This window comes from Rhipicephalus microplus, unplaced genomic scaffold (genome assembly GCF_043290135.1).
Source record: "Rhipicephalus microplus isolate Deutch F79 unplaced genomic scaffold, USDA_Rmic scaffold_24, whole genome shotgun sequence".
In the NCBI taxonomy this organism is placed as follows: Eukaryota; Metazoa; Arthropoda; class Arachnida; order Ixodida; family Ixodidae; genus Rhipicephalus; species Rhipicephalus microplus.
The window spans coordinates 5,182,522-5,326,700 of record NW_027464597.1 but is presented as its reverse complement, the minus strand read 5'-3'; the positions used below and the strand labels follow the sequence as shown (position 1 = coordinate 5,326,700).

At 48.0% G+C, this 144,179-nt stretch overlaps 3 protein-coding genes across 3 annotated transcripts; 2 read left to right on the top strand and 1 right to left on the bottom strand.

The window, feature by feature from the left end:
- The first annotated feature begins 78,263 nt into the window (after nucleotides 1–78,263).
- On the top strand, nucleotides 78,264–104,551 carry LOC142786488 (uncharacterized). Its single transcript, XM_075884198.1, has 4 exons — nucleotides 78,264–78,401; nucleotides 82,642–82,781; nucleotides 92,767–92,963; nucleotides 104,087–104,551. Exons 3-4 carry the CDS (start codon nucleotides 92,770–92,772, stop codon nucleotides 104,508–104,510), a joined length of 618 nt encoding a protein of 205 aa, XP_075740313.1. The 5' UTR covers nucleotides 78,264–78,401; nucleotides 82,642–82,781; nucleotides 92,767–92,769; the 3' UTR covers nucleotides 104,511–104,551.
- Nucleotides 104,552–116,957: 12,406 nt separating this feature from the next.
- LOC142786487 (endothelin-converting enzyme 1-like) lies at nucleotides 116,958–120,640 on the top strand. Its single transcript, XM_075884197.1, has 2 exons — nucleotides 116,958–117,475; nucleotides 120,148–120,640. The coding sequence occupies exons 1-2, from the start codon at nucleotides 117,206–117,208 to the stop codon at nucleotides 120,472–120,474; spliced, it is 597 nt and encodes a 198-aa protein (XP_075740312.1). The 5' UTR covers nucleotides 116,958–117,205; the 3' UTR covers nucleotides 120,475–120,640.
- Nucleotides 120,641–140,261: 19,621 nt separating this feature from the next.
- On the bottom strand, nucleotides 140,262–141,891 carry LOC119181580 (putative ATP-dependent RNA helicase DDX5). The gene is made up of 3 exons (XM_037432831.2): nucleotides 141,025–141,891; nucleotides 140,613–140,752; nucleotides 140,262–140,532 (listed from the first exon to the last, which is right to left on the bottom strand). The coding sequence occupies exons 1-3, from the start codon at nucleotides 141,889–141,891 to the stop codon at nucleotides 140,262–140,264; spliced, it is 1,278 nt and encodes a 425-aa protein (XP_037288728.2).
- Nucleotides 141,892–144,179: the final 2,288 nt, after the last annotated feature.

Sequence of the window (144,179 nt, the reverse complement as noted above, 5' to 3'; positions counted from 1 at the left end):
AGGTTTAGCGAGCATTGAGACGCATAGCCATGAAAACAATGAACTAGTATACACCATGAACTCGAGGTAGTTAAAGGTGGGAGGTAGACCCGAAGCGCAAGCCGTAAGAAAGTGTGCGTGTGCCACCTCTCGTTTAGTCCTTGGAATGTCCCCTGGATGGCGGTGCTTCTATATGGGGAACATATCATGAAAAGATTCGAGATGGTGACACTTGGGGTGTTGAATAGATGGACGAATGAACACACAGGCAGATGCATGGCAGGACGCCCGGATGGCTGCACAGACGGATGAACGCATGGACGGACGAAGGGGCGGATGCATGGTCGAACGCAGGGACGGACGCACAGACGGACGTGCGGACGCACGAACAGACGCATGCACGAACGGGCGGATGGACGCACGGACGGTCACACAAACTGACGCATAGGCGGACGGAAGCAAGAACGAATGGACGGACAGATGCTTCCCCCACTCTCCCATCATTCACTCCGTGGATATGCTTCCATTTTTTTACCTGCCAGCCCACTCGTTCGCTCTCTTCAGAGCGTGCACTGGAACGCCTAAAGAAGCGCAAGGTGTCACTCCTGCTCTCGCTGCGGAAACAACAAGCGATGATATCGTGACGAAAACACGTAATTTCTATTAGCAGTGCTCGGTGCACGTCGCGTTATGCTCCTTAGTGCCTCAGTCCAAAACACTCCGCTCTCTTTTATATGTGCATACGGCGTCAGTTTTTCGAAAATCGACCTTTGTGATAAGGTTCGTGCGCTGACTGCTGGAGTGACACCTTGTGCTTCATCTAGCGTTCCTGTGCGCACGCTGTTGAAGAGAGCGAACGAGCGGGCTGGCAGGTAAAAAAGGGCGCTCGTGCGCAGTGCATGATTTCGAGCTTCGCAGGCAGCCGTCGTAAGGCGCAGAGGTGCTGTTTCACACGTGCTCCCGTGGTCCGCAAGATTTATACCACCACTGTACGTACGGTAGCGACGGTTACCAATGTTGCTTTTAGCATCGTTATGCAACTGTAAAACAATTGGTTAAACGAAACATGCGACTGGTCATCGAATGTGCGTGCATGCAATTGTACATATTGCTACGGGGCCGTCACTATTTTTAGCGTCATTTCGTAACGTCTCACTGAATAAAAAAAAAACTACGCCACAGTCACCTTGACCCCCCATGCTTCGCATAGCATCAGTTACCATGTTACGCGGGATTTGCTAAATTTTTAGACAGACAGACAGACAGACAGACAGACAGATTAGATAGATAGATAGATAGATAGATAGATAGATAGATAGATAGATAGATAGATAGATAGATAGATAGATAGATAGATAGATAGATAGATAGATAGATAGATAGATAGATAGATAGATAGATAGATAGATAGATAGATAGATAGATAGATAGATAGATAGATAGATAGATAGATAGATAGATAGATAGATAGATAGATAGATAGATAGATAGATAGATAGATAGATAGATAGATAGATAGATAGATAGATAGATAGATAGATAGATAGATAGATAGATAGATAGATAGATAGATAGATAGATAGATAGATAGATAGATAGATAGATAGATAGATAGATAGATAAAGACGTTCACGTTAGTGTAGGGGTCTTGACAGTTTCGTTAAGTTTAGCGTTAATTTGGAAGACAGAGAGGGTCGTACCTGTTAGAGCTCTGAGAACGATGCTGTCGCGCCCCTTTGTGGGTGCATCGTCACGTCGTTCTTGCATCTTCGAGTCTTCTTGACCCCAGAGATTGGCGTCCATTGCTCGAAGCTTCTGCTGGTCGCTCGCTCCTTCCACTGCGGCGTCGTCGGACGTGTCTCCCTGGATCAGGTCCTCGTCAATCCACGCTGCATGAAGGAGTGTACACGAGCAACGTGCTTTTCTAGGAGCGAAGCTCCTTTGCACGCAGCCCTCCGTCGCGATTGAGGTTTCAGTCCGCATCACCACTCCCTCCCGAGCGTTTCAAGAACTAGGTGTGAATTGGACGCGATGGCCCTTGCAAGGGCTAGCGACGCTGCAGTTACACCTTGCATCATGCCTCGCGCGCTCGCAAATCACGCACGCAGTACTGAGAAAGCGAGCGCAGAGAAACGGGCAACGCGTCGTAAGCGTCCACTCCTCGCGTGTCTCAGCTTGCTGCGGCATGTGGGGCGCCCCTGCTTACACGCCTCAGCCGCGTGTGCCGGCTCGCGAGCAGAGCTCCAAAACTGTACTGGTTCTAACCGTCTGCACAGCATTTCTAAAGAGCTTCGCTCGTTGGTTGCATTCGTACAAGGAATAAGTGATAGTTTTCAGCGTCGGCGGTGTCATCTACACCCCCACTGTGCGCATGCTAGCGTATCGTGCCAACTGTCGCCTCCCACCTCTCCCCTCTCTCGCCTCGCAATGCCGATGCAGGGAGCGTCTGCTAGTAAAAACCAACTGCTTACGCTGCACAACCATTCACTGGTTACCACTCACTGACCAGAAGGAGCTGCATTGTTCACACTGCCCTGTCGCAAAGTTTTGACATTCACCATTAGGGGCACGCAGAAAATAGACGCGTGCGCGCGTCCCCCTTGTATCCCGGCCACAATCCGCAGATGGATGCTGGGCGCGAGACCCGCGCATCGCGTTTTATTTTATTTTTTTTTGATTTATTAATTGTAGACTGCAGACCCTTAAATCCTCGCAGGGGGGCAATTCGAAGAGGACAGACAGAGAGACAGAGAACTTTATAGGGTCCTGAGGACATAGTTGATACAATAGGTAGCATAAAAATTGTTTGGGGTCAGTGTTTCATACACTCATAGTGAACACAACGAGCGACATATAAAATTATTTCGTAATAACGCATGTGCCGGACAAAAAAGGACATCACAAACACATACTTCATATGTTGTGCAATTAAAGTAAAAATGAATTCGTTTTACTTGCAAAACAATAAACACAACGATTTTCACTGTTCAAGCCAAGAAAATAATGAATACATATGTATACAATAAAAACAGCACAATAAAAAAGGAAAAAAAAGAAGAAAAAAAAGGAATTGGAAAAATTAAAAAGACACTAATAAAAAAACGGAAACCTGGATTTGCAAGGCAATGCTATTTATAGCGAAGGAGAAATACATTCTATGAAGATGCCTGAGTTGCTTCGTTCCAATCTGAGACTTTGCAAAGAATATATGAGTACTTATAAGCGTCTATCTTGCAGAAATTAGGTGTGAAGGATTTGATTGATTTGATTGATTTGTGGGGTTTAACGTCCCAAAACCACCATTTGATTATGAGAGACGCCGTAGTGGAGGGCTCCGGAAATTTTGACCACCTGGGGTTCTTTAACGTGCACCCAAATCTGAGTACACGGGCCTACAACATTTCCGCCTCCATCGGAAATGCAGCCGCCGCCGCCGGGAATCGAACCCGCGACCTGCGGGTCAGCAGCCGAGTACCTTAGCCACTAGACCACCGCGGCGGGGCAAGGATTTGACGTGATGATGCTTTGTGGGTCTGGTTGATAACGATGTCAGGTACGGCGATAAGTCAATTGCAAGTTTGTGTTTTAGAATAAGAGACAGAAGGTCAATTCTTATCTGTTTGTGACGTCTGCTAAGAAGAGAAATGTTATTGGCTTTCATTGTTTCCGAAGGAGAGTCGACTCGTGAGAACTTGATAAATATGAACCGGACGGCTTTTCACTGTATTTTTTCCAGGCACTTGATGTTAGTTTGAGTGTATGGGTCCCATACTGCGCTTGCGTATTCTAATTTAGGTCTTATTAAAGAATAATAGGACAGTAATTTAGTATTGGTTGGGGCATCATGAAGCTTATAATTTAGAAACTAGAGCTTTCGGAATGTAAAGGCGGAAATAATATTTATATGTTTAGTCCACGATAGGTACTTACTATTGTAACACAGAAGTATTTATAGCTATCGACTTGCCTTAAGTGACGAATACCCAAGCCAGTAAGTAAAAGGCAGGGGTGCTTTTTTACGCGTTATATGGAAGAGGACGGTTTTATCGGCGTTCAGAACGATTCTACATTTTTCGCACCACTGCAATACGTTATTGAAATTGCTATTTGACTCAACCTGATCATCGAGATGAAAAATTTCTTTGAATAATACCCAGTCGTCTGCAAATAATCGAATTTGAACACCATGGCTTACTACGTTAACATATCATTATTATAAAGCAAGAAAAGCAGGGGCCTAGGACACTCCCTTGTGGCACCTCTAAAGTAACTGCCAAAATTTCAGAACGTTTGCCTCCAATGTCAGTATATTGCTTTCTGTTAGTCAGGTAAGCAAAAATCCATCTGACGATGTGTTCAGGAACGCCAAGCATTCTAAGCTTTACGATTAGTTTATCGTGCGGAACTTTGACAAAAGCCTGGCTAAAATCAAGAATTATTACGTCTACCTGACCGTAAGAATCAAGAGATGAAGCGAAAGAATGAACTACCATTATTAGTTGGGTTATTGTTGAATACCCTTTTCGAAAGCCATGCTGATGATCTGTAAGTGCAGCATTATTTTCCAGAAATTCACGAACACAGTGAGTTATATAATCCACAAGCTTTCAGGATTGGGATGTCAGTGAAATAAGACGACAATTTTGTATAAGTGTCCTGTTACCTTTCTTGAACACAGGAACAACCCGGGTGGTCTTCCAGTTGTTAGGCTATTGTGCAGTAACGACTGAGGCACGAAACAATAATACAAGAAAGTAGGCAAGAAGCTCGGCATATCACTTGAGAAATATGTTAGGTATTTCATCGGGACCACAAGAACTCTTAGTTTTCAAAATAAATAGCATACTAAACACCCCAGCATACGATACAAAACTCGTCTCTAATAGTTTGGCGAATGTGCCGTCACACGAGCCTATAGTCACACCAGAGAATACACTTTGAAAATAGTTGTTGAAGTGTAGAGCAATCTCACACTTATCTGTCACCGGCTTCCCGTCAACTGATATTTGAGTAACTGGTTTCGTGCTATCTTTTATGTGGTGCGAAAACTTATCAGGCTCACTTTTTATGAAGTTAGCAAACGATATTTTGGAAAATTAATCTTTTGCTCCTCAAAGTGCACGAGCGAGGTCATCTTGCATCTGTCTTATTTTGGCATTCTGCACATTTTTCTATATATCCTAATGCTCCGTTTTACTTGAATGATTTTACAATTCATCCAAGGCGTTTGCTTTTTAACTTTCTTTAGTTTATTGGGGACGAAATTATTTAGGCAATAGTGACCCATATCTTTGAACTTGTTCCAAAGTAATTGAGCGTTGTTGCCCTAGAAATAAATTAAACAGTTTTGCCTGTAATCGATAATGTTTGGGTCACTAGCATGAGATAAGTATTTAAGCACGTCTCTACAAGTTCCTTTATTGTTTTTAGTGGTTGAAGCGATAATAATATGCTTACGAGATAGTGATCATAAAGCCCTGGCTCCAGTTCTGCAGCGTCATTAGAAAAATCACGACTGATGAACGCCGGGTCTAACACAGAGCTTTTGGTGCTTTTGAAGCAATCAAGTGTGTGCCTTCTATAACAACTGGATCAGTGGTTGCACAAGCCCACTGAGCGGTCAGGGTCCTTGCCGTCCCATTTCCACCCTGCTCTGACCTCTCACCCCTACCTTTCATCCTTTCAACATGTCAGTGTGCAGTCGAATAATCCAGGCCCCATCAGCACTGCAGTCAGTGCAGTTATGTTGTCACCACTTTAGAGTATACATTTATTTATTTGAAAGGTGACTGACCTAGTGGACAGTGTCAGCTAATTTGCAATGCATTAGGCACGTAATATATTTACGAATACAAGTATCTTTTTGTTATAAGTACTTATATACTGACACAATGTAACTGCTTTATATTACAAATTTGTGTGATAATATTTTTCAAACGTGAAAAAAAGAATAAAAATGTGTGCTTGTGGTGCTCATGCGTGTTGTGTGCATTGTAATAAATGCAGTTTAGATTTACATTCTACTTGTAATACAGTAATTCATACATTGTAACTATATTGCACATACCGATTTGTTTTGAATGATGACTGTCTCTAGTCATAAACAAATTTAAGGATTTGAGACAAAATTACAAGTTCTACACGACACAGCTTTGATGGACATTTATTACTGCGTGACAATTGTCATTGGTGTGTTTATTTACCTAATTATTAGTGAGTGGGATAAACTTGTTGATGTACTTGTTTTAATTGCGGAAGTGAAGTCGCTGAGTGCTTCTAGGCATGTTCACCTTATTGAAATTATGAGAAAGCAGCTCTTAGAATTGCTACCTCGTTTGGCCGGCTGAAATTTTGCAAAGGCGACATGTGTAAGTAATTCATTTGAACTCTAGCTTTGTCCCACATTTTCTGGTGTCCACCAGCATAAATCTTGGCCAGCATAAAATTTCTGAGCTCTTCACTTGTTAGTAATTGGGAATGGCTGTCATGGAAACACCCGGTACATGAATGACACATAGAGGTAGTTGGAGCTCCCAATTTTTGTACATCCCTCAATGTGTATTGTTTGGAAGTGGCATTTTTCTGGTTTTAGTGTTTCTTAAGTATTGTGTGCTGCAGTCACATGAGCAGAGGTTCCTGGCGCTGGGTGTTTGATGTGATTCAGTTTTTGTTTGAATTTTTGTTTTTGTAGCTGTTTCAGAGTGGTTGCTGTGTTTTAGGTTGTGAAATACCATTTTCTTATTTGTGTAGATAACATAAAGCTGTTTCTTCAGCACTCCGAGTACAAGCTCCATTTTTTTAGGAGCACAACAGTTCGAATTGCATAGGTAGCAGTCTTTTACGCCATCTCAAGGTTGCCTTTTTTATCCGCTAGGACAAGTATTCTGGCGCTGCAGTGAGGGTGTAAAACTCGTTTGAACGTTTCCGATACGTATAGGCACTGGATCACGCGTTCGGAATTCAGTTAGGGCGTCTTTACTTGGCTTTCGCTTGACTTGACCGGACTCGAGTACATGCGATGGAAGCGGCACTACCTTCAATCAGTAGTGGCGCACAACCGACCATTACCGTCCCACCACTCGTTGAAGGCAACGCTTCTCCTTGATTCAATAAATAAGAATGATAAAGACGAAATAACAATTAGGCACTCCTGACTTATACCTAATTAGGCAACATTCAAGCGATACCGCCACCACTCTGCGACACTTTTACTCGAGTTCCTCCGCGGGAAGATGCGGGCGGCTTTTAGGGGCGAAGCTCCTTAAGCGGCATTTATTCGTCCCTCGTCGTAGTGTGTAAGCAGTCTTACGTTTTGACCCGCAAGGTGGTGCCGGGGAGAGATATATCCTGTGCGTTGTTGAACAAAAAAAAATCGCAGCGCGCGCGTTAACTGAAAGCCGAATTCTCCTGCCTCTCATTCCCCATTAGCAGCCACTGGCACGTACATTGAGCACTATTTGGCACTCGCTGGGCGTAACCTCCTTGGTTTTAGGAAGCTTTAGCCAGCGTTGGGCCGCAGTGCCATAAATACAGTGAACTAGTATATACCATGAACTCGAGGTGGTTAAAGGTGGGAAGTAGACACGATACGCAAGCCGTAAGGAAGTGTGCGTGTGCCACCTCTCGTTTAGTCCTTGGAATGTCCGCTGGATGGCGGTGCTTCTATATGCGGAATATATGATAAAAAGATGCGAGATGGTAGTACTTGGAGTATTGACTAGATGGACGATCGGACACACAGACAGACGCATGAACGGACGCACGGATGGCTGCACGGACGGACAGACGCATGGACGGACGCACGGATAGACGTGCGGACGCACGAACAGACGCACGCACGGCCGAGCGTATGGACGCATGAACGGTCACACAGACGGACGCGTGGACGGACGGAAGCAAGAACCAATGGACAGACGGATACTTCGCGCCATCCTGCATCATTCACCCCGTGGATATGCTGCTGTTTTTTTACCTATAAACGTGGTGTGTTCAAGTAGCTACTATTTTGGCCGCTGTGTAAAAAAAAACAACCGTTTTTTTTTATCCAGCGGCCGGGCTACTATAGTCCGCGGCATTGCGGCCTCAAAGAATTGCCTCTTCCGCTTTAGAAGACTTATGCGAACAAGCTTGCCTTAATGGGTGTGCACTCCAGGCAGCCATCATTACCCTCACGGCCAGTAACCCCACCTTGGAAGATGGCCGAGTGCATGGGCGAGGTTATTAAAGACGATAGTCTTTCTTAGGGACCTTCGACGCACAAAAATTTGGTCTCTGTGTACATTTGTCTATTTGTGCACCCTTAACGGTACCGGGTACTCTAAACGGCACCAGCCGATACCCCAAACGGCCGACCCCATCTGCAGCGCCCACAAATGTTGCTCAAAATTCAGCGTTCATACTTTTGCGAATGTCAATCAAAAAGCAAATAATGCGCATATCTGAGGCACCATAACAACACGCATATGATCTGCATGTGCGTCTTTAACTAGAAAGGCATACATAAGAAATTCTAAGGACCGTAGCGCTTATCACGCTGCGCTGACCATGCAACGCGTGCACGTAAAGGCTAGTGTTTCCAACGCTTTGCCAAAAAGGCACGGTGGTTGTCCCTACCCATCGCCTTGCGTTCTACACCTTATTACCTCTGAGACGGGCACACACACCCGTCTCGAATGCGCAACGTTTTTGAAGAAAACTGTCAGATGGCACTCACGTCTCACGTGTGACGTGCCTTGATGCGCTCGTTCGACTCCGCTGCACGCTCGAGGCACTTCAACACAGCGCCTCTAGAATACCGTTCACCAGTTTCTGGCACAGAACAATAAATACAAGTTTTGTTCACTCTCTCCACAAGCAAGACTATCGTCTTTCGACTACATTTGCAGATTAACATGCAGATAGGGGGCCAAATTTAGGGGCGAAACAAAAGGAAGTTTATTGCACTTCTGACAACTAATCAAATAATTCTTCTCCGACACTTATCACGGACACACGCGGTAAAGACACCGATAAATAAAAAAACGTGTTTAGATTGTGCACTACAACAGAAGCGCGATCAATCGAGCGCTAGTTATACAAAGATTACAAGAGCGCTGGACAGCCCGCGCCCAAAAGAGCTCATTTTCGTTTACAGGCGAAAAAAGGGTGCGATAATGCAGCCGCTGTTCGGGCTCCAGAGAACTAAGGGGTTAATCTGTACCGAGAACAGATTCGAGACACATCATTATTCAGATTCGAGACACATCAGATTCAGAAACATCACAGGAGGAGTTGGGCATTGGCACCTTCCGTTTGCCGCTCAGCAAACAGTGGGACGCAGTGGCTGGCGTGCGCTTAAAAAGGGGTTATCGGCAGTCGTAAATTGCCTTTTGCAGGAGAAAAAACCTTGCATGCCAGCGGTGGAGAAAGTTGTCCTCGCCGCTGGCTTCAAGTTGGTCTGCGAGGTGCCGCCACACCATGTGGCGAATACGAGCTACGGTCGGAAAGGCCGCTCTGATCGGAGAGCGGCTAAGAGGCAGCGTCGCTTCCAGACCATGAATATGGTGCAGAGGGCCACTAACTTTGCAAAGGCGCCTTTGTTTGTGTTCAGGGCGGGGGGGGGCGGTTTTAAAATCCCTCGCAGTCAGGCGCCGAGCCGCTTTGACCGCTGGGCACTTAAATAAGGCATGCGCCAAAGTCTCATCCGCGCGGCACTTTGGATAGCGAGGTGTAGGCGTGATGCCGAACTTGAGGAGGCGCTGGCGGGTCGGGAGGACGTCCCAGGTTTTCCTCCATGCGAAGTCTTGGGCGTACGAAGGGATGGTACGCCCATCTGTTTTGCCTTTCCGCTTCCAATTCCGTGACCATCGCCTGTCCTTGGGGGTCATCTGGTTGTTGGTAATTTCTTCCACAATGCGAGCAGGCGGGGTATCATCTACGTCGTAGGGGTCTCCTTTTCTAGCATGTGCATGGTGTTTGCGGCTGCCTAATAAAACGCGGAGGGAGTCTCGGCGAGTGGGGCGAGCGGCCGGTCGGCATGCAGGAACGATGCGTCTGTACTGCACCAGTAACGCATAAAGGGCCTCCCCACGTAATCAGGTGCGCGAAACAAGGCCCTTGCGGTCTTCACGGCGAGCACTTTGCTCGCCGTCAGAACATACGTGAGCCCGAGGCCACCCTCTGAAGCTGGGAGTTGCAGGAGGGTTCGACGTAAGGGCGCGGGTTTGCCATCCCACAGGTAGGCACCGATCATACTTGTCAAATTCGTCGCAGTCTTGGTCAGCATTACGGCTATTCCGCTTACATACAAAAAAGGGAAAGGCGCAGAGGTTGTCATTGCGGCTATGGCCCTCTCATGAAGCGTGAGATCCTTCTGTTGGAGGCGTGATATTGCATCCTGTGCCCGCTTGAGTGCTCGTTGCCAGGTTAGGTCGGCGACGCCACCGCAGCAAAAGTGTATGCCGAGCACCTTGACGGCGTCGACCCTTTCCAACTCTTTCCAGCCGTGGGAGGTGCTCGCAGACCTCTCCAACCTTGTCTTATCCGCCAGTTTCTCTGTCGCTGTCGACGTCCCGAAAAAGGGCCGAGAAGTACTCGCAGAAGACATCGCGGATTTCCTCTGGTTCAGTTGTGAATGAATCGTCCGGGCATTTTACTCGGGTAATTCGTATGCTGCCATTCCCAGTTGTGTCGCTGGGGTGTGCTCCGAGGTGGGTAATGGGTGCGCTCTGCTCCCCAGGCGGTCTGCGCGCGCAGTTGAAGCAGCCGGGCATTCTCGACCTCCAGGGTGGTCAGATAGTCGCGCATGCATGTCGTCAGCGTCTCCGCCCCCCTTGACGATGCGTATTCTGCGCAGTATCTCGTTCAGTTTAGCGGTTATGCGGTACTTCCTGGCCTTCCCTTTGTCTTGAAGGATTCCCTTCCACTCCGCTGTCAGGGTGTCCCACGAGCGTCGGGTTAGGTCCAGGGCGTTCGCCACGGAGGTCCGCAGCCACTCCCTAATGCGCTCGATGCTATCATCGTCTTGCAGGAGCGCTGGGTCCACTCACCACCCATAGTCATCAGTACGGAGTCCAGGGGAGCCGACAAGAAGGAGGTGATCAGGTCAACTCGCTAGGTCTGCGGGGGTGGGGGGGGGAAGGACCTCGCACGCCACGAGCGAGGGCAGGAGTAACTCGGGGATATACGTCCGATCTAATCGGCTGGCTGTGAGGTGAGAGGCTCGAGTTGGGACAAAAAGGTCACCTTGCGCAATGAGCCACGCGTCGGATAACCGAAGGTGTCGAAGAGTCTTCACGAGCTTCCTAGCATGGTATGCGGACCCCCCTCGGCCCGGTCCCCTGACGTCGCGCTGCGAGTCCACGACACAGTTGAAGTCTCCCAGCAGGACGTGCGGGACGGATTCCGATAGAAGGTCGTGCAGCTGCTGGAAGAAGGTGTTTGTGATCTTCCGCGTCGCAGGGGCGTACACGTTCATGAACCGAATCCGTCTTTCGCTGATGTAGAGGTCCAACATGAGCGACCTGTCGTCAGCACCGAAGACGCAGAACGCATTTTGCCGGAAGCGGCGCGTAGTAAAGGCCACTCCCACTCCACAGGCCCTTGATTTAGTTAGGGAGAAGGAGGCGTCCACCTGGAACTCGCGTCTGAAGATTAAGACCTCTAACGGCGACCGGAAGTTAGTCTCTTGTAAAAAGAGCACATCGATACCCTGTGCTTGGGCGAATGTCAGACTGTCTCACTGTTTCGATTTGTCATGAAACGCGCGGACGTACCAGGTAGCGAACTTCAGAGTTGACATGATCTGCTCAAGTGGGCGTGGGGAGAGGACTTGGCGGAAGGAAGGGGGGAGGGGGCGACTGCTTGCGCCGGGGCGGCACGCTCGAAGGAGCCGAGCGTAAAGGCGCAGGCGGCACGGTTGCTAGTTGGGATAAAAAGCCCTCCGTGGTTTAAGGGATGCGTCAGAAGCCGTGGTGCCGATTAGTCGCAAGGGCAGCAGGCAGCTGTGCCACAGACAATCATAAACAAAAAAAGTGCCGCCACATTCACGAAGTGAATGATGATGAGTGGGCGAAGCTTCGGAGGTAAACCTGGTAAACCATGAATCCTCCGTACATTTTGCCCACTCGATTTTATTGCAACGCTCCCCCTAGCGTACGTCGCCGCACTATATCGAACGATGACACGCGCCATATGTGGCATCATTCCTATTTTATAACACCTCGCATCTTTCATAATCAACTACACGTACCGCCGTCTAGTTTATAACATCTTGCATCTTTTGGATGGATGGATGGATGGATGGATGGATGGATGGATGGATGGATGGATGGATGGATGGATGGATGGATGGATGGATTGATGGATGGATGGATGGATGGATGGATGGATGGATGGATGGATGGATGGATGGATGGATGGATGGATGGATGGATGGATGGATGGATGGACGGACGAATGGATGGATGGATGGATGGATGGATGGATGGATGGATGGATGGATGGATGGATGGATGGATGGATGGATGGATGGATGGATGGATGGGTGGATGGATGGATGGATGGATGGATGGATGGATGGACGGACGGATGGACGGATGGATATGGCTGTACCCTTTAGATCGGGCGGTGGCTAGCATAATACTTAATGCCGTCAGCTACAAGTACCGCCATCTAGTGAACACTGCAAGAACTGAACGAGAGGTGGCTACATACAGGGGACGCACAGCCCACGCCTTAAGGAGCTTCGCCCCTAAAACACTGCCGCGGCTTCGGCTGGCGAAAGGAGCAGAGGGGGAAAGGGAGTAGGAGGCGCGGCCACCACAGGGGTTCTTCGATTTTCAGGCCTCTGGCAGCTCTCTGGCAACCAGTGCTAGCCAGAGGGTCGGTAAGCTAGTTCCGGTCTGGACAGAAAATAGCGTCGTGGTCACGAGTGTGGGGAGCCCGAGACAACCCGAAGCTGCCCGAAGATCGCAAAATCGAATGCTGAGACAGCCAGCGTAAACGTAAACAAACTCTGCCGTCATGGCAGCAAACGACACAATGCGCTACGTGTATGTTGGTTTTTTTCTGCATTTTTCACTTGGAAATACGTAGCTAAGCTCGTTACAAAGCTGAAATGATATCCTCGAGCGTACGCATTTGGAGTACGACTTCATACGCTCGCACGATCACTCGCCGCGTGCGCGAACGAAACAGCCAGCTGGCGCATGCCTCCTCGAGTACGACGCAAGGTGAGCTGCCGTGACGCTGACGGCTTAGCAAGCTCACGTCTCTTTAGTACATGTATCAGTCACTGCACAACACGACGCGAAGTCACGCGAAAGTGATCGTGTCCCCAAAAGAGCTCGAGGATATACACCCCTAGTATGCGTCGCATACATGCGTCGACCAACTTACGTTTTTGTCTAAAGTTTACACATGTGCAGGTATCGGAACTACGAATGCGCGTCGTATATGAAGTAAACTTATGCATGACACGTTTACGACTCGTTTCGGAAATTGCCTGGGCGTGTTTTCCAGTCCTAAGTGGTACTTAACAAATATTTGATGATTGATTGATATGTGGGGTTTAACGTCCCAAAACCACCATATGATTATGAGAGACGCCGTAGTGGAGGGCTCCGGAAATTTCGACCACCTGGGGTTCTTTAACGTGCACCCAAATCTGAGTACACGGGCCTACAACATTTCCGCCTCCATCGGAAATGCAGCCGCCGCAGCCGGGATACCATGTATATCAGTTTGATTTGTCCTACTAGGCCATAGTACATACTACGCGGCATCATTACCAAGAGGTGAAAAAAGACAAAGCCAATGATGAAATGGGCAACAAAAGGATGTATATATTTCTGAATTTATTCTCCGTTTTTTTTTCTCGCGCCGTATCGTATCTTATCATACCACATATGCAGGCTCACAGATAGAAATGGGTTCGCACGCCGTTCGCGACCAGCGAGCATCACCAACGTGGCGATTTAGGGCCTTTTATTACCATCGAAGATCAATCGAGTAGTCAGGACAGAGGTTCTAAGAGGTTTACGTACGAAAACACACGACAGAGTGAGCTAGTTCAATCACAATCGTGTTCGCTATGTTAACAGAAAGCCGGCACAGCTCCACAAACGGCTACTTCGAAAAACAAAAAAAAAACTCCAAAGTTGTCTTCATGCGTGCGCACGAACGTAAAGTACGTACATAACTTTTAAGGCATGTGCACGACGCAGTCGACAGGCAACACAACACCGCGTTGTGCACAGGAGGAAGCTTCACGGGAAACATAACAAGAGTGATGAACAGTAGCTTCAAACACTCGCCGCCACTCGAAATCGCCTCATCTCGTAAGGCGGAACAGGCTTTGGAAGATAACGCCACACGTAATGACAAGCGAAGGCGCAGTCCTCAAGCGCCCACATCCATCGAGTCCCCACAAAGATGGCACCGAGCGCGCATCGTACCTTTTCGGCGCCTGCTAGCCCGAAACCTGTCTAAAACCTTCCAGAAAGCTTCCACGACTAAATTGTCCTGGAAGCTTCTGGCCACCCTTGGGCTCACCGCGGGTCGCCAGAACCATCCGACCCGAGAAAAACGAACGCCAACCGAAATTGCGCTGCGAGGGGGACGGAGCAGCCCGAGACAAACGAGCGCAAAAAACGAACGTCACAGGGTACGGTCCCTATCAGCAGCAAAGTTATTTTTAGTGCGCTCTTCTTTCTTCGCACTTACATTGCAATTACTGCTAATGATATTCCAGGTCATTTCCTTGGAATCAATGCGTTAGTTCTCATTAATTTTGCGCCGAACGAAAAAAAACGAGCCCTTCACTTTTTACTTCTTTACCTCCCTCGCCTCCCCCCCCCCTACACAGAGGGCGAAGGAGGTTAAGGTAGTCTTAGTTCAGTCAACCTGAAGTATGCTCTGTAAAAGTAAGTATTCTTGGTTTCATAAAATGCTTGCGTTGTCAAAAGGAGCGAGCGATTTTTGTTCCCCTAAAAGAGTATACTGACTGAACTACTTTAATGGACTTAAATAACAATGTTTGATTATTCACATTTGACAGTATGTATGCCAAGAAAGCTAACGGATACACTTCCTTAATTGCATTATTGCATAAACCACAAATATAAGAGCTTAAATACCGCACATAGGATAAAAATTTCTCTCTCACTAGCAACGCATGCTGAAGCGCAGTCAGTCCTTTTATGTTTCCCCTGCTCTGTGTTTTTTTTGTGTGTGTGTGTGTGTGGTTTTGGTAGAGGGCAAGGCAACCGGTATTGGCAACCGGTAGCTTCTCGCAGAATACGCGCCTTGCTCATGTATGACTAATCTATACTTTTTGGCGGAGCTGCTAAAGCATTTCATCGCTGCTCGTTGCATTTATTACCTCGTGCATTTGGAGAGAAATACCTGAGGGGCACAGATTTTCAGGCTATATAGGTGTCATGTTCTTCAGAGGCAGCTCACAGACGAGGATCGGATAAAATGCCGACTGACGTAAGCGACCAGAAAAAGTTTATTTCACTGATCATAAAAGCAATTAGAGTGACAACGAGCGGCACTATGCTGAAAGTCCAGACTGATGGCAGCAACATAACATTCCTTCCTTCCTTAACAAAATAAGTACAAGAAGGGAAGAAAAAGAACAAAAGTAAAGAACGAGCACTACAATGGGCAAGCAGAGAGTTCAGCTTGATTATTGGGGAACATAACATATAACTGGTTGCCGCACTCGCGAGATGCGGCGAAGTGGAGTCTGAGAAAGGGCCCCAGGCTTCGGGGCATCCACCGGTAAACTGGCGCAATCAACCGGATCACTGGTGACACATGTGCCCTCGGGTCTACCGGAAGAAGCCCCTGTATTTGGAGTGTTGCCGGTGTTCTCTGTTAGTGCGTAGGACGTCGCAGCATGCATCCGCAGCATCCAGAGGCACAGTTGGTTTCACGCTTGAAGCATCCGGAAGGTCTGTGTGGGAGCGGCCAGAATAATCTGACAGCTCAGGCTGCCACGGCACCGGCCGCACATGATCATGGCGCCTAGTCCGTTGGCGGCCGTCTCGTAGTCTTAGCACTGCCGCATGTCCTTTGTCCGCTCCTACCACTGGCGGTACCCAGGCAGGACATGGACCGAAATCGCGAGCGAAAGCAGACGTTCCTGATGGCGTGGCTACAGCTCCGGTCGATCCTGTGTCGAGCCGGAGAATCTGAGAGATCTGTTAAGACATAACTGTGACCTGTAAGTGAGGCCGTAGTAAATCCAATGCGGTTTTTAACTTCCGGCCTATGAGAATATCAGCGGGACTACAACCTGTTACTTCATGCGGAGTCGCCTGGTATGTGAGCGAAATTCTTGCTATCTGTACGTGCAAATCATCCTCTGGCTGTGCTTTTTTCAGCTTCTGTTTAATGGTCTGCACTGCACGCTCCACTGCTCCAATAGAGACTGCGTGGTACGGTGATACAAGAATTAGGTGGACGCCGTTTCTACGCAAGAAGAACTTGTAATATTTCCTCACGAACGATGGGCTATTGTCAGATATGACTACGTCAGAGAGTCCATGTGTAGTGAATATTTTTCGCAGGCAACTAGTAGTCGCTGCATTCAACGGGCTAGATACGGGAAACACTTCTGTTCACTTCGAGTATGCGTCGACCGCTATCAGCAAGTAAGTTTTCTTTAGTGGTCCAGAATCGTCTCGAATAGTCCAGAAAACACTCACGCAATGTGTACATATATACCAGCTTTTCCAGCCCAATATTCGTAAATTTCGACTTTATACTTGTGCCTAACCGACTTGGAACAAAAGATACTTGAACAAAGTGGAAGCAAGCGCCTTCCACGACCTCGGATACACCAGTCAGATATTGACCAAGCGGAAGAGTTCATTGACCTGCAGCTGTCAACAGTAAACAACAAGCAGACTGCAAAACAGGTACTACCGTAGTTGCGCTAAAATTTAGCCACGTTTCTGTTCAAAATTGCTTATTGGTTTTTATTTCTCTTTGCAGGTACAAAAAAAATTAATGCACCATCAGTCGGCATCAAAAAGTGCTGCTTATTAGGAAATTCTGACCAGAAGGCCTCCATTGCCTTAGAAAAAAAAAAAATAAAGCCGCCCAAGCTTCTGAAGTAGGCATTATACTGTGCACTTCTCGGTTCTGGGCGGCCCTTTTCAACTTCCAGCTCTCTTTTCTTGTGCACAGACATCCTCCAAAAGGTATGTGAATTTCAGAGAAAACACCATAAACTAAGAATTGAGACACAAGCAAAATGAGGAGAGAGGCTTGGCAGGAGCCTTATGAGAGTGTGTTTAAAAAGTGCAATAAACTACGACTAACAGTTACTACAATCAATGAAAGAATTGATCAAATAGATTTGAACCTTTCACTAAGTAAGTATGCTGCCATTTCGTATGTTGCTATATTTGCGTTGTCAAATGCTCCTTTGGTAGAAACTTTAAAAACGTGTCAGTGGTCTGGACGGCGTACACTATACCATTTCATTTGTTTGCGGCTGGTCAAGCTTTATTTCACGCCTATACTTTACTTACTTTATGTGCTCTATACATTTGTCTGTAGAGGTACTGGCATATGTTTGATAAATGTTCTTTTTTATACCTGCATTTGTCGAAGCGCTGCAGCAGAGAAGTGCCCCTTAGCCTCAAAAGGTACGAAAAGGTGCCCCGCTTCCCAATCAAGCACAACTGTCCCCTATGGGTAAATTCTGCAACACTGCTTGAACTATAGTTTTGCTCAACTTTTTTTGCTGGTCAAAAGCAGAACCCTTCAGCTTTTTGTCTAGATATTGAAAATTATAGTTGTATTTTGATAACAGCCTCGGTAAATTGTTCGTACATTTCTATCCTGTGGGTGCAGATCTGTGGAAGGATGGCAAAGACTTTATTGGTTTGGATTATGAAGTTAAACCATCACACACAGCCCCCATAGCACCACCACCAGTAGATATGAACACTACCTCTGTGGAAAACCTACACAGGACATCCAAGCCTGCTGCGGACGCACTCCGCACAGGTGCCCAAACGCTTTGAATGTGAATGTGTTGTTATAATTTTGATGTAAACATCAACTTCGCTTTTTTGTTTCTCAGGCCCCACACCAACGCCACCACAAGCACACATTGACAGGACATCCAAGACTGTTGCAGACGCATTCGTCCCCGGTAGAAGCCCTGTTAAGAAGGCTTTTGTGCACTCAATGTTCTCGTTTGAGGCGAGGCTTCAGACCGGGAAGGAATGGAGCCATTTTCAAACAATACCAGAAAGCCTAACTTTATAGCACACGGAAAAAAAGATTGAAAATATACAAGCAACTGTAAGAAATGATTAGGCCAAGTTCACGGCAAAGCTACTTTGACCGCCTTCACGAGACTAAAAAAAAATTCCGTTCGACGTTTCGAAGGGAAAATAAACATTCACCAGTTGTTGCGATTCTTGCAGTGGTTTGGGCGGCGTAGTCGTTGCACACACGGTGAAACGGTGACACGGCCACTGGTAGGGCGGACGAGAAGGCAGGCATGCTGCGATGTCGCCGAGTCAATGTCTTGGCACGGCGGCCGGAGATCCCCTCGTCCACGTACGCCGCACGCAGGAAGGCAGCAGGCTCCTGGGCAGGAAGGGTGAAGCAGCGGCAGCAGGACCCGTGAACGACTGGTAACGGAGACTCTTGCTGTCGGGCCCTTCGTACTTGTCCCCGAAGGTGGACAGTGCGGACCCTGGCACCAGCACCGTGTTGTTTGCTTGCTTGCTTGTTCCTTTCTTTTGTGGCTCTCACCCACTACGGGGGATTGGCCAAGAAGCCGGTGGTTAATGCAAGTAAATACCTATAGATTTTCTAGATTAGGGGAATATGATTACTGTGTTTTGACTGTGAAATTGATTTGGCGCAATGTTAAAAAAAAGGGGGGGGGAGAAATAATAGAATTTGTTGGACATCTGTGATGGAATCGTTATATGAAATTCTCCTGGAAGTTGAATCATTGCAGTGTGTCAGCTAAAGAATAAGTGGTAGTGTGACTAGTAAAATTCGAGAGCTGATGGCTGACTCAGCAAGGTAATCTTCTTGTGTTATATATGAATTCGCAGAGAGCCCCGCAGATGTTCCTGTCGCTATGTCCCAATGAAATGGCCCCAAAAGACAAAATATTGGGAGTATTAAGTGATATTCCTAATTTTCTGAATAAAATTTCGAAGCAGTTTTTTCTTTGGTTTTTGAATCGGTGACATGTGATAAGAAAATGGTCGATATGTTCAGGTTCATTACAGCTTGAGCACAGAGGGGATGGCACCAGACCAGACCTGTTTAAGTAGAAATTAAGAGGTGGTACACGGCAACGTAATTTTGTTACCAAGACTTCCAATTTACGCGTGGGACACCATTTATTATTCCATGTGAAGTGCATGTGCGAGAAATCTGGATTCGGTATCATGGTTTTTGATGAGTCTTCAAGAAGGGAAAGTTTTCTAAACCTCGCTGCTGTGACATAAGCTGTAGGAGGCATGATTGGCACAATCGGAAGATCAAGAGATGTTCGCGCAAGTTTGTCAGCCATCTCGTTTATAAATATACTACGATGGCCTGGCACCCATATCATTCGCACTAGACGAATTTTTGCTGGGATTAATGATTTAAAAGTCTCTAGTACTGCTGATGTCGACGACGATGATAAGAATGAACACACGGAATACGAGTCAGTCACTATCACAGCTGTCGAATGAGTCGCAGGAAGTTTACGAATAGCTAGTATAACGGCCGTTAATTCCGCTTCAAATATTGGTGTATAATCTGGGAGGCGTAATGAAAATGACCAGAATAATGAGAGAGAAAAAATACCCACACCTGCCTTCTCGACACTCATAGATGCATCCGTTGCAATTACTGTATTAGTACCTAATTGAGACAGGTGTTGTTCTAATAAACCAATCAAATATTTAGAGGGCAAGTGTTTAGCGTTCATGGGAAAGATATCGTCAAAATCTATTTGCACTTGGCCGATTGGTTTGACAGATGGTGTGATCTCGAATATATTAACATTTAAAGCATCTAGAAGTGTTTGAACAAATAGTACTTGGGGCTTATATACACGGGACCAATGCTCATTGAAAAAGACACCAGACTCGGCAAAGAATACAAATTGTCGCCTTCTTAAAGTGGATTCAGAAAATTTTAAATAGGTGTTTACTGTTAAAATACGAAATCTGCAAGCAAGGGTGGGTATCCGAGCTTCTTGATACAAAACATTGTTAGCTGTGAATTTTGGCACACCTAAACAACTACGTAGGGCTTCCCGCTCTAAGAGAATGAGGGGGTTTATTTTGTATGCTGGTTCACCAGAGAATAGTACACATACGAATTCAAGAATCGGACGAACGTACATGCGATAAATCATGATAATCGTATCTCTGCGAAGACCGGAACGGAGGCGGCCAAGCCTACTTATCATTCCAACAGCGCGGGTAGCCTTAATTTTAATATATTCAATGTGGGCACGCCAGCTCAGTTTTTGATCGTACACTACACCCAGATATTTAATACAATTAACCTGGGGTATTATTTCTTGATGGTACTGAAGAGAAATAGTAACTGGTGCGTCCAACGGAAAAACTATTATAGCACTTTTAGTTACGTTCAGGTTCATATGAATTTTCTGAAACCAGGTTTCCAATGTTGCCAAATAACACTGTAAAGTCGAATGTAGTGAATAAATATCGTTGTCAGATGCAAAGAACGCGATATCATCTGCATATACATATACGTGTACCTTATCACTCTGTGGTATTGAACTTAACAAAATGTTAAATAGCACAGGCGATAGAACAGAGCCTTGAGGAACACCTCTCGTTTGGCTATACTTCGGCGTGGAAATACCTCGTTGGAAGCAATAAAATTTTCTGTCTTTTAAAAATTCGCATATCCAATTTGTTATGTACTGCGGGAACGTAAGCTCTTTTAGGACATTGATAAGAATGGCATATTCAACACTGTCATATGCCTTGGCAAAATCAAGGGTTACTAGGGCCGCGTATTGTCGTGTGTGCCGAGCAAGCTTTATACGTGCCTCTAAATCAACATGCGCCCACCATATAGAGTAACCTGGTCTAAATCCAATCTGGCACGCACTGAGTATCGCATTATCTGTTATGAACTTCGTAACTCTAATGTAAAGTATTCTTTCTATTAACTTAACTACGTGTGATGTTAAAGCGATTGGCCTAATGTTATCTATCTGCATTCCTAGTCCCTGTTTTTTAAGAAACGGTATTATTTTTGCAAGTCTCCAGTGAGGAGGTATCCAACTATTTTCAAGTGAATAGTTGACAACGTTAAGGAGGTCTTCAAGAGAGATGTCGAATAATATTTTTAACATTTCCGAAGTGACGCCATCTCGTCCAGGACCTGTGTTTGGCAGAATACGAACGACGTGCGCAAGTTCATCCCTACTTACTTCAATAAATAAAATCATTTCATTTCCGAATGACGGTTTTGCACACTTTATTTGGATTTGTAATGTAAATCTCTTCTCCAATTCTATTGCAATTTCCGTTAATGTATTTTCCAAATCAGTTGGAGAAAAAATAACTGAGTCAATATTTACGTGTGCTGTAATAGCTTTACGATTATGGAGAAATCTGAATAGAGCTTTCTTGTTGCCACTCTTGGATAAGTAGCTGTACCGTTTTTCTTCATAATCGTCTTTCGCTAATAAAACTGTTCTCCTAAAGGTAGCTTTAGCAAATAAATAATTTCTCCAATTAGTCGGACATTGGTTGGTGACGAGTTTTTTCCATGCAGCGTTGCGGCGTCTATAATCTCTGGCGCAATCCGCATTCCACCAGGCAGATATGAATTTTCCCTTTGTTGAAGATATAGTGAACTGTGATTTTTTAATTGTACACTTTAGGGTGGAACAAAGGCTCATAGCTTTCATATTTGTTTCCATATTGGGCAAGGAAGACAGCGTTGACTGTAAGTTCTTTTTAAATTTAGAGTAGTTTACAAAACTTTGCACCTGGCGATCTACCGTCACTAAAGGAATGCTGACTTCAAATACCAGGGGGCAGTGATCACTACTTGTAGCAGTATCAAGAACAGTCCAAGACAATATTGTCACACTTGAGCTAGCAAATGTCAAGTCTAAGACGGACCTCGAATTACATCGAACGAATGTCGGAACTCTGGAGTTCCAACAAATAAGGTTATTCCGGTTAGTCCAGTCCCACAACCGTTTTCCTGATGAATCAGTGCGGAATCCCCATGAAACATGATGGGAATTGAAGTCTCCCGCAAATAGCATACTGTTTCTGCAAAAACTCGCAGTCACGTCAAGGGCTCTTTCATCTTGTATTCCAGCCGGAAAGTAGTTGTTGACTATAGATAGTGGCGCGCATCCGGGAAAGTGAATTTCCAGAACCAATACTTCATAATCGTGTGATATTTGTTGGTAAACTAAGTGTGCTTTATGGCAAATTTTGGATGAAATGAAAAACATTAATCCTCCACCACGTGAGTCTCGGTCCAGTCGAAAGCACTGATAGTCTTTTAGATAGAAGTTTTGATCAGCAGACAGCCAAGTTTCTTGTAAAATTATGACGTCTGGAGATTGTTGAGAAATTAGGTATATTAAGTCTGTAGTTGCAGAGAAAATGTAACGGCAGTTCCACTGAAGTACTATAAGGTACCCTATGATGATAAGCAAGCAGTAGCAACTGCTTGATCTAAGATACTATCTTTTAATAAGTCCGCTTTAGTCCTAGGTTCCTCCACACTCTTTTTTGTTTTCGGATGAGAAGAATTATTAAGTTTGCTAGTGGGTGATCTGGTGCGTTTCAAAAGGCGAGCATTCATATCTACATCCCGATTAATTATTGATTCTGAATCAGATATACCTTCCTGCTCAGTTGTGTTAGGACTGGAAAGGATTGCCTCATTATCGATAGAGACATCTGACTGATGTTCGGCAGGTTTACTAATTGAGGCACTAGGAGGTTGGATACGCTTAGTTATTCGATCAGATGCACCTGACATCTGTGAATCCATAATACTGTTGAGTGAGTCAGACAGATTGAGTAAAAATTTGTCTAATACTTTTTCTACGGCCTTTTCTACCATAGCAGAAATGGACTGAGAAAGTGATGCATCCATAGAAAGAGGTGGACGAGCTGCTATACCGGCATAACCCTGACTCCTGCTTTGAATTTCTGCAATTGCTTCTCTACGAGAGCATCGTGTCCTTTCAATGATTTCAATCACCTGAAGTTCCTTTGATCTTCCAGGGCAGTTAGGATCGTCTGCAGCGTGATTTGCCTTGCACAAACAGCATGTCTTATTGTCTGATTGACACTCAGCAGTACTATGACCAGCCCCGTATATGGCTCCGCATATGCGGCATCGAGTCTCCGATCGACAACCTTTAGTACTGTGTCCAAAGCGCCAACATTTAGCACATTTCAGCGGACGGGGAGCCAAAGCTTCGACCTTATAAATAAGCGGCCATGCCTTGATCTCCGAAGGGCGATCTGTTCCAGCGAATGTGGAAATTACAGTATCAGTGGGAACTTTCTGTTGGTTTTCCTCTTTGGTACAGCGGTAAACAGAAATAACACCTGCTGGGGAAAAGATGTCCAAGACTTCTGCTGGGCTTAGACTTGCGTCTACCTCCCGAACCAATCCTTTGCAGCAAGCTAGATGAGGTGGGATAAAAGAGCTCACCGGATGTGATGCAAAAGTAGTGCACTTCAGAAGGTCTTGGATGCAGCCCTTGTCTGGTGAGCAGCATAGTATCCCCCCGCGTCCAAACTGACGAACCTCTGTTATCAGTAGAGAGTGGGGAATGATCGCACGAAGTTCCGTTTGGATTGTCTTGGGGTTTTTCATGCGGATGAACCCACCGGTGGTCGGCACCAAAGCGACAGGAACGCTACGGGTTCCATTGCGGAGAAACAACTCCAGAGGAAGATCTTGAGGGGGAACGGAGGCTCACCAGAGGGCAGGCCTCTGGCCCGGAGAAGAAACAGACATGAAATAAGAAGAAGTTACACTTATCAATGCACTAAAACAGTTGCGGAACAAGAGGTAGATCTAATAAAATAAAATAAAAGTAACCGCCGGCTACTTGACCGCAACCCTGAGGATGGAACAAGGAACGCAGCCGCAGGCGCGAACGCAGTCGCAGCTGAGCACAGAACAGCTTCCACGCACTGCTTCTTCCCAATCTTCACGCCAATCTTCCCTTTTTGAGCAAGGCAGGCCGGGAGGCTTTGACACAGGCATCACCGTGTTGTTCCAGCCCGTCGCCCTCTTCTTCTTCTTCGTCTTCTTGTCTGCTCCCATTGGTTTTTCTTTTGTCCGATCTTCCTCGTCCGCTCACCACATGCCGTGGCCCGCCAACGTCATCGTTCTTTTCGTTGTGCACGTGTCCGTTGTGTGGTGCCACCGTCGCGTTGGACAACGATTTTGTATCGCCCGTGCCACCACAACACCACCGCACCGAGAACACACACCGACAACACCGTACTGTTGTACTACACTCATCACAAGCACAAACGTTTCGGATGTAATTGTGTTGCTATTATTTTGATGTAAACACCTTCACCTATTTTGTTTCATCCAACACCAACGCCACCACCAGAACAAATGGGCAGGACATCCAAGCATGCTGGAGACGCACTCCCCACAGGTAGAAGCCCAAATGATTTATTTGTCTATGTTGGTATTATTTCGGTGTAAACATCAACCTCATTCTTCATTTCTGGTCAGCTGCAGACTCAAAAGCCCACACTCCTCTTACTGACAATGCTGATGGCAAGGTGCGTTCCCTTAATTTCTTTTTAAAGCTGTTTTCATTTGCAGTATCATGTGAAACACGGCCTTATGATTGGCAGAAAGCAGGTGGAAAAGATCCTGGGCCATAAAAAAACGTTCACTTCTTGTGAAGGTCATGGCCCAAGCCATAGCTGGTCGCAACGGATTCGCAGAGCGAACTAATAGAGGCAAAATAGCCCTTGAGAAGTACAAGTACCCCAAACAAGTCGTGCGGAAGCAGCTGAGTCCACACAAGGTTGCTTTGTATATTGTTAAGATTGTGGCTTATTTGCGCTATACATAATTATGCATCCCATGGCTGTTTTAATTTCTGCCTTCTTTGCAGACAGGCCGACGCATATGGGGGTCATGGGGCGGAGTCCCAGTGAAGAAAACGCTGGACAATATGTCCACTATTTTGTTTAAATAAATTCAATATATCAGGAGGACGAAAAGAAAAGAAGACTGAATGCTTTAATTTTTTTATTTTAACTTGATATTATTTTTCTTTTTTAAGTGCCATTCACTTATCAATGAATCATTGCGAAAATAAGATTTTGTTTCTAGCATTTGTTGAAGTGCACCAGTGGTTCCTCTGACCACTTGAAAAGAGGATACATCAGGCAGGCGTCGCTTGTGAAGTTAGACAACTTCATAAGTGGAAGCACTTGAAGTGGATTATTGAACCTGTATTTCAAGTGGAACCACCTGGTAAGTGGTTCCACTTGAAATCAGGGTTCAATATTTCACTTCAAGTGGTTTCACTTGGAGAAAATTTTTGCTTGGGAATACGAAACTTTCCAAAAGGCAAGTCTGCGTTCCGGCATTGTTTATTCCACAGACAATCTGGTCCCACATCATTCGCTCACGCACTGCGCCAAAGTTGCGATCGCCTACTACCTTGTTAAGTGCAGCTACGTAGTATCACAACGGCCTCGCCTTCGTGCCTTTTCTAGAAAAAATAAATAAAGCTTCTGACCATTTTGGGAACTTTGGGCTTGAAGTGGCGCCGAGGAGCGTGAAGATAGCTGCATTTACCGCATCACTCAATTTAGTAGGCGACAGCCGGTCCTGTAGACACAGAGTACGTTGCTGCTCCACAGCTTGTCAGGAATACCGCCTTCTTTTTATCCTCTGCCACATAGTTCACAGCAAGGAAATGCAAAACACGCTCGTGATATACCGGCCACTCTCTTGTGCTTGCGTCGAACGCTTGTAGTCTGCCCACGAACGACATTCTTGTTGAATTCAGGCACGGGTGTTTCCTGCCACACCCACTTTGCAGATTTTATACAATCTCGTCGCCGGTTTTCACGTTCTCCCGAGGCAGCACACAGACGAGGCTCGGCTCAAATGCTGACTGACGTATGCGGCCAGCAGAAAGTTTATTTCACTAATCGTACGAGCGTGAAACCACCTTCTTGTGGCGCTATATGTTACACTGCCCAGGCTCATGGTAGGAGCATAACGATAAGCTCGTTACATTCAATGAATAGATAATGTTAAAGACACACGGTCCGAGAGAGCGCGCTCTGTTTCCTTCCCCGGTACCTTTGTTTTCAGCACCATAGAATTAATGGATGTAAAGCTGAAGGTATACATTACAATTTGCCGCGGTTTCGCTTTCGCGGCATTGAATTACGCAGTCTGGTAACATTCCACCTCAGTTTCGCGCGATGATTGACGTGTCAGGTGGTCTGCGCCAAACAAACTGTGGCCCCCTTCAATACTTAAGTGGGGAGCGATGCGTTCGTTTATAAAATATCATCGGTCAATTCTGAGACAGCTGTAAATTACTGTGCTACGAGTTTGTTAACTCTTTAGGATGTTTTGTACACAGTTTTGCACACCACCTAGTTTTTCGATGCTCTGCCTCACCACTGCGGCTCAACACTGTCAAAGCTACAGGGTGTAATCACCCCGTAGCTTTGACACACGGTTGCGCAAAAAATCATTATTCCACATATAATTGCCTAACAGTTAGTAAAGTTGTGACTTTTGCCCTTGTTTAGCATCTGCTGCTGCACACACATCAATAACATATTCAGTTATTTTTCATAATATTGCGGCATCAAGTGCGACTGATTAGAATCCTCCGCTGACGCTACCTACTAATAAGAACTTGCTGGACGTGCATGTGGATGGTCTTTCTTCGACGTCTTTAGTTGACACTGGAGCTCAGGTGTCTATAATGAGTGCTCGTCTCTGTCACTGCCTCAAAAAAGTACTCACGCCTGCCGACACACAAGCCGTCCGTGTCGCCGATGGTAGAACTGTGGCCGTCATTGTAATCTGTACAGCTCGTATTAGCCTTGCCAGCCATCATGTTCTTGTTTTTTTTTACCATGCTCAACAATTGCCCTCATGCCCTCATGTTCGGGATTGACGTCTTATCCACGCATTCTGCCCTGATCGACTGTTCCGCCGGCACTCTTGTCTTTTCTTGTCGCCTAGGATATCTTGGCTCATACCCCCATGGGGGATTGGCCACACTGTACCTCATGATAGATCATTTTTTTACAGCGCTTGCTAAAAAAAAAAGAAAGAGAAATTAGATAGGAACAATAATAATGTTCTGTTTAGAACTTCCTTTTCTTCCAGATTCTCGCCCCGAGCTGCCGAAAAGCCTCTGTACTACAGACATCAGTCGAATACCACCAAAAGCCCTCAAATTCATCGAACTGGCAACAAGCTCACCCGTTGTTGACGATGATTATGTCGTCACGCCTTTTTAAGATGTTCTCCTGGCGCACGACATCACTGTGCCACACTCAGTCGTAACCATGGCCTCTAACCGAACATGTGTGCCCTTTATCGATTTCGGTTTCACGCAGAAGTACTACCACAGAATTTCAGTCACCACGCTTCGACTCTTAATAGACGCCCATGTCACCGCTTTCTCGGCAGACTCATGCTCCGATCTTCCATGTCACCCGCAGGCTGCCACATCCCTCGATGCAGCCTTGCGCCCCGTGACAGACCCGAAACTCAAACCTGAGCAATCCTACGCCCTATTCCGCCTTCTGACTTCCTACCACGACATATTTGGTATCCACAGCAGTCTACTCGGTCAGACTTCCCTCGTGAATCGCAGCATTAATACTGGTGATTCTCCTCCCATTCACCACCGACCATACCGGGTGTCTGCCACAGAGCGTAAGGTAATTCAAGAAGAAGTCATCAAGATGCTAGCCAAAGGAATTATTGAACCCTCCTCGAGCCCTTAGGCATCTTCTGTTGTACTCGTTGAAAAAAAAAAGATGACACGCGGCGCTTCTGCGTCGATTACTGCCATCTTAATCGAATCACGAAAAAGGACGTTTATCCTTTGCCCCGAATCAATGACGCCCTCGATTGTCTTCATGGCGCGCGATACTTTTCTTCAATCGACCTACGTTCCGGCTATTGGCAGATTTCGGAGGACGAGAAAGACCACGAAAACACTGCATTTGTAACTCCCGACGGCCTACACCAATTCAAGGTGATGCCGTCTGGGCTATGCAACACCCCAGCCACGATTGAGCGTATACATGATGGACTCGCTATTACAAGGGTTCAAGTGGTCAACATGCCTGTGCTACCTGGATGACGTCTTTGTATATTCGCCTACATTTGAGACACACCTCCAGCGTTTGTCAGCGGTTCTCGACATCTTCCGCACTGGTGGCCTTCAACTAAACTTGTCGAAATATCACTTTGGCAGCCAGCAAATTACGGTGTTGGGCCACCTTGTCGACGCATCAGGTGTGCAGCCTGACCCGGAGAAAATTCGTGCCATCACGAGCTTTCCTTAACCCGAGTCTGTCAAGGACGTCCGGAAATTTATGGGACTTTTTTCCTATTTTAGAAGGTTTCTGAAAGATTTTGCAACGATCGCACGACCACTCACCAACCTTCCGAAGAAAGACGTGACTTTTACGTGGGGTTCCGCTCAAGCTTCTGCTTTTTCTCACCTCATCATCCTCCTCACGACTCCACCTATATTGGCCCACTTTGACCCGTCCACTCCGACAGAAGTCCGCACCGATGCGAGTGGTCACAGGTTTGGAGCCATCCTAGCCCAACGCCAGCGGGTACACGACCGAGTTATCACCCACGCCAGCCGCCTACTCACAGCTGCCGAGCGCAACTATTCAATAACAAAGCTTGCATGTCCTGCTCTTGTTTGGGCAGTCACGAAGTTCCGCCCATATTTATATGGCACGAATTTGTATCAAGAATAGGTGATCAAGAACAAGTTTACTAATTGATTGCAACGTTGACGACATATTCGTTACGCAATTCACATTGTGTGACCCCTGGCTGTTCCTTTGATGTTCTGAAACACTTTGTTCCTCATAATAACGCATTTTTTTCCGACATCAAGACTGCCTAAGGTAAGTTTTGAAACGTATTCCAAGCACTGGCGTGACTCAGTGAGAGAATACTGAGCAGGCACGCAGCAGGCCCGGTTTCGATACCTATTCTGTGGTTATTGTTTTCATTTACTAAGTTTTTTTCTTTCAATCGATACTTGTTACGGACACCGGCGGCGGCGGACAACTACGGCACCACGCGTGACCCGTGTTCTGATCTCGTAACAACTTTTGCTGAAAAATGTTTTTTTTTTTTAAGGCCGTGACTTCATCTTTCACTGTTACTGCTGCGCGTTCGACGCTATGGCCTGGCGTTCTTTTTTTTTACGCCGGAAGCCTTAGATGCTTCATTAAGCGTGAAATGTTTCATTTCGGTGATTTTCCGGCCCAGAAATTTGATTTTCCAAAATGACGTGTCATTGCATAAAATCACGCGGTCACAAATTGCATGATGATGTCATAATGACGTCACTGTGTCACTTCGTCGCTCGAAGGGCTGAATCCCGCAAGCTGTTTCGACACTGGCAGTGTAGCGAACTGGGCGCCTCTATTATAATCCGATACCGTTCCGGAGAATCGGAACTCACCTCAATTCCATTATTTTGAATTCCTAGAAATGAAAAACCTTACCACATTCCAATCTGTGAATGGCCACGCAATTCAATTCCTTTCCTCTAATTTTCCAACGTAGGAAAGTCATATTGATACTGCTGTTGAGATAAGAATGAAGGCCCCATTAAGGTAATGTCAGAAAACGCTTCAAGAACTGCGAAAGTACGAAAAATACGTTACCAAGGTAGGGTGATAATAGTTCGGGGGCGCTAAAAACACCCTACTAATTCCGATAGGAACACTTCTCCCGCTACCTACAATTCTTGCATGGTCAGCGTTCTTGAACGAATGACGATGCTTCATTCTTTATTCGTACATAATCCCGCTTTACCCAGAGGCGTTACAGCAGGGGGTTACAAACATGGAAAAAAAAACTTCATCATTGTCACTGCACACTTGCTCAGACAGAAGACTGTTCCATTGACTAGTTTTCACAAAAAACAAAATTTGCGTACAGGTTAGTCCTGGCCCAGTATGTCTTTATTTTGTTTATGTGATCTGCGATATGGTGTTTTAGATTTGGTTAACGGTGAACGAAGCCATCTAGATCTACTGGTACTAGTTGTAACAGTGCATCGCTCGTGCACCCTCTGCCTTTGCATCGAATAAGTAACACTCGGCTGCAGTGCTCGTCAGTACTCGCACTTGTCAAGAGCTCCTAGTAAGATGGGGCGAGAAAAAAAAAAGGTATGCAACGTCTTCCTCGTAGCAAAGGTTTTTTTTCATGTGTCAGGTACTAAACTGCTCGTGATATAATGATCAGGCTCTGCATAAAGTATTCCCCAGTTTCGCGAAGCAGTAGCAGTGGGAACCAACGCACAAGGATGATTGCTTTCTCCTTTCAGTGTACGCTGTGTTAATACATTTGTTTTACACTGTTATGCCTCGATTTCTGTTTTACAAATCGACAGATCGTTCACATATTTACTTCAAGCTTACCCTTGGCCCTGGCTAATTAAAGGTGAACTTAGACAATGCGTTGTGGCCTTCCACTTCGAAAAAAAAAACATGTACTCAGGCCTCCATACCTAATCTGAACATGATATTACAGTAGTAGCAATTGAGGGTGTAGCAACTGAGCGAAGAAAATGTGCAAAAAAAGTTACAGCATATTCACTGAGTGAATGAAGATAAGTGCGGCAAAAAGTCCATCCGTCCATGCATCCATCTGACGGATGGACGGACGCTTCGCCCCACTCCATATATTTCACTCCGTGAATATGCCATGAAAACCACTAAAGACATCTAGTTATAATATTCCCAAGGACATACACACACAGCGCCATCTATTGATCAACTCATAAACTACATGTGGCTACATATTACCCCACTATTATTACTACAGAGCAGAGAACGACCCACAGCCTAAGGAGCTTCGCGCCTAAAAGATAACCATAATAATGAAATGATTCCACCCCACAGCACTGGGAGTGCGGGATAACCAGCTCGCACTTCGAGATTCAGAAACGCCAGACATGAGCAGCCGCGGTCGCTCGCCGCTTTGTGAACTGAGAAGAGGTCACGCAGGTTTACTTTATTTTCATCGGCTCAAACACGTGTTTCTACAGCAACAAGAAGTTCGGCAATTGATCAGTAGCTTATTGGCAATCGCCAAGTGATAAAGAGTGCCTCGTTGTCTTCGTAATTTTCAAATGCTGCTACAACCGTAGCAAGCAGTGCAAGGTGAAAAAAAAACAGAAAACGGCTTCGTTTTGGCTTTGTTCACCGAAATTTCGCAACAAATTGTTACGGTCAATGTGCGGTTCACCATCTAGTTTGAAAAACCAAAATGTAAATGATGGTTGCTGCAACGGTTGGTTCTGAATAAAAACCGATATGTGTCGCGCTTCGCAAGCATGAGCTACTCGAAAGAGGTGCATGACAGCAGATTTCACTTCGCTGTTCTGCCGTAGAAAACACGCGTTATACATCTCAGCTAACTTCGCATTCACATTGAAAACAGCGCTTGCGAGGCGGGAAATCGGCTCTCATTCGCTTTTCAATAGGTCTGTGGTTTAACCATGTCTCCCAGAGTTACCTCCGAAAGGTAGAGAGAAATTTCCCTTGCAATGGATTCGGGCGTACTGTGTTGGTGGACATTATATTACCAGATGTTCCTGCTTCATCCTGCGTCAGAGTCTGCATTCGCGAAGCTGCTGCCACTCTCTTGCATGTCCCAACAAAATAAGCTTCCGCCCCAGTTACGGAGCAAAGCTTGCAGCGTGCAGCTTGTTCGTTTTCTTCGCGAGCAGTTTGAAAAACTAAAAGCAAAGAAGAATCTGTCTAATTTGCCATGTTGGCAGACTTACTGCGTGCGTGAGTTGCTGGGTGCAGGAGCCAGTCGGGTAGTGCGCTGTAGTGGTGTCGAAACGCCAAGAAACGCCTGCGTCACTCGGGCCTTCCTCCACTCTAGAACAAAGCGAACGCCGGGTTCAGTCGTTTCGGCGCGAACCGTTGTGTCCGGGCTCGGGGAGGAGCCGCCGTGAGCGCGCTCACGTGGTCTATCGCCTGATTCGGCCGGCTTCCCGAACCAATCATTTCAAAAGTTTGTTCTCCTCTCTCTCTCTCTCTCTCACTCTCTACGGAGTTGGCGTGCACGTGTTGTGCTGCCCTTGACTGGAGACCTTCGCTGACTTTGTTTCGGCAAAGGCTCCATGTGTGTAGACTGTGAGGGGCCGACGGGGCTCTTCTCTTCCGTCGGTCGACGTGGACGGTCGTGCGGCGAAGCACGATGCTGTGCTCCGGCTGGAGAGCATTCTTGCTCTGTCATTCTCGCTCTGTTATTCGACACTCGTCTTGCGTGTGTGTTGTGTGAAACCTCTTTCACCGGCGTCGTTCCAAGCGAAGGTCTTCGTGCGTGCAGCCCTTTTCAGTGCTCACCATGGCGACTAAACGGACACTAGGGGATATCCTCAAGGACGAAGACCCACACTCTGTTGCAGCCTGCCGCACCCGCTCCCAGCTGCGCAAGCTCTTAGATTGAGGCTCTTGGCAGCAGAGAGATAAAGCTCTTGCGCTGCACAGGCAGAAGCTCGAAATTGCTGCTTCTATAAGAAGGCAGAGAGAGAAAGAGAAGGAGCAGACAACACCCACAGCGGGGGGAAATCCGCTTCAAACCCACTCCCTCGTCACCTGCAACATCACCTGCAACAATAGACACGACAGGTGTGCCGAGTATTGTCTCTACTTCGCGCTTCTCCGCCCCTCCTCCGACCCCATCCCTCACCCCAACCGCCGAAGTAAATACTACGGAGGCGCCCGAGCGTGTTGCCCCCCTCTCTTTCACATTTGTGGGAAATCGCGGCGGCACCATCATTTACAGACCCGTGGGGAAGCAAGCCAACTTCCTCGCCGTGACTCGTGACTCAATCGCAGCGTTCCTTTCTGGCTTCACTGCGACCCGGCGCGTCCGCGTCAACTTCCGACGCAACCTCGTTGCCGTCGACTTTCCACCGGCAGCAGATCCCACGGAGCTCCTCCATGTTCGGCGGATCTGCTCCTTAAACGTCAAGTCCAAGTTACTCACCAACAACACGTGTGTTGGACTCATCTATGGCATTGACCAGGACTTGGATCCCGCTGACATTGCGGTCAACATCGATTTGACCGTTCCGGTCCTCTCGTGTACACGTCGAGGCGGGTGCGTCACCGTCACGTTTGAGGGGACCGCCATACCACCGGAGGTGTTCCTTTTCAAGCTCCGCCAACCTGTCCGCCCTCGACTGCCGCGGCCCCTCCAGTGCGCCCGCTGCGGCCGTTTCGGCCCCGCCACCGCGACCTGTTCGCGGGACCAACGCTGCCTCCACTGCGGGGGAAGCCACGCCAAAGCGTCCTGTCCTGCGGAGCGCCCTCGCTGCATTAACTGCAGTGGCACGCACGCGGCTAACGAACCGCGCTGTCCTTCCTGGCAAATTCAGCGCAAGGCCGCCGTCATCATCGCCTCCTCGGATGGCCCCGTGACGCGCCGCCAAGCGCTGGAGAAAGCCAGAACCGCTGTCAATACCATCGACAAGCGAGGCCGCGCGGAAGTCATCCATGGCCGATCCTTTCGGGACGCTGTCGCCTCCGGTCGTCCATCGGTGTCAGTGCCTGCTCCTCGCCCTCGTACCAGTGCGCCTGCTGCAAGCTCAAGTGCCCCTTCGCCCCCTCCTCTGGATTGCCCCGACTCCGGGGCGGACCCAATGGACGCGGTGACCTCCGCACTTGTAGCAGCTATCCGCACAGTGATGATGTTCCTGCCCCCTGATTCTCCGGTTCGTGACCTGTGTGGGGCGGCTATCGCTGCACACGAGGCAATCGTCCCGGCGAACTAGAGCGATGGGATTCACACATCGAGTTCCTCAGAACTCTCACCTGTGTGTTCGGCTAAACAATATTCTTTTTTTTTCCTTTCCCTGCTTCCTTTTGGCTGAACAGAACTTTTTTTTCTTCCCCTTTTCTTTCGTGTTCGGGCTATCTGCCCTTGCAGTGTTCTGTGTCCCACTGGATTATTTCAGCAAGGTCAACAGGACACTAATCTGTAAGTTCAACAGTTTTGTTTTTTTTCTCCTTTCCATATCGTTGAACTGGAAAATGTTCCTTTTTTTTTTGTTCCCCTCTTCCGTCCCTGTGCTGTGTGCCCACGCGCGTTCTCCCAAGACTGCGTTCAGCTTTTTTTTTCTTCTCTCTCGTTGAACTGAAAACACTCGGCTCCTTTTTTTTTCTCTTCCCCTCTCTCGTGCGTCCACTTTGTGGTCACGCGAGTGTGTTCGATCATCATTTTATGCGCCTCTTAGGCTCATTCTCTTCTTCTTCGGTGAATTAATTCTCCGGCCTTCCCGGCGGCTTTTCCTGAAGGTTGCGAATCATCGCAGCGGTTTCGGACGTACGCTATGTGATGCGGTGCGAATGCTTTTCACCACTTTACTCTTACCTCTTCTCTTCTATCTCTTTCATTCCCATTCCCCCTTCCCTGCGCTTAACTGTGGAGGAACCCTCGTTTAAGAGAGGCAGTAACGGGACAGCGCTTTTTTCTTCTTTTTCCTCTTTCAAAGCCACTTGGTTGGGGCGACGGGGACGTTGAGGTGTGATGATGGCCAAGCTGGCATACGAAAGCTGCGCGCATTAGAGAAGCGCTTTTTCGAATATGCGTCCAAGTCGCGGATGGCGGCAGAAGCTAATGAAGTGAAGTTAATGGGGGGGGGGGGGAGGTGACCGCATAAAGTTGGGTGCCGCCGAGGAGAAAAAAAAATACCAGGAGGTAATGCGGGTATGTCACTGTCGTTGCGCACGACAGATACTGAAGGCATAATACCCTGGTTGTACGAAGAATAGAGACCAATTTCGCATCAATACAGTCTCTACAAGGACAGAGTGGACTATTTCAGAAATCGAAGCGCCGCGCTTTCCCCTCGTGGAGCGGAGCGCCGCGGGGATGTAGCTGACAACGCTTGCCTGCTTTCCCCTGTTTTCATCGCGTGCCGTGAGTGATTTTGGCTGGCGTAATGTCTGCTGTTCTTGAGAAACGGCTTCTTCTGAGCATTTTGATTTTCATGCTCATAAACTAGACCGTGTTGTTCGTCCCGAATAGCCAGAATCATCACTGAACATGCCTAACAAGAAGAAAAGCGGTGGACAAACCTGCTCTGTTCTTGGAGTTGATGATAAGTTAACACGCCAAAGACACCGAATGTGTCGTCTCAATGCTCGGTGCTACTTCAGGGCTTGAATTATGGTCATGCTCCATCTAATATTAGTGACCGTTGTTAGGATGCTTGTGTTCTCATTGAGAGTGATTGAGGTGATGCGGTGTTACACTTGAAGCGTACCATTTAATCAAGACGCAAATAATTAAGGTAAGAACCTTATGCATCTCATCAAGAACTCACAGGATCACCTACATTAGGCAACTCGAAGACGAAGGCCATCTTCATCTCAATCCATGAACTGATACTGCACAGCCGGTCCATGAGTGCCAGCAGGATCTTGGCATGGGTGAAACGGTGCAAATCCGTCTTGTATCACGGCTGAGGGAGGGGTAGAGCACCAGTGTAGCATTGGTGTGGGCACGCCCTGGTGCGGATTGAGGGAGATATAGTGCCCCTTTTGCACCCCCCTGCTGACGCCCATGCTGGCCACCATCCACACCACCCTTCGAAAGCTTGATGCACCGGATGAGGTTTCGCGAAGCCTCCAGGTTCGGCGGATGTGGGAACTGTAGTGAAACCTCCGAACTCTGAAATGGGACAAACTCTTGAGTACCTTCTAGTGGGGCTACCCAACAAGGACGCCGCTCGCGATGAGATTGTCGCCATTGTGTACGCTCGCTGGTGGCCGGCTAATAAACGCCTTAAGAGAACCTTATTTTGCATTGCCTCTGTGATCAGATCACCTTTGACGAAGCTAGGATGTGATTTGATGACATGATCATTTAAAAATCACGTGGCTTCATAACAATCTCGCAATTGTTGGCGACAATTGATGTCTTATATGGTTTCATCACGTAATGTATTTTCGAATCACTCGACGCCGCTGACGCATCAACGGTTCAATTACACGTTTGATGAGGCATTCAAGGTCTTTGCCTAAAAACAGAAATTGACCAACGTAGGCTTTGGCGTCTCGTGGCGGCTGCGCCGGTAAGACTGATGCAAAAATCATCGCGTGATGGTGTCCCTTTATGACATGGTCGTGACATCACCTATCCCCAGAATTCGCAGCGTTGTGTTGACGTCACCCCGTGACATCGTCACTTTGCACTGCCTCTGTGATCGGCCCATTGATCATGAAGGCCGAGCAAAACCAGCTGACGTGCTGATAATCCAGAGTGGCTCCAGTCATAGAACCAGGGCGAAACCACGTTAAGTGTAAAAAACTATGCGAGGGGAGTGAGAAAGACCAATAAATTGACTGAAGCCAAAAAAAAAAGAAGGTGGATTTCACATCCAAGTCGTTCTTGGTGAATTTATAAAAAGCTCAGAGAATTCCTTTATTGTTCTCTTACGTAGTGTTCACTTTGCTGTTCACATGCCTGGATTTGTTCAATCGGACCAAGTCGTTACTCACCACAAGCCTAGAAACCTCCCCTATTTTGGCTTCGTGCATCTCATTTTTTAATAACCTGTGTCAACGCATTGACTTCTAGTTGTAGTTTTATTGTTATAGATACGAAATCGGCACTCAAAGCTAACTTCTTTCACATCGCCAGCTGACGTAGGCGCTCCTTCGGCCTTCTATACCTTTCCCGCACTGACTGAGTCTTCCACCAGTGTTTTCAAAGCCACAATCTCACCATTAACATCTTTGCACAGCAGTATACTTATCAACTTCTTCTGATTGAACATTCCGTGGCCAGGTATTGAGTGCTTATTGGCATGATGACAATGCTCATGCTGCCGAATTGCACCTTATGAATACGCCTGCGGTGAGTGATTCAGTTGTTTTGTCCAAGGCGCTTTCAGAAAAGGTGATAGGAACGGCTGTATGTTTCCGGCAGCTTTGAGAGGCATGTGGATCGAGACAACAAATTACTATCAGCGTAATCATAAACTGTAATGAAACACGAAAGCTCGGGAGCTTAAATAGCTACTATGCTGGCTGCGTTAGTTCCAGAATAAACTTGGCCGTTTACGTTGAGTGCGAAATCGTACTGGAACATTATCAGATAACCAGGAAATTTACGAGATATTCCGTATCAACATACAATATGCAGTGGCCAAAAGTATAAAGTTTGCTAAAGATTAACTTTATGGGACCCTCGCGCTGCGATCGTTCAGCGACATTGGGAGTGATGGGTATGTACACGGATTTGCCTATAGTCGTCGCACTTGCGGTTGGTGGATCGATCTTGTGGCTTCATTTATTGCTGTCTTTCGGTTTTCTTTCGAAAGAAAAAGCGAACAATTTTAAGCTTCGTTACCCGATTTGCATTGGTAAGCCTACAAGGTAAAGGTGGTGAAGCACAACTGCTGAACATTTGCCGATTGTCGTGTCGTGACAAAGCAGCTCCAAGACACGTGAAGCCTAAGGGAACGTAAAGTACGCAGGCTATATAGGCAAATCCGTGTACCACACATGCTACCATAATCCCCGTGCTCAATGAAGCGCCATGCATTGCAGCTCCCATAGACACTAGCGCCGGATTTCCCTCTCAAGTATATATAAGACACTCTATGGCCACACGTGTAACGGACTGGTTAAGTTAGATGAAAAAAAACGAAGCGAATAAGGCAGTATGTTCTTTTAATGTTTGTGTAGGGAGTCATTCAATGCTTGCACTTCACGCGTGCAGAGAACTCTATTCAAAGCTAAGCTTTTAAATGAGAACTCGTACATTAGGGTTGGCATTTCACTTCAAAAAAAAAAAAAAGAACACGGGCGTGTATTACGATCAACCTTTCAAAGCCATCATTTTACGACATAATTTACGTTTTTCTGTATTTCTGTATACGCATGGTCTTCAAGAACACTACAGGAATGTTCGATAACGTCGTAGTGAAAGAGACCTAGCTAATAACAACTCATTTTTCAATACTGTCCATACAAATGTAACAAAACGGTGGGTTTAGGATATAGACTCGCGGAAAAACCGCGGCTTGATTATCAAGGGGAAAAGCACTATTACTAACACGAGCGTAATTCACCAAAAATGAGAAATAGGCTTGCACATTCGAGAAGTGTCGCCGCAGTTATCAACAGCTTATGCGTAAAAATCTCGTGAAAAGTGACGTCAAGCACCTCTGAAAAGCCTGGACCTGCTATGACCAACTAGCTCCAGTGATTACCAGCAGGGCCCGCATACTAAAAAAATTAAGTTTATTTTTGCATATTTTCGTGAAGAAGCTCATGTTATGCTTCTTTAAAAAATGAAGCATGCATGAACACATCTAATCTATACTTATTAGAGAAAGGAGATAACTGGCACATGTGAGCATAATTTTATTGTCCTTTACGCTACCATTTTCATGAACTGCCACACATTTACAAAAATATACTAACGCCTTCATGTACAAAGCGAGACTGGAATAGGTGTTACAACGAAGTATAACGAACGCACATTAATAAATATATTTGGTGTTTCATGTGCCAAAACCTTGACAAAGCTATGAGAGACGCTGCAGTGCAAGACTCCGGAAATTTCTGTTATCTGGTGTTCCTTAACGTGTGCTGATAATTACGCAGTACACGGGCGCCTAGCATTTCGCCTCGCAGAAATGCGACTTCCGAGGTGTGGATTGAAGACCAGACGTTGGGAACAAAACAAACTAATCTCCCGCAAGCAAGCGAATGCTTCGGTTGAATTTTGTTGATGGCCAGCACAATGCCACTTTCACATTCTCACAAAAACCAAAGTGGTAGCCACCAGAGCAAGAATCATGCATCCTATTAAAACAAGCACAATAACAAAAACCATTGACGACAGTGTTCTAGTTGAATGTCGTGAAAAATATTACGCCATTATTCCGCTCGAAACTGCAATATTTTACGTGCATCCGGGTGCCTTTAACGTCACACCTTAAATGTTTCTTTGACAAATTTATTGATACCTCGTTGTTTCTGCTCATTAAGTGCTTCAGCAGGCTTAAAAAAAACACCTGTCGCATCGCTTGATGAATGAATATCCAAACTTCTATTGTATATTTAAGGCAAACTATTAAAAGCGGCGCAATGTGCACTGTTGAGTTTCGTTCACTGGTTCCCTTATGATTTTGGGTTCTTCACGCATTATTCACGGATGCACGAAGGCTAGCTTGCTCCCCAACTTTTGGCTTTGCGCAGAAGCGGCGTCGCACTCATTGCAGTTCCTTGGGTTCTTAAACAAACTGTATCGAAAAAACAAAACATGCAGTTCTTATAAAGTACTCGCCCGTTTATTGCTCTCCTTCGTCCCTTTTGTTTTCGGCACGTGCTTGTCAACGATGAATCTATTACAATTATAGGCCGACTCAACGTTATGTTCAAGTCAACATCTCTGCTATCATGAATTTTTTCCAGCATGACATAACTTTCCTTGCCTGACGCTAAGCGCATTCGCACACTTCTGAGCGTGTTACCGCTTGGTGCAAACAATAGCGGCCACGCTAGCTTATGCACAGTGAACGTTGCATAATGGACCCTCACATGCAGTTTCATTGTGTTAATTATTACATAGGTAAACTATTCAGCCACCTCAAGGTACATATATATGTTCATAATTTCCTCATGTACTTTCACCGCTCTGAGCGAGTTACCAGGTAAAATGGTTAATGCGGACTCGGCACAATCGTTCACTTATCCCATCAATAGCCTTTCTGCTGACTTTTGAAATCCTGCTCTGTACTTATGTTCCACATTCAAGTGCCGCATTTTGGTATTTTTTACAGCGAAAGCTGTTACGAGATAACGACACGGGTTACGTGCACCGTAGTTCTCTGCTACCAACGGCGTCTGTAATCACGCAAAGCGAGAAAAAAAACTAAAGAAAAAACAGTAAGACCACATTCAGATTCGAACCCGAGTCCGCTGCGTGCCGACCGCGCATCCTACACTCAGCTACGCCGGTGCTTGGAACTCCGTGGCAGAGTGACCCTAGGCAGGCTTTATGCCAGGAAAGAAATTGCCATTAATTTGTGTAAATAAGGCGTTCAGAACAGCAACAGAGCAGTCAGCAACCACACCATGCGAATTTCATATTGAGTGGGCCGTCGAATGGTACTACCATATCATAATAGCGTTAGACATAATCCTTCCTCGTCGTCAACCAGGGCAACAAACCATTGCACAAACTTTCCTGCAAGCGTGAAGCGGATGACGCTGCACCGAATATTGACGAAGGATGGCATACTGGACATTATGTTTTCTTGGCCCCAGAGTGGGTATGTATCATAGAGTCCAGGCTACAAACAAACAAACAAATTCCCGCACCAAAATTATGGCGTAGTGGCTACACCGCAAGTGGGCCTTGTAGCCTTTACCCAAATTGTTTGAAAAGGCACCGAAATGCTGCTCTTTCAGCTATCGCAGTGTCTGTGCTGCGCGTTCCGCTCAGGCCTGGAGGGTTTTTTTTTTTTTGTCATTTGTGCTGTATTGTTTTTAGCGTGTTCAGTTTCCGAAATTATCATTGAAATTCATTTACCCACTCCTGCTGCAGCCCGAAAGCGCTCTGTAGTATTTGTAATTATGTGAATAAATAAGTAAATAAAAAAATAAGTAAATATTCACTGTATATATATCATGAAATATACTTGCCCTAATTGGTATCGTTTCAATGTTTCTACTTCAGGAATTTCGATATTCGCTTCTCCTCTGAGTTCTTTCGGAAGAAGTTATTCATTACACAGAGTGAATTTTCTTCGGCAAATTCCACAACGCCTTTCTTCTGGTATTCGTAGAGACAACGCTATGCTTATCGGTCGTTTGTTCCTTTCAGTCTTCCTTTCTTCTGTCGCATTGAGTAAGGCACTCCGCAGTACAGAGTAATTGACAGCCTAAGCCGAAACAAAATGGCGACCGACACTGGTGGCACAGCCGACCTGCGTGAATGGAAATCTACTAAGGGACAAAACGCGCGTTCCTTGGTGGCCGATTCGGACTGCAGTAGCAAAGGGTGCACTTGAAAGGGCGTAACCAAATGCTGTTGTGGATGTGGTTCTGATATTCTTATCGAATGTTCGTGCGTGTATGCATACACGTGCAAACTCGAAAAAAAAATATTTGAAGTGTGAGGCGGGGGAACCTGCTAGCCGTCCGCTCGAAACAAGATTTATCTTGTCGCAGCTTTCCGTTCTGGGCCATGCTGTTACTTCGTTTCAGCTGAGGCACTCCATCACTATACTTAAAAAAATCACTGTATTTGTTCAAAAAGAAAAGGTTAAAGACAGCGCGTAAAACCCATAGGTGTATCTATCGAATGGGAATTCGTTTATTTCACACAAAAGAAAAAAACAAAGTACTTGAGTGCCGCTGAAAGCGTTTTGACGGTAGGCTTTCGTCCCTGGATGGAAATGCAAGGAAGTCTCATTCGGCGATGCACCATGGGAGAGGTGACAAGTTCTGAACATCGTCGCATTCATCTCCGACGGCGTCGCCGAGGCTAGCGTACGAGAGTTGCTGCTCCGGGGATAGTTTCCAGCCTGAAGCGCGCATCTCTATAAGTTCGAGCAGCGTCAGGCGATCATCCTCCGGAACATCTGGCGACAAGAAAGCGTCCCGCAAGCAGGCCACCAGCGACACCATGCGGGCAGGGGCACCTCGTTCTGCAGCTTCGCTGGCTGTAGTTAGGGCTCTGCGGAGGCACTCGACCTGCGGTGGCAGTTGTAAAACAATAATATATTATTATATGCTTAGCAGCATGTTAAAATGTGTTTTCCGACTGAACAAAAAAATGCGCAGCTCTTCAAGGCTTCAACTGCCTTGACCTACACTCTTAGAAAAAAAGGCAGTGCTACTTACTAACTTTGAGGTAGTAAATTGTTGTCGCAACATTCACTACCTATGTAGTAACTGCAGGTATTAGATCACAGACATTCACTACCTCTGGTTTCTTCTGGTAGTAAGCGTCTTTGGTCTACTACCTGCAGTTACTACTTAGGTAGTGAATGTTGTGACAACAATTTACTACTTCAAAGTTAGTAAGTATCACTGGCTTTTTTTAATAATGTATGAAGGCTTGTTAAAGAGTCCAAGCAATGGATTCAATTCGCCAAAGCTCGGCACACTGTTCCTGCTTTTTCTCTTGCATCACCGATGCTTGAAAATGCGCTAGCATTGGTCGACATCTGTCCCGGCCTAGCCAATCCCACTACTACTATCTCTCCTCCCTACACCACCTGTTCTAATCCTGCCGCAGCTTCCCCTTCATTCTGGTTCTTTCTACCTTGCGTGACCTTCTCCATATTGCTACGCTCTCTCTACCTGGCTCAAGTAGGTGCTCTATAGGCTTCCCCTGAGCCCCTTATAGCTTTAACCCTGTTCTACCTCTTGTCAGGCTTCGCTCTCACGCGTGGACTAAAAATTGCGCACGGCCGATCCACACTTTTAAACAGTTCCTTTGTTAAGAGGGCTGCCTAGAACATGTATATAACAGAGACGAGTCCACTTTTCTGCAACAAAGCCACACCAGTGCGCGAAAGTTCTTGGTGAAAAGACCCTATACATGCATCATGTAAGGTGAAAAGTGTGAAATCAGGAAAGAGGTGGGAACTCGTGGCCTAAGCACACAATTTAACTGTCACTAGCACTATGTCAACCAGTAACAAGCGGGGGCTTCGACAGCTTCACTGATTTTACAATGGTCACAGCCATAACTAATGTTTTAAAGCATTATGTCTACTTATGAAAGGTAGCTAGTAACCACGGAACCGAACCACGAGAGTCAATTAGCTAGAAGAATAAGGATGGGGCGGAGTATATTCGACACACATTCTAAAATCATTGATGGGAAGGCTACCACTATCCCTCATAAAGAATGTATATAACAGCTTCATCTTATAGACACTTACCTACGGAGCAGGAACCTGGAAGCTTACAAAGACCCAGAATTCAACAAAAATTGACGATGATGCAGCGAGCGATGGAAAGCAAAATGATATGTGTAACCTCAAGAGACAATAAGGCAGCAGAGTGGGTCAGGGAACAAACCAGGGTTAACAGTATCATAGTCAAAATTAAGAAGAATAAATAATCATGGGCAGAGCACGCAGTGCGTAGGCAGGATAAGCGCTGGTCATCAAAGGCAACTGACTGGATTATAAGAGAAAGTAGACGTGTGAGATGAAGACGGAAAGTTGTGTGTGCAGATGAGATTAAGAAAGAAGTTGAGGCACAACGTGGAACCAAAAGCACAAGAGCAGATTGGTAGGCGGAAGACGTAAGAGGTCTGTTCTCTGCAGTGGGCGTTGTCAGGCTGATAGTGACGAGGATAACTAATCAGCATGGTGCACAATGTGAACAATACAGTAAAATCTCGTTAATTTATTTTTTACGAAACTGGTAAATGTATCAGAACTCATAGAGTGCTGAGCTATCGAATGTATCTATAAAACAGTAAACGAAATGTCTGACATATATATACTTTCATTTTCTTTATGAATACGTAAATGCTGCAATTATTCTGCTTAGGACCAGTGTAAAAGCAGAACCTGTTGACCCAGGTGCCAGGCTACGATGTTTAATTAAAACGAGATGTTCTAGGCAGGCTTACCTATTGCGTGCTGCCACCATTACGGGACAACCACCACAAGAAGGCAGTCACTAACTGATGAAAATAGTGATCAGGACCCCCCTCCTTCCACCCCCCCCCCCCCAAACTTGTTTCAGTTGGCCGCGAATGCTGTTTTTGCTCTTTTGTGACAAAGAATAGCGCTGTTTCGTGTTCAGCGTGCTCCGAGGATTATCCGAACGAACTTGGCTGGGGCCTAATGTGACCGAATTAAAGAGAGTTTCCTTCCGTTGAGCAACGCGTAGGCTGGCTGGAGCCAAAGGACCAGTGCGAATGATGCTATTTTCCAGATTGTTGAGCTATGACCTATAAAGCTTTTACTGCATTTACATATACGTATATGTAGGTGCACAGAGTGCCTTATACAGACGCGTAGTTGTTTATTTGTTAAAGGAGCAATGATATCAACTTTAAGCATGTCACGTTTATGGCGTCCACGCGTAGTTCATCCCCTGGTGACGGTTCTGTACTGATCACGCAATATATGGACGAATGGACATATGTTATCTCGATCAGTATGACTAGTATCAAACCCAATTCGAAATGGGTGCAAAACCCGCCAATTTTCAGCACTGCCAGCACCGCCAAGCGGTCCCCTCCCGCAGTGTCGCCCCATTTGATCACGCAGCCACAAAAAATAGTGACTAAATTTTAAGTTGACATTTCTTTTGCTTGGCGAACACGTGTATAGGCATGCCTCCGCCACAGCCATAGTCGTCGCCACCGTCATCAGCGTCCACGAGTGATGATCAAAACACTGGAGAATATGGAATTGGGACGATTCTTGCCGCAGCGAAGCAATGTCGGTTCGATCGTTGTTTGAGGATTTATTTTGAAATCGACGCCGGACCGAGCACTGACGAGACAGCTGGAGACGCACGCTTGGGTCATGCTGGCTGGTAATACATATGAACGCTGCGTGCGTGTTACTTGTTCGCGATGAGCCTATAGCTTCAAATAATCACATTCGCACACACTAATTCTCGACAAATCACGTGAAGCAGCAAAACGCAAACGCAGAATTAACACGAAAGTCCTGCCCAAACCATGCAAAACAAAGCAAGTGAAGCCGTTGCCAGTCATCCAGGCGTTGCCACCAGATGGCACCACATGTAGACTCCGTGATGACAACACTAAAATTATCAACATCATTGCTGCTCGCCCATCGTCACTTGGCGATGCCACTTAGCGTGGCCTAGGAGCTCTCTGAACACGCCAAAATACTGTCGATGACTCATGGCCGGGAATGCACCGATGAGCTTTGGCACACCTAGTTTTCTCGGTGGCGGTGGCTTTGAACGCTCTTTGCATTTGAAACAGAATAACCTCTACGCAACAGATGTGATTCCTACTTCACCGAAGAACTCGTGCTTACCAAAGAAGTGAATGAACTCCCCATTTTATGTTTGAATTTTGGCGTCACTGCTCCTTGAGAACTTAAGACTGTGATTAATGAACGGCTTGTACTTAGCAACTATACTTGTGTAGGTTCGCCAACAGAGTTTATGACGGGTCCTATGGCGAGCCGTGGTGGTGGTGGTGGCTATGATGACAATAACATTCCTTGGTGTGGTGGTCCAGCTCAGGCGACCTCAGGACAAGCTTGCAGGAATCGCACAGGAGCGCCGCGATGCAGAAGATATGTCCGGAGTGGCACGAGCCCACCGATGCAGCTGTTCCTTTTCCAGGGATGGATGGCAGAAGCGTGGCCACGAAGCTAACAAAAGCGGTCAGTTGATTACCAGCATCTTGCTGCGGCTGCGGCTGCGGCTGCGGCTCCCATAGCACCCTTGCAGTGGATCTCCGCAGCGGGACGTCGTGTTGCTTGAACCAATCACAGCAGGTCCACAACAGCCAATCGATGAACACCCCGTCCAGCTCAGCCTGTAATATTATGCATTGCAAATAAATATAAGAATATATGTGGGAGTTTAACGTCTCAAAACCACGATATCATTGAGAGACACCGTCGTGAAGGCCTAGGGAAATTTCGACCACCTGGGATTCTTTGAAGTGCACCAAATTTCAAGCATTTTCGCCTCCATCGAAAATGCGGTCGGCGCGGCCAGAATTCGATCCCACGACTTGCAGACTGTAGTCGTGTGCATTAACCACTAGAGCACTATGGCGGGGCATTGCCAATACAGGCGTAACAAAAAATAATATCTAACCAGTGGATGGTAAATAATGGCAAATTTCCGACATGTAATTGTAGGTAGCTTGGTCGTAGATGACCAAAAATGATATCCCGCTGTCCAAAGACGCCCCAGAAAGGCAATGTCTTCTACCGTGTAGCTGAGTATTCTATACCTCCTACTACAGGCCTGTCGAATTACGCACTAACGTTTGTCCACTCATTTTTACCATTACGATACAGCGTTTATGGAGGATTTAGCAAGACGCGGATGATCAACAAATGTTATCGCCCCTGCTGGTTGCTGCTTTAAGAAATCACATCTGTTCAATGAACTTCAGTTCAAAGTAGAGTGTCTGTTTAGTGTACTTCTTGTTTATGGCTCGCTTCATAGCACTCGTCTTTATTTCATCGGATTCATAGAGGGGCTCGAAATGAGAATGACCAGACCTACGCAGAAAACGCGGCACAATCACAGCGAAAGCTCCAAGAGTGGCCTTTCCAGCGCGCTATGTAAACACTCTTGGGGCAGTTACCCTTTGCAAGTACCCCGTAGTTATCTTGACACGTCCCTGTCTTTATTTCTTCTGTCTTGCTTTACATGCAACTGCAAAGACTGGGTAACGGTGTGAAAGCGGCAGGTCTGCCAAATAGGTCTGTGGACCAGCAAACTTTATATTAATTGCATTTATTCCAGTATTCATTCGTAAATCTCTTGATGTGTCACTCTAGAGCCGCAAACGTAATCATCTTGAATGATGGCCTCCTATCTACGATTGGAAGTACTTTCAGGGACATTGCGACCACAGAGAACCTAACAACAGCAGCTGCCAATACCAATAAAAAATTTACAGGTCCACGCAGAACACGTAGCGCGTTCCCAAAGAAAGCTGGAACAGCGTCCTTTCCACAGACAGTTCCATACACTCCTAAAGCAACTGATACAAGTTCAAGGTACACATTACGTCATGAAAAACTGTAACTTTTGGGAAGTAGGGGATACTCAATATATGCCCACTTTCTGCTGTGGCCACTGACGGTAAAAAGTTATGGCTGCAGCTTTTATAATTGGTTAAAGTACTGAATTGCAGTCGTTGTGCAATTGATATTGAGTAACGCCTGTTTGTTATATGTTAACACGGTTCCTTGCCAGACAAACCTGCATAGCGTGTTCCAGTGAAGGAGTGTTAGCAACCACCATCTTCCTAAGGGCTCGATGGCCGCGCAGAAATCCGGGGTTCAAATCCCATCCATTCCTAGAAATATTTTTTCTCGATTACATTTAACTTGGTTGCGGACACCAGCATTGGCAGCGGCGTATAATCGCGGTGCCTAAATCACTTCTTGTTGTGATCTCAATGCAGCTTTTACTATGACATATTATGATGGTGCCTGAGGCCCTTACTGGCACCAGAGTCGTAGCCGAAAGCACAGAGCATATGCTAGGTAGGTAGAGGGTGGCTGTATTTGTCGCCCAGCTTGACTTCATTGCTTCATACGGAAAACCAAGGTGGAGGGCACGAAACCGACCCCGCAGTTGAAGATGCTCATGCTGTCTTGACTATGATAAGAAAAGTGGTCAATATTCCTTAAATTTTTTCTCGGTTCATTTTCTTTTCTTAATTTCGCGGATAGTGGTTGTGGACACCAGCGGTGGTGGACAACAGCTCCCACTGCCACTTCCATTGTTATCTGATAACAGCTTTCACTGCAAAAAAAAACGTCATCTCCCCGACGTAAAGGAAGATGGAGGAGGTCGCTCGGAACTGGTCGGGAGAACCCACGAGTTCTCTGGACGAGGTCCTTCTTATAGCAAGGCGTGTTAACGAGCCGCGGCACTTGAGGTGTGTTTCGAAGGCGGCGGCGTCGGGCACGTCCCGCTGCCGACACTGCACGAGAGGAAACTCTCGTTGGAGCACAGTGATGACGTTCTCGCGGGTCTGGTCGTTGCGGCTGGAGACGATCGTGGTGATGTTAAACCACAAGTGGTCGCATGGTCGCATACCTTAAATACATGGCCGAACAAGCGATTCAAAAAGCCTCGCTTGAAGCGGGCGTCGGTGCAACCAAACTCAGGTATAGCGACATTTCGGCGCTTGATGGCTGTTTACCGCGCCCGCTCCGCTTAGAGGTTTTCTTTCCACCGCGTGCGTGCCGCCTCTGCTTCGAAGGCTCTCACTTGAGGATCCGCTGGTCGACGAGCCCTCTTTGCATCAGCTGCGTGAGCCCTCACCGCTTCTGCCACATCCGCATCGATGCTGGCACTGCTTTGCGATTGCTACCGACACTACTGTCTTTTTTCAAACTCGCAAGCTTTCATTGCGGGGTCTAGGCGGCGGGCCTGTATTGCAGCCGTACTGCGAGGTCTCGGCGCCGCTGCCTTCGCTTAAATGTGTTCATCATGAGTAGCTGCGTGGAGATGTGCACTCACCGAGCCACTGCAGCTATCAGAAAGGAAGTGTGCCAAAGCCCTCGCCTCGATAACTAAAGTAACGTCAAGGGACATGCCCCGAGCATAAGCTTGGCGAGCAAACTCCCAACGAAAGGCGCGTTTCTCGATAAAAAGGATTCTTTTCAATTTAACGGACTCTGTTGCCACATGCAGGAGAAAATCTAGCTCGCCGACGTAAGGTTTTTTTAAGTGATAAAGGCGAAAGCCTTCCATGCCTTACCAAACGCTAAATCTGACCATCGCCGGTGTACAACGTCAGCGGTGAGTGATGCAAAGATTATCCTAAAGAAAGACTGAAAGTAAAAAAAAAACTTTTTTTGCGTGTTAGTGAAGTACACTGGCAGAATCACGAAAACACCTCTCCTACCACAAGACGACGTTCGGCTAGCGAGAAAACTAGCGAAAAGAAAATGCGGGTGGAGACGTTACTGTGAGATTCCCCCACCAAACACCGTGACGAAGTAAATTTGGAAAACGTTTACTCGGTCGTACATAGCGTCTACTCAATAAAAAGGAAGTACCTTGGCTTCTGTCGGTGTCCTGAACTTAGCATAGGAGATTTCGAAAATTTTCATCCAGCCAAAGTCGAGAACATACGAAAAGTACATTTAAAAATTTTCAACATCACGTGTGGCGATTTCGGCGTGAGATTCTACGATCAAACTTCAGTATAGTTTCTCCACTAATATATAACTTGTGATAGCAAAACTTTAAGTGTACGAGTTCTTAGAGTTGTGAGACGACGTCAGGTACGAAGGAGCGACCGTTTTATTGTCAACCCAGACGCGCGAGCCAGCAACCGAACAAGCAGCGAGCCGCTACGATGATGATGATCACGGTGCTTTGTATGCGCAGGTGAAAGTGAAAATGATGAGCAACACAATCAGCGCTCACACTATTTCCCCCCTACACGAAAGCGGTCTGCAAGACGTTCATTTAGTAAGTGTATGAGCGCTGGATATAAGGTTTCAGGCGAGACACATGGACGATCTCGGTCCCGCGACGACGGCGATCAGAAGCCGAAGTAACCGGCGCGACGCGATAATTTACGGCCGATGTTCGTTCAAGCACGGTGTAAGGACCCTGGTATCTGTGAATGAATTTTTCACAGAGGCCGGGTGTGCGAACAGGTGTCCAGAGGAGCACTTCGTCGCCTGGGTAGAATGACACAACTCGACGTGTCGCATCACAACGAACTTTTCGCTGGGCCTGAATGGTAGAGGTGTTGGCGCGGGCGATTGTGCGGCAGTGGTTGACACGGGCAGCGAATTCTTCCGGAAGGGACGCAGATGGGACAGAAGGCGTGGACAAAAAGCTGGTGTCTAGAACAAAAGATGGTGCACGGCCATACACAAGAAAAAACGGGCTGTAACTTGTAGTGCGTTGTATGGCAGTGTTATAGGCAAACGTGACGAAAGGTAGTATTGTGTCCCAGTTCTTGTGATCGGGTTGGACATACATAGAGATCATGTCTGACAAAGTTCTATGAAAACGCTCAGTAAGACCATTGGTTTGCGGATGATATGCCGAGGTGGTCTTATGGATTGTGTCAGAGGCCTGTAAAACTTCAGCGAGCACACGAGAAAGAAATGTCTTGCCACGGTCACTCAGGAGAACACGAGGGGCGCCGTGGCGCAGGATAATGGCACGCAGAACAAAGTCGGCTACTTCGCTGGCAGCTCCAGTAGGAAGAGCTGCCGTCTCAGCGTAGCGAGTAAGATGGTCTACGGCAGTAACAATCCAGCGGTGACCGGCGGCGGTAAGCGGAAGGGGTCCGTATAAGTCTATGCCGACGAACTCGAAGGGAGCGGATGGGCACGGGAGAGGCTGTAGAGGGCCGGCGGGAAGAGATGTCGAACGTTTTCGGTGCTGACATGATGAACAGGAAGTGACGTACCTGGAAACACTAGTGGAGAGGCCAGGCCAGAAGCAGCGAGTCTTAATGCGATCGTAGGTTTTATGAAAACCCAAGTGGCCAGCCGTCGGGTCGTCATGAAAGGCTTCTAAGACTTGGAGTCGAAGTGAGCGAGGTATGACCGGGACCCATCGGCTACCGAGAGGATGGTAAGTTTGTCGAAGTAGCGTTCCGTCATGAAGTTTGAAACGCGTGAGTTGTCGTCGCAAGCGGCTGTTGGGAGCACGAGATGAGCCGGTGAGCCGATCGATGATTGTACGGCAGTATGTGTCTGCACGTTGGAGCGAGGTGAGGTCTGCGGATTGAAGGAAGTCATCCGGTGCAGTGGGCTCGATGGGACTAAGACTGGTCATCTGCGTGGTCTCTTGGCTGGGAGGTGCTGCGCAGCAGGTAGATGCGTCATGATTTTGCAACAGCGGACAGCGTGACAAAGCGTCGGCATCTTGGTGTTTGCGGCCCGACCGGTATGTGACACTGTAGTCATACTCCTGCAGTCGGAGCACCCAACGACCGAGGCGTCCTGACAAGTTTTTTAATGATGACAACCAACAGAGCGCATGATGATCCGTGACGATCGTGAAGCGGCGGCCATACAAATAGGGGCGAAATTTTTGCACGGACCATACGATAGCGAGACATTCCTGTTCAGTGATGCTGTAATTGCGTTCCGCTGGGGAGAGAGTACGGCTCGCGTAAGCCACGACTTGCTCTTGTGAAGCCTGGTCACGCTGCAGCAGAACAGCGCCGATTCCGTGCCCACTTGCGTCAGTGTGTAATATAGTAGGGGCTGTGGGATCAAAATGGCGAAGAACTGGCCCTGACGTGAGGCATCGCTTCAGGGTCTGGAAAGCAGCTTCACAGTCATCTGTCCAAAGAAATGATGCACTTGTGGTCAGGAGTTTGTGAAGAGGAGCCGCGATAGTGGCAAAATCACGGACAAAACGGCGGAAGTAAGAGGCTAAGCCGAGGAAGCTGCGAAGGTCTTTGAGCGTGGTGGGCTTAGGAAAGTGCAGCACAGCGGCCACTTTGTCGGGATCAGGTTCGATGCCAAGCTTGCTGACAACGTGGCCTAACACTTTGATGCTGCGGCTCGCAAACCGACACTTCTTGGTATTTAGCTGGAGACCGGCTTTGGCTAGACATGTGAGCACCTCGTCTAGACGTTCTAGGTGTTGCGAGAAGCTGGATGAAAAGATGACGATGTCATCCAGGTAACAAAGACAGGTCTTCCATTTTAGGCCACGCAGCACCGTATCGATCATCCGCTCAAATGTGGCTGGGGCATTGCAGAGCCCAAAAGGCATCACATTGAATTCGAAGAGACCATCAGGAGTAGCAAACGCTGTCTTCTCTTTATCAGACTCATGCATCGGGATCTGCCAATACCCAGATCGTAGGTCGAGACTTGAGAAATATTCTGCACCCTGTAAGGTGTCAAGTGCATCGTCAATTCGAGGCATAGGATATACATCCTTGCGCGTAATTTTGTTTAGTGCCCTGTAATCAACGCAAAATCGCACTGATCCGTCCCTTTTCTTAACTAGGACAACAGGAGAAGACCAAGGGCTTGTGGAAGGTCTGATAACGTTGCGTGCGAGCATGTCATTGACTTGTTCCTCGATGACCTTGCGTTCTGAAGACGACACGCGGTAAGGGCGACGGCGGATAATACGAGAACCGTCTGTGGCGATGTGATGAGAGGTCACCGTAGTTTGACCTAAGCCATCCGAACAAACGTCAAAACAAGTCTTGTGTTTTGTTAAAAGGGCCATTAAGTCATTAGTTTGCGTTGGAGTGAGATATGGACTCAAAGTGGCTTTAAGCGCATTAGATGAGCCTCCTGGTGGCGTACACTTAGCGACTGACGGCGGAGACGATACAGTGACGACACATACCGGTGCTATGTCGATAAGGCTGGCAACAGTGGACCCCTCTGGCAGTAGTTGTGGCTCTGTTGTCGTGTTGTAGGCGGTGAGACTGGCATGACCACGCGAAAACCGCACTAGACAACATGCGATGGCGATTCCTCGGAAAATGCAGCGCTGATCGGGGACAACCACTGCGTCACCGTCAATGGTATCGCTGGATCTAATGGTGAGGATACGTTCTTGGGCCGGGGGCAGTACAAAGTCTGCAGCTGCAACGAGGTGAGGCGACGAAAAATCGTAAGCACTAGAATTTTCAGTGTCCGTAATGCGAATAACGGGCGGACCACACGAAATGACAGCGGAAGCGGCTGACAGGAAGTCCCAGCCCAATATAATCGGATGAGCACATGAAGAAAGCACAGCCAATTGTATATGGTGACGAATTCCGTCGATCAGAACACGAACAGTGCATTGTCCAATAGGGTAAATTCTATTTTCATTAGCACCACATAACACCGGACCAACATATGGAGTTTGCACTTTTCGTAGACGATGACATAGTTCGCGATCAATGACCGAAATGGCTGCTCCAGTGTCCACGAGTGCGTCAACCGAAATGCCTTCTACACAAACAGTTAGTAAATTTGCAGGGCGCGCAGGAGGAATTGGGACAATTCGACGACAGGCAGTTTCTCCTCCAAAAACTGCAGCTGCTAGTTTTCCGAGTGGCTGTCGAGGGGCATCAGGGCAGAACGTAAAGGCGAAGTAGTACGGCGGAAGGGCGATGGTGAACGACGGCGGGGTGAGCGGGAAGAACGAGGTTCACCGTGGGACAAAGGAGGCGAAGGCGAACGTCGTGACGAGGGAATGTAGGTTCCTGGAACGTAGGGGTCAGACCTCGCAGCCCGGTCACTCTCGTACGAAGAATAACCTCGTCGTTCATCTTGCTGGCGCCGACGGCAAAAGCGGGAGATATGTCCTCTTATGCCACAGTAGTAACAGACGGGGCGCGTAGGGCGCCAGGCAGGGAAGTGTGGTTGTGGTGGTGCCTTGGCTGCCATCGCAGCCAAATGGTCGTATACGACGTCCGTAGTTACAGGTGGAGTAGGTGGAGGAGGCCGTGACACGACTTCGGCATACGTAGGCACATGTAAGGGCACAGGAGGCGGGGCACGTGCGACGCTCGTCATCGACGCCAATTCGTCCTTTATAATTTCCCGCAGGTTAGGAGGGGGTGAGCGGGCAGGTGAAGTCGGTGCGCTGGCAGGAACAAGGCTGTGAAGTTCCTCTCTCACTATGGTGCGAATTAGAGCTCGCAGCTCATGCTCGCCAGTAAGACGAGTGTCATAGGAGGCGTGTGGAAGGCGCATTGAGTAAAGTGCGTCCAGGCGCTGGCAGGTGGTAATAATGTCCTGAACTGTTGTCGGGCTCTGCATGACAAGAGCATTAAAGGCGACGGAGTTGATGCCTTTCATTACTTGCCGAATACGATCGGCCTCCGGCATGTCCTTTTGGGCGCGGCGGCAGAGGGCCAGAACGTCTTCAATGTACGATGTGTACGATTCGTCAGGCCCCTGGATGCGGGTAGCGAGCTTCTGTTTAGCTACCTCAGAGCGTCCTGTAGAAGTGCCGAATATTTGACGCAGCTGCACCGTGAATGCTGACCAATCAGGAAAGTCGCGTTCGTGGTTATGATACCACGTCTTAGCAACCTCCTTCAGATAAAAGGGTACATAGCGCAGCTTATGTGCCTCATCCCAGTAATTGCAAGCACTGGTACGGTCGTAACTGTCCAGCCATTCTTCTACGTCCTCACCGCGAAGGCCAGAAAACACTGGAGGGTCTCGTTGCGAGGTACTCACGGTGTGGTGAGGCCCAGCAGGCTGAGCGGGTGGTGCGAAGAAGGCGGTAGGGGGTGGGTCGTTTTGCGCCATCACTGTTGGCAAGCACAGCCGTCGACCTGATCGGAGCTCCAGGGGTGACCGGTAGTGCACGAGGACTTGGGAATCACAGCACGCTCCACCACTTGTGAGACGACGTCAGGTACGAAGGAGCGACCGTTTTATTGTCAACCCAGACGCGCGAGCCAGCAACCGAACAAGCAGCGAGCCGCTACGATGATGATGATCACGGTGCTTTGTATGCGCAGGTGAAAGTGAAAATGATGAGCAACACAATCAGCGCTCACAGAGTGCACTTTATTAACCTAAACCGAATTAATGCTTCTTTTCGGTGTCTCTTTAGCAAAATGAACTCGCAGATTGCGAAAATTTGGGAGGTCACTTTAAAGTCATGACTACGCCACATGGTCGCGTCATCACACGTCTTTGTCGTTCTGTCAAAGATTAACCGATCCTGGAGGCAGTGAAAACCACGTTACTTAACGGAAGCTTTTGTAGAGTGGCGGGGCAGTGTCATTACTTCTACTGAAAAGAATGCACAGACTGCTCCTGCCTTGTTGTCGTCTCAGCTTTATGCTTATGGGACACTGCCAGTTCTGCCATGTGGATTTTAGCTACCTAGTCGAATATTTTTTTCATTCAACACAGGAAAATTTTCAGTGACAGACATTCTGAGGACAGTGGTTTTTCCATTAGGTTTAAAGTTAATTGGAAGCATAAGCCCATCCAAGGAGTTTTTACGACGCTGGGTTACAGATAAGGAAAAGGCTAGCGAAGCAGATAACCAGTCTGTTGATAGATACGAATTGGGATGGTAGTTGTAAGGATGGTGGTGGCTTTACACGCCGGAGAACTGATTACGGAGACGTACTTGCACGCGAAGTACACGTAGTTTCGTTTTAAAATAAAGCTCGCGGGGTCCCTCACGCATCTCTGTCAGTCTACTCTAATGCGAAGTCCAACCTCTTTTCCTCTGAAGTCGATATGATAAAGCTTCTGCACGTGCCTCCGAAAGCTCTGTGGAACAAACGTGATTTTGCAATGCATTGTCGATAGGACCATAGTTATTGTAGGCTTGCTGCTTCTTTGTTTTACACACCCTCCGTGAACAGCCCACGTTCGACCAAGCACTGCTGTCGTGATCACGTCACCCTGTGACGTCGCGTTATACATGACGTCACCAGGACGTTGTTATGAGGCCACATGTTTTGATGATTAGTGGCGTCGTGATGACATATCGAGGCATCATCGCATGATCATGGTGGCGTAACCTTACTGTATTAACGCCACCGACGCTAGGCCGTCTAATCACGGGACCCCAGCTGATGTCCGCATCTGTCGAGGCATTTCCGCCTTGAAAAGTAAGGTGCATCGTCGAATGCTAATGACTCACCGTGATGACGCGGGCGCAGAACCTCGCCGCCAGCTCGGTACTGTCGTCGTCGTGGATGGTTTTCCAGAAGACAACGTGCACAAGTCGATCCACTTCCACTGGCGTCAGCAAGTCAGGATCTGAAGGAAAACGGTGAACAGGTCACGTTGTGACAAACGTGTCAAAATTTAGTGTTCAAGTGCATTAGTGCGGTGAATTCATACTAAATATAGGAATGGGTAATTACGGAATGCATTCGATAACTCTCGTGCTTATAGCTCTGCTACACAATGCAGAATATGTTACAAGGTGAACCATTTGTCCATAGGACATCTTTGAATGGTAATACCATTCCACACAAGTGCCTAGTCGCACCGCACTTTTTAATGTACGAGCATTTTCTTACTACTCTGATAAAGTTAAAGCCATTGTAGCTATCACGACAGAGAGGTTATATTTGACCCCGAAATTTTGGGCTCAATGTAAATTTTCATTTTTTTATATTATACTTATGGAAACAGTAAAAGTTCTGAATTATTGGGCTAAAAGCCGCATGCACCTCATAAAAGGCGAGAATTTAGTAATGTCAGCACGAGTGATGCAATAAAATCATGGGAGGACGTCACCATATGACGTCATTATAATGTCACTGATAGCCAAAATTTTTGTATCACTTCATGTGAATTCACAAATCAGTTTTGATCAAAAATTTTGCTGACCAATGACGACATGATGACGTTATTACGAGTCAACTGTGAATTCACATCAAGTGACATGACATTGTTCTCCCGTTCATAGGTGGGCCTACGCTGGAGGCATTACAACACCGCGTTAGTTGCAGAAATGTTTTGGCGGAGCAAGAGGAGGTTTTTGAGGTTTATTGAATTGAATTAGAAGGCAGAGAAGGAGATGGATTGCGCCTTCAAGACAACTCAAGCAGATTGCTAAGGAATCCTGGTCCTGGAATACTGAAAAATTGACAGTGGATCCGCAGCCACCATAGTTTTGCCTAAAACAACGACGGAATTCCAATAAAGAATGGTGTAAGTCATGGAGACATGACCTCTTCAACGCTATTCACCACGTGTTTATAGAGGGTTTTCAGGGCCTGAGATTGGAAAAAAAAACTATACCCCAGTCACATGCGGCAACTTAAGTGCAGTTTGAGCGAGTGTACTTACGCTCACGAAGTGTCATTTTGGCGGTTCGCTGCTACACGAGAAAGTGAAGTGCACTTTGTAAATGATGGCAACGGCGATTGACGGATTTGTAGCACAACGTATATTTGTTATTTTTGCACCTGTGTCTCATCTTTCGACCACGTTGTCTTCGTGGAAGTAGCATCTGTGGCACATGCCATCTTAAGTGAATAGAGAACAACTCACCTACACATGAGCATGTGTACCTGGAAGTAAACAACGCGATGGACGCAGCCATTGCTGCGCATGTGCTGCCGCATCTCCCTAGCGGACTTGACCGCAAACAGCCCGACGGTAAAAGAAGCAAAGTTACTGTTGTATTTTATGACATGTTTTATACATAACAATATCCATCAAAACAAAAACAATGATTTAAACATATTATGAGCGCCGCTTTAGGCAAAAATGTCTTTCTGTACAAGCCACTGGTACCGAGGCTCACTTCATAGCAACCGTCGCAGTGAAGGGATGTTGGGGAACGCACTTGCCAGCAAGAGTACTTTGCAGGGAGTGACACTAAACTTGCTCGTGTGACAGCGCGCAAATGACACTCGCGTCGAAGTGTACTCGCTCAAAGTGCACTTAAGTTGCCACCTGTGACAGGGGTATTAGGGATAAGAGTTAATGAAGAATATTTTTCTAACCTGTGATTTGCCCATGGCATTGCCTTAATGACTTCAGGGAATGGATTACAGCCTATGATTGTGGAACTGGACACGGAAAGCAGATAAGCAGGTCTAAAAATCAATATGCACAAAATAAGGTAATATGCAACAGCGTCGGCAGAAAACAGCACTTTGCGATTGGTGAAGAGGCGCTGGAAGTTGTAAAGCAATATCTCTACTTAGGACAGGTAGTAACCTCAGAGCCAAACTATTAGAGTGAAATAACAACTAGAAGATTAAAGATAGAGTGGATCACATTCATTCGGTATTCGCACCTCATTATTGTTAATTTGCCACTAACCCTCAAGAGGAAGGTATGTAACAGCTGTATCTTGCGAGTACTTACCTACGGAGCACAAAACTGTAGGCTTACAAAGAGAGTTCAGCTTAAATTGAGGACGACGCAGCGAGCGATGGAATGAAACATGATAGATGTAACCTTAAGGGACACGGACCGCGCAGAGTGGACCAGGAAATAAACCAGGGTTAAGGGTATCATAGTTGAAATCAAGAGGACATGGACATGGGCCGGGCACTCAGCACGTGGGCAGGATAATCGCTGGTCATTAAGGGTAACAGCCACTGTCTGGTATCTCAACGAAGGCAAACGCACGAAGGGGAGACAAAGCTAGGTGGGCGAATGAGATTAGAAAAGTTCGCAGGTATAACGTACGTGACAGCACAAAGCACAAGACTGGATTGATTGGGGGATCTTGGAAGAGGCCTAGAGGCCTTTGCTTTGCTTTGCGCGTAGTTAGGCTGATAATAATAATGATGATGACACATGTACTCCTATGATACAGGTGTCATGTCTAAGTCACCTGTATGCTTAAGTACCTTCCCGTGAAGTCTGTCTACGTAGCACTAGCCCGGGCTACCCATGTTTCTGTTGGCATCGTTACGAAACACAGAACAATTCGTTAAATAAAACACACGCACTGTTTAACATACCTCTGTGTGTCTATTTGTATATATCTTTAGCGAAATTTTGAAATGCTTCGCTCAATTAAAACATTACACCAAGTCACCTTCTCGATGCACGCTTCCCATAACGTCCGTTGCCGTGATACATGGGACCTGCAGCTTTTTTACACAGACAGACAGACAGACAGACAGACAGACAGACAGACAGACAGACAGACAGACAGGCAGGCAGGCAGGCAGGCAGGCAGGCAGGCAGGCAGGCAGGCAGGCAGGCAGGCAGCCAGGCAGGCAGGCAGGCAGGCAGGCAGGCAGGCAGGCAGGCAGGCAGACAAAAACTCAAGCTTAAAATGTATATGATTATGCATGGTGATTTGCAGTCGCACACTACAACATTCCGAAGACGCCACGTCCTGACGAGTGGAGCACGGAAGATGATCGCGTCCGCAACTAAATACTTAAATACTCCCGCTTTTGCACTGGGAAATGTACTTAAAGGTGCAGTCACCAGTCATCGAGGTCGTGACGTATGTCTGGAGAGCGCGCTCACTGGAGCAGGTTTTTGTGCATGCTCCTTTGAGGAGGCAGGGCCTCAGAGTGCCTGAGTTGCACCCAACTATAGGAGCTACTTGAAACAAAAGCCCTGATGAATAAACAAAACATCTTGCTCGTGTACTCTCCTTCATGCAGCGTGCATCGAAAAGTCCAAGTCCAGAGGGAAGGCACGTCTGACGTGGCCACAGCGGAGAAAGCGAGGGACCAACGGCAATGTCGAGAATGGAGACGCCGCTCCCTCGGCTCAAGCAATGTCAAAGAAGCAAGAACGGATTGATGACGCATCCACAAAGAAGCGAATCAGCGTAGTTCACAGGGCTCTATCAGGTACGACCTTCTCTGGTCTTCTAAATAAACGCTGAACTTGACCAAACTTTCAGGAGCTCTACATTCGCAGTTATAATACGTAACACAGGTGAAGAATGTCTGTCTGTCTGTCTGTCTGTCTGTCTGTCTGTCTGTCTGTCTGTCTGTCTGTCTGTCTGTCTGTCTGTCTGTCTGTCTGTCCGTTGAACACTCCAAGTACCGCCATCTCGTGTCTTTTCATCACACATTTATCATACAGATAAATATAGATATAGATTTCCGGGGCGTAAGAAGCTTCGCCCCTGAAATCATTCGCTGCATCTCCAAGCACCACGACACTCTTTTTATAGTGTTCCTTACACCCACGTTTACATTCAAAACAACAACCTGAAAATATTTGGAATTCCTGTCAGTACTCTCATAAAAAATATTTTATTAATCGCGGCGAATTTGCCACCGCTAACGAAAAAACCTAATTGTTTACAATATTATATAAACCGCAATTCTAAAGGTCCACACCGCATGGAGGATAATGTCTCCCTCAGAGGTATCAGCGGTGCCACCCAAAACGTAATCAGCTTGTTTAGCATTCCAGTGCTGCCTTCTCCCCTTCTGGTATGGTTTTGGTGGAGGCCGGAGCAACTGGTAAGACCAGAATGAAATCCTCCGACATCGACGGGCTCTCCGCGGCTTTCCCGCTAGAGCCTAGCACACATGCCGTGGTATCGTGAAGGAGTCGGATCCTTTTGTTAGCTTTACCGAGATGCGCGAAGAATATACGTCTTGCTCAGGCATGACTCACCGATATTCTATAGCGAAATTTCTAAAGCGTGTCGTTGCTGTTCGCTGCATTTCTCACCTCGTACATTTGGACACAAATACCTGAACAGTAAAGACTTTTAGGCTAGTAGGTTCGTCACATTCTGCGAATCGGGTGCGCAATCTGCTTTCTACCTCGGGGGCTGTGTCTTCAATGAATACAACCGAAAGGTATACATTGCCATCGGCCTGGGCGTTGCTTTCGCGGCATTACATTACGCAGTCGGGGAACAATCCACCCCTGTGTTTCGCGCGATGATTGACGCGTCAAAGGTTTTGAGCAAGGCCGACTGCCGCCACGTTTGGTACCCTAGTAGGAAGCGATGCGTTCGTTTATGCAATCGAGGAGGGAAATTCTGAGTGAGCTGGAAGATTCGCATGCTACTTGCTTGTTTTCTCCTCGTACAGTTTAGCACACCACTTGTCTGTTCTAATATTGCCAACTAGTAGCTAAGAATTGGCAGTATACATTAGGCTTTCGTTTATTTCAGGACGCGGCGCAATGAATGTATGCCCAATTACCTCTCTTTTCTATATTGACGCACGTGATTACTTTGCTGCAGTTACTATCAAGTTCAATGAGTCGTGCGGTTTGCGGCCTTCCGCAAACCATGACAAAAACTAAAACATATATCCTTGAATAAATGCTGCTGAAAACAAAATGTGCTACATATTTTCTGGTGCAATATTTCATTTATTTATAAGTTATTATTTATTTGAATTTATGTTCTTTAATATAAATTTGTGTTATATATATATATATATGTGTACATATATATATATATATATTGTTACGGTGCGATGCCTTTATTTACAGGAGATGATGAATGCGAGAGTCCAGGGATCTGGCCGATCACTCGTGCCAACCTCGTTCTCCTCTTCTTCCACGCGCCTCCTCAGTACCGTAGCGATTCCCCCTTTGCAGACGATGCCCACCGGGCAAGTTAGGCTTCGTTGCGATGATGATAGCGTTTTAGACGGGCAACATGAACAACGTTGGTCTTGTTTGAGCGGCGGCCAGTTGACAACAGCTGAGATATCACGTACGTGACATCGCTCAGACGTTCCAGGACAACAAACGGACCGGTGTAGTTGGCCAGAAACTTTTGGCAGAGGTCGCGCTTGCGAAGCGGCGTCCAAAGCCACACCAAATCCCCTTTCTCAAACCATACGTGCCGGTGACTTCTGTCGTAACGGTTCTTGGAGCGTTTCTGTGAGACGGAAGTTTGAAGACAGGGGATGCGCCGGGCGCCCCGCCGCGGTGCTCTAGTGGCTAAGGTACTCGGCTGCTGACCCGCAGGTCGCGGGATCAAATCCCGGCTGCGGCGGCTGCATTTCCGATGGAGGCGGAAATGTTGTAGGCCCGTGTACTCAGATTTGGGTGCACGTTAAAGAACCCCAGGTGGTCGAAATTTCCGGAGCCCTCCACTACGGCGTCTCTCATAATCATATGGTGGTTTTGGGACGTTAAACCCCACATATCAATCAATCAATCGATGCGCCGGGCCTCTTCTGTGCGGCAAATGGTTTCGGCGAGAGTAGGTTGATCAGTATCGGAAAAAGGAAGGATAGTGTCAAGAGCTGTGCGGGGTTGGCGTGCGTAGAGCAGATAAAATGGACTGTATCTCGTTGTTTCGTGCTGTGCAGTGTTGTAGGTGAAAGTTACAAATGGCAAAATCGCGTCCCATGTTTTGTGTCGAGAATCAACATACATGGAAATCATGTTGACGAGAGTCCTATTTGTTCGTTCCGTCAAACCATTAGCCTGCGGGTGATACGGGGTAGTGTGGCGAAAATGGCACGAAGCAAGACGAAGGAGGTCTTCAACTACATCGGCAACAAATTGCCGCCCGCGATCACTGATGATGACACGGGGGGATTCATGGCGTAATATAACGTGTGACAGCATGAACTGTGAAACTTGAGTGGCCGTTGCCGCAGGAATCGCCGCAGTTTCGGCGTAACGTGTGAGGTGGTCAACGCCCACAATAATCCATCGGTTGCCGTTCGTTGATCGCGGAAAAGGGCCGAGCAGGTCAACACCTACGACGTCAAATGGTGAACTCGGGGGTGCTATGGGATGAAGTAGTCCGGCTGGCGGAGTTGCAGGACGCTTGTGGCGTTTGCATCGCTCGCAGCTCGCAACGTATGCAGTCACACTTTTACGCATCTTCGGCCAGAATAAGCGTTCTTGCGTGCGATAAAATGTCCTAGAAAAACCCATATGGCCAGATGTTGGCTAGTCGTGCATTGCTCGAATTACGTGTTGTCGAAGACTTGTAGGCACAACTAGAAGGCTACACCCAGAAGTAGGCGAGGGCCTACGCCGGAATAATTCTTTTTGTAAAGAACGCCATCCTTTACGACGGAACCACGTTGACCGTTCGTTCCGGAAATAAATAAAGAAGCGAGACTGTTGTCATTGCGTTGCTCTGCTCGAAAAGTTGTTAGGTCAGGAAAGGGAGTATCCACTACAGCCAAACATTCATCAAAGTTGTCAGCGTCACACTCGGTTGTCGAAAGGGGAAGTCGTGAAAGGCAATCGGCGTCGGCATGACGACGACCGCTCTTGTAACAGACTTCAAAGTCGTGTTCTTGCAATCGTAACGCCCAACGAGCAAGACGACCAGATGGGTCCTGTAGTCCAGTGAGCCAACATAAAGAATGGTGGTCCGTGACAATCGAGAATCGGCGTCCATAGATATAAGGGCGAAACTTGTGCACGGTGAATATGACCGCGAGACATTCCTGCTCTGTGACAGTATAGTTTCGCTCCGGTTTACTTAAACAGTGACTGGCATAGGCAACGACGTGTTCAGCAGCTCCATGGCGTTGGACTAAGATGGCGCCAATATCCACACCACTGGCGTCGGTATGAACTTCTGTGGCAGCAGATGGGTCATAGTGGCGAAGTACGGGCCCTGACGTAAGAACAAACTTGAGTTGCGAAAAAGACGACTCGCATTCTGCTGACCACCGAAAAGGTGCGTTCTTGTTGAGTAGGGACGTCAAAGGGTAAGCGAGGTCGGCGAACCTGGGCACGAAGCGACGGAAGTACGAGCATAGGCCCAAAAAGCTTCGCAACTCTCGTACCGAGTGAGGTTGTTTGAAGCTGCTGACTGCTGCGGCTTTCTGGGGGTCGGGTCGAGCGTTATGCTTGTCCACCAGGTGACCCAGAACGAGAGTCTCACGGCTGCCAAAGTGACACTTCGAGAGTGAGCTTAGCTTTTTCAAGGCAAGTGATAACAATGTCTAGACGATGGTTGCGTTCATCGAATGTACGGCCAAAAATTATGTCATCCAGGTAGCAAAGACAAACTTCCCACTTTAGTCCACGTAACACAGAGTCCATGAAGCGCCCAAACGTGGCTGGAGCATTGCATAAGCCAAACGGCATTACATTGAATTCAAATAGACCATCTGGGGTTATGAAGGCCGTTTTCTTTTTGTCATTCGGGTGCATGGGGATTTGCCAATAACCAGATCTCAAATCCACGGAGGAGAAGTACGATGCCGAATGTAAACAATCGATGACATCATCAATCCTGGGAAGCGGGTAGACATCCTTTTTAGTAACAAAGATGAGCCGTCTGTAATCCACGCAGAATCGCCATGTACCATCCTTCTTTCGGACAAGAATCACAGGGGCAGCCCAAGGGCTACACGACTTTTGTATGACCTTTTCTTTAACATCTCTTCTACCTGTTGAGTAATGACCTTGCGCTCCGCAGATAAGACACGGTATGGTTTCTGCCGGATAGGGTGAGCGGATCCTGTGTCAATCCCATGGCGAGTACGCGACTCGGGTACACTTATTTGCTCTTCATTCTGCGCAAAGTCAAATATAGTAGCGTGCTTCGCAAGAACTTCGACCAAAGCTTGATGTTTTCCTGATGATAGCGACTTGTTTACTATACTCAGAAAGTTGGCTTCTGTGTGGTACGTTGCACGAATAGGATCTACGCTCTCGTCGATTAAAGATGCAAAAAAACTGGTCGCATTTTGTTCGAAGAGGGCGAGTCGCATTCCGCAGGGTAGCATGACAGGTTCATTTGAATAGTTCAACACCCATAAGATTGATCGCCTATCACTGATCGACAGAAGACAATGTGGAACGAGCACATTTTTCTTGGCGCAGTGTAGAGGAATGGGCCCCACAAGAACATCAAACTTTCCGGTGTCCGAGGCAGAGGCGTCAACGCGTACGGTCTTCATCGAGTTGGACGGCAAGACAACATCCTCAATGACGGTGATAGATCCTTGACAGCATCTAGGATCGTCAGTAAATGCCGATAGCAGAATCTCGCCAGCACCACAATCTACAGTAGCCCCGCACTCGCGTATAAAATCGATGCCCAAGATGATGCCATGGATGGAGCTGGTCAGGACGGCGAATTCATCCTCGAAGACCTTGTCACCCAAAGTGACACTAACAACACACACACCGATTGGGCACATTGTCTCCCCGCTCACTGCACGAAATGATGCACAACTGTCCCAGCGAAACATCACTTTATGTCCTAGCCGCAATTTGAAGTCAAGACTCATCGCTGCAACAGCTGCTCCAGTATCTATCAAAGCCATCGCAGGAAGTCCATCAATAAGCACGGGGGCCCTATTTTGCGTCATAAAAACGGGTGGAGGCATAGGCGGATGTAGTGACAAATGTTCGGCGACCTCACCTCCATTGGCCGCACCACCTAGTTTCCCGGAGGCGGGGAGGTGACGCGTCGACCAGGAGATGGGGAACGGAACCGGCGTGTTGTGGGGGGCGTCAAGCTTCGCACGGAGGAAGGCGAGTCGTTGCGTAAACTCCGGTGGAAATGGCGTCCTACATGTGCATCACTGTGGGTCATTTGCTGGAAGCAGTCCTCAACGTATGCATCCCGCATTGAACGCATACCACCGCGCCAGTGGTTTTGTCGAGAAGAAGCTGAGGATCCCTCGAAGTAGCGCTGCTGGGGGCGACGCCTTTGACCACAGAATCGCGCCACATGTCCACGGAAACCGCAGTTATAGCACACAGGGGCCTCACGCACGTCGCCAAACCTTCCACGAAGCGCCATGTGCCCATGATCGTCCCACGAAGACACCATTGTAGGTGGTTGGCGGGAGGGGTTCTGGAAACCACGGCGATGATGTAAGTTGTCGGTTGGGGGCTCTGGTGCTCTTGATTGGGGCACATAATATAGCGTGGCATGAACCGCAGCACACATTGCGTCGTATGGCGGGGAGGTGTTGATAGCAGGTGCTCTCGGCGGGTTGACAGCATCACGTCGTCCAAGTTCTTCGCGTACGATTTGCCTGATCATTGAGGCAAGATCACAGGAGGATGTTGGAGGGACGTCGACACTTGCAACGGTGGTGACGTTGGCAAGTCTACCAAGTTTGGGAGTGATGCGTCTAGCCTTCAGGGTCTCAAACGGGCGGCAGTATTGTATTACGTCCGCTACAGACGCCAAGGTATCCTTGCCGATGAGGAAATTGTAGACATCCTCAGCAACCCCTTTGAGAAGATGCCCTACCTTGTCATCTTCTTTCATGCGTGGGTCTACAGACTTGCACTATTTTCAGAATCTCTTCAATGTACGTTGTGCATGTTTCACCGGGGACTTGAGCACGCTGCATCAAAGTTTGCTCTGCGCGCTTCTTCTTCATCAATGGGTCCCCGAAGCAGCTCGCTATTTCTTTCTCAAACGCTTCCCAGGTCGTTATTGTTTCTTCGTGGTTTTCAAACCACACCAACGCCGTCCTTTGAAGAAACAATCCGACGTTGGACAACCGGGAGGCCGCATACCAACAGTTGTATTTACTCACACGGTTGAAGTGTTTCAGCCATTTGTCGACATCTTCTCCGACCCTCCCAGAGAAGCTTCGTGGTACCATGTGTCGGGGCCACGTAGCGCCAGAAGAAGAGTGCGTGGTGTCGCCGTCAGCAATCGGATCCATAGAGTGCGGTGGTAGGCCAGCTAGTCGGCGGCTTCAGCGTAGTTCTTGAGGTAAGCTTCCGTGATCGTTCGCCTTGGATCGCTCCGCTGCACCCCGCTCCTTGCACCAATCTTGTTACGGTGCGATGCCTTTATTTACAGGAGATGATGAATGCCAGAGTCCAGGGATTGTTGTTGTTGTTGTTGTTGTTGTCGTTGTCGTTGTTGTCGTTGTTGTTGTTGTTGTTGTTGTTGTTGTTGTTGTTGTTGTTGTTGTTGTTGTTGTTGTTGTTGTTGTTGTTGTTGTTGTTGCCCTGTGCAAATGGCTCGTACCCAAAGAAGGGCATTGGCTGATTATAAGATGAATTTGCCCTAAACGTTCAGCAATGCGTCATTCCTACAAATTTTGTGTAACTTAATTTTGATTTGAAATACCGATATCAAGTTTGCAGATAAAAAGGAAAGTAGTGAGACAGTAATTTAGCAAGAAAATCGTTTAGTCGCAGTGATGTATTCTTGAACGGCGAATAAAACATTCCTGTGGCTGAAACCCAGTGTAGAGGCTCCAAATGAAAGATCAGGTTGTGATAGTTGCAAGCCCAGTCTTTGAAGAGGTGGTGCTAGTATGCTTTGCCTGAATAAATTGAAACGGCGACAATGTAATAAAAAATGACTGATCGTTTCCTCTTGATTACAGTAAATTCCCATAGGGGAACTCAATATGCCTGATCTATGCAAGGAAAAATTGAGGAAGGTAACGCGGCAACGAAATTTCATGATGACAACTTCCATCATCCTTCAATTAGTGAGTTCACTGCGCCAGGAAAATAACAAGTGTTTGTACTCTGGAGAAGCCGTCAGTGCAAGGTCAGATAAATTATGCCTGATTTTAAGTGTGCAGAATCTCGCCACCGTAATGTATACTGTATGAGGGAAAATAGAAATAATTGGTGTCGAAAGGGATACCTTCGCAAGAGAATCAGCTATTTCGTTTAACAACAAACCTTTGTGCCCTGGTGTCCAGATTAAATGAATACTTCGGAGATGACAGGGAATCAATGATTTAAAAAGTTTCACTATAGGTAAGTGACCAGATGCGGACAAAGAAGAGCACACTGATAATGAATCAGTTATGACTGCTACGACTGGAATGGAAATATTTACCTTTCGCAAAGCTAACATTATTGCCATGAATTCAGCCAGAAAGACAGGAAGAAAATTTGGTAAGCGAAATGAAAATAACCAATCAAGTACGGGGCAATGTATTCCCACGCCTGATTTTTCATGTGATTGAGATGCGTCCGTTGCTATAATGACATTTTTTGGCAGATTACTTAAATGTTCCTGCAATAAACCATTTAAAATGCCTGTAGGTAATAGCTTAGCGTGATTTGGGAAGATATCATGGTGAACGATTTCCGGAGAATTTTGTTGCTCAGTTAAAGGAATCAGATCACGAACTTGTTTATTTAGAGGCTCAAGTAACGATTGAACAAATACTATTTGTGGTTTGTGGAAACGGGGCCAATGCACGGAGAAGAATAGGTCAGGATTGGAAATAAAAATAATTTGTTCAGGGTTAAACGGTGCTTCATATAGTCGTAAAAGGTCTGCACAGTAAGAATGTTAAAGCGACATAATAAGGTTGGTATTCGTGCTTCAAGGTATAACACTGCATTTGCAGTATACTTTGGAAGTCCTAAGCAGAGCCGTAAACCCTATCTTTCCAACAGAACGAGCGGCCGAAGTTCGTAGGCTGGCGCACCAGAAAAAAGAATGCAGCCAAACTTCAACACAGGTCGGACATACATTTTATATATAATCAAAAGTGCCTTTCTTCTCATACCTGATCTACACTTGCTCAACCTCCGCAATACGCCCATCGCGCGTACTGCTTTTGTAGTGATGTATTCAATGTGAGGGCGCCAATTAGATGTTCATTATACATAACTCCAAGATACTTTAATGGTTGTACTTGTGGGATATCTTGAAGCTTGTAATTAATAGATATGTGCACGGGATCTTTGATAGGAAAAACGAAAATAGCACATTTACCGGTATTCAGGTTCAACATCAATCCATCCAGCCAATGTTCTATTTCATTAAGGTATGCTTGCAAGATAGTGTAGAGACAGTGGATGTCATGTGTCATAGCAAAGAAAGCAATGTCACTGGCATAAACATAGGTTTTCACATCTGGATGAACGGGGATGGTACTAAGCAATATGTTGAATAAAACCGGGGAAAGTACTGACCCCTGAGGTACACCTCGGGTTTGCTTGTGCTTACAGGAAGAGAAACCGCCTTGATAACAATAGAATTCTCTTCTACTTAAAAATTCTGTCACCCATGCTACTATATAAGGTGGAAGTCCATGACTCCATAACTGATTAGTCAAGATACAATACTCTACACTATCGTATGCTTTACATATGTCTAACGTTACTAAAGCCCCAAAGTGATTTTTGTGACGGGCAATATGAATACGACTTTCCAGATCTACATGTGCATGCCATAAGGAATATCCAGATCTAAAGCCAATTTGGGAAGAACTCAACAGTTTTTTCTCATTAATAAACCTAATTATACGACCATTAGGTACCATTTCAATAAGTTTTACTACATTAGATGTTAAGGCTATCGGTCGTATGTTGTCTAAATTATAGCCTGCCCCCTGTTTCCTAAGCAATGGTATAATTTTCGCAATCTTCCATTCAGAAGGGATCCATGCTCTTCTAAGGGAATAATTGACGAGACCTAACCGATCATTCGGATATTCCCTGTGAAGTATTTTTAGCATTGTATTTGTTATTCCATCGGAGCCTGGTGCTGCATTTTGCAATCTTTCCATAGCCTGATTTAATTCGGAAGTCGATATTTCTGTGTAGTCATAGATGGTTGTTGTGTAAGCCGAATTAGGAAGATGCGTTGCGAACTTGTTTTCTAATTCTTTAGCCAACTGATTCAATGATTCCTGTAGTTCCTGTGAGGTGTGAACTACTGAGTCAACGTTTCCTGGTATAGGGGTCTTCTTCTCACCACGAAGGAAATTGAATAAAGCACGTTCGTTATTTGATTTAGACAGGTACTCGAAATGTTCTTGGTCATATTGCTCTTTCGCTCGCGATACAGTGCGTTTAAATGTTGCCGCAATGAACTGATAATCCTTCCAATTTTTTGGACTCTGATTACATATAAGTCTTTTCCATGCAGCTTTTCTTCTTCTATAATCTCGTGTGCACTCATTATTCCACCATCTACTAGGTTGGGCACTTTTGGATGACAACGAAGCAATTACAAATTCTGAAGTGTTCTTGGAGATTTTTAAAGCAGAACAGAGATTTCTGCCGGGGTCTTCGTTTTGACCACTGGACACTGCCCTAATGTTGGAACGCAAGCAGTCTTTAAATTTTTTGTAATTGATCAATGTTTTCTCTGTCCTTTCAATGGATTTCACAGCACATGAGATTTCAAAGTATACAGGAAGATGGTCACTGTTGGAAGAGAAATCAATTGTTTTCCGAGACTTTATTGAAACACTTGGGCTGCAAAACGTGAGATCTAATACCGATCGTGTCCGTCCGCGAATAAATGTAGGCTGTCTATCGTTTAGGCAGGTAAGGTTTCTATTAATCATCTAATCCCACAGAAGGGTACCAGAAGGGTCTGTTCGAAATCCCCATGAAACATGATGTGAGTTGAAATCACCAGTCAGAAGGAAATCATTCTTGCAATTAGCTAAGGCAGTATCTAATTGTTGAGTATTATGCAAACCCGTTGGAAAAAATGCGTTTTTAAGTGAAAAAGGGTGGTGCCCTGGCAGACAGAGGTCTATTGCCAAAATTTCACAGTCTGTGGACATAAGCTGAAAAGCTATGCTCGCTGTGCGGCAAAATTTATTCGAGACTAGTATAATTAGACTAGTGATGGACGGTCGAACCGAAATGCTCTAAAATTGTTTAAATTATAATTCTTAACATGCTTAAGCTAGGTTTCTTGTAGTAAGATTATATCCGGATATAACTGATTAATTAAGCAAAGTAAATCAGTAGAAGCAAAAATCAAAGACCTACAATTCCACTGTAGTACTTTCAAGGTATCTATGTTGACGAGCGAAACACTTCAGCAACGGCAGCTTCTAAAATACTCTCCTTAATAAGTGCACTGGCATTTTCGCTGCCCTTTTTGGGTTTTGTGTTTGGGCAAGGAGATTTTAAAGGAGATCCAGTGCGCTTCAGACGCCTGAAATCTTGGCATACGTCGATTTCATTCTGATCCTCCGCGTGGGTCGACGTAGAAGGTACGGACAAAATTGGGGTTTTCTCCTCTCGGGATTGCCGCTGTGGGGCTAAATTCGGTATCTCTTCCACTGCACAATGTGCCGACTTGGCCATCGGTACTGCTACTGCAGAAGCCAGCTGTGTCATCTGTGAGCAAAACACTTCAGAGATGCACTCACTGACGCTCGTAACTACGTGTTCCAGCGCTTTCGACATCGCCTTTTCTACTGCAGCCTCAATAGGATCAAGAATCTTCGTCTCACTTAGTTGTTCGTGCCTCGACGTGACTCCGGCATATCCAAAGGCCCTATTCTTCACAACTGCTATTGCTTCTCGCCGCGAGCAACGACTTCTGTCCATGATTTCAAGAAGTTGCGTTTCATTAGACCTTGCGGTGCAGTTCAGATAATCGGCCGCGTGATTTCCTGCACAGAGGCAGCACTTTTCGGTTTCGGCGTTGCACTCATTCGATGGGTGGGTATCGCCACAGATGCGACAACGTGAATTTGATTTACAGCCCCCTGCAATGTGACCAAAACGCCAACAGTTTTGACATTGGAGAGGACGAGAAGCGAGACGTTCGACTCTAAAAATGAGCGGCCATATTTTCAACTCAGATGGACAGGAAGTGCCGGCAAAGGTAGCTATAACCAACTCAGTGGGGACTTTCTCACCGTTAACTAATCGGTTGCATCGGTACACAGCTATGACCCCAGCATCAGACAGCTTTTCCAGAGTCTCAGTGGGCGTTAATGTAGAGTCGACTTCTCGTACAATTCCCTTAGTGCACGCTAATTGAGGCGGGATAAATGCACTCACCGGGACCGAAGCAAATGTCTTGCATTTTAGTATGTCAGAAACGCACGAAGGATCTGACGATCTGCATACCAAACCACCTCTTCCGAACTGACGAACATCACTTATCAGCTGAAAGTGCGGCGTCATGGCCTGCAACTCCACCTGGATCGCCTTCGGGTTGTTGAGCCTAATAAATTCACCACTCGAGGGCACCAGCGCAACAGGGATGCTGCCAACACCACTGCGGAAAAAATATTCCAATGGCGATTCATCATTAGGCTCTTGTGCGCATGTTTATGCGCATGTTTATGCGCATAAACACTCTTATGCGCATAACACTCTTATGCGCATAAACACTCTTATGCGCATGTTTATGCGCATGTTAAACACTCTTATGCGCATGTTTGGCGTCACGTAGCACGTGAACTTATTATGAGCGGGCAGCTGATTAATTGTCCCTCTTATACAACCTAAACACACCAAGTCTGCCAGTACGAGACCCTCGTTCAATGAAATAAAGAAAGAGTGTTTTCACACTCGTCGTATGGCTTATAGATGGCGCTGACTGTCACTCCTACTTCTAAATTCACATATAAACCCAAAAAAGTGGATGGAGGGAAGGCCGCTGTGCTAGCTCAGTGGTTTGAGCATTGAACGCGTTATTCGAAGGTCGTAGGTTCAATTCCTGCTCACGGCTGGTTATTTTTTCATCCATTTTTCTTTCTTCTTATTTACATTCCATTGGTTCTAATAACTTCCCCTGTACATTCCTTGGCATTACTGTCTGTTAAATTTCATTGATATTGTGTCAAAACACGGAAAAACGAGCCCTTAGGTATACACTTCTTTCCCTTATATATATATATATATATATATATATATATATATATATATATATATATATATATATATGTGTGTGTGTGTGTGTGTGTGTGTGTGTGTGTGTGTGTGTGTGTGTCCTAATTGTCTCTTTTGTAAAGCCTATGCAGCGAAAAATGGTGCAACCTATATCCAAAGCCACTTGAGTTGGTCAGTTCGTCCTGTGCGTTGTTCAATATATGAGGTGTGGCGGCTTGTTTTGATCGAATCACTTGTAGATTATCTACGAATTGACGTTAAAACGTGTTGGTGGTTTTGAAATAGTATTATATGCAACACATACTTGAACCTATTTCAGTTCGATACAGTCGGGTGCCACTGTATTGCCACGTTCCATTTCCCAAGTTTTTGTTATCGTCCGAAAACACCGCACGATTCTCAGCGCAAACCGCGCCTGCAGTTTTCTAGAAGGTTCCGGACTGTAGTAGATCATTTCGATAAGATCACGCCCACTGTGCGAACGGTACAGATTGCTCTGGAAGCTACGCCACCGCCAGCGATAACGCTAGAACATTCGACGGCAAGAGTATAAATGCCGACGCGCTTCGCCGCTTGTCAGTTGTTGATCGAAGGCCGACGCTCCGTTCGCCGCTATCAGTCCGAGACTGCTATCTGTGCGAGACTGCTGCTGTAATTGGACTTTCAGTTTACCGGGCACAGGTTCGCCCAAATAAACAGTTAAATCCTAACACGAAGTCTCCTGTCTTCGGCCACGTCACGACCCCGTGACATCTGGTGGAGGTGCTGCTTCGTTCATGTACCGGACGCCCCCGTCAAGCCGTGAACCCAGCCCACGTCGCGGAGAAGACACCGACACCAACCAGGAGCAGCGAACAAGCCGCCGACAGCAAGGGCTACCACCGGAATACGGGCCTCTACCAGACAAGGCGCGAAAGACGAAGGCCATGACCGCGACTGCAGCGACAATGACAACCGCAGCGTCCCAGCCCACGATGGTCATGCATCAACCCAGGGAACCACCAATTTTCCATGGGTCATCGTTCGAAGACCCGGAGTCCTGGCTGGAGACATACGACCGTGTGGCCGCCCTCAACCACTGGGACCATGACGAAAAGCTGCGTCGTGTGTTCTTCTATTTGGAAGACACCGCAAGGACTTGGCTTGAAAATCGGGAGTCCACGCTCCGAACGTGGGATGTTTTCTGCGGCGCATTCCTTCAAACGTTCGCGAGCGTCGCTCGCAAAGAGAGGGCCGCTGCTTTATTAGAGACTCGGGTTCAGCTACCAAATGAAAATGTCGCCATTTTCACAGAAGAAATGACCCGACTATTCCGTCACGCTGATCCAGACATGCCTGAGGAGAAAAAAGTTCGTTTCCTCATGCGAGGGGTCAAACAGGAGCTCTTCGCGGGACTGATGAGAAACCCACCGATAACCGTCCAAGAATTTGTAGCAGAAGCGACCACTATCGAAAAGACCCTGGACATGCGCACCAGACAGTATAATCGTCGCCTGACTGCAGACTGCGCTGCTGCTCAAGCCAGTAACTCCGGAGACCTGCGTGAAACGATCCGAGCGATCGTGCGGGAAGAGCTGCGCAAGCTGTTGCCTTCGGCCCAGCCTCAAGTGGATTCAATTGCCGACATTGTGCGAGAAGAAGTTCGGCAATCGCTTCAAATTCCCCACGCACCGCTGCCCGAGCCGGAAGCTATGAGCTACGCCGCTGCTCTGCGCCAAAACGCTCCTCCCCGTCCACGCCAAAACGCCGCCCCATCGCACTTCCGTCGACAGACGCCACCGCCGCCACCACCCCCACCGACGTCATACCGTTCGCCAGCGGCCCAGCGCAGTGCACCGAGGAAGACTGACGTCTGGCGCACCCCTGACCATCGCCCGCTCTGCTACCACTGCGGCGAGGCCGGACACACATACCGCCGTTGCCAGTACCGACAGATGGGACTGCGTGGCTTCGCCGTCAATGCACCGCGTCCACAGCCAGGAGAACGACCACGTGACATCGTCGACTACCTGACAGGAACTCGGTGGACACCACGAAGCCCCTCGCGTTCGCCGTCGCCCAGCCGCCGCACGTCACCGCACCACCGGCAGTACTCTGGCCCAACGCGGGGCCGGTCTCCTAGCCCGTATCCGGGAAACTAAGGGCAGCAACCGGTGGAGGTGCGGTTGCTGTGCGACGAACTACCGAAGATCCTCCGACGCCGACGACGCCGCGACGGAGCTTTCCGAACACAACGCCAGCCAGGCAAAGCCCTGACGGCGAAAGCTCATTTACCGAAGGTGGCCTGACGACGCAGCATGGAAGCAGCGGAACAAGCCGACGCAGCCGTGACCCGACGCCACGCCCTAACTGTAATGCGAGACGGCGAACTAGCGACCTCGACGTTCTTATCGACGGCCACAGTGTGACTGCTCTCGTCGATACTGGAGCCGACTATTCTGTCATCAGTGGGTCGTTCGCCGCGAAGTTAAAGAAAGTTAGGACAGCTTGGAAAGGCCCTGAAATCCGCACAGCCGGAGGTCATCTCGTAACGCCTGCAGGAATCTGCACAGCGAGAGTCACCATTAACGGCCGTATTTATCCTACAGACTTCGTAGTCCTACAGCGTTGCTCGAGAGATGTCATCCTTGGCATGGACTTCTTATGCCTCCATGGTGCTGTCATCAACCTAAAAACAAAGTCGATAACGTTATCCACAGAAGAAGCACTACCGCCGCGCACGCTGTCAGGACACCATGCCTTGAATGTGCTGGAAGAACAAGTCACCATTCCGCCTCGCTCAAGCGTCATTATTTCAGTCGGCGCTCCCAAATCACCTGACTTGGAAGGCGTCGTTGAAGGCAGTCAGCATCTGTTGGTCACCCGAAATATTTGCGTCGCAAGAGGAATTGCAGAGCTGCGGGGAGGCAAAGCAACGGTTTTGCTCACGAATTTCAGCAATGAGTACAAACATGTGAACAAAGGAACAACGGTCGCATACATCGAAGAAATTGTCGAAGCCACCAGTGCTTTCGCCCTCGCCGATTCTGCGGAACCTGCTCAGAGGAACCAAGCCCCTCCCATAGCTTTCGACGTCAATCCCAGACTTCCGAACGATAAGCAAGAACAGCTCAAGGCCCTGCTCCTGCAATACGAAGATTGCTTTTCGTCGTCATCGAAAATTCGGCAGACCCCAATCACGAAACATCGCATCATAACCGAAGAAAATGCCAGACCACTCCGTCAGAGTCCGTACAGGGTTTCGACGCGAGAACGTGAGGCCATGAAGAGACAAGTTGATGAAATGCTGCGGGATGACATTATCCAGCCGTCCAAGAGTCCATGGGCATCCCCCGTGGTGTTAGTGAAGAAAAAGGATGGGACCCTACGTTTCTGCGTCGATTATCGCCGCCTGAACAAAATCACAAGAAAGGACGTGTATCCCCTCCCGCGAATAGACGACGCACTTGATCGGCTCCATAACGCCAAGTACTTTTCGTCAATGGACCTTAAGACTGGCTGTTGGCAAATCGAAGTCGACGAAAGAGACCGAGAGAAGACGGCGTTCATAACACCGGACGGCCTCTTCGAGTTTAAGGTGATGCCCTTCGGCCTTTGCTCAGCGCCTGCGACGTTTCAACGCGTTATGGATACAGTACTGGCAGGATTGAAGTGGCAGACTTGCCTTGTGTACTTGGACGACGTCGTCGTGTTTTCCTCGAGTCTCGACGAGCATCTTCGGCGCCTTGAAGCTGTACTTCAAGCCATCAAGACTTCCGGACTCACACTGAAGCCAGAAAAGTGCAGATTTGCGTATGAGGAGCTCTTGTTTCTGGGGCACGTTATCAGCAAGTCTGGAGTTCGTCCCGATCCACGGAAAACAGCCGCCATCGCCGACTTCCCGCCGCCCACTGACAAGAAAGCCGTGCGCCGATTTCTGGGCCTGTGTGCCTATTATAGGCGGTTCGTGAAAAACTTCGCCCGCATCGCCGATCCTCTCACTAACCTTACCAAGGCCGACGTGGAGTTTAAGTGGGAAACGCCGCAGGAACACGCTTTCCAGGAGCTTAAACATCGCCTCCAGACGCCTCCGTTACTCGCCCATTTCGACGAATTCGCTGAGACAGAAATACATACTGACGCAAGCAGCATAGGTCTTGGCGCCGTTCTTGTGCAGAGGGCTGACGGACTTGAAAGGGTTATTAGTTACGCCAGCCGGTCGCTGTCCAAAGCAGAAGCAAATTATTCCACAACAGAAAAGGAGTGCCTCGCCATCATCTGGGCTACGTCGAAATTTCGCCCCTACCTCTACGGCAGGCCCTTCAAAGTTGTGAGCGACCACCACGCACTGTGTTGGCTAGCCACCTTGAAGGACCCCTCAGGTCGCCTCGCACGATGGAGCCTGAGACTTCAAGAATATGACATTACTGTCATTTACAAGTCCGGCAAAAAACACTCTGACGCCGACTGTCTCTCTCGTGCGCCTGTCGACCAACCGCTACCCGACGACCCGGATGACGACTACTTCTTAGGAACGATAACTACCGACGACTTCGCTGAACGACAGAGGGCCGACCCGGAACTTAAGGCCCTAATAGAATACCTCGAAGGCAGGACCGCCGAAGTCCCGAAGATATTCAAGCGCGCACTTGCGTCGTTCTTTCTACGAAACGGTCTTCTACAAAAGAAAAACTTTTCACCGCTTCGAGCTAAGTACCTTCTTGTGGTGCCTTCAGCTCTGCGACCAGAACTCCTGCAGGCCCTTCACGACGATCCGACGGCAGGGCACCTCGGTGTTTCTCGCACGCTCGCGAGGATACAAGAAAGGTACTACTGGCCACGTCTTACCACCGACGTCACTCGTTATGTGAGAACATGCCGGGACTGTCAGCGACGCAAGACACCGCCGACAAGGCCAGCGGGACTTCTGCAGCCAATTGATCCACCTTGCCGACCTTTCCAGCAGATTGGTATGGACCTACTGGGGCCGTTCCCGACGTCGGCTTTCGGAAACAAGTGGATCGTGGTAGCTACCGACTACCTCACCCGCTACGCCGAGACAAAAGCCCTGCCAAAAGGCAGTGCATCCGAAGTAGCTAAATTCTTTGTCGAAAATATCGTCCTACGTCATGGCGCCCCAGAGGTCCTTATCACCGACAGAGAAACGGCATTCACTGCCGACTTAACTCAAGCAATCTTGGCATACAGCCAAACAAACCACCGCCGGACGACAGCGTACCACCCACAGACCAACGGCCTCACCGAGCGGCTTAACAAGACGATCGCCGACATGCTGTCAATGTACGTCGATGTCGAACACAAGACGTGGGACGCCATTCTTCCGTATGTGACCTTCGCATACAACACGGCGGTGCAGGAGACGACGCAGATATCGCCATACAAATTGGTCTACGGAAGGAGCCCGGCAACGACGCTCGATGCCATGTTACCCAACGTCACCGACGAAGAAAACCTCGATGTGAGCGAGTACCTTCAACGCGCCGAAGAAGCCCGACAACTTGCGCGTCTCCGTATCAAGAATCAACAGACGACCGACAGCCACCGTTACAACCTTCGACGACGCTTCGTGGAATACCAGCCCGGTGAACGTGTTTGGGTGTGGACGCCGATACGCCGACGTGGACTAAGTGAAAAGCTTCTGCGACGGTACTGCGGACCGTACAGGGTGGTTCGACGGCTCGGCCCACTTGAATACGAGGTTGTCCCCGACGGCATCACGAACTCTCAACGACGCCGATCGCGACCTGAAGTCGTCCATGTCGCGCGCCTCAAGCCGTTTCATGCGCGTTAACAAACTGAACTAGTGTTTTTTTGTATTATTGTTGTATCGTAATTTATTCATTGTACTTTCTTGCATTATTATTGTACTTTCATCTTTAGTTAAAGCATCGGGACGATGCCTTTTTTCAGAGGGGGGCAATGCCACGTTCCATTTCCCAAGTTTTTGTTATCGTCCGAAAACACCGCACGATTCTCAGCGCAAACCGCGCCTGCAGTTTTCTAGAAGGTTCCGGACTGTAGTAGATCATTTCGATAAGATCACGCCCACTGTGCGAACGGTACAGATTGTTCTGGAAGCTACGCCACCGCCAGCGATAACGCTAGAACATTCGACGGCAAGAGTATAAATGCCGACGCGCTTCGCCGCTTGTCAGTTGTTGATCGAAGGCCGACGCTCCGTTCGCCGCTATCAGTCCGAGACTGCTATCTGTGCGAGACTGCTGCTGTAATTGGACTTTCAGTTTACCGGGCACAGGTTCGCCCAAATAAACAGTTAAATCCTAACACGAAGTCTCCTGTCTTCGGCCACGTCACGACCCCGTGACAGTATCAAGGTTCCAATGCCCATCCCTTCTAGTGGGTCTGATCCAAGAAAAAAAATGCACGAGAAAGCTAGCGATCACGAGCGTCTGCGGTGCGTCGCGTGCAAAGAAGAAGCGAAAGCCGAGGTCGAAGGTGTCAACGAGCCGTCGTTCTACCAGTCTGCAAAGAACCGCGCAGCTTCTCACAAATAAAGGTAAGGCGCCCTACACCACTACTCCGTGTCGAACGAGGCTCCCTATGCTTGCCTAGCATCGCGATCACATTGAAGCTTCTGTTTCAGCTTTTAATTTCACTGGGCCAGATCTGATCTATAGCTAGTGCTCCAAGCCTTGTCGCATGATCGCTTAGCTAACCATTAGCCTGTAGTCATTTATTGTCGTTCATAAGCAAAAAACGCCAGGTCAGCGTGGAAGGCGCAGCACAGTCAGTGAAAGCTAGAAGAGGAGCCTTTCAGAGCCTTTTCTGAACATTCATTGGGTAACTGCTGCAAGCACACTTACTTGATACCTACTGTGGCAATAATAATAAAGATTTGTGGGTAGTAGGCGGACATTCGCTATGCTATTTCTCGTCATTTTTCCGAGAAGCGTAGTATCCGCTAAACTATAGCGAGAAATTTTGTGCCAATTGTTCATGCAGTGGCTGACGACGATGAGTAATTATGCCTGAAGTGCATATGCGCCACAGTTATTAGGTGAACAATTAAGAACAAGCTTTTGTAGTGGGTTGGAGCATTGGATGACCCACTCGTTACGTACGCTATTCACATTGTGCGACGACTGGTTGTTCTTTCACTGTTGTAAAACGCCTTATAGGATGTATTAACGCGATTCCTTTCCCGACATCAAGCCTGCCTAAGGCAAGTTTGCCAACAAGTCCCAAGCACTGGCGTGTCTCGGCGGTAGAATGCTGGGATGGCACCCAGCGGACCCGGGTTTGAGCCCCACTATGTCATTAATACTAGCTTTTTTTTCTAATTTCGTGTGATGTGGTCGCCGACACCGGCGGCGGACAACTACGGCACCACGCGTGACTCGAGTTTTGATCTCATAACAGCTTTCGCTGTAAAAATAATTTGAATCATCAACCACCTGAGTTGGAAAAATAGAGGTCGGTAACGTCGTCTAAGACGCACGGCTTTCTTAATTTGTCCTCACTGCGGCGCGAAGCACTGTTGTGGAAAATTTTGTTCCATCTCGTGCTTCTGGATCACAATAAATATTTCAGTCAGATCATACGGCCCTAAAGCATACTATTCTGCAGCCTTATCACTGAGTGTAAAAACAGTGTACACGGCATTGTATACAAGTTGCATACATATTCGTTCCAGCAACGTTGCTGCTGTTTGTCCCACTTCGTGATGCATCAAACAGCTCAGTTCAGTAATGAGCTCGAAATAATTGTGTATTTGTGCATATTACGAACGAGCTCTGAAGTAGTGCAGACAGAGCTTTTCGTCACTGTTTCTAAAAGGTCTGCGTGGAGCTCGGACACTCCCATGGCCATGTTTTTTACACAATACCACTCTCCATATTCGCAAGTGCGATATGATTTATGTGGTAAGCCACCTCAGCATTTGTATCGCTATAATATGTGTTCTCGGGGAGGGGGGGGGGCAGCTTCTTTTACTTCTGTTTATTTAGGAGGGGCTCAAATATTTAGCAAAAAGAGGGGCGCTGCACTGAACCTCCCCATCCCCTCCTTGAATGGGAACCCTGCGCACGTCCATGATGGTTATAACTCATAAAATAACTGATTCACTATGTCATATTGACGCGCAATTCTACTCCCACTGGAACCTCCGGAGCTTTTCTTATCCTTTTCATTGCCTTTTTCAATGTTCTATTTAGCTTCGCTAGCTTCTTCCGCTTAATTTTACGTAAAGTAATGCGTGCGTCACCTTTATATGCGTCGCACTATTGGAATGAGCTTCATCCATGGTAGCCCGAAGCCGTCCGTGTAGAGTTCCACATTGTAAATCACATTGACATTAGTAAGGTCGCAATCACAAGGACATTTTTCTGCGCGGCGATTGTCTTGTGCACTCAGCTGCCATATATGTTTATATAGTGCAGCTGGGATCAGTAATGTTAGTGCATGGCCATTTATCATGACGTTTGCCCACATGACTGAGTCAGCCGCAGCTTACTGGGCTGCAGAATTGGTGACATGTGACACGACGCTAAATCATCTCCGGAACCTATCTGTCATTTTTATGCCTGGGTACGCAGGCACTCAAGGTTCCAGAAGCTTGGGAAAGCGTGGAGTTAGCCACGTAAGCAGATGTACCTTATAGTGGCGCGTACCCAAATGCTAGCGCCACGAACGTTACACGAGCGTGCAGGGGGTGGTAGCACCATAGTCTTGTCACATATGGATTGTTCTTTTTAAATGCGAATCAGTTCTTTGATTAGTCTGTGTAACGCTGTCCCTTCGTCCGTGCCACTCTCCTCGCCGCAGGTGTTGGAGCGGTGCGCAGTAGCCCACGCCCTCCTTGCAGTGCGTGGTGACGTCTCTATCCCTAGCTTTTTCTTGCATCACCCTCTCCACCGCTCGCAACACTCGAGCCCACTCCTCACGTGGGCATCATCTCACCCACGCCACCTCCCTCCGTCAGTCGGCTAGAAGAAGCCGCGAGCCAGCAGATGCGCGCCCTGCGCGCGCCTCGAGAATCTCGCGGCACCAGCAATGCGCACAGTGCGCCGCTGCTTGCCGCGCGATCGCGCCGAAGGGAGGGACGCCGTCGCGGCATGCTTCCCGCTAGTGGGCGCGTACCTTTCCCGGCTGTCGCCAGCGTTGCGAGGGTTAGCGAAGCCGATGGCGTTTGCGAATGGCGACGTCAACACCGATGAGATGCGATCCAGGGAAGCCGAACGCAAGCGTCTGCAGTGGTAGACCAGCGAACACCGACGAGGTGCGAGCCACTGACACCGATCACGTTCGAGAATACAGACGGCGCGTGGGTAGCACCGACGAGACGTGAGCCAAGGAAGCCGAGCGCAAGCGTCTTCAACGCGTCCCGCCTCCCATGTGTTTTGTTTGCGTTTCAAATAAACGTTTACTCGATTAAACACTACAACAATTTCGGTACCAACCGTTCTTCCAGCACCCGCGTCCACGCCCGTTTCAACCAGATCAACGCTGTGCGCACTGCCACTGCTTCGCATCCCATCTGGGTTGCCTTCGGAGAGATTGTTCATAATTTGTTTATAACTTGGTACGAGAAATAAATTGATTCTGATCTACCGTTCATCCTTGCACTGTGCTGATTCGCTGTAGGTGGAATCATTGCTGTCGGTCGATCCATTCAGGCTGTTACGTTCTGATATAGCGTCTTCGTGCTGAGGTGGATCAAATGGCCAGATTGATCTGGCCAGCCTCGGCTTTGCTTGCCATGAGAGTAACGTGGCTATCGTCATCGGTAGTGTGACCTGCTATAGACAGCTTATCTTGGCCAGGAGGTCAGCGTTGGTAGCGAAGTTTTTGCAGTGCGTACACACGGCTTCGGCGACCCAGTATGAGCCTGGGACTGCGCGCATGCGCAGTTACACCACCTAAACGTCGTGCTTCCGCAAGCTACTTGGATACACAGCCATTAAACTATTACCTTCACCGCATGTAGGAGTTACAGATCTTTAGTTATGCCGCCTTCGGAATGAAGCAGTGTTCTTATAAATGCGGAGCATGTTATAGTCGCACCTACTCGTGAATCCGGCCTCGGCGGTGTCGTCTACAGCCCCACTGCGCGTGCTCGCGCCTCGCGTCTTATGTGGCCTCGTGCCACCTGTCCCTCCCCCCCTCTCTCTCTCTCCTCTCAAGGCAACACAGGCAGCACCTGCTAGTAAAAACACACTACTCGCGCTATCGCGCGCAAGGAATTCTGTCAATGGCGTCTTGGTTTTCACTTGCAACGCTTTGCTTGACTCAAGTAGATGCGATGGAAGCAACAGTACTTTCAGGCAGTAGTGCGGCACAACCAAACATCAGCGTCCCATCACTCGTTGAAGGCAATGCTTCTCCTTCGTTAAGTAAATAAGAATAATAAACACGAAATGTCCATTCAGCGTTCCCATACCATACCAAATGACGCAGCATTTCCTCAATACCCCCCTCAATCTGCGACGCATTTACTCGTGTTCTCCTCGTGAGAATATGCGAATGACTTTTTTAAACTTATTTTATATGTGTTTCTCCCCAATGCCCTTCGCAGCACAATTTGGCGACTATATGTGTCTCGCAAGATACGTAGACGCAGAAAAAAGTGACAGTCACTTGCTTGTGTCTTTTCACACTTCAATGTGTCTTTTGTGCACGATAGGACATTAACATTTCTTTAATTCCTATCGTTTCAAACAAGACATTTTCTCTTTACCGGTTAACTAAGATCACATCTGTGCCAGCTCACAACTAACAAGTTTGCACTGTGTGTCCAGCGTGGGTGAGCAACAATCGAGGCCACAGTCAGCGTCTCCTTCGACCCCACTGGCGCAGCAGCCGGCACAGCCTCCGTTTCAAGACCTGTACTTTTCCTGAAGCAGCAACGAGACAGTCATGCCAGACGGCGCCGGCGCAGGTAAGGAGCAGTGGCTTTGTTTATGCAGATACATTGATGACACAAAAGGCATTACATGAAGGAAGGCAATTAATGAGGAAAACAAAAGGTACAATAAACACTAGACAACAAAATAAGCATAGAGCAAGACCGTAATATGCAGTGGCTTAAGCAAACGGTTCACGACGTAAAGGTTTATTCTGTTCTGTTCTGTTTTAACTGTTTTGCTGTGGAAAGGTTGAGATGTCTACTGCCTCGGCTACTCCATATCACAAAGTTCTGCAGCGAAAAATAAAATAATAATACAGAACGGTACCCAAAAATTAACAATACGGAAAAGAAAAAAAAACACATAATAGGACACTGAAACCAGTTCAAATAACATGCCAATACACAGTTTTCTTCACGCAGTTCACACAGTCATAAACACGCACACCTTACTACTCTAGTGTCATATACATGACCACATTTTACATAATACCCATCTCTGGCTGTCAATCATAGGCGCTTGTCCAGTCCGGTCTCCACTAAAAAGTCTGTCAGGAAGATTATTGCCTTTTTCTGGAGATGCATCTCAGGCCATGGTCCAAGTAGTTTCTTTATTGTGAGGGGCCGTCTGTCCAAACTTGCTAATTTGTTCTTTAATTTTTCTCTTTCATTCGCGTATTTAACGCACTCCAAAAGAATATGGCGAACATTTTCTTCTGCATGACCACAATGACATTCCGGTGAGTTGGATCGATGTATCTTGTGCAGGAAGCTGGTTGCGTATGCTACTTCCAATCTAAGTCGGTGGATCAATGTCTCTAGGTGTCGTGGGAGGTCTGTCGCTATGGAAAATTTTCTGTGTAGATCGACTTCATAAAGTATAGTTTCCTTTGATTCAGGGCTCTCAAACCACTTCTCCATCGAACAATGGTCAGCTCCTTGCGATATAAAATGTCGAATATCCGCCCCAGACATAGGGATTGTGCAATCCCGTCCTTCCTTCAATGCTTTCTTCGCGAGACTATCAGCATCTTCATTTCCCTTCATTCCAATGTGGCTGGGTATCCATTGGAATACGATGTTGTGACCCTGCGATGAGGCATATTCCACAGTTTCTGCGATACATTGTGCTATTTCACCATTTTTGTAAGGTGATCTCACATTTCTGATTAGCTGAAGAGCAGGTTTGCTATCAGTGCATATCACCCATTTTCGTGGCTCGGGATTCTCGCAAATAAGCTTAACTGCTTCAAAGATAGCCACCAATTCTGCTGTCGTCGATGAAGATTTGTGCGATAATTTGTACATCATCTTTTTCTGAATTTCGGGTATAAATACCGCACAGGCTGACGCTTCTTCTGTGCATGATCCGTCTGTATATATCTTCGTTTTTTCATTATGCATTACATGATGCTGATGAAGTACCAACTGTGCCGCTACTAGAGGTGCCATGTCTGCTTTCTTCTCTATGCCGTCTATTTCACGGATCACGTTGAGAAGTGGCAACGTCCAAGGTGGTTTTGAAGGTTTCCATTGTTTAAATCCTGGTACTACTGCTTGAAATGATGATATAGTATCCTGTAGTCTCGTTGCCGTCCTTTGCGTTAGTGCGCCAATTAAAAAATGACTTTCATGTTGCGTGAAAATTCTAAATAAATTTCGAGATGTTTCTTTAGTTCGGAGTACTGCCAAAGGTGGCTCTCGAGCCTCCGCATACACTAAAGCACTGGAAGTTGACCGTGGTAAACCCAGACATACCCTCAAGCTCCTTGCCAATAACAAGTGAAGTCTCCTTTCGGTGGAGGCTGGGAGTCCGTGCAGCAGAGGCAGTGAGTAAGTTACGATGGGGCGTATCCAGGCAACATGTAGGGCTAATAATGACTTTGTAGTACCACCCCATTTGGCCCCGCAGAGATGCCGGAGGATTCGAATGGCCTGATTCACTTTTTGTTCCAGGGACTGTACATGAGGCGACCATGTTAGTGTCCGGTCTAAAATTACTCCCAAGAATTTATGAGTTTTAACCATTTGAATAGGCTGATTTTGCAGAATAATCTGGAAATTTCCAGGTCTTTTTAATGTAAACGGAAGTATGGCTGTCTTAGCCAGACTCAGTGTCATACCTCTTTTTTTTAGAAAATGGTCTACATAATCCAATCCTTCTTGTAGAGTTTGTTGTACATCCAAAAACGATGAACCAGACGTCCATATACTTATATCATCAGCAAATACTGAACATCTGATGTTAGGTGGAAGATTATACGGGAGCTGCGCCATGACTGCATTAAAGAGAGTAGGGCTTAGCACGCTGCCCTGTGGCACTCCTTGGTTGACGACATGTTCTGACGTTGGGCCCTCCTGCGTAAGTACAAAAATTTTCCGGTGCTTCAGGAAGTCAGCGATCCAACGCAGTATCTTGCCCTTGAATCTCTGTAACGCCAGCCCTTCCAGAACGTGAACGTGACTCACTGTGTCGTATGCTCGGTGGACGTCAAGGAATACAGCGACAGTGATGTTTCCTTGCGTTCGTTGGTTTTCCACATCTGTGACCAAATCCAGAATGCAGTCCATTGTGCATCTACCTCTTCTGAAGCCGGCTCTGCTTTCTGGTAGTAGTTTTTTCATGTCTTGCCACCATAAAATTCGTTCATTGATCCTTTTTTCCATCACTTTTGAAAAACAACTTGTCAAACTAACCGGCCTAAACGAGTCCAACTGCATAGGGCTCTTCCCTGGCTTTAGCAACGGTACTACTTTTGATATCTTCCAACTTTCCGGAACTTTTTCTTCTTGCCAACTTTTATTATAGATGCCCAACAGGTGTAATTTTCCTTTCTTGCACAAGTTAGCAAGAGCAGCGTATGTAACTCCATCTGGTCCTGGTGAACTTGTTCGTTTTACTGAAGGCAGCACATGTTGGAGTTCCTCTGGTGTGAAGCTGTCATCCAGATCTGATGAACTGATCGCAGAGAACTTTGTTACAACCGCCGAAGCTGATTCTGCTGAGGATTTATATTCACTAGTTTGGGCCGTATCTCCATTTCTCAGTATAAGATCGCAAAATTCTTCGGCAATCACACGTTCGCTAACTCCTCGAGACAGCGCTAGAGCCTGTAGTGGTCTCGAGTGGACTACTGGCTGTCGGAGGGCGCGTACCATGTTCCACAGTTGAGGCGCCGAGGTAAATGGAGAAAGTGAGGCACATAAATCTTGCCACCTTTTGGTTGAAAGCTTCTGCAGTTGGTTACGCATTGCAGAATGTACATTCTGTGCCACCTTGAAATCTTCTAAATTGCCCGACCTGCGATATCTTCTTTCAGATCGGCGTAGTATTTCCCGAAGCCTCTCATACTCAGCGTCAACACCCGAATACCCATCTGGAACGGGTACTGCACGAGTTGCTTTTGTTAGAACATTTTTTATCTTCGATGCATAAGTTTCTGCGTTAGAACAAGGTTCAAGATTTTGTCTCTGTAGTTCTCGAAAGATTGCCCAATTTGTAATTCTTGTTGTGCGGTTATTTTTCGTTTTCTTCAACTTTGGGTGATATATTAATACTGGCAAGTGGTCACTGCCTCTTGTGTCAGCGTCTGCAGTCCAGTCTGCTCCAGCCGCTAATTCAGAGGAGCACACAGTAATGTCTAGTACGCTGCAGTAGTTATGCCCCCGTAGAAACGTTGGAGAACCATCATTTAGTATAGTGTAACCATAATCTTCGCATATATTTACTATAGCAGACCCCCTTAAACTACAACGCTCACTACCCCACAATTCATGGGGCGCGTTAAAATCGCCACATGTAATTAAGGGATCACGGTCAGATATACACACTGCAGCCAACTCTGCGTATGAAACGTTTGCTTGAGGGTGCACGTAAACACTAACTACAGTTACAGTAACGTTACCAAACTTCACCTTGCATCTAACGAATTCCGGCGCATCTGCTTTTGATGTAGCCACAAGTGTCGACGGAATATCGCGTCTCACACACAATATCACTCTGCTTTTTGCAGCAGGACGTTCTGCTTGGTACACCACATAATTGGACAAACGAAAGTTAGTGGATACTCTTGTTTCGGAAATACACAAAATTGGAAACCCGTGCTGAGCAACGAATTTCCGAAAATCTCCACTCTTATTCTGCAAACCGTTCCAGTCCCACTGGAATATTGCACTTCTTTTGTACCAGTTAGATAGTCCGGTAGCCATGATTACGACAAGAGAAGATGCTCAACATCTAGCAGCAATTTCACTTCTGGTAAAGAACCTGCTTGTGGCAGGGATCGTAGAATCGCCTTGAGAGCCGCAAAGATTATTGGCAAAATGACTTGCTCGTTCCCGGCTGTCTCCGCCGAGATCGCATTTCTTGAAGAATTTTTCCTCAGCAAGCTGCTGTGACCCTTCCCTTTGGTAGTCAGTGGCTCCTTGGCTGTGTCTGGCCCGGCAGAAAGTTCCACTTCAGCATGTTCCTGGGCCCGGACTTCTTTGCCAACGCGATGTTTTGGTGCTGAGCGCTTCAATACTTCCGAGTAAGAGTCGTGGCGCCACTGTTTTGCATTTCTTTGTGCCGCAGGAACATCTTCGACTATATCCGCATTAGGTGCTGGACCTCTTTGTATCTTATGGTACCCTTTTACAATTCTCTCTTTGTGCCGCTGATGCCAAACGGTTTCGAGGGCAGCCTGAGAACGACGCCGGATGTGGTCCAGCACAGTTGGCACACTTGGGTTGACGCTTCGAGGTGCATTCTTTGTAATCATGTGCACCCGCACATACCTTGCATCTCTTGGTTCCCCTGCAAGTCTTAGCCTTATGCCCATATCTCTGGCAGTTGTAACACCTCACCGCTGGCTCAATGTATTCCTCGACAGTGTGAACCGTAAAGCCGAGAGCAACTCTTTTTGGCAATGGCATGTCATGTCTAAACTGGAGTATTACATTACGTAAGGGCTGCATTGTGGCACTTCCATCTTCATTTCTTACCCATCTCTTTTGTCGTGTGACTGAGATTACTCCAGCATCTTTAAGATATTTCAGTAGGTCATAATCACTGTATTCGAGTGGAACATCTCTTATTTTTGCTAGGGTCTTCATGTAAGACTGAGGTATCATCACATGTACAGGCAATCCAGCCAGACTCTTTATCAGCAGCAACTTGTTTGCCGAGTACAAAGACCGTACTCCAACACAAAAACTTCCGTCTCTGTTGATTCTTGATGATGTCACTTTCTCATTGATAGCAGAGATTATCTCAGATGCTATGTGATTGGGATTCACCTTCCAGAAGGAGTCCTCGGCAGCGATTGGTCTGAACACCACCGGTATCCCCGTAGCTCGGTTCTTGTGATGGGTGACCACCGTGTAAGCTCCCTCGTCTTCCTTGGGTGCTTCTGTATCCATCTGTGTCATGTCAATAAGGGAATACGTCGATGTAGCGTCATCGTTGTCAACCTCTTCTTCCTCCTCTGTACGCCTCTTCTTGCACTGCGAGGCCTCGCTGTTCTCTGTATGGGACGTCGATATTGTTGCTGAGCCTGCAGCAACTTGAAGTCGAGCGGGATGAATAAGTGGTGCTCGGCTTGGCGCTAGCGGCATCTCGTTGTCCCCCATACCCGGGCTTTGCCAGGTATGAGGCACTGGCCCGCTAAGGGGCAATTCTGATCGCGATGCGTAGTGAAACTCCGACTCACCGATGTTTAGCTGCCACTCTGGAGACCGTCCACCCACCGTACACACCGTAAAAAGATCCTGAACTCAATATAATAACTGAATTAAGAGAGCGAAATGAAGCTACGGGCGTCTTCCATTCACTTCTTCTTCCTCCACCCTCCCGTAAAGGTTTATTGAAAAATTGGAGCAGTTAACAGTAAACATCAGCATCACCACATGAACCTGATGCAGCACTAAACTAAATAAGACAAGAAAACGAATATTAGGCATTATTCCCAAAGCATAGAACAAATTACAGATTAAGCCACTACATCAAGAGAATGTTACATCAAAATGTCATGTTAAAAGAATGAGATGGTAATACGGGAAGTGTGTAAGTACGCAACATCCCATGAGCCCCGCTCTCAATGTCGCTTAACAGCGCATTATGCTTCTAAAGGCAGTTCAAAAAACTGCATGTGGCTTAAGCTCCACAATTGCTCCATTGTGTCTATTGCGTAAGTTGCCTAACTGCAACTGTGTTTTCGGCGTTCACCGACTAATTAGGGAGACTTGAATTGGAAAGCTTCGCTTTGTTATGCTGTCATGGTGTTACTTCGTATTACTCAAAATCTCGACTGACCTTCAATATACGAGAAAAATGAGGTGGCCCGCTAACTGGGCTTGACATCCTGCTTTAATGCGCTCACGTGGACGTCATTAGACAAAAGCTTTTTCCGTCACACCGCCAACGTCTCCCACTCCGTCCCTCAGTGGTCATGGGCCAGGAACGTGCTATGAAATATCACTAACTCCACCGTTCTTTTTTTCAAGCACGTGCATAGTTTTGATGTTATATTCCCACACAACCGAAGCACGGCGTCTCAACGGAGGCCACTGATGGAATGTTTCTTTCAAAGAAAAGCACTTTTGCCTTTTATGCGTCCAATATTATTTAGATATTACAGAAATGCAATGCAGCATCTGCGGGTTACCTTCTGCGTTCCCTTTACTGTGGAAGAAGGTATCTTAAGATGCACACAAGCCATATTTATTGCAGTAATTATGTAATTCAAAGCAATTAGCTTTTGAACCAGTGAAAATAAAATAGCCAATAGAGTGCGATAACCGACTGCGAATAGTCCATAACGACTTCGAAATTTTCGAAAGGCGGCCACTGGTCATCACCGAGGACTGGTGAAATCTGGCTACTATATCAGGCGAAACCGAAACCGACGCACCAAAGAGCGCATCCATGATTCACTTCAAAGACGCCCTCAATGACGACGCTCACCCCTCGCATTAGGGGAGCATCGATAAACCTCCATAAAGCGAAGTGTCAAGACGTGTGGTTGATAACGGCGAGGGAAAGAGTGTCGTCAACCCGATCACTCCGGTCCCCGATCAAAACGAACGTGTATTACGCTTACGTAGAGCTTGTCTTTTATGGCCACTTTACACCTATCTTACATCTCATCATTGCCTATCACTGATGAATGTAAACCTCCTATCATTAATAATGGTGTTGTTTTTTTGGCCTACAGTGTCCACTGCACCATTAAACACCATGTATTAGCAACACCCTCATAACTAGTTTTCCGCTGTCCTCTGTTCGGTTATCTTAATGTCCTCGGCTCTGCCTCTTGATGCCTGGCGTGCGCAGACACCGTCCCCTCAGTCGCACCCCGACAGGTGGACGACACAGAAGTTAGCAGCACCGTGAAGCCGCCGCAGCCACCACCGGAGTTTCTTGGGGATCTCACCGAGTTACCCTGCTTCTGCACCGCGCTCACGCTGGCGGCCACTGCGCTCACGGTAGCCCTTCCCATGATTCTGCGCGACCAGCTGCCTCCGTGCCGAGAGCCCCGCTGCTTCGAGTACGCACGCGAGATGGCGCTCTCGGTCGACCCGGGCACTGACCCCTGCGACGACTTCTTCAGGTGGGAAGGCCTCAACCGGTTGTCTAGAATAATATAAGTCGTGGAGCATTTATACGTACTGTGCGATATCGTTATCATAGTTGGTAGGATTTCAATGTCTCAAAAAACTGCTTGCTTTACAAGCTGATCTGTTTCAAGAAGCCGCATCTTGCACTGAGGCCGAGCACACATTTTTCTTTAAGACAATAGGATAGCTTTCATATGAAAGTCACATTTTTCTTTTCTAATGAGTTCCTTGAGTGCGCGATCTGTAGCTCAAACCTGGTTACTCCCGCACTTACTAGCGCAATTTTCGCCGCGTATCTCTCACCCGCCACTCAGTCATGTCTGCGGCAACTTCGAAGACCTGTACCCGCGCTACTCGAGCCTATTGTCTGTGCTGGGCACCCGGGTGACCCAGTACCAGGACTCCGTGCTCAACCGGCTCGAATTGAGTTCGTCCATGGAGACGCCCGGCGAGGTGACGGTGGCCGCGTTTCGCGTCTGCGTCGAAGAGTACCGCAGCGGTTACGATGGTGGCCTGCGTGCCATTCGGGATCTCCTCTGGGAACTGGGCCTGTACCTCAGAGCCAAGAAGGTCACCTACACCGTAGAGAACGTGTTCGAGGTAAGCCTAACAGTAGCATCAGCCACAACATTGAAGTCACGTTTGGTTAAGCCTAACGGACACATCCGCAGCAACGTTGAGAACCAGTATACGTTGTCGAGAACGTGTTCTAACGTCGAGGTAAGCCTAACAAGGGCATTTAGTATGCCATTGAGAGCGTGTTGTAAATGACCTTAACAAAGGTATCCACGACACCGTCATGACCATGCCTCACAGTCTCGGAAGCCGGACAGTCTCAAGAGCCTAGTAGAGGTAACAGTAAAGTGTCGTGAATGCGTTCGAGTTGAGCCTAACAAGGACACGAAGTGTCGGGATTAGGGAACGTGTTCGACGTGAGCCTAACAGGGATATCAGCTACATCCTTAAGTTAAAAACGCGCATGGGTTAAGCCTAACAGAAAGATCTCAACAGGTCACCCGTGCACACGCGTTTATCTCCTGGTGGGGGCGGTTTGTAAGTCTCGTGTTTTCCCTGCAAAGGGTAAGTCCCAAAGCTTACGAAGGTCACGTCTCTTGTTCAAGCAGACGCGTTTGCAAAATAATCCCACTGGTCAAGCGCAAGGATGTACCAGAGAGATTTAGTTTAGCGCGCGCTACGGCCTAGCGTATAGGAAACGCGCATGCGCTGAACCAAACAGAGATCCGTGCGTTTGCGCACGCTAGATCTCAGCGCTTACATTGCGCCAGCTACGGCCGCTGCGTGTCTTAGCGGCCGCTCTCGTGAGATCTCGAACTGCCGAGACCAAAGCAGACAAGATCACTGCGACCGACAACACTATACGGTGGTCAAGGCAGCGTACAAAGTCCATGAGAATTCCGATGGATTTGGAACTTAGCTGAACAGGTGCAGAGGACCGTGATCACTGCTAAGCCGGAGTACAACGTTGGACGAGAGGACAACGTCGTTTACGAACAAGCAGGAACGCAATGTTGAATCGAAGCACCACGATGGATTTGTGGGTTGTGTACGGGGCGTGATGTGTGTGATCCCTTTGAACTGTTGTGGTTGCGACATGTATCTAACCGGGAGATGTCTGAATGATCCCCTGCAAAAGCATTCCAAGTGTTCGAAAGCAAAGGTTTGTTCTAGTCAGGCGTTTAGCGTGCATGTGGATTGCGGATGCACGTCCATGTTCTACGAAAATCTGGCGATTTTTTCCTGCACACGGTACCCTCGTGATTGTGAAATCAGCTATCACGGCACGTGAAGAATTACACGTGAAGACACCACTGCCAATCGGAGCATTTTTAATATTGAGCGTTTAGCAATCCCAGTTTTGTTCTTTTTTTTCTCGTGGTCTGATAAAATGGCTGTAGCAAACAATAAATGTGAAATTGGCAGTAAGCGACCGACTTCGCCGTCTCTGTCCCTCATGTCGCCAATTGACCTAGCCTCAACACTCCAAGCCAGCACTCGTTTTCGGAAAATATTCCTTGTCTCATGTCGTTGACTTCGTTGCGTCAATGAATATTGGCTATTACAGCTTCTTGCTTCTCCACGAGATGGCGTAAAGCAACACTCAAAGGCAGGCCTGTTGACGCTCGGGTGCAGTACACGTTTCAGATGTTGCGCCGGGTAAACTAATGCTGTAGGAGGCAGCCTTAAACATAGCGTACGTGGCACGCAGCACGTTGTGGACGTACAGCCTTGCGTACGCAAAACTAAAATTGTATACGAACTGACACAATTTTTTCCGCTCATCCTGTTTATACCTGCGCGTTTGTTCTGTGCGTCCTTCTTTGTGCTGGTGTCTTCGTTAATTTGTGCTCATAGACTCGTTCCCTACTCGAAGCGCAAGCTCACTCTCGCCCTTCTTCTGCAGGGTATGCTGAGGATGTCCCTGAGCTTCGACCTGCCTGTGCTGGTGCGAGCCGTGTTGGTTCGCTCCCTCAAAGAGACGGCTCACAACAAGCTCGAACTGCAGCTAGACCTGCACATGCCCGTAGCGCCCGTCGAACGCACCGTCGACAACATCGAGTACTCGCTGCGGGCTGTGGCTCAAAATGGTACATTTAGCAGGTGCGTACTCTATTCTTCGGCAACAGTGGCATCGCTGTCGTCAACGGCAACACATGAAGCGAAGATAGTCGCAAGTGAAGTTGGCCTTTGTGTACATGACGCGTTATTTTACTTTCTATTTTTTCGAAAAACCTATAACTTAAAATATTTCCGAAATAACTCGTTCAAGGATAGGCTACGCAGCGATCTAGAAAAGAACCGGAACGCGTATTCTTGGCACACCACGATCACAATTTTATATGCGCGCACTATAATGTGATCCCTCATTATAATGAAATCAGCTGAATGGCGAGAAGTTGTTATAAGCGGTGTTTTGATGTAAGCGACCACTTAAGGAAAGGTAGATCAATGGAGCTTTTAAAGGGGCCCTGCGAAACCTTTGCGACAGCCTTATTTAGCACCGCAACGCGCCTAGCAATGATTGCTGAGACGAATGCAATGAGAATTATGGAAATGGGTGCTCGAAAAGTGAAGTTATTAGTCCTCAAAGTTCGAAACTCGAACAGATGACAAGAAACGTTCTCTTTCACATTTCACTCGATCTTCACCCGCATCTCACTCGTCAAAAACCGCTTCAATCACAGCACGCGTCTCATAAAGACATTTCAGAAATGTCACGTATTGGTGGCCTTCACACAATACCTCGCTACCGCTCTTTTTGACGGCGTCGTGAGCATGGCTACTACGAACCACATGCGTAGTATGTGGTTCGTAGTGGACACGTATAAGGTGCATACATATGCTTTGAGCGGGTTCACAACTCGGCTTACATGAAAGACGCATTTTGCAGAAACGCCGGCGTCCACCGCTTGTCACAATTTTGGTTCACTAAAAACGCGCCCTGCGGTTCTACCTTTAGTTGCTGACGTACCATAGCCTCGTTCGCAGACTAACCTCCGTATTTAGAAACCCTCCTTGACTTCAACATGACTTGAAACCGCCTTCAATGCAGCGCATTTGAAACGCGTCTGTACGTTTGCGCTGCCCTGGCCCCGGAGGAGTCCGCTAGGGGGCCAGGCAAGGCTGGTGTGCCTCGCATGGGCTCCGTATTCTACGAAGTTTTTGTTGAACCAAGACTGCTTTTTTGGTGCCAACAGTGGTCTCTCTTGAACTTCAGCAAGTTGCCGACGCTGCTGGTGAGTGCCTCAAACCTCTTTGTTCTTGAGGAGCTTTGCAAACATCAACTCTTGCTGAGCGGGGGAACGCCGCCTCGTTAGCCCTAACGCCACCGGCACCGGCGTCGGGCTCGCGCTTCGACGCGCGCGCACAAGTTCATTCGGCAACGCAATGGCATACATGGTGAGTGGCACGGATTTACCTGCCACAGAACTCAACCCAGAAGAATGGAGTGTAGTCCTGAATGCCCGACAACGCTCACCTCGGCAACAGTCAAAAGAAACTGAAGGAACGCAGTCAAGTAAAGCGGCGTCAGCTGCCGAAACGCCAGCACGAAAAACGGAATCACCGCCCAGCGTTTCCTCAAAGCTCGACAACACAGCTGTGGGCGCGTCCTCGCTTAAAACGACTGCCACGGTTGCCAGTCGATGACTTTAAGATTGTCTTTCGTCCGAGTGCGGGCGTAGATCTGGCCCAATACAACGACGTAGAGTTACGAGCGGCTGTAGTCGCCAAAAGCGGACTGCACTCTGTGGTTGCCGACGAAGATCTTGTGTGCACCAATCTGGCCAAGAATATTTTCACCGTGTCCACATCTTGCGCCTACCGAGTTGCGAACTATGCAAAAATACGAGAACTCACGCTACGTGGTAAAAAACTGGGATTTCACGCGTACATAGCTCCCCCGTACGGGGCACGGGCAGGGATCATGTAACGCGCTTGGAATGGTGAATCACCTCAGGAGTTGCTTCAAGAATTACGTCGGGCGAATCCCCTTCTACCACTAGTCCAAGCAAGGGACATGGGGCGTACCTCACGCTCAGTGCTCATTCACTTCATGGCTGAGGAGCTTCCTCCGTCAGTCAATATGTTTGGCATCCTCTACGCCGTTTTCAACTTTCGACCGAAGGTGGAAGCGTGCCTTAACTGCAGACAAGTTGGCCACCGACGAGATGTATGTCCTTTGCCAAATCGCCTCACTTGCTCAAGCTGCGGACAGAAACACCCGGAGGACTATCCCGGCACCCCGCAGTGCGTCATCTGTGGGGACGCTCACAAGACGGGTGACAGGGCATGCAAGCAACGCTTTCAGCGTGGCTTCAGCCGTCTCTCTCGGCCACGACAAAGGCCGCAACAAGAGCAACAGCAGGAGCAGCCCGAGTTCCAGCTCGAGAAGGAGTCTTTTCCAAGCATCGACGATAGAAATCGTAGCAACAGAAGCAAGAGTCCTGGACGAAACCGTAGCAGCAGAAGCAGGAGTCCTGGACGAAACCGTGGCAGCAAAGGCAAAAGCCCTGGACGAAGTGCATCACAAAGCCGCGACTTCATCACCAAACCCAAAAAGGTGAGCTGGGCAAAGCAAGCCTCCTGCTCCTGTTGTATGCTCTCTGACGCTAAAGAAAATTCTAAAACTCAGGAGACTATCGAACGTCTAATGCGAGAGAATCAAGAGTTAAAGCAACAGTTGGCTCTGGTACTGGAACGTTTAAATACACTTACAGCTGCCCCACCCGCGTCTTCTCCACCCCTGCCTATCTCCCCCTCTGTCATAGAGCCTGATATGGCAGCAAAATCAGGGACCGATATTATAGATTCCTCTCCACAGCCAGCAAAAAAGAAAAGGACAGAGCAACCCGAGTCATCGGAGGACGATTTTAAAAGCACCAGTCAAAAAATTCGGAAAGAACACCGCGAACTCAAACAAAAGGTTGATTTAGGCTTTACGCAAATTGCTGAACTCTTCAATAAGATAGAGAGTATTCTAGACGTGTTAGTTGCTCGGCTCGAATCTCTCCCACAATCTCAACCCTCCCCAGCGCCTTCGCAGCCATAACCCCCTCCTGCACCCTTGCCTCATCTTCACCCTCTTCACTCTGCATATGGTAATGGAATTGCCGTGGATTAAGAAACAAGCGAGACAACCTCTCACTTTATATACAGCGGTCTACACGGGCCCCTGATGTCATCTCTGTACAGGAGCCTTTAAAAGCTTGCAAACTCCTCGGCTATCAGGCTGTACATTCGCATCCTAGCTCCCCATAAGCTACCACATATATACAGAGGAATATCTCGTTTATAGCGCATGATCTTTCCGACCTTTACAGTGACTGCCTTCTTCTTGAACTTCTCCCACGTCGTACAGGACAAGGCACATATTTTATTTTGAATATTTATTCTCATCCTAGAGATGGCCTCACTGCTGTTTTTGAAGCAATCGATAGGGCCATTCAAATAGCAAACTCTGCTCCCATAGTTGTAACGGGTGACTTTAATGCCCCGCACGTGTATTGGGGTTACAGGAGAAATACTCGGAAGGGCACCAGCCTTCTTCAATACATTCAGCGAAACAGGTGCACTCTAGTCACTGACTGCATGCTACCAACACGAATTGGCAACAGTGTGAGCAGAGATACCACCCCTGACCTTACTTTCACTAAAAATGTGCGACAAGCTAACTGGACACACAGTGGGGTCAACCTCGGCAGTGATCATTACATCCTAACAATTACACTGCCCCATGCCAATTTTCGTCCACAGTTTTATTTAAAACATATTGTTGACTGGGATAAATTTCGCGAAATCCGACACCGAAACCCGAAAAAATAAATTCAAGACTACAAAGACTGGGCGTCTCAGCTTAAACAGGATGTAGCTCTTAGCAAAAAAGTAGCCCCAGCAGCACATATCCGTGATCCAGTAGACAGCAGGCTACTCCACCTATGGGAGGCCTATCAGAGCTTGGAGAAACGATGGCTCAAGTAAAAATATAATCGTAAACTAAAACGCAAAATGTCACAAACACTCCAGCTTGTAACTGAACACGCGGCCGAACTTTCATCGCAGCAATGGAACCAGATATGTAACCGGCTCGACGGTACTCTACATATGAAGAACTCTTGGTCCCTGCTTCACCATATGTTAGATCCATGCTCCTCGCGATCTGAAAGTAATAAGCGAATTGCGAAACTCTTGTTCGAAGTAGAAAAGCAAGGGCAAGACGTTGAAACTGCTCTTAAAACTACGTATTTCCCTGGCCCGAGGCGAGAATCGTTATCTACCTACAATGGAGCTCCCAATGCAGACTTGGATGCACCAATTGCAGAGGCGGAAGTTTGGGCTGCCCTAAGCAAACTTCGCACCACGTCTGCTCCAGGACTAGATGGAATTACTAACAAAACACTCCGAAATTTAGACTCCAAGTCAGTGGCAGCTCTTACCGATTACATGAATCAACAATGGGAGCAGGGCACGCTGCCCCAGGAATGGAAGTCAGCTAAGGTGACTTTCATACCCAAACATAATAAGCCGTTAGACCTTGATAATTTGAGACCGATCTCTCTTACCTCATGTACAGGAAAACTGATGGAGCATGTAATTCTCAATCGTCTTAATCGCTACATGGAACAAGAAAAAATGTTTCCCTCCACCATGTGCGGCTTCCGAGCGGGACTCTCCACTCAGGATGTCATGCTGCAGCTTAAGGAGGACGTGCTAAATTCTACTTTTCCACACATCACCAGAGCCATCCTTGCATTGGGCCTGACTAATGCTTTTGATAATGTTTCTCACTCCTCGATTTTACAATCTCTTAGTGAACTAAGCGTAGGCTCTCGCACGCACAGGTATGTCTCTGCCTTTCTCAGCAATAGGTCCGTCTGCCTACAGTTGGGCACTTTCAAAACCGATCCCTTCATGCTAGGTAGCAAGGGAACGCCCCAGGGATTGGTTTTGTCCCCGTTCCTTTTAGATGCGGAGCATATTATACTCGCGCCTTGTAGTGCGCCGTCCGCGCCGTCCGCGCCGTCCGCACCGCTTCTCGAACATTCGACAGCTGACGCGCGCGCATGCGCCGTCGCGCCGTCGCCCACTCTTCCACCATCTGTGCATCCCTTCCTCCTCTACACACCGCGCGCGCTTCACTCCTCCACCATCTGTGCACCCTTCCTCCTCTACACACCGCGTTCGACATCTACAATTCTCCTGATTCTCCAGTGGACGCGCATGTGGCGTCGCGCTTCGAGAACATTCAACAGCTGACAGTGCATGCGCCGTCGCGCTGTATATATACTCAAGGTCGGCGCTCGCTCGCTCAGTTGCCGCTCGTCGGTTGGTTTGTACGGCGCGTCGACGTCCAAGGTCGCGGTGAAATGAATTCCAACGAATCCACAAACACAATGATCGACGTCCCTTCGACCAGCGCCGCCCTTTCGCATACGTGTGTACGTGTTCACTCATTTAACACCCCCTCCTACAACCACGTTAACCAATTTAGCCATCGACCCAAGTAAGTCGCAATTTAACATCCCATTTCACAACCACGTTAACCAATTTAGCCATCGACCCAAGTAAGTCGCACTTTAACACCCCGTTAACCAATTATATGCTCCGCATCCTCCTCAGTGTTCCCCCGAGGGAAGCTGCGGGCAATTTTTTTAACGTTACTCTCATACCGCTAGCTCGGGAACTTGCCAAACTTTCTTCCATCAATCACTCCTTGTACGCGGATGACATCACCATCTGGGTCAATACTGGCAACCACGGCGAAATCGAATCGAAGCTTCAGTTGGCCGCTGACATTGTTGTTAAACACGCCAACAATATTGGGCTCACCTGCTCGGCGGCTAAATCGGAACTCTTAGTAATTGACTTTAAAAAGCGAGATACATGTCACATTTAAGTCATGCTTGATGACACCCCTATTCGCAGGGTCAATAAAATCAATATTTTAGGCCTTAATATTTCCGACAATGGCTCGAACGCTGACACAATAAAGTTAATCCGCACCTCAGTTCAAAATACAACTTCCCTTATTAAGCGCATATCCAATCGTCATTGCGGCATGAGGGAAGCAGACACACACTGCCTCATACAGGCCTTTTGCCTATGCAGAATTACCTATTCTATCCCCTACCTCTATCTCTCACTTACGGAGACCGAGCAACTTAACAGACTCATTCGTAATGCCTATAAAACTGCGCTCCATCTCCCTAAATCAACAGCCACGGATAAACTACTTCAACTTGGGGTGCACAACACTCTGGGAGAGCTTGTAGAGGCGCATCTTTTCAGCCAATATCAAAGACTATCACTCTCAGAAACAGGACCGGTGCTCTTGCGCCGACTTGGAATCAACGTTCCTGGTCACACCACGGCCACGCACGCAGTCCCCGTCACTGTTAGCAGCAACCTATTAATTCCCCCACTCCCCAAAAATACTCACCCAGAACATAATCGGGCGCGACTGGAAGCCAGAGCCAAGTCCCTTCAGAAGCGCTTCCCTCCTAATTCTCCCGCAGTCTATGTAGACACGGCCGAATATGTAGATCATCGAGCTTTCGCGGTAGCCGTCGTAGATGGATTTCAAAAACTGGTCGCTAGTGCGTCCCTTCAAAATTCGACAGAATCCCTGGAAGCAGAGGAGGCGGCAATTGCTTTAGCCATTGTTCACTCCTCCGCTGAGTATATTTTTTCTGATTCAAAAACTGTAATTCGTAATTTCGCCACTTTCCGAATTCATTCTCCGGCTGCTAAAATTCTTGAATCATTTCTTCCGCCTGATCGCCTCATCACCCTCCTCTGGGTCTCTGCGCACTGTGGACACCCAGGCAACACGGCCGCTCACACCCAAGCCCGAGCACTCGCCAACCGGGCTCACAGCGACCTGCCTTCGCTTCGAAGTGCCAGGGATCGACTCCTCAGCTATCACGATATCACGCTATTTTACCGAAATTCCCGCCTAACGTATCCCCCGCCACATAAATCTCTCTCCAGAAGTGACCAGGCTTTGTGGCGCAGACTTCAAACGGCCACAGTAACGACTCCCTTTCTTCTCTCTCTTTTTACACATGGTGAAACCTTGCCTCATTGCAACTTATGTCCTAGCACCAGAGCCGACTTCCAGCACATATTTCTGAATTGTCCAAACAAACCCAAGCCTCCGTGGCAAGGGTCAGAACACCAGGAGCGATGGGAGGCTGCTCTGCGCAGCTCGCAACCGGGTTTACAGCTCCGGACAGTGAGCTGGGCCAGAAGGGTCGCCGAAGCACAGCAGTGTCCGGCCACCTAGAGCGGCCCGAGATCTCGTCGTCATCCTGATTCCATTTCCCCAACCACACCCCCCCCCTCAGATGATTCCTTCGTGAATCAATAAAGTTGATTACCTACCTACCTGCCCTGGCCCCACCTATAGACAGCACGTTCGAAAAGCGTTTGAGCTTCATTGAAGTCGGTGGCCAGTCAAATTCAAGTCAAGCAGCGTTTCTGAATACGGGGATAAGTTTCAAGCTCGCTGTTCTGAAAATTTATCGTTTAGAAACGGGAAGAATTTCTTTCTGAGAAAGTATAAACACAGTTTTTGCTATTTTTATACAAAAATAGCCTATGTATGTCGCCGAAGTCCGAAATCAAGGTAGTTTGTCCTGTGAATTAAAATTGTAACACCTTCCATATTAGCGTTGCCACTTGCGCAACAATATCGGCGCATCACACAGCACCGAAAGAACCACTGAAAAGTACATGCTCAATTTTATCTCAGGGCCCCCTTAATTGCGTTACAACTTCAAGAAAGTGAAAACACTATGTAAACACTGAAGCAGAACTTTATTCAGTAAAAAACATTGTCCCCATATCTCCAAGTTACACTGCAAATGTCGTCGAAAGACGGTACTCTTGCGTCTGGAGAGGGTGAACAAAACGTTTATTTGATGTTGTGTGCAAGAAAATCGGGGAATGGTATTCCAGAGACGCTGCGTTAGAGTGCTTCGACCATGCAGCAGAGGTGAACGAACGCATCAAGTCACGTCACACGTGAGACATGAGCGCTATCTGGTAGATATCCTGGAAAACGAAGTGCGTGGTGTGCGCACCCATCCCTGAGGTGATAACGTGTAGAACGCAATGCGATGGGTAGGTGCCACCACCATGTCATCTTAGCAAAGCGTTGGATACACTCGCCTTTTCGTGCAAGCCTTACATGGTGAACGCCACGTGATAAACGCTACGGTCCTTAGAATTACTTATGTAAGCCTTATCTAGTAAACAAACACACATACAGAATAATGAGGTGCTGTTATGGTCACTCAGATATGCGCAATAATTGATTTTTAATTGATAATCGCACAAGTATGAACGCTGAGTCTTGAGCAGTATTGGTGGGCGCTGTGAATGGGGTCGGCCGTTTAGAGTATCGTTTGGTTACTTTGGTGCCGTTTAGGGTACCGGTAAACGGTGGAAAAACAGACAGACAGGCAGGCAGGCAGGCAGGCAGGCAGGCAGGCAGGGCAGGGCAGGGCAGGGCAGGGCAGGGCAGGGCAGGGCAGGGCAGGGCAAGGCAAGGCAAGGCAAGGCAAGGCAAGGCAAGGCAAGGCAGGGCAGGGCAGGGCAGGGCAAGGCAGGGCAAGGCAGGGCAGGGCAGGGCAGGGCAGGGCAAGGCAAGGCAAGGCAAGGCAAGGCAAGGCAAGGCAAGGCAAGGCAAGGCAAGGCAAGGCAAGGCAAGGCAAGGCAGGCCAGGCCAGGCCAGGCCAGGCCAGGCTTGAATATGGTATACCTAAAGGTATAACGTCCCAAAACCACCACATCAATATGAGAGATGCCGTAGTGGAAGGCTCCGTAAATTTTCACCTCCTGGGTTTTTTTTTTCGTGCACCTAAATCTAAGCACACGGGCCTCAATTATTTTCGCCTCCATCGTAAATGTGGCCGCCACGGCCGGCATTTGATCCCGTGACCTGCGGGTCAGCAGCCTCAGCCACAAGGCCATCGTGGTGGGTTTTGTTTATGAGGACTCCAGCGACGCCATCAGAGCTTTAACAATCTCTGTCGGTGGCCGTTGTGGGTGACACATTTGGGGGCCCCATGGCAACAAGAAAACAAAATTTGACGCCACTCACAAGAATACCCGCACATCACTTCGTCTGGTTGGTGGGAGTTAATGACGTGGTCTGGGGTTGAATAATCTACACTGATATCACACAGTACACGAGCCTCCACCGTTTCACTTCTATAGAAACGCGGCCGGCGCGATCGAACCCGTGCCGGTCGAGTAACCAAACTTCGTAACCACTGAATGACCACAGTGGGAGAGAACGTGTGAAGAGCACGACGTCTCGATAGCACACTTGACACACCCCAAGCCGTGCAGAATTACAGCCTTAAAAACAAACGTGCAGAGAAGTGGACAAAAAAAACTATCAACGTGCTAACGATCTCTAGGGCTGAATAAAAAAGATAATTTGCGTCTCCTGTAGCATTTGCCACCTAGGAAGGCGGGTAATGGCCTCATAAATAGAAGATTGTGCGTGCTGTCAATCCTAAAGGTGGCACAACTAACCTCTGGGAGACCATAGCTTCGTCAAGCCTGCAAAAAAGCCACCATGGCGGGCTTTATTGATCAAGTGGTGCGGCTCGAAATTAGTGATTTAGTCAGAAAAGTATAACTTCAGGCCACAAGTTCGTCGTAAATATTGGTCGCGAAAATGCATTAGTACTTTGTTAACATTGACGGCGTGTTTATGAAGTCCACTTACTTTGGACTAGGAAAAATTTATCATTGACTAAACAGCACTGGCCACTTCCTTCAAAACGGATGAAGCTCTTCGGGTGCTTTGCGTAATGCAGCTTAATGTGTTCCGGTCGGGAGCGGAAGAAGTTTCAATAAAACAATATATTCAATGATGTGATTTCGTTATAACTAGGAATTACTGTATCCGCTTTCGTTATAACGAGGTATTCTCGTACATATATCGCCATGAAAATCCCACAAAGCTGTAGTATCTGTGCTAAAGCCTATGAAGCTCAGTTGCGAATAATGTTTTTCTCTGTTCTGTGACCTTTTCGACAAAACGTCGCTTCTGATCATGACCAGGAGGTCTGCATGTGGTGCCTTTTCTCAGGGCGGCAGCAACAGCACTTTTCCATAACTGAATGAAAACTTGGTGGAATAGTATAATACGACAAAAAAAGGCTAGCTATCGGAAATCACTACCGGTTATACGCAACGGAATTTCATAGCAGTAATGCGTCATTTTTGTTGCCATTCATCACCATCATCATTTTTAGCTTTTGTGCCGCGCCTCTCGCGCAGCTCATGCTGACAGCTCTTAACGCGCCTGGCAGTTCTGGCGTTCCGGTTCTGTAAATAAAATGGCAAGGTCATCCACGTTTTCTCACGCCGAGCTGCCTCTATAGTTGCAGCAGCATTCCGGCAAGATCGCAGTATCCCCCTACAAAGCTTCTGGCTTTTCAGGACAATTGAACACCGCCCATAAAGAACACATAGGGCCTCAATTTAGAATGATGAACACTACGGGAAGCCACGTGGTTGGTAGCGTGACACTAATTTTACCAGAATATTCCAGTTGGTCTCTGCTGCATAAGAGCGAGTCGGTTTTCGTACCCAGCTTTTTTCGTTAGATATGAATTTTTTTTGGCCTATTTCTCGTTCATTTACGGCTAGCTAACGCTGTCGCCGAGTAGATTAGGCAGTACACGCGCCCAACCCTGATCATGCCTGAAAAACGAGGTGGGCCTGTGAAGTGCGTCCACCTAAATAGAGATTTATATTGGATCAAAGGCAAAAATGGAAAATAGCACCTTCTGTAGGCCCCCCTTTCTGGGCATATTAGCAGCGGTGCATGGTCTTCGAGAGGAAGTATTTTTGCTTGCGAAATTTCTCCAACGTTCTCACAACTTTCTCAACTTTTTCTTATTCTATACGGTAATACAAACAGTGCGCAAGGAAGACACAAAGACAGAGACATAGAAGCTTGGACGAGCTGATATTTCATGACTTTCTGAGCGGCAGTTAGCACGAATCAGAGTACAAGAAAACTAAGGTAGTAGTGTAATCAACGACCAGACGATGGCGTGAGTGTTCACGCTGCCCTGTAGCCCTTTTCCATCTATAGCTTTGTTTTGTTTTTCTTTGTTGGAGTTGTGCTCAACACTGAGAACAGCACACAAAGACCTAACACAAAGCGCTACCTGCGATATCGCTGCTTGGCGACGCAGGTTCCACCACCTGGCGTCCACTGTATTCGGCTCCCTGAAACGCCTGCAGTCTCGGCTGGCCTCCCTTCCTCCCTGGAACGGTGGCATGAAGTACGTGCGGTTCGCCGACGTCCGCGACACCCTGCTGCCATTCACGACGACCGAGAGGCTTCTGGAGATCGCCAATGACGCCGTCTCGGTCGAAGGATACTTCGACAGCGACAGCGAGCTCGCGACGGCCAACCCCGAACACTTGAGGGGCTTTTCGGCGTTCGCGGTGGAGCAAGATGGCGGCAGGCTGCTGGACCTCGTCCGGTACCTGCTCGTCGAGAGGCTGCTACCGGTCTCCTTTTACGGCCTGGCCGACATCTACAACGTCACGGTCAAGGAAGCGTTTGGCATACGTGTCACCGCCTGCAGGTACCGGCAGCTGAAGAAAAACTGAAAGCTGGGTCAATTGATGACATTAAATATATTGCAACGCAACGCAACCACGTCACGGACCTATTCACAAGCTCCGTGGACTGTCACGCCTCCCCGCGGCAGCCAGCATGCTATTATCCAAGTATCGCAGCAGCGGCGGGGCAGCGGCGATCATAGAATGTGCATGTACGTCTTGGCTGGCGTTGGGCCTTCACTAGAACGTTTCTGTTGTAGTTACCAGGCGCACAAAGGTCACTGCAATCGTTGCACACACTCCATTTGCGAAAAGGGTGTGCTTTTCAGACACATTGAAGTAACAACTGTGGGAATTGAGGCTAGCCTGCCGCCTTTGCGTGGGTTTTGCCGCCTTTTCTGCCGTTCTCACGTCCCGACATGACTTTCCTCCTCCGCTGTCGGCCGCGCTGGGAGAGCAAAGAGTGACGTTTAACCCCTCTCACCCGGTAGTGGATGTCGACTGGGGCGCCGCGCGCGAGGTCTCCCGAGAGGTTTCGCGCACACGCGCGCGTCGGGGAGTGAGTCAGATTCCTCCGGGACAGCTTACGGTGAGCACGCATTTCTTTTCCGTCCGTCGACTCCCGTTGTTTGGGGCTCGTGGGACTTCGCTGAGGGCGCCTCGCGCCCGAGGTGAACGCTCACCTTTTGTTGCCCCTTTGCGTATGCTCGGCCGAAGGGCGGTATGGTATCCTAGTGCGTGGCCCAGCTACGCCGACCCGTATCTCTCCAAAGCCAGTGCGAGCGCCTTTGCCCTCGCTCTAGCAACCGGGCCTTGGCCCCGGTGTCTCCATCAATCACTTTTACCACAGAGACGTGCTCGCAGCACCCTGTGTAGCACTTTTCGCCCGTGGCGTGGATAAGACCATTTGCTTTCCCGCCGCGCCTTTGCAATGGGCTGTACTGCATTTGGTGTTGCCACCGACAATAAAGTGTTGCAACCTTGAGCAGTACCGTGTTCTCGCCACGGCGATGGTTAACGCGTGCCCTGCAGCTCGCTAAAACCGGACCCACGCTAGTGACCATACTCCTTCAGGATACGTGCACACTACAAAACTGAGGTGCTTATTCGCGTCCATCTGTACCTGTGAGTACGTTACGCGCGTCATTTGTGCTTGAGAAAGGCGGGGCATGTTTCGATCTGCATGCTTGCCATTCGGCGCGTGACCTTCCGATTTCTTGCTGTCGCGTTCATTGCTTCGCCTTTGCGGCAAAGCTATCACTTTTTTCGAAAATGCGTCAAAAATATCGGCATTGCGATAACTTCGCGAAATCTTACATCGATAAGTATCAGCTCAAAATTGAGGACGTGAAAGGAAATATAGAATGTTATAACACTATTTGAAGTTTCGCTTGACAAACCACGTAATGATCGTAATGCGCGCCTTTAGTGGAGGGCAACGTCTGTGGACATCGTACGCCACAAACAAGTGATGTGTTTGGCATTCAGGACCTTTTCGCTTTCAACAAAGCATCGTATGCGAAACTCTGAAGCGTCTATAGGTGGTGCATAATATGCGACAGCAAAAAGGATAAAGCCATCGCGGTGCAAAAAAAACAACAACTGCGGAGCATGCCGCACATGTGCTCAGCGACTCCAATAGTCTCACCGGGCGCCACATTGAGCCATCCTGTGCGTGTCCTATAGGCAAGGAAACTTACGAATAGAAAGGGAGGCAAACCACAGCACTCTCGCAACAAACAGATGTGACACCGCTACGGTTTGTCCCCTTTTCTCTTGATCTGCGTCATGGTTGCATTGCGTTGCATTAAGTTCAAGAGAAGAGACTGTAGCCCGGGGGCCACAAACATGCTGGATGCGGGCCCCATGCCGCCCGCAGAAGTTAGGCCTGTGGCCTGGCGCTCAAACAAATCTCTTGGTCCCGGTTTTTTTTTTCACAAGTTCATCAGTTAGCTACACAAACATGGCTTGTCTAAAACACTTTTTGTAAAAACATGGTGATAATGCAGTCACCGAGGACTCGACGTCCAGATTTAAGTCATTCTACAGGTCAGTATCAATATGTTTCTCGATTCTAACGTCAAATCACTTTAATTGCCCCTGTGAGTAATCGGACTTTCCCGTCCAACGTCCTTCGTTGCCTTGGCATTTGCGAGGGACACTATTCTGTGTGCAACCCGCTCAGAGAGGTTAATTTGGGACCATGCTATAGCCGTTTGAAACACGCTGCATTACTCAGTGCCTCCTAATGACTGAACGCAGATTTTCTTAAGTTTCCTGCTTGTTCCTACCAGTTGGCTGCCAATTTCCTTGAAACGAGTAATGACACTGAATTTCTCACTTTTTGGGGTTTTTTTTTGCGTCAAATAAGTCAAGCCCCAGAGAGCGTAGTTAGTGTATCGGTAAGTGTGAAAGCACCCTGAAAAGTTAATTAGCAGCATTCTCTTAAAAGCTCGTTCTTGTTCCCATTGTACTCTGACGTCACGACTGAAGTTATACAGTAACTCTTGTCACGACATATTAGCAGTGCCACCAGGCGGTAGTATGCACCCGTACATTGTTCTAGGCTCTGCTAGCTCGCTTCACAGGTATGCTGGATGACAGTGATTGCACGACTGCATGACGCAAGCAGACGATCGAGAAGGTGACACGCAAGCTGCCACTTTTGTGTTTTATTGCTTTACGTCATCACAACTAGCCAGACTGCTGCATTATGTCACCAAGATTATCATGGTAGCTTGACATCAAGTCAGCGTCGATGTCGTTAGGTGCACCGCAAGAAAATTGACTGATTATCCAAACAAATATCAGCATTTGCTGAGCGTGACTCTTGCTCAAAGTCATCTCTGTATACAGGAGATTCGCATGGCAGAGTAAACTCGCCTTCGTAAAAAGGTAACAGCACCCCTTCAATGACATCTCCAGAATCGCGATTGGTTGTAAGCTTTTCATGTGATCATTTTAAACGTAATACCTTTTGTGAACACTGGCCAATTTCTTTACGCTCGATGATGCCGGATATTTTGTGCAGACGACAATGCGTCACTGATATCTGTAACACGTAACGTTGCCTCGTAGATAGGCTCCGGCAACGCGCCCATTGTTAAGGTCCTTCTATTCGCACGGGGCGAGCGCAATCAGAGAAAGTGGCGTGACCGCCACAATATTGTTACAGATTGGACGCAAAGCTTTGTCACCATCTCGCGGAATGTTTACGAAAAATCGAAAGACGTCACGCCTATATAGCGCTTTTTTAGGACGCCCCACGACTATCTCGACACCATGAGGCGCAGATGCAGGCTATTCACTGTAGAGTGGAAGTTACGCGTGATGTCAGCGTCGGTGCAAGTTGCTTAGCTTCTGTGCATGCACGGCTTGGTCATGTGGTGTGGCATCTGGTCACTAGACTACGCGATGTTTGCTTCCTCTGCCTGATTGATTGATTTGTGGGGTTTAACGTCCCAAAACCACCATATCATTATGAGAGACGCCGAAGTGGAGGGCTCCGGAAATGTTGACCACCTGGGGTTCTTTAACGTGCACCCAAATATGAGCGCACGGGCCTACAACATTTCCGCCTCCATCGGAACTGCAGCCGCCACAGCCGGGATTTGAACCCGCGACCTGCGGGTCAGCAGCCGAGTACCTTAGCCACTAGACCACCGTGGCGGGGCTCCTCTGCCTTGTTACAGCGAAAGCTGTTTTACACAAGCGCCGTTTGTGGCACCGTACTTGTCCGCCGCTGCTGGTGTCTGTAAGCGCTATCGCTCGAAATAAAAAAAAACGAAGTAACAAAAAATACTCAGCACGAAAAGGCACTCTAACCTTGGTCTCCTTCATGGCAAACCGGTTTCTACCACAGGGCGATGCTCATGCGCAAAAACCCTTTACGAAAAGATCCTGTACAGGCGTTATGTCAGAAAGTATAACCACGGTAACATACGTATTATAGCGCGGCAGAAAAGTAAATAAACAACCAGGAATCACGCATTGTGAATACTTTAACCAGGCGTCACACAATACGAATTGTCTAACGAGTGGGACTTTGAATGCCTCCAACCTAATACAAAGATCTAAGTCAAAATTCTTCTTCGTCATCGGCCACCGAATCAACAAAGTGGACCATGCTTCTACGCGGAAAGACGAATAATGGCGCATAGGGTGCTTCCCAAGGTGACCAAAATTATGATTTATGACGTAGTGGGTACCTTTCAAGCGTACTGGTATTAGTAGCTCCAAAAAAGTCTACAATGGCTTCGAGAAATGCCGATATTCCAGCTTTCCCTGTGACTGTGCTGCACTTTCCGTGGAGGCCTGATGCTTTTCATCTTTTTCTTTCCCTCTTTCGTTGACTATCTCTCTACACTCAATTCTCCCTATTTGTCTCATCCTCTCTGTGCTAGTCTCAAATCTCTCTCTCCCTTCCACTTTTCCTTTATTCTAACCATCACATCTATTATCCACACTTCCGCTCCTCACCCCTTCGTTACACCACATGAAGTTATGATACGCTCTGTGACACCCCTGGGTAGCCAAGTGGCTAGGGCACTTACCTGCAGATCCCAAGGTACAAATAACACTTTGTGAAGAACATTTTTGTGGCAAGACATTCTCTTTCTTATATTTTCTTTTTTTTTCTTTCATTTTTATTCTCTCTTCGTACTCGTCATCTCACCCCTCAGAATTATAGGCCATGCCGGAGCAGTGAGTAAGTAGTTGGTGTCACAGGTCCCGTTAATTTGGGAGGCGATCGCCGGGCTAATTCCAAGGGCCGAAGTATCGGCCCCCCGAACCGCACCACGAAAGCGTGGACAATTTAGAAGTGGTCCTTTTTGGCGCGCCAGCGGACGCCGGCTGTGGCCCAAAGAACAAGTCAGAGCCGAGAGTTGATAAACGAACAAAATTATATTCTCAATACTGGCAGATCAAAACCAATACACAAGTATGCACACTCCACAATAGTTGAGTACAATATGTCACCAATCCAACAACGTACTACAGAGTACAATCAGCCACACTCGAAACAACGGACACAGACAACAATATGCACTACAATGCAGTCGCATGCATTGAACAACCAAGACACTTAAAGACTAAAGAGATAGAAAACCTATTCAATCCAAAGTTCTTGGAAAAAAAGTCTGGATGATACTCTTCCGAGAATCACTCACTCAAAGTCCAGCGTTGTTGTCGTTCCGCTGCCCCCGAAGTTTCTCTTCCAGGAACCCTCGCCGAAGTTTCTCTTCAAGGAAACCTCGCGTCTTCAATTGGCCACTCTCCAAGCTTCAACTTCTTCGCCGGAAACACGTCGGCTTCACACACGCAGCTGTTGCCACGCGTCTTCGCTCGATAGCGGTAAACATACACTCTTGCCTGTAGCTCGAGTCGTCACCCCTGAGGTGGAAATCATCTTCCTCTCCTGCTTTGTCTCTACGGACAAAACCTTCGCCGACTACACGGCGGTATACCCTACGCGCTCTGGCGCTAACTTCCGTCTTCTCCTGATCTCTCATCTCCGCTGCTCGGTTAAATACCTTCCGCGCGACATTCCAGAAAGTTCTCATCATTTCGTCGGCGCGAGACGCAGCGAAGGCTGGGGAGAGGGCGAGATGGTTCGAAGGCCGTCCGCCACGGATGACTCAACCCGGCATCACCACGCCCCTTTCCATCTAGAAATTTCGAGTGCTTGCTCGGCCGCCGATGTGAGGAGGTTCGTCAGCGAACCTACGCTTCCGAGGGGAGAGGGTCGCCGACCTGGGAGTCTTTGGATGCTTGTTTTCTCTTTTTTTTGTCGTTGACCTCGCGGCGTCTCTCCCGCGCTTGATCGCGAGAATTTGGCGGCGCGCCCTTTTTGAGCGCTCGTTTTGTGACACTGCCCCCCACTTTAAGAATATTATCTCATAATATTCAAAACCACACAAACGAGTGCGAACAGTCCCCACACTCTCAAAGACTGCAACATAGTCCGTCGCTCATGACACGTCACATTCACAACAGATCACTCAATACAATTGTACATTGTAATTTAATCTCACAACACATGAAATATAACCACAGGTACATGAGTACAACACTCCATCACATATTCCAAACAATACAAATGTACACAGTTCTTTCATTACAACAATTGTACAATACATCGCATCACATCACCGTAACAAACATTTTGACTCGCTCGACATACAGTTGTCACACAGGACAACTCCCACATTAACTTAACATATAGCACTGTCAAACACATTTCGAATCGACCTCGACACCTATCCGGTGCATTTCGAGCAGCGCTTGCGCCCTTTCTTGTGGTGCTCTCGATCTCTTCTTATTGTTGTTTTTCCTCGTTTTGTTCCGGCGAGCCCCTTCCAACGACGGTATCTGAAGCGGCGTCTCAGCCATCGTTGTCACTTCCGACATTGTTATCGGGTCATCACGCTCAACTGATCCTGCCCGGTTATTCACCCCCTTGTTCACGTCACGACATTGGGCCTGTCTGGCCGACTCCGTCATCTTTACACTGTCGGTCGATTGAGGTCGTGCCGACGTAAGTCCAGCTGCCCAGCACGTGAACTCATTCAACACGATGCTGTTCTCTTTCACTGTCTCTTGCGCCCAGGCTTCACCTTGGGCTCAAGTGAAATCCTTCACTGGATTTTTCTCCGCTGTATCTCGCGGTCCCTGTGTTGGCGGGAACTCCATCTTCGGGTCTTCTCCCAATCATTCTGGATCATTCGGCCCTCGCGCCCCATCGATGTTTCCGATGACGAGGTCGTACAGGGGGTTCGTCATGCATAGAGCCGTAACTTTCCCGTTGAAGTATGGGGTTTCAACCTCTATTTCTGCTTCGGGAAGCATCCGAACCGTACTGTCAATAAGGCAAACTGGTTTCGTTTTGCCTGTTAACTCACCTTCCCGTACCAAATTTCTCCGGACGATAACCGTGGAGCTACCGGTGTCTCTTAAAACCGTAATCTTCTTGCCCGCAACTTTTCCAGGCAGCGTTGGCATTCCCTTCGTGACACCGGTTGGCTGTTTTGTCATTACAGCACCCACAATAGGAATTTTCTCCCCATTTTTAAACTCTACGAATCCATCGGTGATGGCATTATTACCGGATTCGGTGCCGCTTGCACACAGGATACCTGGTGAGTTTGACTCGCTCCGTTTCGACTTGCCTCTGCTTTGTGCCTAGTCTGACCACACTTAAAACATTTTACTACCGTAGGGCTCGTAATGTTAGTACGACAGTTGCTCGCGCGATGACCCACTCGGTTACACATAAAACATCGCGGAACACTCTCCGGGGCACGCTTCTTTTGTTCGGGTGCCGAATTTTTCGAATCTTCGGGACACTCCTTCTTGACCTTGGCCAAATTAGTTCCACCTTGCGCTTCCAAGAATTGATCAGCCAACTCAAGCATTCCTTCAAGTGACTCAGCCTTCCTCTCTTTCAAGTACAGCGACAGCCTTGGGTGGCAGCCAGTAAGAAATTTTTCTCTAATTAGGAGCTCTCTAAGCTCATCGTACTCCTGCGCTGTCCCTGAAAGTTCAATCCATCTGTCGAAATAATGGCAAAGTCGGGCGGCATACTGCGTAGCCGTCTCCCCATCAGCTGGCTTTCCTGTCCGAAATCTGTCCCGGAATCCTTCCAGAGTGAATCTAAATCGCTTCAGCAAAGCAGCTTTCACCTTTGCATAGTTGGCTGCATCGGTCGGCGTCAGCCTACCGTACACACTGAGCGCTTCACCACTCAAGCAAGTACTCAAAGCAGTTGCCCAATGATGTTCCGTCCAATTCTGGCTCCTTGCAATCGTCTCAAATCTGTGAAGGTACGCGTAAGGTCGTCCTTCCTTTCATCAAACGCTACGAGCAGCTTGCTTGGGTTCAAGCGGAAGCCATGATCTTCCCGTTCACTGATTTCAACTCTAGCTTGGACGGGAGTTTCACTTCGCTGTTGCAAACGGAGCCGCTCGAGTTCCATCTCGTGCTGCCGCTGCCGTTCCCTTTCAGCCATCTCCGCTTCTCTTTCTTCTCTCGCCCTTTCGGCTGCCAACTTCTCTCTCTCCAGCTGCAACTTCAATTGCAGCTCTCTTTCTTCTCTCGCCCTTTCGGCTGCCAACTTTTCTCTCTCCAGCTCCAACTTCAATTGCTGCTCTCTTTCTTTCTTGGCGCTCTCAGCTGCGAACCTCTCTCTCTCCAACTCAGCTGCTTTTTCTTCCTTGGCAGCGGCCAACCTCTCTCTCTCTCCAACTCAGCTTCTTTTTCCGCTTTGGCTCTTTCGACCGCCAACCTTTCTTTTTCCAGCTCAGCTGCCTTTTCTTCTTTGGCCCTCTCTTTTTCTTCTTTTTCCTTCTGGGTGACCCACTTCTATAGTTCGGCGCCAGAAAGACCAATCTTCTAACCAATAGCGACTAACTTTTCGAGATCCATGGTGTCTCGCAAATAAAGTCTTGCCGCGTGTAAAAAGTCTCTGCCTAAATCAGTCTATCGGAACACTCCCCTGCACTTTTTAACGAGAACACTGAACAACACACAAAATCGTTCTGATAGCACTATCAACAACTCGAGGCTCTTTCTCACTACTTTGGACACACTGTGCACCAAAAGGTCCTGTCGCGGACGCCAGAATAATTGTCACAGGTCCCGTTAATTTGGGAGGCGATCGCCGGGCTAATTCCAAGGGCCGAAGTATCGGCCCCCCGAACCGCACCACGAAAGCGTGGACAATTTAGAAGTGGTCCTTTTTGGCGCGCCAGCGGACGCCGGCTGTGGCCCAAAGAACAAGTCAGAGCCGAGAGTTCATAAGCGAACAAAATTATATTCTCAATACTGGCAGATCAAAACTAATACACAAGTATGCACACTCCACAATATTTGAGTTCAATATGTCACCAATCCAACAACGTACTACACAGTAAAATCAGCCACACTCGAAACAACGGACACAGACAACAATACGCACTACAATGCAGTCGCATGCGTTGAACAACCAAGACACTTAAAGACTAAAGAGATAGAAAACCTATTCAGTCCAAAGTTCTTGGAACAAAAGTCTGGATGATTCTCTTCCGAGAATCACTCACTCAAAGTCCAGCGTTGTTGTCGTTCCGCTGCCCCTGAAGTTTCTCTTCCAGGAAACCTCGCGTCTTCAATTGGCCACTCTCCAAGCTTCAACTTCTTCGCCAGAAACACGTCGGCTTCACACACGCAGCTGTTGCCACGCGTCTTCGCTCGATAGCGGTAAACACACACTCTTGCCTGTAGCTCGAGTCGTCACCCCTCAGGTGGAAATCATCTTCCTCTCCTGCTTTGTCTCTACGGACAAAACCTTCGCCGACTACACGGCAGTATACCCTACGCGCTCTGGCGCTAACTTCCGTCTTCTCCTGATCTCTCATCTCGGCTGCTCGATTAAATACCTTCCGCGCGACATTCAAGAAAGTTCTCATCATTTCGTCGGCGCGAGACGCCGTGAAGGCTGGAGAGAGGGCGAGAAGGTTCGAAGGCCGTCAAGGCCGTTCGCGACGGATGACTCAACCCGGTATCACCACGCCCCTTTCCATCTAGAAATTTCGAGTGCTTGCTCGGCCGCCGATGTGAGGAGGTTTGTCGGCGAACCTACGCTTCCGAGGGGAGAGAGTCACCGCCCTGGGAGTCTTTGGATGCTTGTTTTCTTTTTTTTATCGTTGACCTCGCGGCGTCTCTTCCGCGCTTTATCGCGAGAATTTGGCGGCGCTTCCTTTTTGAGCGCTCGTTTTGTGACAGTTGGATGTGCCCAAATTCTGCGGCACATGCCCACTGATTACAAGGATTAGTTTTACGGAGCAGGGGCGCTTTTCTGTGAGCTTTACCAGCTTCGCCGTTAAAAGCAACGCCACGTTACCGTAATAATAAAGATAGCAGCTCAAGTCCGAAAGTGCTGGAAGAAAAGCGAACGGAAGGCTAGAAACGTAAGGCAAAGAGGAATGGTCACGGCTCGAGCGCTGACTACCAACTGAATTTATTTTTTGCAGCACACATATTATAATATATACGAACAGGCAAAATCTTTCAACAAGCGACCTTGAGCAACGTGGCATAATGGAGTTGAACCGACTAGCACTAACAGCCGTTCTTCTTCAATATATTTCTGGCGCATTACCGGCATTGACTATACATGACCCGACACCGCTGGTCGCGCCTGCAGGCGAGAAGCAGTGGGTCTCACGCCGCGTGCCTGGGCCGACCTCATCTTCCGCAACCTGCTGGGCCTAAACTACAGCGCGGCGGAGGTTGTGGCGTACGATGTGCTCCACTCTGCTATCGCTCAAGTCTCCTCCGAGGGCTTCTGGATGGTGGACACCGAGACGTCGGAGCGCGCCAAGCAGCGACTTGAGATGACGCGCCTGCTCCTCGGTCGCGTCGCCGTCAAGGACAACTTCAGGGTGCGCTACGGTCACGTGAAGGCGCCCAACGCCAGCAAGCCCTTCGTGGCCTGGCTTCTCCACACGCTACAGCTGGGATGCAAGCAACTCGCAGCGGCACTAAGCAGGGACAGCGCCACGCTGTATGTGGACATGTACGACCCAGAGCAGCGGGTGAGCCGATGCTACAACAACTTCTCGCTGCACAGTTAATTTACTACGCGCTGTGTAAAATAACACTGGGAGGATACACTGATCTTTGCGAAAGGTACACTCACGCTGAGTGAGACTTGCAACATGGGAGTGCATGGGCTCGCAAGTTCAAAGATTGTGCATCATGTATAAGGCCCACCAAGGCTTAAACTTGCCCACTTTTGCCCAATTGTATAAATTTCTTTCTTTTTTTTTTGGGGGGGGGGCACCCCCAAGTGAAAGAACAGCGTTTATTTGCAGAAATAAGGGCTAGCGTATAACCGTGGGTGACCTCGGAATTCGTGAGGCCACGTGCTGCCGTGTTGCAAGACACATCGAGAGCGACTGCACATGCAGTACATCTGTCATTGTAGCCATCAATACAAGGATAGGTTGCTTAAGGTTCATTCTAGCTTATATGCACACTGAAGCATGTGAACAGGAGTGAGTGGATGGGCTGGGAGGTGTTAGACAAGCTCGTATCCCTGCATCTATGCGCCTCATTATTGACGCCTCTTGTCACACCTTTAATATTGTATATCATATTGGAGCTAACCATTACAAACATACGGAAGTTGTGAAAATGTAAAATTGTTCGGCTGGCACACACTGCGCGAAACATCAGAAGTCTGTCGGTTTCCCAATGAGAACAAGAAAGGTTTTCGTGTTGCAAGACCTGTGAGAAAATATTCTTGGACAACTTGAAACGTCGCATGTTAATCAGTAACTCTATAAGCTATATACAAGAAGCCATGCAACTGCACATTTAGGTCGTTAATCAGTTTGCTTGAGTCCCAGTGGTGCGGCCGTTGGTAAGCACACTAGGCCCGTGCCCCCCCCCTCCCTCAAATTTTGGTCGGCATGGCATACATAGCAAAAAATGACCATTTCCAAGGGATGCCCCCCCGAATAGATGTGCCCGAAAAAATTTTGTCAACACCCCTGTCCAATATCAGCACAGACCAGGAAGCTTCTTTACTGAAGAATTTATGCAGGCATTTCCTTGAGACGCAGTGCGACACACGGAGCACAAATTTGTTTTCTTCTCACAAAATTTACCATACTTAAGATTTTGCACGCATTCGATTCAGCCCAAAAAGTGAAGTGTGCAAATTAGTGACAATACTGTGGCAACAGCTCACTTTTTGAGGCTGTGTGTTTCCGATAATCGTATTTCGAAAAATGCCTTTTGTTTGTCAATTTCTCAAACATCTGACAGTGTTATTTCGTATATATTGCCCTGTTATTCCGATTCCTTAAGTTTACTGGTGTACGGTTGTGTTAGACACTGTTATCATACTGATGCCAGCAACTGTGATAATTACGTTCATAATGTTAACACCAAGGTGCAGGCTCAGTACACCACCGCTGGGGCAAAATGTAGCAACTGCTACGCATTTGTATTTAGTAACAATATATACTAACAGTACATGGTTACTTTTGATTCAGAATTCACCAGTGTGGAATGCCTTCTTACCACATCCTTGTTTGCCATCCATCACCTTCTTTTTACTATGAACGCTAAAGTCATGTCAAAACACCAGGGTCATGCATTCACATAAGACCACGAAAGGCGTAAACAACTTTCTTCTTTTAACGTGACAGTGTTTTATGGCGGGGTCCACTATGATCTCAGTGACGTATTTCCGTCACGGTAATGACTTCGAAAAAGTAGGCCCGATCAAAAATCAAGGAAAACAGTTCCGTCATTGGGACCCGGCACCCCTCGGACCGTGACAGCACGCTATCCACTACTGCGCCACGGCCTCCCACTTTGTATTTGTTCTTGATCGGTGTATTGTTACTGCCCCGCCCCCCTCCGAAAGTTTCATGAACCCAACGTGGTTCTGCACTGCCTCCAGGGTCGGCCCAACTTTGACCAATCATGTCACGTGATAGCCTTCATGAGACGTCACGTTACGAGACATCACGAGTACTTCACACATTTTGCAGTTATGTCAGGTCACTATGACGTCATATGGTGGCGTCATCACGTGACTATTTCAGAATCCCTGCGCATCACTCGTGTTGACGCCGCCGACGGTTCTGGCGCTTGAAAAGGCACCTAAGGCTATCTTTTTAATAACGAAACTGCCATTTCAGGTCCTGAATTCTAACCCTAACGCGGTCCTGGACCCCGTCCGGTTAAATATCATGGGGACTCCGGCGATGCTGTTCGCACCGTTTCTGGTGGAAGACGCGCCCGTCGCCGTCAACTACGGCGCGATCGGAGGCATCGTAGGGTCTCTTCTGGCACAGTCACTGGACCCTTCAGTCGGCGCGTACGACATCCTGGGACGCAGGATGGAGCAGTCGTGGTTCTCGGAGGCCAGCCTAAACGCCCGCAAGTACACCCTATCGTGCATCTCCACGAATATGGAGACGTACCTGAAGGACTCGCTATCCGACGACCATGCGACTGAGGTAATCTATGTGGATTACGAGAACAAAGAATCCACTTCGATTTAATATTTCTATAACATGAAGCTACAGGCGAAATTCGCGCGCACTTATTCAATTACGGTACTGTCTAATGTGAATTCTGAGAGCAGTTTTCTAGGCATTTCCATTTGACGTTAAATTGAGGTAAAAAATTTGAGACAAACATGTATGCGCACACTTGCATACCTGTCACACACTTTGGTGAGGCCCCAACAGTCAAGCAACGGCGTTGCCGCAGACTCGCAGGCTTCCACTTTGCGTTCTGGACAGCGACGCCTGAGAAGCCCCTAAAGCTATAACTGTAAGCACGCGATTTCCTCGCGACCGCAACAAACGACAGCAACGAGCGACAAGATTTTCTGTCCATCGCCACCACTAGTCGCGTGGTGCGTTTCTGGAAAACTAGAAAAGATCGCTTGTTGCCCGGAAGCCAGCGTGGCGATTTTCGGCAACATGGCTGCACCCATGGTTCTTGCTTTGGTTGAAATTTGCTCTCGATGCTTGTTATCTGCGCGTACTTCAAAGAATGCAAGGTGTCAACCCTCTTTTTTTACATTTTCATCTCACGCGGAGAGTGAAAGAGCGGCCGTAATTTGTCTTAAATTTCATTACCGAAGGTTTGTTTTGATGTCTTGACGCTAGCTCGTGAGAATTTGGGCGCTTGCTACAATGCGAAGTCATCGTGCAAAGTGCGCCTTGGCCGTCGTAGCGTATGCGTCTGGCTACTCTGTCGTTAGCCACCTTACTGCCATGATTAAACCAAAGATTTCGAGAAAAGAAGGTTGTGAAATGCTTTTATGTCATACAAGACATAAAATTTGCATATTGTCGTCGAACAACAACAACCTTTAAACTTCTATTCACAATTTGTGGGTATGCACGCGGTAGTTTTCAGTCAAGCCACAATGGCACTTTGTCGCCGACATACGGTTGCAGCGGTCAGGACGGAGCAAGTTTGACACTGTCGCTAAGAAATCGCGTAAATGTGGTTAGGGTTTAGCTGGTGCATTCAAAATTTTTGTTCGCCGGTCGACCCGTGCGGAGTTGCACCTGTAGTGAGGTTCATGCAGGATGACCGACGAACTCATTGAGGGGACACGGACATTTCATACGGAACGAACAAGCGTTTAAGGTTAATAAGATAGCTTGACATGATGGAGACTAAAAGAAACAAAAATAAAATACATGCAAAAGATCGTGCTTACGCAGAAGATACAAGAAAAAACAGGCGATAGAAAAGGAAAGAGGGAGAAAGAGGAGAACGCCACACAGCAAAATATACAGTAAAATAGAGAAACATGTTGCCCCGTGAACGACACCGGGCCCATGCTTTGCTGTGCCAAGCTCCACGCGAAGTTTGTGCAAGCTTCCCGCATCTTTTATCTCCGTTGCTTTAATTCTCGGTAAGTTAGTGAAGGGTATGTATATTTACTGTTTGCGTTGCTACAGCCATAAACGGAACTAAGGTAGTTATCATTTCTCGGTGATAGCCGGACTGCTTCCAGTGCAAACCCACAAAACGACCTTGTGCGTGCGTCGTCACAGCAACGGACATGCGCAGTATCTCTTCGTTCTCCTCTCCCGCACACCCTCCTCCGTCAGGCCGGCGATAGCCCTAAGCTGGCGGGCTCTCGTTCACGGAGACTTCGACTTTTGATCTCATGCTTCTACTATGCACATCATTTCTCACTGCTCGGCGGATCCTCCCCCACGGGCACTAGAACGCCTCAAGACCTGGGAGGACTGGAAGACCCTACTGCGTTCAGAGGATCTGGTTGAGCAGAGAATGGCTGCCGACTGGGCTACCAGCATCATAGAGTACCATGTGAACGCTTGAGCACAGCGGCACCGCGCGGGGGCCCAGGAGCCTGCGTTCTCCGAGCTCCTTTGTTCAAATAAAGTTTTTCTCCTCCTCCTCCGCGCGACTCTTGCGCCCACAAGGGAAATGTGAACAGTGTTCAGCGCCTTCTCACGCGGGGGCACCGACTCAGCATGCTCTGAACGGTATTTCGTGCGACCGCTCGACATCATCATCATCATCATCATCATGATCATCATCATCATCACCACCACCACCAACCTGACTGCGCTCACTGTAGGACAAAGGCCTCTGCCTATGTTCTGCCAATCAACCCGGTCATGTGATTCCTACGGCATCGTTGCAGACGCAAGCTTCTTAATCTTGTCTGCCAGCCTGACTTCTTGTCTCACCCCCATGCGTTCGCCACCCTTCGAATCCAGTCAGTTGCTCTTAATGGCCAGTGAAAGCTCGCCTACGAGCTATCACTGGTCGTTAAGGCCAAATGGACCCGCCCCTTCTTCGTGTTGATTTCGACTAACATGCCCTTAACCCTGCTCCTCTTCATCCCTTATGGTGTCACCTAATTTCTTTCGCATTGCTCGCTGCGTTGTTCTCGGTGTAAGTTCAACCCACTTTTAGAGCCTCGTTTCTGCACCGTAATTAAGTATCGGTAAGATTCAGCTGTTGATAGCGCTAGTAATATACTGTTATTCAGCCAAATTGGGAGGCTTTTATGTACTTTTGTCTGCGCCAAGTGTGCTCCACTTTCATTCCTGTACTTTTTCTTACTTCTGTCTTATAAAGCTCGATAAGCGTCGCTTAAGCGCGGTCAACCGAGGCATTTCTTTCACAGGTGCTGGCTTACACGATGGGTCTGCGTTTCGCGCACGCCGCCTTTCTGCGTAAGCTGGACGACAACGACACCCTGATGGCGGCTGGAGAGTGGGACGGGCCCTTTTTGTCCGGCAGCGACGTCAGAGGCTTGAACCGGCTCTTCTTCGCCGCCAGCTGCTTCCAGCTTTGCGGCGTGTCGCTGCCGCGAGGTGTCGCCACCTCTGCGCTACCGTTACGTCACCGGTGCAACATGCCGCTCATGAACTACGCCGAGTTCGGGCGCGCGTTCGGCTGCCCTGCCCACAGTGCCATGGTCGCCACGAACAGCTGTTTTCCCGAACCTTAATTACTGACTCGTTCAATTCGCTTTCTTTTTTTCGTGTAATTACCTTAATAGCGTTTTTCTTTTGATAATTTGTTTAAAGAAATTCGTAACTATGTCCATAATTTGGCACTTTCTTTACCATGCGCTATTTCGACGCTCGCTATTTCGTAGAACACTAGTTTGCGGAGAACACGTGTGGAACACGGAGTTTGCGGAGCGATGATAACGGCGCGCCTAGCTCTGGCGACAAGCTCCTGGGAAATTCAGGATAGGCACGGCAGATGGCGCAGGGAATGCAGTGCAGGTAAGGTCCCTAGAAACTTGTTTCATCTAGGGACCTTAAGTGCAGGTCGTGATTCAGCGTGTTTCGCCGAAGCGGGAGCGCGTTCCACACGCGCAGAACGCGTTCTGAAGTCGGTGTGGGGGACTTCAGTGCCGTGCTTTCAGCTTGGCGCGCTAAAAGGAGACGCTCGCTGTGCGAAGTTGCCTTTCCGTGATGGAAGAAGCGGCCCCACGGAAGCTTCGGCGAGCTGGAGAGTATTATTGTGTCACAGACTGTCACAACAATGCAGACAACACCAAGGGACGCTCTCCACGTGTAAATCTGTATCGATTCCTCAGCAAGTCATGACGAGGAACCGAACCCTGAGCCACGTTCGCAAAAGCATCTCTACCAAACATTCCACTAGGCAAATCTATTGGTCCTATTGAGAAATTTTCATGGTTTCGTAAGAGCTGTATTGGAAATATACGTTATTTGAATTTTTTGGCACCAATAAGAACCAATTTGCAACATTTATTTGTCACCGACAAGACCAATTAGGTGCATATAGGGTCTGGCTATTTGTCCCCTATGGAATCAATAGACACGTCAATGCTTATGTCTGCAGCTGGCGCCAAACTGAACTCTGCTCACGGGTGAGGAAGAAGTGGAGGGCAGGAAAATCTCTGCCGTTTCAATAATACCTCGTAATATCATGGTAGGTGCGGATCCCCTCTTGTGGTTTTCTCACTGGTTTGAGTGAGCGAACCACCAGGGTCCGGATGGGAAGACCTCGCACATGCGCATGAACGCGCTCATTCCCGGACATACACTCATGACCAGGCAACCACGTGATAGTCACCGGATGGAGAAGTGAAGGAATGTTGCCCAGTACGCGTGAGACTGTCTTTGGTGCTATGCTTTGACGGAAGTATCGATAAACGCTCTGGGAATCGGTGCAAATTTCTGTAATGGTGGAATCTGCGGCCGCATGCACCACTGCGGGGGCAAGTGCAACCCCCTCAGCTACGTCGGGGTGTGCCGTTTTAACGGACGCGGAAATGCTAATGCGCCCGTCTTTTGTCATGGCAGCAGCCGTGGCCGTTCTTTCAAGTGGGCCTACCGCAACGTAGACATAGGGGAAGTCTTCACGATTTTGGTACCACCGTATGTAATAATCGGCGCGTGCCTTGCATCGGCCTGGGTGGCGTTGTGGATTCATGTTGCAAGGCAACGGTTTAAGTTGCATGTGTGCCACGAACCTATTGGAATAGGCGGCCATGCTTCTTCGTTACACATCGTGCCGCTTGATTCGGGCCCCAGAGTTCGCAGCAGGTTCCACCCTGTAGGTGTCTGATAAAGGCGCAAGAGTTGATTGCTTCTCTGTGCCTTTATTATTTCTTGCACTGTGTTATACAGACCTGTCTCTAGGAGAAGAGTAGTTTTGGTGTGCATCGGCGACCTCAACGCGGTTTTAACCGTCCACCTGATTAGACTATTAGCCCGTTCCATTTGCTTTTGATGGAGGTGGTGGTACGGAAGATGATAAGCGAGGCGACTTACCACGAAAGCTTCAACAATTTGCATGGTGTCCTTTTCAGATGGATCATGATAACGTCACGCAGTCCAGTGAGTCAGTCCTGAAATATGCTTTATTTGCTTATCAAGAAAGTTCAAGGTGAAGTTAGCGTTTAAGTTTGTTTTATGTATAGACCAAATACCCTAATTTTATGTACTCTTGGCACAGGTTGACCATGCACGGGCAGGTAAATGCTTGGGTCGCGCATGCGGGGTTTAATTGTAACTCCGACTTTTCTGGCGAACAGTGGTGGCCCATTCTACTAATATGCCGCTCGATGACATTGACGGCAGTTCGTAGAACGTCTTGTGCTTCCCCAATAGAGCCATGGCACACCCACAGTGTCATATCATTGGCGTAAAATGCATGCTGTAATTTAGGAATATCAGCCAGCTCTTTGACCAATGGGGCCAAGGATACATTGAATAAGAGTGGCGATAAGACAGCTCCCTGGGGTGTGCTCCTGTTTGGGAGGGAAAAATTGGTGGATGTGATTGTACCTAATCTAACCTCGGCGATGCGATTTTCAAAAAAACTTTGACATAATGCCAGCTCCTACGGCCACAGCCAGTTGTGGCCTATGTCCTGAGAAAGTGTTCATGACCTACATTGTCGAAAGCCTTTTATATGTCTAATGCGAGAATAGCTCTGGTTTGGGCTATCTGCTGTTTGGGATGAAATAGAGGAGGACATCCTGCACCGATAGATTGGGGCGAAAGCCAAACTGAATCTTGGGAAAAAAATTCCTAGCTTCTGAATGTGGCTGTAATTGACGGAGACAACATGCTCAAAAATTTTACCTACACAGCTCGTAAGCGAGATGGGACGTAAATTTTCGAGAAGTAGCGATTTTCCCGAATTCAGAATCGGATTTCCTTGGGCATATTTTCAAACACAAGGCAGTTTGCCGTTGCTCCAGTGTTCGTTTAAAAGATCCCTGAGCTCCTATAGAGATACGTCCTCGAAATATTGGAGGATCTTGTATGTTATATTGTCACGACGTCAAAACAGAGGTTTTCCCGCATAAACTGAGACACCAGAAGCAGGTAGGTTCTTTTAATAGAACGCGCAAGAGAGTTCTTCTTTTTTGTCCATTTCGTAGTCCTTCGTGGCACATGCACAACTGCCATCATCTTTCTTGAGGAAGCACGTGACATTTGCCTCCCTCCGAAAAAAGCATCGTCCCGATGCGCAACTTAGGCTCTCTACAAGGCGTATGAAGTGGTCGTACGAAAACGGCAGCCGGGAGCTAATTAACTCGATAAATACGGTTTCATACGCACGACGTGCACAACTTCGGGCAAATGCTTTCGGCGCTTATAACTACAATCAGTGTCAGGAACAACTTCGTAGTTAACGTCGTTCGAGCGTCGCGTGACGCTGTATGGACCAAAGTACCGTCCTAGCAGTTTCTCAGACAGTCCACGTCGACGTATTGGAATCCAGACCCACACTTTGTCACCTGATGTGTAGCTAATAAACTGGTGTCGGGTGTCGTAGCGTTGTGCATCTTGATGCTGCTGATGGCAGATGCGCACGCGCGCGAGCTGTCTGGCTTCTTCGGCACGCTGAGTGAATTCTTCGGCGTCTACATGGATGTCGTCACACTCATGCGGCAACATGACGTCCAATGTTGTCGTGACTTCGCGACCATAGATCAGACTGAACGGTGTCATTCCAGTGGTTTCTAGTCGAGCGGTGTTATAAGCAAAGGTCACGTACGGCAATATCTGATCCAAGTTTTTATGTTCCGTGTCAACGTACATACTGATCATGTCTGTGAGGGTCCTATTGAGGCGCTCTGTCAGTCCGTTTGTCTGCGGATGGCATGCAGTTGTTCTCCGGTGAGCTGTACCACTGAGTCTGAGAACCGACTCCAAAAGCTCTGCGGTGAAGGCAGGTCCTCTGTCTGTGATCACTGTTGTCGGAGCGCCATGCCGAAGGACGATGTTCTCGATGAACTGAGCGGCTTCTGCTGCTGTGCCGCGCTGCATAGCTTTAGTCTCCGCATAACGGGACAGGTAATCAGTGACCACAATAATCCATCTGTTCCCTGTTGTGGAAGTTGGAAAGGGACCCAGGAAATCCATTCCAATCTGGCTGAACGGCTTTTCTGGTGTTTCGACTGGATGTAAAAGACCGGCTGGCTTTCTGGCAGGCGCTTTGCGTCTTTCGCAGTCGGTGCAAGTTCGCACATGATGGTTAACAGCAGCAGGTAACTGGCCAGTAGTACTTGCATCGTAGTTGGCACAATGTTCGGGTGTAGCCTAGATGACCAGAAGTTGCTTCATCATGGCACGATTCCATAATTTCTTTTCGAAGAGAGGCAGGCACGACGAGCAAGTGCGGGTTACCGGTTGGTGAGAAGTTTTTCTTATAGAGAGCATCGTTTCGCAAGCAAAAAGATGGCAGTCCTCTAGCAAATAACCGCGGCACGTCTTCACGTCGTCCTTCTAAATATTCAATGAGTGGTAACAGCTCAGGGTCACTGCGCTGCTCTCGTGCAATAGTGGCCATGTCGACAACTCCCAAGAATGCCGCGTCGATGTTTTCGTCATCAGGAGCGGCAGTTTCCACTGGCGACCGTGAGAGACAGTCGGCGTCGGTGTGCCTCTTCCCAGATTTATAGACGACGGTCATGTGAAACTCTTGAAGCCTTAGGCTTCAGCGCGCCAAACGACCAGATGGATCTTTAAGGTTGGTGAGCCAGCACAAAGAGTGATGGTAGCTAACAACCTTGAAGGAGCGGCCGTACAAATACGGGCGAAATTTGATGACCGCCCACACCACGGCGAGACAGTCCTTCTCGGTGGTCGAGTAGTTCTCCTCCGTACGAGAGAGAGTTCTGCTGGCGTAGGCTATTACTCTTTCACAGCCGTCTTGCCACTGCACCAGAACGGCACCCAGACCTACATTGCTGGCGTCAGTGTGAAGTGCTGTAGGGGCTTCCTGGTCGAAGTGCGCGAGGACTGGAGGTGTTTGCAGGCGTTGTCGTAGTTCATTGAACGCGATTTGCTGTTGTTCACCCCAAAGGAAGGGGACGTCCTCACGTGTGAATCGTGTCAGTGGCGCCGCAATAGACGAAACGTCCTCGATAAATCGCCGGTAATAGGCACACAACCCTAAAAAGCGTCTCACGGCCTTTTTGTCGCGTGGTGCAGGAAATTGCGCTACGGCGTCTATTTTGGCCGGGTCAGGTCGAACACCCTCGTGACTGACGACGTGGCCTAGAAATCTGAGTTCGTTAAAACCAAAATGACATTTTTCTGGTTTTAAAGTAAGGTCGGCCGAACGTATGGCTTGGAGTACGGTGAATAAACGGCTGAGATGTTCCTCGAATGTTGCTGAGAATACAATAACATCGTCCAGATAGACCAAGCATGTTTGCCACTTCAGACCTGATAGTACGGTGTCCATGAGGCGCTGAAAAGTGGGTGGTGCCGAGCACAACCCAAAAGGAAGCACCTTAAATTCGTATAGGCCGTCGGGCGTCACGAAGGCCGTTTTTTCACGATCTTTCTCGTCGACTTCTATCTGCCAGTAGCCGCTTCGGAGGTCCATTGAAGAGAAATAGCGCACATGACGCAGTCGATCGAGGGAATCGTCTATGCGGGGCAGTGGATAGAAGTCTTTCTTTGTGACTTGGTTCAACTTGCGATAATCAATACAGAAGCGCAAGCTGCCGTCTTTTTTCTTGACCAAAACCACGGGGGACGCCCAAGGACTTTTCGAAGGTTGTATGACGTCATCCGCGAGCATCTTGTGTACTTGCTTCTGAATCTCCTCGCGCTCTTTCGGAGACACACGGTAGGGGTTTTGCCGAATCGGTCGCGTGTTGTCTTCAGTAATGATGCGGTGCTTGGTCAATGCTGTCTGCTGGACCTTTGACGTACGCGAAAAGCAGTCTTCGAAATGGTGTATAAGTTCAAGCAGGCGCTTCCTATCTGAGGGCGGTAGCGTGGAGCAGATGTCTACCGACAAAGTTGTCGAGGCGGGGACAGCCGCGTCATCTGGTTGCAAGGTAAAACAATCCCCGGCTTGGTCTACATCGTTGTAGTAGGCAATTGCGGTACCCTTCTGGATTTGGCGGCGCTCATTGCTGAAGTTTGTGAGGAGCACTTCTGCCTGTCCACCAGTGAGTGCCAGGACGCCCCTCGCGATGGAAATGCCTTGCGTGAACAAAAGAGTGACTATGTGCTCCGCTATCACATCTTTATAGCAAGGACAACCACTGGACACCGACACAAGGCAGCAGGATCTCGGTGGGGGTGTCACATCGTCGGCCATTCGCAAACGGCCGCGCTGTTCTTCACTGCTGTTGTCGGCATAAGGATGTGCGCAAAACGTCACCATACGTTGAGGGATTTTGATAACAGCGCCATGATCTTGAAGAAAATTCATGCCCAAAATTAACTCTTTACAGCAGTCTAGCAACAGGACGAAAGTGGCCACGAAGCTAGAATCCCCGATGCGAAGTCTAGTGGTGAATTTACCCGTGGGTGTCATCAGCTGACCACCAGCACTCCTTTTGTGTGGCCCTGTCCACGGTGTCTTGACCTTTCTAAGGCGCTCGGCGAGCTCTTGTCGCATGATTGAGAAGTCGGCGCCAGTGTCGACCAGTGCTGTGACGTGATGTCTATCAATGAGAACGCTCAGATCGGCACGTACAACTTCATCAGTATAATTATTCGTCGTCGTATTCATCTTCGTTGTCGCCATACCTTCTTGCGATGATTGGGGGAACTTTTCAGTGTGTCGACGATTGGCAACCTTGCCCCCCGAGGTCGCATCAGTTAGTCTCCCCGGCGCGGGCTAGGCAAACGGCCTCTGGTGACGTCCGCGTAGCTCTGAGGGAAGTCACGGTGACGCGCAGGTGATGGAGATCGCCAGCGACGTGGTGGGGTTGCTTGGGCAGGCGATAGTTGATCGGCACCGTGTGCACGACGGTCTTCGGAGCGGAAAGAAGCGGGACGAGAAAAGTTCCCGAACCCAGAATCGCCGTGACGGCAATAGCGGGCAATGTGACCGGGTTTTCCGCAGCGGTAGCAAATAGGTCGATGGTCGGCCTTGCGCCACAAGTCAGTTCGGTGAACTGGTGGTCGTCTCGTAGAATCCCGTTACCACCAAGGTACGGCAGTGGGTTGTGGCTGGAAGGGCGTCGCCACAAATGTCGGTGGAGGGCGACGGACCACATCAGCGTAGCTCGCTGGATGTGGCTCAGGACTTGGCGCGGGTGGTGTAATGGCTTGCCTCAACTCCTGGCGGACGATTTCGGCAACAGATGCGACTGGCGGTTGGGCAGGGGGAACGCAGAAGGCCCGAAGTTCCTCACGCAGTATTTCCCTAATCATTTGTCGCAGGGAACTTTCGCATAAGGCAGTGTTCTGAGCTGCAGCACTTACTGCCGTGTGGCTCTGCAGCCGGTCAAAGTGTCGGCGTCGTTGTTGCAGTGCGCGCTCGATGACATTCGCCTCTCTTATGAATTCATCTACTGTTGTAGGTGGATTTCGTACGAGGCCCGCAAACACTTGTGCCTTAACACCCTGCATTAAATGACGCACCTTCTTCGTCTCGGGCATGTCAGGGTCAGCTCGTCAAAACAGACGGATCATACCCTCTGCGTACATGGCGGCTGTTTCATTGGGTTTTTGCACGCGTGCCTCAATCACTTGCTGTGCGCGATCCCGTCGGTCCGAGTTCAAAAATGTAGCGAAGAGCTTTCGACAGAAGTATTCCCAAGATTGGAATGTAGCCTCGCGGTTCTCATACCACGTGCGAGCGCTATCTTCTAGTGCGAAATATGCACGGCCAAGTTTGTGCTGTTCGCTCCAGTGGTTGGATACAGCGACCCGTTCAAACTGTTCGAGCCAGTCCTCGACATCCTCGTACTCCTCCCCACGGAAAACTTCAGGAACGCGAGGATGTTCAAGAGTTACCTGTGAGGGAAGAGTGGTCTGCGATGGTGAGATAACCGTGGATGTCGTAGGAGCTGCCATGCTAGAAAGAGGCGGAACAGGTGCGGACACTGGACTTAGGCCTAGTAGGCGCCGACTGAATCGGTGCACTGGAGTCGTGACGAGGGGCTGAGTTTCTGGACTAGGTGAACGGGTCCGAGAAAGACTGTCCTGCATCAGGTTGTAGGCCCCAGCACCTCCACCAGTGTCACGACGTCAAAACAGAGGTCTTCCCACATAAACTGAGACACCAGAAGCAGGTAGGTTCTTTTAATGGAACGCACAAGAGAGTTCTTCTTTTTTGTCCATTTCGTAGTCCTTCGTGGCACATGCACAACTGCCATCGTCTTTTTTGAGGAAGCACGTGACAATATGATCCAGCCCTGGTTCAGCGTCGCGGGTAATAGAAGCAAGGGCCTGTTTTACCTCTGCAAGTGTGATATCTACATCAAAGTTTTCGTCCGGATCAGGGGATGTTAAAGGGAGTGCGTTCGGATCCGTTAGTAGGGGCTGAGGAATGTAATGGTTTTAATGTGTGTCATACTGTCTGTGCTTTTTTGCTCTTCTAGGTAAATAAGCCGTTGGGTAGCGGTGTGAATGGGGTTTTTGGTCGACGTAGGATCCAGACGGGCTCTCAGGATGTTCCATGTACGTTTTGTGCCAAGTGTTCCTTTCAGTGTCCCACAAAAGTTTTCCGAATTCGCTTTGGCTAGCTGGGTGGCATACTGCACAGCCTCCTCTGCGACTGCAGCGATACGTAGGCGAAGTTTGCGGTTATCTCTCTGACGCTTCCATCGTTTGCAAAGGCTTCGTCGGGCCTCCCACAGATGGAGGAGACGGCGGTCAACTTGAAACGCATTTTGCATGTTCTTAATCTTTTTACCAGCCCTACGAACAGCATATTCTATTCTATGACTCGGGCGTTATCTTCTATCTTCTGCTCCACTTCATAATGTGGCTAACAAGCTTTACTCTCTTTCTTAGATTCGCTTTTCGCAAGTGCTTGCCCATCTCGGAGATCAGTTTGAAGCCGCACTGCAGATGGTACATTGTGAGGTGACTCAAACGTACCGCGTGCGCTCTGTACGAGCACGTCTAAGCGAGCGGCAACGCGTTGGCGGGAAGGGAAAACACGCAATATATATCCCCGATTTTTACTTTTTTACCAGGGATGGCGCTGCCTGTCCAGAGTCGCAGTGCCACCATGCGTTGCTTTGGCACCCTATACAACTAGCCGTGGGCGCTGGTCGTTTGTAACATGGACCTACAGGCCCTACATGCTACAGCTTATGCTGTTTCAACTATGCTACTTTATCGATCGTATAATGTAATTTTAGGCTAATCATCGCGTCTATACTTCATTAAATTTTCATCTGCGCGTATTGTTATCATTGTGTTCGGAATTACTAATTAATCGATAAGCTTGCCAAGTGAAAGACACTATTCAGTTTTGTGTCTCAAATTAAACCATATTGGCATAACCCATATATGACCTATTGGTCATATATGGGTTCAAATTGGAGTTGGGTCATCTTCAGAGGTGCACCTCTGAAGATAATCCAACTCTCATTTCGTTTCTCATGTGTTTCATGCTACTATACTTCAGCATGTTTGTTTACGCTACTGATTCGCTCACCTATACAGCACTGATCTGGTTCAATGAATAAACTTAAATAAATTGTCCCTCCAACAAAAATAAAAGCATTATAAAGGGCGTCCAATGTGGCGGAGCTTCACCGGATCTCTGTAATGTGTTTCGTTTAGCGCTCAGTGTTTCCTGCAAATTCTGTTTACCGCAAAACAGACACGTGGTCTTTTAGTTAATGCAACATACGTTAACGCAGTCTCTTCTTGTCTTCTGCCGTCCATCGTGTATACCTTTGTTGTTGGTGATGGTGGTAGTGGGAATGAGGGTATTTTTTTCTCTTAATCTTTATAATGTTCACCCGTCAACTTTTACAAGAAATGCGACGATGATATCAATGTATTGTCCATTTTGTTTTGTTTGTTTGTGTTTGTTTGTTACGTTGGTCGGTCGGTCGGCCTTCGCATGCAACGGGAATCAACCCCAGAATAAAAATAGGCTAGAAGTCATGCAGCAAGCATTCCCTAATCATGACCGGTAACGTATTGGTGTCCATAAAGCGTGAAGTGTGGAACTATTGCGTTACTACCAGCATTGACACACTGCGCATTTAAAGAAACAAATCGCTCCCCTCATGCATTTCGACTACGCAAAGGCGAATCATGCAGTGGTGTTCTGTACTACGGGGAAGAATTTTCATTCAGGGACATGAATATTCCCAATTAAAGGGAGTTTCCCCTGCAAACATTGATGAAATTTCCAGCGAAATTCCCTGCACAACAATACTAATTTCTCCCTCATTCACGCGCACACACATACTCCAATTACACGTGGCTCACGTACTGGCAACGTTTGACATCATGACTAACCCCTCCACTGCCGCACAACAAAAACTTGAGTCTATTAATGCATATACTGTTTGTACACTGCACATTGTGGGCTTCGAGTTCAACACCACTAGTGAACTAAAAATCGCTACGCGTAAATATCACAAACAAATCTCAAAGACCATGCTTTCGTGGTACTTGTGACCACTGATTATGGGTCATTATATGAGAATTCAACCACTCCTGAAATTCCCTGCAATATCCCGAAGATTCCCCCCTTCTTCCCTTTGGTTCAAAGTGACAGGCGAAAATTTCCCGAAAAAGTGAAAATTCTCTGCACGGTACATCCCTGGGTGAATGTCAGCGTTCTTTTTTTCGCAGTCAACGTATTGATTTTAAAACGCTCTCGGAAACCACCTGCCATATAATGCTACACTATTTTTCACAGAATGTTTACGCCTCAGCTGTGTAACGACGGTTGTACATTTTGTTTTTCTTCCTCATTTTTTAACTAGCTTTTTTCCTCGGGTATCTTTTTCGCTTCTTTCCCTTTCAGTTAGGCGGGCCGCCGCTGTTGCACACGAGAGATGGCGCTGCATGCAACAAATCTCACCAAATTCTAGTTATGCGTTTAGTGTACGCTTCAATGGAACAGTAATATCCCTATCGGTGTGAAACGGCGGCTTAATATGATACAGATATATTTACCAAATTGTCGCACGAGCGCTACATCCATGATAGCCAAAGAAAGAAAAAACTCCATCTATGAGATATTTTACAGTACACTCATGTGTACGGTCTGGCGCGCGTGAGCGCCTCCTACGCTAATATTTTTAAACTAAAGTCTCTTTTCTTTATTCATTATTCTAATAAACATCAAAATGCGAATACAGAAGAAAAATGCAGACGCAGGTCTCATAGTCGGAGACTTCAGCGGGACCCTCGGTTAATAATCAACAGGAAGTCTAAAAAGGAAATTCGACAGTGATCAGGTGAACAGCAACAAAAAAGAAAACGCCGAAGACGCAACTAATATCGAATAATTAAGTGCGTATACTGAGTACGGTATACAGCGGTAAAGGGTACACATATATAAGGGTACACAGCGGTAAAGGGTAAAGTGGTAAATGGTAAAGCGGTAAAGGGTACACAGCGGTGAAGCATCAAACTGACAAAACTAATTATAACACAAATTATGTACTGTGATGATAAGAAACAAGTGATATAAGTATATGCTGAATTGGGCAAAGTTAACATTTGCAAAAAATGTTTATTGGCATATTATAATTATTGGTAAAATGATAAACTTTTGATAATTAGGAGTAAATCGTTCCGCAGTTTTACTGCGGTGAATTTCGAGGTCATTATGGTGGTTATGACAGTGAATCTCGAAAGCTTGCGCTTTGGGGCTTACTCCCGTATATTTACCCCGTATAATTTTCTTTTTCTGTACTAATAACTGAAATAAATTTGAAATGACTTTTCCGTAGTAGGTATGTTTCCTTTTTTTACGTCTTTTCAGTGATAAGGATGTTTAGGCCATTGGAAACAACCCATGATAAGAGAGCTATGCCAATGGCACAGCAAAACCCCCTTGTAAACTTGGTCACTGTGCACGCAACGGACGCCATCATCTCACTATTGGCGCATAGCCTGAACATATAAGGTACGTTCAATTTGCCTTGCATTGCGTAAACCAGTTCCATGCAGTTCAGAAGAAAGTGCGGCCAGAGTTCATGGAGCACCAGTTCAGCGAGTAAACGCGTAGCGTGACGATATCTTCTCATTGAAACGAACGCCGAAGGGCAGAGAGTGCAGCCAGTGTACCGGCGGTGGCGTACGTGCCGGCGTCGCCGTGTTTCTCTCTTGTTCGTTGTGTGCTTGCGTGTGTTTGAAGGCGTTGGTGGGCAAGCTGGCTGATTTCGTCAAAAAAAAGCCATGAATTGCGTCGCAACACGTGCAGCCGTACGGACTGATAAGGGTTTGACAATGTCGTCGCAGTTACGCTCAAATTGACTAGGTTGCAACGCAACAGAATCCTAAAGTACTGCAATGAATTTCTGAGTCCGTACCTTGATTTATGTTTTCCTAACACGAGAGTAGGGCCACCAATAGTGAGTGCTGAAAAGACGTGCTTGGTGGTTTTCTGTATACTTGGGTGGACAGCTGCCCTCCACCCCCTCTTCGACACTGCCGTGTCGATCTTACACAGTTGCGTCGAGCGAACCTTGCATTTTTGCAACAGCGTGAGTGCAGGAGTGATTGCCTACATCTAGACAGGAGCAAGAATGCAGCAAAGCTGGTTTCCTGTACCTAGTAAAAATGGACAGCGTGAGGCCTAAAAGCCCTTTATGATGCATGGTCGGCCGAAATGTGCATATAAAAACGCCGATGGAGTCACCTAACGCCTACAGCAACGCGGTTCCCGTCTACAGTCAGAATCGGGGTTAACCTTGTGAGGACGCCACGTACAGATACAAATAATATGTCTGCTACCATGGCTGCTACAGACCTCTCTCCTGTTCTCTTTCTCCCCTCCTATATCTTCCTTTCCTCTATCTCTTACCTCCTACCGAAAGAGTGAGCAGGCGTTATGCCCCTCCAGGTGACAGAAGTCAGCTTGCTTTCTCCCTCATTGCTCTGTGTTCTTATTTATCTGTGTATGCGAATCAAATAAGTAAATAAATAAATACCTCAGTGCAGAGATTTGTCTGACCTGAACTGGCCGTGCAAGATGCCTGCACCATGGCCTCTAAGATGGCGGGCACACGCCACGCGCCCGCGATCTCAGAGGACATGCCTGCACTTTCTTCAAACGAACAGCTCAGCTCAGAGGGCGCCACCTAGCACTAACGAAATAAACGGTTGAGTGCGACACCCCTTGAACCAGTTCAGGCAGTGCAGGTAAGTCGAACGGACCTATAGATTCAGAACAAGCCAAGAAATAGGACCATGTGAAAACACCACTCATGGTCATGGTAAAGCCTGGTGTGACAAGGGAACTATACGTTTCATATTTTTGTATTCTTCGAAACGTCCACGAGGTAAAATTAAATTTATCGCAACGTAAAACAGTGAACACCACCTTGACAATGCCATGACAAAGCGTGGGGACAGGCACGTTAAATTTTAAACGACCAGTCGATTCTTGGTCAGTCCCCCACAGTGGGTTTGAGCCACAGTATAACGATAACAAGAAATGTTATACCGAAACAAGAAATAACAGCAAATAATAAAGAATCATGAAAAGCAACTAACAGGGTTTCATTCTTTTACCTAGGCCGACGCGAAAGCGGAAATGGACCTTCTTCGCAGTATTGATACCTCCAACGCCCAAAAGCTTTCAGAACTTTACAAGATTTTCCATTGCTGTCCGCCTCGGTGGATCAGCGATCTCGGCTGCGGTGGTTGCATTTCTGTGGATGCAAAATGGTCGAGGCTCGTGTGCTTTGCGATGTCAGCGCTCGTTAAAGAACACTACATAACCCAAATTTCTGGAGCCCTCCTCTATGGCAGGGGCCCTCAATCACATCATGGTTTTGGAACGTGAAACTCCAGTTATATTCATTAATGAAATTTCGCACCGCCTCTATGATAGACCTATTTTTCACAAGCGACAATATTATGTCATTACGTCATGAGGATGTCATATGGGGACGTCACCAGGTGGTGGTTTTTCGCGTTATTAGTGTTGACGCCGCCAACCCCCCCCCCCCCCCCCCCTCATGGCCGATTCCCGCGTTGGACGAAGCTTCTAAGGCTTTAATAATTTTTCGCCGTGGCCGCGTTAGCTAAGAAGCCATCGCTGGTAAAACACATACCAAACAACTCAGCAGATGAAGTCACAAAGAATCACTATCCCCCACCCGTGCGTCATTTCCTATATTCAATGAAAATACACGCGCAATACTCACTGTTCCGCAAGGATTATGAACCTATAAACCATTCAACTGTCGCTAAGATATTGTCACGGCTAAAGGCCGGGAAAGAAGACAGAGGACAATGAAGTGATGAGCGTGGACCACACCCACGGTTCCTCCGAGGAAGAAGAAGTCGAAGCGGCTGCTCTTTTGTTCTGTTAATACAGACCTCGTTTTTTCTGGTCGCACCGTCGTCCTGTATTCTGTTATTTTCACCTAGCGACATTGGTGGAGGTGCTGGACTTCTCCAACTGATGCTTGGGACAACTCCACGCCCTAGCACATCGAGTCCACCACCGCAATTCGTTCCTGCAGTGGATACTCCTGTCCACCGCTACAGTCACCGACAGTGAGGCCTTAGTCCCGAGGTGATCCCGCTCAAACTTCTCCAGCAACACACCGTACCAGGAGAAATGACTACCAGAGGGCCTTCACAGCTTACTGTTGATCAGCCTCTAATTCCTGAGACCTTCCACGGTGAGGCTTATGAAGACGTCGAGGACTGGTTAGCCCAGTATGAGCGAGTCGCCAAAGCCAACCACTGGCCCACTGAACAAAAGCTATCGCGCGTCTACTTTGCTTTGGCAGACAGCGCTCGTACGTGGTACGAGAACCACGAGTCAACGCTGTCTTCGTGGGAGGAATTCCGGCAGCAAATTCTCGGGACATTCGCAAACATCGACCGCCGTGATTCTGCTCTGCAGCTCATCGAGGCACGCATACAGAAACCAAACGAGAGCGACGCCATGTTTGCAGAAGACATGGCCCGCCTATTTCACCGGGCCGACCCCGAGATGCCTGAAGGCAAAAAACTCCGACATCTGATGAGGGGCGTCAAGGAAGAGCTGTTTGCCGGTCTCCTACGCAACCCACCAACAAGCGTAGTGGAATTCGTCAAAGAGGCTACAACAATCGAGCGAGCACTACAGCAACGGCGCCGATACCATGACCAACCACACAAAACATCTCCCAGCCTCTCTGCTTTGAGTGCCGGTAGTGAGTGTTCTCTGCGCGAACTCATTCGTGAGGTCGTTCGGGAGGAGATCCGAAACCTCCTTGTGACTCCGCAAGAAAATACCATGGCTTGCATTGCAGAAGTTGTGCGGCAAGAACTCCGCCAGGCATTTTCGTTGCCCGAATCGCTCTCAGACCAGCGGTCTGTAAGCTACGCATCAGCTGTCCGTCGACCCAATCCAGTGTCGTACAACTCGTCACCACTGGCTTATCGTGACGTGAGCCAAGGGCCTTACAACGAGCCGTGGGCCCCAGCTCCCAATCCACCGCAGTCGTATCCACAGTCCAACGTGCCTATGCAAACGGCGCCGATGTACCCTGCGCCGACATCTGCATCTTGGTCGCAAAGTATGCCCACCAGTCGACCATTCATCCGTAAGACAGACTTGTGGCGCACCGTCGACCGTCGACCACTTTGCTTTCATTGCGGAGAAGCCGGCCATATTTTCCGCAATTGCCCGTACTGTGACCGTAGACATCACAACTTTCTACAAACCTCCCCTCGTGCCTATTTCGATAACCGCCGTGACAGCAGTGCAGGCCCGCAAGCACCGCAACCCGAAGTGCCATATCGTTGACCCCGCTCTCCTTCACCTGCACCGAGCTCGCCGCTGCAGCGCAGTTACTCCGAGGTGGTCCGGGGCAGATCTCCTAGCCCTCGTCGGGGAAACTAACAGCTGCGACCTTTGGGGGGAAGGTTGCCGCCCGTCGAGATGCTATCACACCCCCAACATCTTCTCTACGACGCGATACGACGAATGATACCGCGGATCGTACGACGCACGATACCAAGGACGATACGACGTCACCGACATCAACGGAAATCGTAAGCGCCAATCTAGACATTTGTATAGACGGACACCCAATAACAGCACTGGTAGATACTGGTGCGGACTTCTCTATTATCAGCCGTAAACTCGCCGACTGCCTAAAGAAAGTAAGAACAATATGGACGGGCCCAAACATTAGAACCGCAGGGGGTCAATTGGTGACGCCGACGGGCAAATGTACAGCTCGAATTAATATCGGCAGTTCATATTTCGTCGCTACTTTCGTAATTTTACCGGAGTGCTGCAAAGACCTGATCTTGGGCATGGACTTCTTGCGTGAATACGGTGCCGTTATCAACATTCCTGAGAGACCGGTTACGTTTTGGACAGCCCCAGATCAAGTTTCGTATGTGCCCTGTACAGACCAGCGACGTCAGCCTTTGCGCGTCTTCGAAGACGACGTGACCATCCCACCGCGGTCGAGTGCACTCGTGGCTGTGACATGTGACACGTCGAGCGATTCTGAAAACATCGCCGAGCAAATTCCAACACTGCTATTCAGCCATGGTTTATCTATCGCAAGAGGCGTCGTAAGCATAAAATGCGGACACATGCACGTTCTTGTTACGAACTTCAGCTCTGAACGCCGACATCCAACGAGGGGCACGGCAGTCGCGTATCGCGTACGTGGAAGAGCTCGCCGAGATGACAGACTGCCTAACTCTTGAAAAAGATAATTCAACTGATCTGACCCCCGCACCTCTATCTGTTGATATTGACCCAAGTTTGCTGCCGGCGCAGAAGCAAAGTATCATGCAGCTTATTAACAAGTTTGAAGATTGTTTCTCTTCGATTTCCAGGGTCCGTCAAACGCCGCTGACGAAACATCGAATTATAACGGACGACATGACCAGACCCATCAGGCAAAACCCGTACCGGGTAGCTCCACGAGAACGTGAAGCCATCGAAAAGCAGGTGCGACAGATGCTTAAAGACGACGTTATTCAGCCGTCGAAAAGCCCTTGGGCTTCGCCGGTTGTATTAGTGAAGAAAAAAGACGGCACCTTACGTTTCTGCGTGGATTACCGCAAGCTGAATCAGGTGACAAAAAAAGACGTCTACCCACTTCCACGTATCGACGATTCACTCGATCGACTACGCCACGCGCGTTATTTCTCGTCGATGGATCTAAGGAGTGGGTATTGGCAGATAGAAGTCGATGAAAGAGACCGGGAAAAAACAGCTTTCGTGACACCTGATGGCCTTTTTGATTTTAAGGTACTTCCATTTGGCTTGTGCTCAGCACCGGCAACGTTTCAGCGGCTAATGGACACCGTACTATCAGGCCTCAAGTGGCAGACGTGCTTAGCGTATTTAGATGACGTCATCGTATTTTCTGCCACATTCGACGAACACGTCAGGCGACTGCACTCAGTATTTGAAGCTATTCGTTCCGCCGGACTAACACTTAAGCCGGAAAAATGCCATTTCGGGTTCGAAGAGCTTCTGTTCCTGGGGCATCTTGTCAGTACTGAAGGTGTGCGGCCTGACCCTGAAAAAATAGCTGCCGTTACGAATTTTCCAGCGCCAACTGACAAAAAGGCGGTCAGACGGTTTTTAGGACTGTGTGCTTACTACCGACGCTTCATTGAGAACTTCTCGCGCATTGTCTCGCCGTTGACCCGCCTTACCAGAGAGGACGTCACATTCGTATGGAATGAAGAGCAGCAAAAATCATTCGACGAGCTGCGTCAACGCCTTCAGAAGCCACCAGTCCTCGCACACTTTGATGATGACGCACCGACAACAGTGCACACCGACGCTAGCAATGTCGGCTTAGGAGCTGTACTCGTGCAGTGGCAGGATGGCGCCGAACGAGTAATTGCTTACGTGAGCAGAACTCTTTCACATGCGGAAGAAAATTATTCCACTACGGAAAAAGAGTGCCTTGCGGTGGTGTGGGTGGTTATAAAATTCCGCCCATACCTGTATGGCCGTCCTTTTAATGTTGTCCGCGACCATCACTCCCTCTGCTGGCTGACGAATTTAAGAGACCCTTCAAGATGGTTGGCGCGCTGGAGCCTGAAGCTTCAAGAATTTGACATGACGGTGGTCTACAGATCGGGGAAGCGACATTCAGACGCTGATTGCCTTTCTCGTGCGCCATACGAACCTGCGACGGCAGAAGATGACGATACAGCCTTTGTCGGAGTTGTAAACACGGCAACTGTCGCACAGCTGCAACGAGACGACCCCAAACTAGAACCCATAATACGTTTTTAGAGGGTCGCACTTCAGCTGTACCTAGACTGTTTGCGAGAGGGCTTTCGTCATTTTGCTTGCGCAACGACGTCCTGTATAAGATGAACTTCACGCCACACGGAAATGACTACTTACTCGTCGTTCCAACATCTCTAAGGAGCGAAGTATTACAGGCATGCCACAATGAACCAACATCCGGCCACCTGGGTTACACGCGTACGTTGTGCAGAGTGAGGCAGAAATACTACTGGCCAAGACTGACGGCGACCGTTCAACACTATGTTCGGACGTGCCTTGATTGCCAGCGCAGAAAAGTTCCACCCGTCAAACCAGCAGGCCTCCTCCATCCTATTGACGTGCCTGTTACTCCATTCGCTCAAGTCGGAATGGATCTTTTGGGCCCCTTTCCAACCTCATCAGCAGGTCGCAGATGGATTATAGTAGCCACCGACTACCTCACTCGTTACGCCGAAACCAAGGCTTTGGAGAGGGGCACGGCAAGTGAAGCAGCCCGATTTTTCGTAGAGAATGTGGTGCTGAGGCATGGTGCTCCATCAGTGGTAATAACTGACAGGGGAACTGCATTCGCGGCCGAACTATTACACAGTTTTAAAACTTAGTGGCACATCCCACCGGCGAACAACGGCGTATCATCCGCAAGCGAATGGTTTTACGGAGCGTCTCAACAAGACACTAGCGGATATGCTCTGCATGTACGTCGATGTGGAGCATAAAAACTGGGACGAGATCTTGCCGTATGTCACGTTCGCCTATAACACGGCTCATCAAGAAACAACAAGAACAACGCCATTCCGCCTTCTTCATGGTCGTGAAGTCACCACTATGCTGGATGCTATGCTGCCGCACGAGTGCAAAGACGCTGAAACGGATGGCTGATTGTACCACTCAGCTGGCTGAAGAAGCCCGACAACTTGCACGCCTACGTATTAGTCGCCAGCAGGACTACGATTCAAGACGGTACAACCTTCGTCACCGACTAGTCTCCTACGATCCAGGAGAGAAAGTTTGGATATGGACACCTATTCGGCACCGTGGCCTCTCAGAAAAACTGTTAAGACGGTACTTCGGTCCCTATAAAGTTCTGCGACGTCTCAGTGACATTAATTATGAGGTTGTTCCTGATACTGCGCACTCTTCAAGGCGTCGAAGGTATGCTCCAGAAGTTGTGCACGTGGTATGCATGAAGCCTTATTTCTCCGAATGAACTCATGCGTTTCCAACGAGTACAAACCGCTTTGATTATAAAGCATCGGGACGATGCTTTTTTGAATGGGAGGCTGATGTCACGGCTAAAGGCCGGGAATGAAGACAGAGGACGATGAAGTGATGAGCGTGGACAGCACCCACGGTTCCTCCGAGGAAGAAGAAGTTGAAGCGGCTGCTCTTTTGTTCTGTTAATACAGACCTCGTTTTTTCTGGTCGGACCATCGTCCTGTATTCTGTTATTTTCACCTAGCGACAATATATTAGATTTATTCCTTGTACGATTTGGCGAGGGCAGCTGAAATACTGCGTAGGTCAGGGCAAATTTGTACTTAGGAAACAAACATTGCTAATATTACAGCGAGTGCCAAAAATTGTCAAAGGCGTGCCAATTAAGCTTAAGTAAGAAAATCACGCTATCGATCGCCTTTGTACTGTAGAGCTTAGGGCCCAGAGAACCTTCTTGGCGCAACCTTCTTCGCCATTTCCTGCAGTAGCGGCGGCACTTCCAGTTTGGGTCTGTGCGAGAAACAGCGCCAGATCCTCTGCGTGACGGCTGTCCTCACGTCTCAAAAAGATGTACACCACACCGGTCCCGTCTCGATCAACCGCGTGCTTGAAGCGTCGCCGGTACTCGTCCGCACTGCTCGGACAGTTGTAGTTGACGACGAGCGCACGTTTTCTGCGTCAATAGCCCTTTTAGCCACGTCAGTCACCACCAAGACGAGTACCTTGCCGAAACGAAGAGCGTTCAGGGCCCACTCGCGTTCTTGTTCCGAGTGACTCCCGTGGATGCCGACGGCTGACCAGCCCTGGAGGCAGACGCTCCACATCAGGTCTTCCGCCGTTTGCTTACTCTCAACGAATACTATGATCCGGTCCTCCTCGTCTTGAATGATGTCCTTTAAGATGGCGAAGAGCTTTTCTTTTCGGACTCCTCGCACATATGGACGATGTGTTTCACGGGCCCGTTCTGATGTTCGTGGGCTGTCGTGCCTACGCTGATGGTCACGCCGTCATCGGTCAGTTCTTCTACGAGTCTCTGCGTGTCTCTGGTGTGGTCCACGAGCCACACGAGTGTCTAATGATCTGGTCTTATGTTCACCGCTACAGTGCGTATGTGCTCGACGAATCCCAGCGCTAGCATGCGGTCTGCTTGGTCCACTACGAGTTAAGTGCAGCGGTTTAGGTTTATCTTGCAGTTCTCCATGAAGGCTACAAGGCGACCAGGCGTTGCGACGCATATCTCGGCGCCTTCTTCGAGCTGCTTCAGCTGTGGCCGCTTCGCATTCCCGCACACGATGCACATTGTTCGCATCCCGGAGCCTTCGACTAGAAGGTCAGAGACAACCCTTACCTGTTGGGCAGCCTCCTGGGTCACCGTCAGAACCAACACTATAGGGCCACAACCCAGCGGCACGGCCGGCTGCCGTTGTACGTGAACTATGCCCGGAGCCAAGTAGTCGAGTGCATTTTCTTCGGAAGCTGATTTACTGAAGGCCACGAGGTCCTGGCCACGTAGTGCTACTGGCCAGCACTGCGCTTGCAATGCAGTCACCGACGATCCAGTGTTGCGTGCCTCGATGTTTCTTCTGAGGAATTCGGGAAAGCTGGCTTCCTCTATGTGCAGGATGGGATCGAGCATGTCTCGAGCCGTGACAACGACGTCATTAGCCTTCCGGAAGGCCTCTACTTCTTCCGACGATCGCTGTGAGGTCACAGTGCGATCGCGGAAGCAGTCCTTCTCGTAGCTGGGCAAGGGGATCCTGGCCCAGTCCGGTGGGCACAGGTTGCCACGCACGTGGCTTTGGCCAGCAGGGTTGCCTGCCCCAATTCCTCGTCCTAAACACATTCGCGTTGTTGATGTGTCCCCAATGACGGGGTACCTCTCACGTGCTAAGCCGAAGAATGGACTTTCTGGGCGAACTGCCGGCGCGATGAACCCCTCGTTGGGCCCATTGAAGGGGGGCAACGCCGGTCCTAGTCCGCCGAACGCATCCGGAGGATTGTTGAACTGTATGATGAAATCCTCCGCGGCCATCGCTGCTTTTTGGACTGCATTTTCGAGAACACCCGCTAGTCCGAACATTGTCGCGAACCGTTAGGACCTGCGCGTGTGCTTCTGGGTGACTTTCTTGCTTGCTCCTCTGTTCTGGCTCTTACCCACTACGGGAGATTAACAAAGAAGCTGGCGGTTAATGCAAGTGATCAATGAAGAACTATGCAAATAAATAGAAAACTATTTTGTTTGTTTAACCGAAAAGGTGATTTCGGCTCAAGGAGAGAGAGAACAAAAAAAAGAAATGACAGAAGAGAAATGATTTATAATACAAAAGTATTTAGCAGGTTAAAATTAATGCAGTGTAATATTGAAGCGCTAAATTGAAGCTTGGTTTGCAAAGAGAGCTAGTCAATGACTCAATAATGTAATCTATTTGTGTCGCACAAGAGTTCGTAAAGGTCCCCGCTGTATTGATGAATGTAGTGGGTCATGCAAATCTCGGCAAACAATTTGTCAGTGCTATGCACGAGACGCTCGGCCCGGACTGTCGCTGATTTCGCTAGCTAGTCCTACGCTCTTACCTGGTTTCTAATAACAGTTTTGACTGTCTCAGTTCTTTATTATAATTGTGGAGGTTCCTGTCACTAAATTCCAATGAAGCAGCCCCAAAGGACATAATGTTCGGAGTATATTGTTACGAAGTAAAGGAAGATGAAGGACAGAATCAGCTGATAGCCGCGCGAGTGTGACAATCAGCCATTGTGATTCTGTCCTTGCAAAAAGTCCGCTACGACCCCCGGCATCGTAATATAACGTTTGCCCCAGGTGACAGCGTGCTCCTCTGGTCACCGTGTCGCCGTGTAGGTCTCTCCGAAAAGCTTTTGTCTCGATACGCAGGACCCTACTTAGTCTTACGTCAAGTTAGCGACGTCAACTACGAGATAGCGCCATCTCACTCCTCTACGTCACCAACTTCGTCACTTGTTGAAATTGTTCATGTTTCGCGCATGAAACCCTACTTCTGTCACACTTCTTCGGACTCGCGCAGAGACGGCGCTCCAACGCCCGGGGGTCCTGTTACGAATTAAAGGAAGATGAAGGACAGAATCAGCTGACAGGCGCGCGAGTGTGCCAATCAGCCATTGTGATTCTCGCCTGAGGTTTCCTCTGTAATTGCGTTGTACAGAAGTCACTGACCCCGTAACATATTAGGTGGAATTCCTAGTTTTTCGAATAAAATTTTGAAACATTTTCTCCTTGGATTTTCTCAAACGGTGACATCTCAATCAAAAATGGTCGCCACTTTCTGGTTTGTTATAGCTAGATCACAAAGGGCATGGCACCAGACCAAACCCGTTTAAGTAGAAATTAGGCGGTGATATACGGCAAAGTAATTTTGTTGTGGAGGCTTCCATTGGCGGCGGTGTCGATGGCATCTCTCACTGTGGCTCTTACCCACTGCTGATATGTGGAAAACTGGATTATGTAGCAACAATATCATGTGTTTTTTTTTAGTGTGTGAAATCAACAGATTACAAATAAATTGCAATATTACCACTGGTTTAATTAGGCCTGTGTAAAGAAAAAAAATGAAAGGAATAAAATAGTGACTAATGCGCAAAGATGCAATGTCATTCACGTAGCACATAATTCCAACCTTCAATTTTATTTATTTATTTAATTTGTTAAGACGTTTGTCGGCGGCTTCGCCGCAATTTATTTTTTATTTATTTGTTTGTTTGTTTGTTTATTTATTTATTTATTTATTTATTTATTTATTTATTTATTTATTTATTTATTTATTTATTTATTTATTTATTTATAAACCTGGTATTGATTTACAGCCATTTGATATCCGCCGCCAGGTTTCCCTCTCGTGTGTTGTTTCGCAAGTGCATCCACTGCATGAAGACATCTCCTTTCCCTCTGCGCACACCTGATTGCATATTAGCACTCAAGCAAAATCAGCGCAGCTTTATGCGCATGTTTAGGCGGAACACGCGCATTCAACCTATTTGCTTTGCCACGGGCAATCTCGCTCTGGAATGTTCTTCCCGACCTAATTGTTTCAGTGACTAAAAGCAATGCGTTACACGAGAAACTACACTCTCACTACACCTCGCATCACTTCACAGCCATTTAAATTAATGCACATTCGTTTGGTGACTGCATTTTCTTTGTAATCGGTGTTTTATTACTGCTATTGGTGTTTCTGTTTTGTTCCATCCAGTTCGTATAGTTCAACTGTACACGTTCCCAGTGCTTTTTTTTTCTTTTCTCTGGGTGCCTCTCTTATCTTATGCCCTAACAAGAGTTTGTAAAGTATG

What these genes read in the sequence shown, in the direction of transcription:
- LOC142786488 (XM_075884198.1), top strand. Translation starts at nt 92,770, where the DNA reads ATGCTGAGGATGTCCCTGAGCTTCGACCTGCCTGTGCTGGTGCGAGCC. An exon ending in CAAAATGGTACATTTAGCAG is followed by an intron (nt 92,964 to 104,086) that starts GTGCGTACTCTA and finishes TTGGCGACGCAG; the next exon opens with GTTCCACCACCTGGCGTCCA.
- LOC142786487 (XM_075884197.1), top strand. Translation starts at nt 117,206, where the DNA reads ATGGGGACTCCGGCGATGCTGTTCGCACCGTTTCTGGTGGAAGACGCG. An exon ending in CCGACGACCATGCGACTGAG is followed by an intron (nt 117,476 to 120,147) that starts GTAATCTATGTG and finishes TTTCTTTCACAG; the next exon opens with GTGCTGGCTTACACGATGGG.
- LOC119181580 (XM_037432831.2), bottom strand. Translation starts at nt 141,891, where the DNA reads ATGGCCGCGGAGGATTTCATCATACAGTTCAACAATCCTCCGGATGCG. An exon ending in TAAACCTAAACCGCTGCACT is followed by an intron (nt 140,753 to 141,024) that starts TAACTCGTAGTG and finishes GCCATCTTAAAG; the next exon opens with GACATCATTCAAGACGAGGA. An exon ending in CACTCGGAACAAGAACGCGA is followed by an intron (nt 140,533 to 140,612) that starts GTGGGCCCTGAA and finishes CTATTGACGCAG; the next exon opens with AAAACGTGCGCTCGTCGTCA.